At 32.9% G+C, this 144,179-nt stretch overlaps 12 protein-coding genes and 1 long non-coding RNA gene across 14 annotated transcripts; 9 read left to right on the top strand and 4 right to left on the bottom strand.

The window, feature by feature from the left end:
• Positions 1 to 14,939: 14,939 nt before the first annotated feature.
• On the top strand, positions 14,940 to 15,834 carry LOC145598446 (protein LURP-one-related 11-like). Its single transcript, XM_081654800.1, has 2 exons — positions 14,940 to 15,287; positions 15,402 to 15,834. Exons 1-2 carry the CDS (start codon positions 15,042 to 15,044, stop codon positions 15,771 to 15,773), a joined length of 618 nt encoding a protein of 205 aa, XP_081510926.1. The 5' UTR covers positions 14,940 to 15,041; the 3' UTR covers positions 15,774 to 15,834.
• A 9,283-nt stretch (positions 15,835 to 25,117) lies between these two features.
• Positions 25,118 to 30,797, bottom strand: LOC145597702 (uncharacterized). The gene is made up of 9 exons (XM_081653934.1): positions 30,453 to 30,797; positions 30,115 to 30,315; positions 29,859 to 29,981; positions 29,640 to 29,689; positions 29,442 to 29,553; positions 26,629 to 29,274; positions 26,319 to 26,474; positions 25,842 to 25,957; positions 25,118 to 25,745 (listed from the first exon to the last, which is right to left on the bottom strand). The coding sequence occupies exons 1-9, from the start codon at positions 30,519 to 30,521 to the stop codon at positions 25,499 to 25,501; spliced, it is 3,720 nt and encodes a 1,239-aa protein (XP_081510060.1). The 5' UTR covers positions 30,522 to 30,797; the 3' UTR covers positions 25,118 to 25,498.
• Positions 30,798 to 50,395: 19,598 nt separating this feature from the next.
• Positions 50,396 to 54,289, bottom strand: LOC145598523 (putative purine permease 4). The gene is made up of 2 exons (XM_081654891.1): positions 53,538 to 54,289; positions 50,396 to 51,187 (listed from the first exon to the last, which is right to left on the bottom strand). The coding sequence occupies exons 1-2, from the start codon at positions 54,230 to 54,232 to the stop codon at positions 50,728 to 50,730; spliced, it is 1,155 nt and encodes a 384-aa protein (XP_081511017.1). The 5' UTR covers positions 54,233 to 54,289; the 3' UTR covers positions 50,396 to 50,727.
• A 9,897-nt stretch (positions 54,290 to 64,186) lies between these two features.
• Positions 64,187 to 66,750, top strand: LOC145598781 (remorin-like). The gene is made up of 5 exons (XM_081655171.1): positions 64,187 to 64,488; positions 64,986 to 65,063; positions 65,182 to 65,269; positions 65,767 to 65,848; positions 66,312 to 66,750. Exons 1-5 carry the CDS (start codon positions 64,341 to 64,343, stop codon positions 66,504 to 66,506), a joined length of 591 nt encoding a protein of 196 aa, XP_081511297.1. The 5' UTR covers positions 64,187 to 64,340; the 3' UTR covers positions 66,507 to 66,750.
• A 1,277-nt stretch (positions 66,751 to 68,027) lies between these two features.
• Positions 68,028 to 84,830, bottom strand: LOC145597661 (DEAD-box ATP-dependent RNA helicase 8-like). Its single transcript, XM_081653880.1, has 10 exons — positions 84,245 to 84,830; positions 79,013 to 79,073; positions 76,587 to 76,821; positions 76,167 to 76,405; positions 74,398 to 74,649; positions 74,127 to 74,307; positions 71,665 to 71,753; positions 71,506 to 71,579; positions 71,321 to 71,413; positions 68,028 to 69,007 (listed from the first exon to the last, which is right to left on the bottom strand). Exons 1-9 carry the CDS (start codon positions 84,583 to 84,585, stop codon positions 71,335 to 71,337), a joined length of 1,551 nt encoding a protein of 516 aa, XP_081510006.1. The 5' UTR covers positions 84,586 to 84,830; the 3' UTR covers positions 68,028 to 69,007; positions 71,321 to 71,334.
• A 3,850-nt stretch (positions 84,831 to 88,680) lies between these two features.
• LOC145596730 (LIM domain-containing protein WLIM2b-like) lies at positions 88,681 to 89,873 on the top strand. The gene is made up of 5 exons (XM_081652938.1): positions 88,681 to 88,815; positions 88,999 to 89,101; positions 89,228 to 89,244; positions 89,391 to 89,480; positions 89,589 to 89,873. The coding sequence occupies exons 1-5, from the start codon at positions 88,681 to 88,683 to the stop codon at positions 89,871 to 89,873; spliced, it is 630 nt and encodes a 209-aa protein (XP_081509064.1).
• A 1,416-nt stretch (positions 89,874 to 91,289) lies between these two features.
• LOC145596609 (uncharacterized) lies at positions 91,290 to 93,757 on the bottom strand. The gene is made up of 3 exons (XR_014103268.1): positions 93,553 to 93,757; positions 92,621 to 92,677; positions 91,290 to 91,532 (listed from the first exon to the last, which is right to left on the bottom strand). It is a non-coding gene; the product is annotated as an uncharacterized LOC145596609 (long non-coding RNA).
• A 2,779-nt stretch (positions 93,758 to 96,536) lies between these two features.
• Positions 96,537 to 104,099, top strand: LOC145597619 (uncharacterized). Of its 2 annotated transcripts, XM_081653829.1 has the most exons (14): positions 96,537 to 96,878; positions 97,137 to 97,959; positions 98,056 to 98,185; positions 98,263 to 98,386; positions 98,464 to 98,562; positions 98,649 to 98,954; positions 99,047 to 99,154; positions 100,989 to 101,060; positions 101,144 to 101,230; positions 101,478 to 101,549; positions 101,631 to 101,717; positions 102,197 to 102,304; positions 102,918 to 102,986; positions 103,781 to 104,099. In XM_081653829.1, exons 1-14 carry the CDS (start codon positions 96,645 to 96,647, stop codon positions 103,856 to 103,858), a joined length of 2,397 nt encoding a protein of 798 aa, XP_081509955.1. In that variant the 5' UTR covers positions 96,537 to 96,644; the 3' UTR covers positions 103,859 to 104,099. The 2 variants fall into 2 exon arrangements, 1 of the variants encoding a protein (XP_081509955.1); XR_014103378.1 differs by lacking the exons at positions 102,918 to 102,986; positions 103,781 to 104,099 and having other exon boundaries at positions 101,627 to 101,717.
• A 4,322-nt stretch (positions 104,100 to 108,421) lies between these two features.
• Positions 108,422 to 113,997, top strand: LOC145598007 (tetraspanin-10-like). The gene is made up of 11 exons (XM_081654294.1): positions 108,422 to 108,626; positions 108,960 to 109,072; positions 109,182 to 109,236; positions 109,330 to 109,385; positions 110,963 to 111,010; positions 111,186 to 111,234; positions 111,323 to 111,406; positions 112,713 to 112,780; positions 113,130 to 113,255; positions 113,350 to 113,425; positions 113,616 to 113,997. The coding sequence occupies exons 1-11, from the start codon at positions 108,564 to 108,566 to the stop codon at positions 113,679 to 113,681; spliced, it is 804 nt and encodes a 267-aa protein (XP_081510420.1). The 5' UTR covers positions 108,422 to 108,563; the 3' UTR covers positions 113,682 to 113,997.
• Positions 113,998 to 115,590: 1,593 nt separating this feature from the next.
• On the top strand, positions 115,591 to 118,020 carry LOC145598869 (mitochondrial arginine transporter BAC2-like). Its single transcript, XM_081655267.1, has 2 exons — positions 115,591 to 115,789; positions 116,231 to 118,020. Exon 2 carries the CDS (start codon positions 116,414 to 116,416, stop codon positions 117,551 to 117,553), a length of 1,140 nt encoding a protein of 379 aa, XP_081511393.1. The 5' UTR covers positions 115,591 to 115,789; positions 116,231 to 116,413; the 3' UTR covers positions 117,554 to 118,020.
• A 1,342-nt stretch (positions 118,021 to 119,362) lies between these two features.
• Positions 119,363 to 121,783, top strand: LOC145596729 (protein neprosin-like). Its single transcript, XM_081652937.1, has 7 exons — positions 119,363 to 119,485; positions 119,576 to 119,668; positions 119,751 to 119,981; positions 120,453 to 120,608; positions 120,797 to 120,850; positions 121,058 to 121,192; positions 121,345 to 121,783. Exons 1-7 carry the CDS (start codon positions 119,363 to 119,365, stop codon positions 121,699 to 121,701), a joined length of 1,149 nt encoding a protein of 382 aa, XP_081509063.1. The 3' UTR covers positions 121,702 to 121,783.
• Positions 121,784 to 122,698: 915 nt separating this feature from the next.
• LOC145597984 (heptahelical transmembrane protein ADIPOR3-like) lies at positions 122,699 to 126,694 on the top strand. Its single transcript, XM_081654266.1, has 4 exons — positions 122,699 to 122,831; positions 124,317 to 124,564; positions 125,279 to 125,603; positions 125,684 to 126,694. The coding sequence occupies exons 2-4, from the start codon at positions 124,317 to 124,319 to the stop codon at positions 126,335 to 126,337; spliced, it is 1,227 nt and encodes a 408-aa protein (XP_081510392.1). The 5' UTR covers positions 122,699 to 122,831; the 3' UTR covers positions 126,338 to 126,694.
• Positions 126,695 to 132,835: 6,141 nt separating this feature from the next.
• On the top strand, positions 132,836 to 140,452 carry LOC145597954 (putative DEAD-box ATP-dependent RNA helicase 48). The gene is made up of 10 exons (XM_081654233.1): positions 132,836 to 133,928; positions 134,400 to 134,506; positions 135,384 to 135,439; positions 135,529 to 135,753; positions 135,929 to 136,135; positions 136,262 to 136,348; positions 137,176 to 137,271; positions 137,360 to 137,575; positions 138,101 to 138,283; positions 139,717 to 140,452. The coding sequence occupies exons 1-10, from the start codon at positions 132,928 to 132,930 to the stop codon at positions 139,945 to 139,947; spliced, it is 2,409 nt and encodes an 802-aa protein (XP_081510359.1). The 5' UTR covers positions 132,836 to 132,927; the 3' UTR covers positions 139,948 to 140,452.
• Positions 140,453 to 144,179: the final 3,727 nt, after the last annotated feature.

Genomic DNA, 144,179 nt, shown 5'->3' with positions numbered 1-144,179 from the left:
TTAAGATAGACTTCCTCTTACGTTTATATTGTACTCCCTCCGTCCTTAAATTACATTCCTCTTTGGAAATTTACACGGGAATTAAGGAGGGAAGAATAAGACAAATAACAATAATTAGATAATGCAATGGGAAGTACAAAGATAGATTAGTTATTACTCATGACATGTCATCAATCTTTTGCAAAAAAAAGGACCAATCACATGTTCCTAATTGAAAATTTTTAACCAATCATATTCATTGTAATTTGGTACAAGGATTATGAGTGAGATTAGGTAAGGATGAGTGAGAAAGCATTAAATATAAAACAGAAAAAGAGAGTTGATTTACTAAAAAAAACTTACCAAAAATAGAAATGAGGAATGTAATTTTAGAATACCAAAAATAGAAAGGAGGAATGTAATTAAGGGACGGAGGGAGTAACAATTATGTATGTTAAGCTTTAAGAGAATAACCTTTCAAAGACGGGGATGTTTGCATATAACGATATATTACTTGATATGTTTCAATATGTATTAAATATTAATATTATTTTAAAATCACATAGATTTCATATTGAATCTAAAAATCTTAGATACCCAAACAATTTAATTGTCCATTTTGTAAATTATATTCTTTAAGAAGTTGTTCGGAAATCTTCTTCTTCTTCTATATTTTTAATCCGATAACTTATATGATGGTTGATGGGTAGACTCATAATTGATGCTTGTCATCAAAGCTTAGCTTGATATATTGACAAAAAAGAAAAGCCTTTTTTTTTCTAAGGAAAAAAAAAATGGAGGAACCAATATTGTTTGTTTGTCTAAGAAGTATTTAAAATTGAGAACAGAATTCCTTCATTTTGGCAACACACAGCTCCATGCATTTCTTTGTCCCACATACTTCAATTCACTATAATTTTAAGAGCTAGTTAATAATATAGCCTTTGGACATTCTGGTTTCCCCATTTATTAAAATAATTATTATTCCGTATTCATTTACAAATTTTGCTACGTGATAATGATACATCATAATAACTTATGTCAAATTTCAGCTACTCTTGAGTATTAATTAGATTATGTAAAATGATAAACATAACCCTTAGGGTCATGTATAAGAAGCTAAAAAGAGAAATATTATGGATAAAATTAACATTAATTACACCGATCTGATAAGCGTGATTTTATCACGAATTCCCAACTTATTAATTCCATTTTTAAAAGTATATTTAATGCTTATATATAGCCATAACGGTTACATATATCATTATTCATTACCCATGGGTTATACTCCCTCCGTCCCAAAAAGAACGACCCATTTGGCCAAAACTTTGTCCCAAAAAGAATGACCCATTTGCATTAAAACACCCACCAATTTGCTACAATATTTGTGTAAAATTAGCTTCCCCATATAAAAATTTGATTTTCCATGTTATTTTATTACTTTCTCTCTTTATTTTTTTACAAACCCCATGTAAATTTATCTTTCCAATATACTTTTACTTCTTTTTACTTAATTTTCTTAATACCCGCGTAATCAACCCAAATGGGTCGTTTTTTTTGGGACGGAGGGGATACATTATTTGGCACTAAATCTTACTCATTAAAACGTTAGATAAATGATTTATTATAACAAAAAAGTGATATGGTAGATGGAAATGATCTACCAATTGACGTTGGAGAGATGACATACACTAATTTGGGATGTTATTTTTTGGGTTAAGTGGTAGCAGATATTCTGTCACCTTCATCATTCAACTGTGGATTCAACGTGAAGCGTTTTCGTACACTTTGATGGATATGGACCGTATTCTATTTAAGGATTTAGTCATCAAGCTAACTTTAAACTATTACTGTACTACTATATATCAACCATGTTTAATATTAAATCTGTTTCTTTATACGTTAACTTTTTACACACAATTTATAATTGACTATATCTGAAAACTAATATTCATAAAAATAATTAATCTTGTTTGAGTAATTATTGTTGAGTTGATTTTAATTTATTCGAGTATTTTATAAATGTTATACTGATTCTTACTATATAAGTATATTAATGAATAAAAACTAATTAATACATTAACAAATATGACCTGCCCAACGGAGTATCTATTATGAAATAATGCATACACTTGTACTCCCATTTAAAAAAAAAGAAAAAAGCCAAAAGTTTTTAGAGTGTGGTCTAAACTACTAACTAAAGGGGGATTTTTCTGTATGACTGGCCAAACCTTATGGTTGAGTTTACTCAAGTGACTCAAGTAACCCCTAACCGAGTAATTTCTCGAGTAACCACTGACCGAGTAACCCATCAAAAAACCCTTTATTGAGTAATCCCTCAAAAACCCCTGGCCGAGTAATCCCACAAGCAACCTCTGACCGAACCCCTCAAATAACCGAACCCCTCAAATAACCGAACCCTTCAAGTAAACTCCTAACCGAGTAACTCGAGTAACCCCGGCCACACAGTGTGGTCAGCCACATATAAAAATTTGTGTTAACTAAATTATCGTTGGGATTTGACATAGCCTGTGGTACGCATCAAATTAAATCATAATGCAGTTTTGAAATTTAGTTAAAACTATGATTTATGGCATATGAGCAATTTCCCAAAATTATATGAGTTTGATTAGATGAAATACTATCATAATATCTCTCAAAAAAAAAAAAAAAAAAAATATTACTATCATATTACGTTATTACATACTTGTACATACACAAGCAAAGAACAGTAATTGTTTAGATTAGATCAAATACTATCATATTACGTTATTACATACACAAGTTAAGGATAGTTATTGGTCCCTAATAACTAACCGAACAAAATGATCAATATGCCACAATGTATTACGTACAAGCATAATATTATAATCAAAACCTAAATAAATGATTGTTTGAAATTAGTGGCAAGCTAATCATGTACCGATAGGGAAGCTAATATATTGACAAGCAGAGGAATAAGTTTTGAATGGATATGTAGAGATTTTTGGTCCTCAAATTCTATAAACTGATCCACTTTATGGCCGGTTGAGTGTAAAATAAGGAATTTCCACTTTAACAAAACTAAATAAATAAAAGTATGGCCTACTTATAATTGCTTTGCTAGATTAAGTAATTTTCTAACTCGAGGCATTCATCATTTCAATATGGTCATGGCTCACATACTCGATCAAATCAAACCCCCTCCTTTTGTATTTTTCGGTGCTTAGAGAGCCACTAAGGTTTTTGATGAGAATCGATCCGATTTTATGATCCCTTAAAATTAAAAGGGATTGAAAGCTTTAATCACCTGAGCTAGTTTTAGTGAGCTATCCTTACCCCTCCCCTCCCCCCCCCCCCTTCCTTTTATTATCCTATGATATGATAGGTAATTTGAATGAAAAAAAAATGATAATTCACAACTTATCTGTTATTTAGATGAAATACTACAAGAGGGGGGGTGAATTGTAGTATAGAGCTTGCTAGTCACTTTTCGCGGAATTAAAACAAACTTAACGCAATAGAGAAATAGTGCAAGAGAGATTTTACGAGGAAAACTTCCTAGGCCAAATAGGAAGTGAAAAACCTCGACCCCAAGGGATTTTGACTCAAAACATTCCACTAAAATAGGCCAACGACTCTGTTACAACCTATGAGGAACTAGAGCCTCTACCGAGTTCCTCAACGAACTCATATCCCTAACAACTATTCCCTCTAATAGTTGCTGCTCGAAATCTTCCCTCAAAGACCTCTCTTCTCACTCAAGACTTCACTCAAAGCCTTACTCTTTCTCTTTCTCTCAAGCTTCACTCAAAGCTTTCTCTACATACAACGAACTCACTCAAGTTCTCACCCCAATACAAGAGTTCACTCAAACCCTTATAAATTCCCCATTACAAGAGTTCACTCAAACCCTTAAACAACTCTCAAATACATATAAAAGATATAGTGTATAAAGCTAATATGTTGGACACTTTGAGATATGTAAGGAACTTGGAACCTGAAGGAACTGACTCAAAAACGTGGAGAGAAAATATAAATCTTTTCTACTGCTCTTCCACTTGAGACATACGCTATTTTGGAATGACTCACTGAAGTCAGACAGTTTGGAAAGAATTAAAAACGTTCTATTTATAGAAGATTTAGAAAACCCACTAATTGCCCATGTTCCTTATGATCAGGAGTGGTCCGAATCTTTAGGCCCACGAATAGAAAACTAATCTGATCATAAACAACAATAATGGATCAATTAGTTGTTACACGACTTGCCCAATAACTTCCTTTTTCTTAGGAAAACACTCAGCACGTTTTGCAAATACCAGCCACAAGTTCCTTGGGCACCAAGTCCTTGTGCTTAATGATAGGAGTTTAAAACTGACTTCTTTAAGAAGATAAGTTAAAATAACAAACTCGTTCATTAATTTAACTTCACATATAGACCAGATTCATTTTGTTCCTTAACAAACAAAAACTCAACTAAACTCCTACTTTTAAGGTAACCAATTTGAAAATCTTTTTCCCACGACTTTGACTCCAATAAAATCAGATTTTATTTATAAAACTTTGTTTTATAAAAATAAAATCATTTTAGAAATTAGTTTATGTGAAAACTAAATCCCTAGAAACTAGGAAAATAAGTTATCTTTTTTACTAAGAGAAAATTAGATTTTATTTTTAAAACTTATCTTTTATAAAATAAAATCTATTAATAAATATTAATACCAAGTCAAAACTAACTTCCTATAAAGTAGGCAAACATAATGCAATGACTATTTAACGTGGAAAACTGACTTCTAGTGCTGTGCAAACTCGTGTTCCTTCTATAAACGAATTCTAGACTGACTAGTAAGGAACTGACCCGTCATCAACACTAAGTTCCTTACTGACTCAAGTTCCAATGTAGTTCCTTAGGCTTGTTCCAGACAATTTCTTTTGTCCAACATACTTACATGATTCCTAGAAAAATATACTCCTATTTTTCTGTCTTCATGTTTCTTCCGATGCTTCTGTTCCTGTCAAGGAACTTCTCTTTTCTTGTTCTCCCTCAGGAACTGCTGCTTATTCCTTGCAAAGAACATCTTCTCATTCTTCTTAAGAACTGCATGTAAAGTCTAACAATACGTTTGTACGTTTAGACTTCTTCTCTTTGTGTTCCCCTAAGGAACTCAAGCACGATCCATACATTGTATGTAGGGAACCTTCTTTGATAATGATCTAATCTGTACTCAACCACCTTCATGCTTCCTGACTTGTTCATGCACATCTCAATACACATATTAGTTAGATAATCATCATTTGTTCATCATCATCATCAAAACCTTACAACATTATCTCTATTATATAAGAAATTGGTGAGTAATTAATGTCCAATTTTGATCCATCTATTTAAATTGTCATGTTCTCTATCACATTAAAAACAATGCATATACTTTGTCCTATAGCCTCTAATGATCAATTCATGAACATGATGAAAGCATCACAAAATAATTCTACGGAGTCGTATAGAAGAGGTTAAAACAATAATATAAGCGCCTAGTCTTCTTTAATGTTCATTCCAAACTTTAAGTTTCTTTAAAGAATTCTTGCATACTCGTATCATTTAGTGGCAAACCTACGCACGGGCGCAATCTAGATTTCAATCGACAGCCCAATTTTTCTATAAAATAATACCTTGAATTTGATCCTTAGAAATTATTTCGACACATGCTGTCGTTGCAAGGAATGCTATGATTGAGTTATTGACACCTTTAATATGAAATAAATACAAGGCCTGTCTTTGGTTGCATTTTGAATAAATTTGCAACAATTGCAAACAAAAAATACAATAATTAACATACGTTTATTATTACTTAAATTTGATTAAATTTGTCATCAATCAAATTTAAAAACTCAAAAAATCATTATGTATGCATCACAAGTTCACAACATATATAAATTCATACTTAAGAATTGTATACATAATACATATAGATAGATGCCTATGCTTGGAATAAATTATAGGTCTTTGGATTATTCTCTTTGTTGGTAAGAAGACATAAGATATTCTAGGAATTAATTATATTTTTTCCTTGTCTCTTTCATATTATAATGTACGTATTAATGTATAAGAATATCCAATAAAGGAAAAAAAAATCAAAATTCAAGGAACGAACCTCATGATCACTATCCTACTTGTATATTTTTACTACTGTTAACAAATTAAGGCCCTGTTCTTTTGAGCTTCTGGACAGAGCAGAGCAGATTTCAGCAGAGTAGAGCAAAGCAGAGCAGATTTCAGCAGAGCAGAGCAAAACAGAGCAGATTGAACCACAGCAGAGCCAAGCCGAGCAGAGCAGAGCCGAGCAGATTTCATTATTATTATTATTATTATTATTATTAGTTATAAGTATTATTATTACTATTTTTATCATTATTATAATTACTATTATTATTAAATAATAATAATTATAATATTATTATTAATTATTAATATTAAATATTAATTTTTAATAATATTATTATTATTAAATATTATATATAATTATTATTGAATATTAATTATTATTATTAAATTTTAATTATTTATTAATCTTATTAAATATTAATTATTGTTATTATTATCAAATATTAATTATTATTATTAAATATTAATTATTTATTATTATTAAATTTAATTATTATTATTATTATTATTATTAAAGATTAATTATTATTAAATATTAATTATTTATTATTAAATATTAATTATTTATTATTAAATATTAATTATTATTAAATATTAATTATTATTATTGTTAAATATTAATTATTATTATTATTAAATATTATTATTATTATTAAATATTAAATATTAATTATTATTATTATTAAGTATTAATTAATATTATTATTATTATTAATAAATATTAAATATTAGTTATTATTATTATTAAATATTAATTATTTATTACTATTAAATATTATTTATTTATTATTATTATTAAATATTAATTATTATTATTATAATAATTCAATATTAAGTATTAATTTTAAGCAGAGCAGAGCAGGGCAAAGCAGAGCAGAGCAAATTGAAGCAGAGCAGAGCAGAGCAGGGCAGAGCAGATTGAAGCAGAGCAGATTTTAGCAGAGCAGAGCAAAACAGAGCAGATTTCAGCAGAGCAGAGCAAAGCAGGGCAGAGCAGAGCAGCTCTAAAGAACGGGGCCTAAATACTCTATGTCTTCATTAATTATACTTATCTTTCTTTATACTTCTGTTGACTTGAGTAGTCAAATTAAGGTCATTTAATTGATTAGTCAACATTAGGGAAGTCTTTCTTATTTTGCAAGTCTAACATCCGGATACACGGTTTAGAAGTATCCTAAGCTTTCACTCAATTAGTAAATAAAATTCGTAAAGCATTCTAGTTAATAGATGCACTTGTGCCCGGTAAATCCTTAATTATTTCCATTGTGTGTCTCTTCCATATGCGTGCGCAGTGTGTCTTATCCTATACATGTAGCAATAGATTATCTTGATAGAACCTCTTAATCGAATATGTTGATTTTTTGTGACAATAAGAGATTAGAAGCGGATCTAAGATTATCAAGGAGATAGAACACTTTTAATTGTCAAATGCATGCTCATGTTATCTTCTATTTTATAAAATAAATTTTTGAAAAAAAAAAACAATGAAATACGCGCCATCTGAGATCTTTATTACTAAGCTAATTACTTAATCCCGTATGGCGGCAATAGTATGATTATAGCATATTAGCATATGATGTACAGTACAGGTTAGATTGCATCAAATTTGCATGTAATTAGCTCTCTTTTAAAGTCTGGAATAAACGTAATTATATAATTTCTCAGGAGACATTAGGATAAAGACATAAAGTAATAGTACGTAATTGAAATTGTGATCAATCATTGAATCAATCATGAAAATATTGTCAAACAAATTAAAGTAAAGTCTACACAGCTACAAATGGAATAAAATGCCCAGCTTCCACGCATTTGTTAAGAGTTATTTGACTTTAGTTGTCTTAAGTACCTTTTTCTTCTTCTTTTAGGCCCATTTAAGCCGTGGATCTTCAAACATGTGTTTTTATACGGAAAAGGGAAGAAAAAAAAACCCCTAGATGATGTACACGAAAAAGTCGAGAATTGAACTTGCTTTTAAAATTACATATAAATTCATTACCATCAATCAATATCGCTAACAAATTGGCTGAAATATGTACATTAATGAATAATGATCAAGGTTTATTCCATTTGTAGACGAGGGTGAATACCCATAGGTGTAAACCTCTAGGAGATTAAATATCTCATAAACACAACTCGTCTTCTAAAAATTCTTTTCTCCCATATTTTTAGAGTGTTATGAGAAAATAAGCCTCTTTTTGATCAACATTTGAGTTGGGATGTCAAAATCTTACGGAGTAGCTTGTAAGAAAACATCTTAGTAAAGGAGGCAAAACCCAACCCTAAACTCACATTTGAGGAATAATCCTCAATTATATTGTAATCTATATGCTAATTTAGTACGCAGTTTAATATACTTTAATTAGGAGAATAAATATGAATAAGGGTGACACACAAGTTACTAAAGCTCAGTTGGGTTAAGTAAAAACTCAACTCATATTAACTTAGCTTGAGTCCTTCAGGAGCCAAGCCAAGCTGAGATCGATTGCATAGGCTCAACCAAAATAGCTGGTGAACTAAAAATAGCTTGAAGTATAATTTTTGGTATATTGGATTTTCGAAATACAATTATGCTTGTATGATGATACTCCGTACTCCATACTCCGTACTACTCTACCACCTGTTTTCTGTTATGATACATTTTTTTTTTGAAGGATTCTGTTATGATACATTGTCGCGAATTAAAAGCATTAAGTATCAATATTTCTGTTATGATACATTTTTTTTTTGAAGGATTCTGTTATGATACATTGTCGCGAATTAAAAGCATTAAGTATCAATATTTCTGTTATGATACATTTTTTTTTTGAAGGATTCTGTTATGTTACATTGTCGCGAATTAAAAGCATTAAGTATCAATATTTCTGTTATGATACATTTTTTTTTTGAAGGATTCTGTTATGTTACATTGTCGCGAATTAAAAGCATTAAGTATCAATATTTCTGTTATGATACATTTTTTTTTTGAAGGATTCTGTTATGTTACATTGTCGCGAATTAAAAGCATTAAGTATCAATATTTCTGTTATGATACATTTTTTTTTTGAAGGATTCTGTTATGTTACATGTCGCGAATTAAAAGCATTAAGTATCAATATTTGTTGTTTTGATGTTTAGTAGCAAATTTCATAAAAAGTGGGCTTATTAACAAAAAATGAAAAGATAAGATGTACTTCGTAATATTCAACTGTATGAGTTAGTGCATCTTTATTAGCCCACCATCCCAAGCCCACCACTATATGATCCATTCCATTTTTCCCCATCTTTGTCTTTGTTTTATTTTGAGCCCAATTCAATGATTGAAATATGCCAATGAGAATTGATGGGCTTATTATAAATTTTGAGAACTTTTGCATAGTCAATATATTCCCCATTTGGAAAAAAAAAAATAAAATAAAATAAAATAAAAAAATAAAAAAAATCACGATTGCATTTTTTTTTTTTAATAAAGGCACAATTTATAGTTGATTAATAGGTGATAGTATTAAATTATATAATGATCCGTACATATTGTTGTTAGAAAAATCTTCATGTCAATGCAACTCTATCTCCAAAATTAAGTATTTTTACTTGGTGAAAATTTTAGAGGTAATGTATTAAGTGGAAATAAACATTTGTGAAGAAAACCTAGAGCTATCGAATAGGCCAACTGGCCAAGGAAGCAGGTTGAACTGAATAGGCCCAACCTGTAATCAATTCTGGAACATTAATAGAGGTGCAAATCATCATCTGATGGCCAAATCATCATTTAAATTTCTCTTAAAATAACAAATAAATGTGTTAATAGCTATGCTTCATTTATTGATTTATTGTCTACCTATACTAACATGCAGTCAAAGGTATCACCATCTAATAATAAGACATTCTATAAAAACATGAAATTTGATTGAATTGGAATATAAAAAAATTGATAACATAGCAAATATTGGTATATTTATTGGTACATAGCAAATATACAAATTGCTCAAAAACAAACCATGCTTTGATGTTATTCTTTCAATTATAGGTGGCTTGGACCCCCATAATGGTCCTTTACTAGACCATCAAATCCAATAAAATTTACAATAAAATAAGATTTGGATTGAACAATCAATAATACATGTACATTTTGAGGTAGAACTAATCTCTAATTATAGTCCAAAAAACAAGTATTGTGTTAGATCAAAATAGATGTTCATTAATGGGTGACAATTATATTGGGTTTGGTGGTTTATTACTAGACATAATGACTTATGATTGAGAAATTTTAAGGGACAAAGTTGGAGAGAGAAAATATATATGGCCTTAACATTAAAGGATTATCGAAGGTTAATTTGTAGGGACAAATAACGACCTAAATTATAGAGGTCTTGTTCTTGTCTCTTGGGTCGCCTTTAGACATGGTTCAAACAACAATTTTCTCTTGAAAGTGATTTTTATATAGGTAGTTTCATTGTCTAAATGTGATGGTTTTTATTAGTAATTTTATTTTAGGGTTACCTTATTTTTGTACTCCACAATTTTGTTCTACTTTTTCTTTGTCTATTGTATTATTGCATATATTGCTCATCGATATTTTAGCTATTTGCATGGGCCGGTGACCTCTTTTGTTCATCTTTTAGTGGGGTGGACCGGTGCTAGATGGGATGTCGTTGATACTGTGCCGGATTTATGTAATTAATTATGGTGGAAAATTAATACTTTTATACGAAGTAGTATTTTTCTATGTGTTGATACATAATTATTTTATTAGGTTTGTAAATGCATATATTTAACCATAAATATCTGATTTTCAATAGGAATGTTATAAAAAAAAATTGATATTTCGAAAATACACATGCATTGAGAGAAAAATATCACAAGATTCATACATTTTAATCTATGAACTATAAAAAGTAGTGTTTGTTAATAATGCTAATATTCAAAACGTTTCAATTAATTTTTTGCTCATTTGAAATCATCTCAAATTATTTTAAAAAAAAATGCAAAAGAGTAATCTGATTGTACCGAATAAATTGCTATAGAATTTGCCAACATCCTCATATTCCTCATATCTTCACTGTTAGGAAGAATATTCATCTGGTTTGAGGCCAACTGGCTTCATATCCACATTAGTTGAATTTTGTAGCAAATGATATTGAGTGCTTAGTCATATTATTGACTAGTATTTCTCCAACTCATGTATTGATAATTACAAACAGATTGAATAAACAGAAACAAAAATAAATTCTCCTTTCTCCTTAAATTTGTTGTTATTTTTTCAACAAATTGAGTTAAACTTGACCTGATTCATTTGTAATTTATACTCTTGTTTGTGGTTTATTTAAGCTCTTAATTACTTAAGTCCATGCATACATTACTCATTTATGTTACAATGTTACATTATTGACGTGACAATAACTTTGAATATGGAGAGCTTGCGTATTATCTTACATTGTGTATTGTTTCCTTGATCTAAAAATAGAAAAGTTATGGACACAAACAAAAAAATATATGAGGCCCATGACAAAAATAAAGTCTCAGTTATCCAAAATTACAAATCATATCCAATACGTAAATTAAAATTGAACAATTTATTAGAAAAGAATTTGCTTATAACAAAATAATGAAATATGGACCCTAACATCTTCTAGAGTTTTAGCTACATACTGTATATACGTGAACAATATTAATTGTTCCGTCGCAATAATTGCAGATTCTACATATCCACCACTTCACTATCTTAGCCAAAACTTTGGAATTTTGGAGTATAATTATATTTTTTGGTCAGGATTATTATTATTACCATTATTATATTATTCACGTATAATATAAATATATAATCATCATGTGGTAGGTCGTATACTTACTCGTATACACTTTCCATAATTAAGACGCATCTTTTATACAATTATCTGAACAAGGGGGAATGATCATGCAGAATACTATTGAATATACGCATTATTTCAACTTTACATGATTCTCATGTACATTTAAAAAACATATTTTTAGTACTTTTGCTTTGGGTTTTGATAAAAAAAAATATCAATCCAACCGTAATTTCATTGCATTTAAATTTACCATGAGTTTAATTTGGTAATATATATATATAGGGAATGCAATATGTTGGTTTTATTTTATAATGTCACTAGGTTATCCCCGTACGATGCACGATTATAATTAATTATTTTGTAGCTTATGTTCTTTTGCATTACATTGTAAAAAAAAAAAAAAAAAAATAGAATCAGATATATATAAAATCAATTTACAATTAAGGGTACATATGAACCACATTATTTACAACTAATAATTGAAATAGTTGAAAGAAAATTATTTATGGATGCATATTAATGAAATATGAAAGAAAAAAAAAAAACACTGTATACAATTAGAACCAATGGCATCAAAATTATTATTTTAGCTTTCAACAATTAACAGGCTTGTATAGTAGTTAAAAGCATCTATTTGATTTTTTAGTCATAATTCATAAAACAATTTTCAAAGCAATAATAGAATAGTTTAGCTTTAAAAAAAATAAAAAATATAGATGATGTCATAAAGCATTTAGGCGGGAAATTTTTTTTATGAGAAAATGACATGTGTACAATTTTGGAGAAAAAATGATGTCAGCATGTTTTGTTTTAGTATTAGTTAATAGAAGTGGCAAATACTCTCAAGTAGGGTGTATTTCTTTTAAATTCATTCCTTTTATTTTACTCACTGTGATTTCCTCAATTTTAGGTGGATCTCATTACCCTATTAACATCTTACCCGCTTTACTCTTCATTAAATATAGTACGAGAACATGTTAATTAGAGACTTGGGCCAAAATCTTTACCAAGAAAGATATAGTTCAGTTCACAAGTTCAAAGGAGGTTTAATCCCAAAATCATATGATAAAAGGAGAAGTGACCCTTAGCATAATAAATTAAAGTATTTAACATCTAATCTTTTATCAATGTATGTAACATTTGCGTGTGTTGTTTGGAAAAGATATGCTTCAACAATACCTACATGCTATATGTGACAATACCTACATGCTTGGAAAACATAAGGCATACTACATACTTCGGGCTTGTTCACATTTACTAAATTGAACTGAATATTTTATGAGATAAAGAAATTAGAAGAAGCTGAACTGGACTAAACTGAATTTATTGGAGCTGACTGAACAGAACAAAACTGAAATTAAGCTGAAGTGAACAGGTCCTTCGTATAAAAATATTACTCCTAAAGGATAGTGTAAGTTAACATAGAAAAATCTCCTATCAAAATTAAGAAAACGGACAAGTTCGCAAGTAATGGGCTGCATGCTACCTGAAACGCTGGATTGAAAATTTGAAACTCAACAACATTGACTGAATATGCAACAGCGTATGGTACCCAAAATTTACCAACTAGGCAACTAAGCTTAATTTTGACTTGTGCACAATTAACAACCCATCATTTATTACTTAAACATTTCTTAATCCATTGGGTGGTCCAAGCCTTCGGTAGGCCCCTTCCTTGGATCTGCCAGCGTTCCTCTTGTTGAGACTTGCGATTTTTTTTTTTTTTTTAAAAAAAAAAAATTTTATGTCATAAATTAAATTGTCTTTAATATGATCACATTTATTTAATAGATTTAAATAAAAAAATTTCAAAAAAATTAATATATTAATGTAGTTTTGATGTTATTATACTAACTTTGTTTCTTATTATTTGTAACAAAAAAGTAATATTTTTGAGACATTAAAATTTCTTTATTACAAATAATAAGAACCGGAGGTATTAATTAGGACTTGTTTGAATTTTTTTTTTTAAACAAAAAACCAAAAACAGGAAGAAAAAAAAAAGGTTTTTTCACTTTTTTTGTCAGTTTTTAAAATATCATGATTTTAATAATTTTGACTAATTTTTTATTCATTATATGACATATGTCTTACCGCGACTGTTGGCACAGAGTTAGCCGATGCTTATTCTCCGGATACCGTCATTTTGTTTTTTTTTTTCATTTTTTTTTCATTTTTTTTTGTTAAAGAACCAAAAACGGAAACCACAGTGATACCAAACAAACCCTTAGTTTTTATGTCAACATTTCTAAGCTTAACTATAAAAGTATTTATGTAAAGAATAAAAAGTAATAGAGGGAGTTCCATCTTATAAACTTGAATCATTTTATCTGTATCTTCTCTTATTGTCATTAATTTTGAAAAAAAATTATACTCCCTAAGTATGGTTTAAGTGATACAATTTAATTTTTGTACACTATATTATTGTTAATGATCTAGTCTATATGGTATCATCACATAAATAATACGGAGTATTGCAATATTATATTATCTCTTTATTTAAATAAATAAATCTAATTTACAATTTCTAAGCCGTAAAAAAAATAAAAAAAATAAAAAAAAAAATAAAAAAAGAAGAAAAATTAAAAGAGCATCACATAAATTAAATGAGATCAAGTGATCACAACTAATGGTTTGAACTCCTTTTTTTTTTTTTTGTTTTATATATATATATATTAATTTTGTTTCACCAATTCAAATGATATCTTTGTAGTTAAACAATCAACATTATTAAATTTGAATAGTATTATACCCAAATCCCCATGATTCATGACAAAAATTATTATACTATTACTTCAATATACTCATGTATTATATCACACAATACATACACATTTTTTTTACGGGGTCAAACACATAAACAAAAAATGCTTCATTTCACCAATACAATATTATAAATATCACATTAATATATTACAATAAAACCCAGCATTGTGGGCCCTACCTGTTTACCTAGCACTGTCATGCTGTCCACACCACCCCGTTATATATGGAGAACATTCAAACTTAGCTCATCCATATATATTGCTAGCCTTATATATTCAACAAGTAGCTCACTTATTTTTTCTTCTATTAAGCCTAAGTTGCAAATTCTGAATTATAACTTCAAACACTTATACTTCAAAATTTTATACATGGCAAAAGTTCACCCTCATCTCTTATCTTCTCCTTCTGCTTCACCTTCACATTCGTTGTCTCAAGAAGAGACCGAAAAGTTTACTGTTTGGATGAAGTCTCTAGTACTCAATGGCAATGGTTGCACCATCTATGATGCCACGGGCAGTATTGTGTATCGTATCGATAATTACGACACCAAGTGTAGCAGCCAAGTTTTCCTCATGGATCTTAAGGGAAAAGTCTTAAGCACCTTGATTCGAAAGGTAATAATTGATTTATAAACTTATACATTACTATTTACTAATAATACTCAACATTTTTAATTAGGGCACTTCAAATATGTACATGTACTTAATAAATTTCTTTCGATTTTGCAGAAATTGAGATTAAATGAGCATTGGGACGGATACAAAAATGATAGAGTAAAAAATGACAAGCCTTGGTTTAGAGTAAACAAGATAAGCAAGGTTTTTAACAAGAACGGAGATGGATTTTCATGTCAAGTTACAATTGAAGGCGACGAGTCTCAAGCACTTTCTAGCTTTAAAATACAAGGGTGTGTTGAAAAATCGGAATTCAAGATTATTAGAGGAGACGGACTTGTGGTTGCGGAGGTTAAAAGAAAGCAATCGACAAGCGGAGTAATGTTGGGAGACGACGTATTAAGCTTGGAAGTACAACCAAACATGGATAATGCATTCATTATCTCACTTGTTGTTGTTCATGGTTTGATTTCTCATAAGATTTGACCTATACAAACCCATATAAAATTAATTTTCTAACACCAAAAAAAAAAAAAAAAAAAAAGAATGATCAAAATTGCATATATGAAAGAAATGGTGTACGTATGATCAATTCAATGTACTTCGGCCTTCATCATCGTCCATCATATAAGGAGTGTGTGTTTGCTTGTTCGAGGGGGCGGTTTTCGAGCATTACAACATTTTGTGAGCAATAAGCTAGCTAGCTACCCATCGGCGTGTAGATATGTTGTACAGAATTGAAGCTTGGAAGCATGAAGTTTGTTCGTTCTTTGATAACCTGATTTTTGTATACAATTTTTTGCCGGATTAAAATACTTAGGGTTTGTGTATAATTGTTTATACTAATGAGAAATTGGACTTGATTTTTTGAAGATTTGGTTTAAACCTATGCAATTTAGATTGAGTTGAGCTTATTGTTCTACCTTTATCATTGATTAATTAAAGGGTATGCTCGATGAAATTAAAGTAGATATCATGTATCCTAATCGTTACAAGTTGAACTTTATTAACGTTAAGTTAGTGGATGATCAAATCAACTTAAGTTTGTTGGAATCATTAATTTTCGAAATAGTAACAATAATTTTAATGAATCAGAGACATGACCAAATGTTATAAGAGGTTGGTTCGAAGAACAACAGCTTGATCAAGGTAAGAATAGGTCCAGTGACGAGTGAGCGTTGCATTAATTGGACTTACAAGAGTTGGTAACATAATAAAAGCAATTTATTGACTCCGTATGACTTTTAAAAGCTACTTCTCCAACACAAAATCTTTTTTACTTTAACAAAAAAAGAAAAAAAAATGATAATGGTAGCATATACTTTATATAAGAAGGTTTTTTTTTTAAAAAAAAAACCAAAATATTAAAAATTATCCCGTATTAAGCCCTAATATTAACATAGAATATTTATTTAATGTCTACATGCAGCCCTACATATATTACTTCGAATACTTTCGATGCTATTAACCTACCAACACCTAAAAATAGTAGATTTGTTCTTAAAAAACAATTTTACTAATACTATGTTTAGTAACTTTTGACTTTATGAAGAACCAAAAGTTGAAAAGGTATCGCCAAAGATGACCAAATTAAATTAAGTGTTAATAAAAAAAAACAGTTCATTAACTATTCATAATTTTACTTCTTTCGTGGAAGTTAAAAGAATATCCACTTGTAATATCTAATGACTAAGCTCATAGACTCGTAGTTAACTATAAATTCTACTCTGTAAAGAGAATTTAATTAGTTGACAAAGACAATAAAATTCAACAAAAAAGCAAAGTTGAGAAATTATAAATTAATGTTGATCACATGCAGTGGCGTATCCAGGAATTGCGAACTGTGGGTTCGGAATTTTTAAAAAAATGATGATCTTATATTAACTAAATATTCAATACATAAGTTCATTTTTTTTTTAATTACAAATGGATGGATTTTACGAAAAAAAAAAAAAAAAAAAACCTACAAAAGCATTCTTCGAGTTTTCATAGTTTGAAAGCGTGCTAATACATTACTAGCTACTTCTATAAATCTATATTTCTATTGCAAAAAAATCAATATTACACATAAAAATAAAATATCTCAAGCCCCCAATAAACACAAATTTAACAATGTAAACTTCTTCTAATTATCAATTAAAAGACCAAGTAAAAATTTTAAATTCTAAGTTTCTACAATTCAATTTGTCAACAATTCAAGTATTCAACAATATATCAAAACCAATTAAAAAAATCAGTATGTAATAAACTAATTATCACTAATTTCAATAAAATCAACCATTATATAAAGATTTAAGAATTAAGAGGAGTAGAGGAATAAGAGGTCTCACAAACTCACGAAGAACGGAAGAACTCGAAAAAAAATTACAAAAAAAAAAAATAAAAACATAAAATGAGATTAACCATTAAATAAAGATTTAAGAATTAAGAGGAGTAGAGGAATAAGAGGTCTCACAAACTCACAAAGAACGGAAGGACTCGGAAAAAAATATAAAAAAAAAAAAATAATAATAAAAACATAAAATGAGGGCAACAGGAATCGAACCCAAAACCTAAGGAGGAGGTTCAATGCTTTAACAATCACTCCCTTACCAATGTGCCAGGCTTTAACATTTGGTTATTTATCTCACATAAATTAGTTTTAACCCTTTTTTTCTTTTCTTTTTTTAAAAAAAAAAAATTAAAACTTATAATTTTTTTCCGAAAAATCTGTGGGTTCAATGAACCCCCTTGAACCCCCCCTAGATCCGCCCCTGATCACATGTATTGATTTTATGTTTTGAGTGAATCATTTACCTATAATAATTGAATTTGGACCAAGTGTTTTTCATTCATTGATAGAAATGTTTGCATGTGCCCGGTGGGAACTATAGCACTATGGCCCTATTTAGCGTGGCCTACTACGACAATTTTCTTGAACATTTTATGGCTGGACACGTACATTTTTGGGCTTCTTTTTTTGTTGCCATTTCATTAGCTAGCTAGTTACGTAGTTCTTTGTATATAATATACTTGTCCGCTCTGATTGGAATTAATTATCACATTATCTCGATTAATTATTCATAATTTAGGATATGTTCAGATATAATTAACATGACACGTATAGATAATACGACATATACAGATGATTGTCTATACTATAACTTTTGTATTTATTCTACTAATTATTGTAGATATATGTACTCCGTAGCTTACAATTGTTTGCATTTTATTGGCTAATTACACAATTTTTTGTACATAATTCTCACTCTGGTCAGAATTAATAATCACGTTATCTCATTAACCTTTACATAATTAAGATATGTTCATATACAAATGATTTTTTTTATACTTAATACTTCTACCTCAGTTTTTTTTAATTAAGTAAATATAGATATGTATTTGAAGCAAAGTTTGAAAAAGTTTAGAAAGTTTAAGAGAAAGGTGGAGTAAAAAGGTTGTAGGGTGTAAGAAAATGACAGATAAATCAAGAGAAAGTGGAATTTTATGAGTATAGTGGACTAGGTTTATGTTCAATTTATCTTATCTAGGCAAATATTTGCTTATCATCAGATTAGATCATATAAAAAAAAATAAAAAAAAATAAAAAGAATAAAAAAAAAAAAACCCATTCTAACGAGTATTTTATTTACCTGTATTTTATTACTTATCTCTAACACACACTTTAAAAGAAATATATACTACGTAAATAAGTGAGTAAGAACGAAGGTAAAGTTGTAATGTTTATCATTTTTTTTACCCGCCAGCTATTAGTTAATTTAATTAATGACATATTATGAATTTCGATCAACCATCACAATTATTGACACCATTTTTCTTCTAACATCTATCTTAAATTCTTAATGTAATATATGTAGTGTCTATTTGTTTCGAACGTAAGCAGGGAATAATGGAATATATAAAGTATATAATACTGTATATAACTTTAGTTTTTCCAAATAATAAGGGGGAGAAATTAAAATTTGTCAATGATATATAGACAAACACTACCTACCAAAAGAAAAAGGAGAAAATCTAGTTTGATGTTAAAAGACTAATATTGCAAATGTGAAAAGAATGAGTAGCTAAAAATAACTGGCTATAATAATAGTAGAGGCACACATTGGATAAGGATGCATAAAACAAACCAACTAAACCAATTTTAACAAGATTTAAGGTGGCACGTGGTGGTGGTGCCCAATGAGCACTACTACGACACGACCGTGAAAATAGTAGAAAATGCTACTAATCTTGTTTCTTTCTTTCTTTTGGACATTATTACTTGCCACAAAATAAATATCAGTGTAAGTGAGTGGTGTTTCTAACGGCAGTTGGCACAATCAAATTTTGGTTAGTTATATAAGTGAATGTTTCAATCAGAATTATTGTATAAGGTTGAACAATGAACTCTCAATGGAAATTCGAATTGTGTATGTGTTATGTGTTATGTTTGCACCAAAACAAAACATTGTTACACATTGAAAGTAACTTATGGGGGTGATTGTATGGATTGTGCCGTTATTTTGGGTTGCAACTTAACGTATTATTTGCAAAATAGAGGTGTTCATTTGCTGATTTTAGCGAAAAAAGGGACATCTCTCTATGACTATATTATTTGATACCGACTTAATATGGTAAAACCAAACCCTTTTATGTGGGTTTGACAAGTTTGTTGTTCATACTAACCCTATTTATCTGATTTTCACTTATCTTATCTGAACTTATATGAATTTATCTGCACTTATTAAAACTAATTTAAGTTGTAATATGTACTTGGATAACCCTTATTAGAACTTATTTTTCCTAACTGAACTTATCTAAGCTTATTACACCTGAAATAAGTGAAAATATAATGAACACAACAAACACTAAATGGATATGGCCTGGCTTGCATGTAATCTATCTGCAAAACAACCTAGAAATACTTTTATTTTTCACCTATTCAAACTTTTTCTTTTTTTTCTTTTTCTTTCTTTTTTTTTTTTTTTTTTTTTTGAAACAAAGCTCCAAAGGAGCAACTAGCTTTCATTCATATTAGCATCAGCAATCAAAATAGGAACAATCTGAGATGGGAAGTTATTCTAACTTATTTTTTTGAGATACTTATATTTTTTTAATAAATAAATACTTGTTTGCTTAAGCATTCTTAGATATTTCCTGGTTTAACAATTGTAAATTTTTAAAAGTTTAAATATAATATATATTTAAAAAGCTTAAATCTAGACGGATGTTGGTGAAGTATACGAAGTATGAGAGATGTCAATCATTAAGTATTAAGTGACAGGATAAATAATAAATTTAAACCGTTGAAATCAATTTTTTTTCCGGGGTCAAAGCTGTAACCAATAAAAAAAACTTAGAATCTAATAATTTCTCTTTATTTTTTTAAAAATGCACTTTATTGATAATCAATTAGCTCGAAAAATTAGATTGTGCATGCTCAATTACGCTAATTAGAAAGATTGTCCAGGCTCCAAAGTTCCAACTCAATCAACTACTGATGAATGTGCAAAACTTGAGTAAGAAATCATGATGCTCATTTGAGCTAGTTATAAATTCTTATCAAGTTTAGCTTAAAACACAAAAAAAAAAAATCCGATCGAACTTTAGTTAGTTTGCACTCTAAATACAAATTATTAGTGAGCACATTAAGTTGACTAAGAAAAAGTTAACTAAGAAAAAGTCATTTGGATAAGACAACCTACAAGACACTTATAGCTCTTTTATCTGAATCACCAAGTAACTCTCCAATCCATCAAAAGTGAGGCCAAAACCTAGGAATCTGTTGGCGTGAAAATTTGTGCCTAAAATGAAGACTTTAAGACATCAATATTCTTCTTTGGTAACAAACACTACAGTATCTCTCAAAGTTCATAGCAACACAATAATTTCCAATAATACTATATAATGATCAAATTATCATCATAATGTGCTAGAACAAACCTCGTTCATAGTACAATGGTTTTATTATTGACTCATGTTTCACTTTGGACAGTGTTTTAGTGGGCATTTACTCATATATTCCTAAGACAAAATGTGACAGTCATGAGATAATTTGAGGAAGAAGCTTATCAATTTTACTTTAAAATTAAAACATCACTTGAGCCACTAAGCTAACTAGTAACTAGTTTACTGTAAGACTCAGTATAGCTATTAAGTACGAGTAAACCATTCTTATACTTTAGCCAAACTAAATTTTAGTTAAAATACAATGATAAAATAAAGCAATCACAACTAGATTAATAGTTTGGAAAATGTAATAACTTCATAAATAGTTCAGATTGATATCTTTATAAAAATACATGTGAATATTCATTTTTGGCCGAAAAAAATATATATTAGACGACCCAAGATTAGAGTTGCTAACATACCACGTGAAAAGGCTTGCACAAATTATATATAGTCCATAGGTGTATTTTAGAGAATGAGTATATACTTTCATGCAAGTATACAAGGATATGTCAAAAATCAAAATATTGATTAATACAATAAGTAATTCTACATTATACTATGATTTGGCTAACAAACTTCGCAATCAACTGCTGTTTCATTTTCGTAGTTATTGAATATTGAATGTCTAATTAATCGAATACTATTTGCAATACACGTTTATTGATTATAATTGTAGGAGTTCCCCTTTTTTCTAATTAAGGCGCAAAATAGAGACCAAAGAAGATTAGTTAATAAGAACTTAAGAATGAAGTACATAATGGCTCCTTCGTCCACCAAGTTCTAATGTTTTTTGTTTGTTTGTTTGTTTTTTTTGTATTTTTTTTTTTTTTTTTTAACACGAACCAAGTTCTTAATGTTAGTAAGATATTTTTTTTTTGTTTCTGTTTTCCTTTTTTTTTTATTATAGGGACCAAGTTCTTGATGTTAGTAAGATATTTTTTTTCTTTCTCTTTTTCTTTTTGATGGAATAGATCAAAGAAAAAAAATCTAACTATGATTTTAGAGATATTGAACTCAAAATATCCTATTGAAATTTAAGGAAGGCAAAAAGAATAAAGAGAAAAAAAAAGAGGAATGATCTAACAACTTGATTTTGATGGCTTAGACGATTTTTTTTGTCTTAGCTAATTTGCCTTACACAAATTCTCCAAAAAAATGCGGGTGTACATTAATTAAAGTTATCTTAAAAGTATCTAAAGTTAATAACCTTTATACGAAAACTACAAAAGTTATTATTTTTCTACTAATAAATTTTATCTCACAAAAAACTTAAAATAGATGTATTAGATTAATCATATTAACCTTTATACTCCCTCCGCAAACAGTTATCTGCAACAAACCCACTTTTTGCGGACTCCTAGGCAAAACTTCTTAAACAAGGTTATTGAAAATTAGGAGGAGAGAGAAGGGATAATTAACCTTAATTAAAAAAAAAACACCACCACTTACGACTGCTACCCCATGAACCACCAACACCCACGCAACCCCACAAACCACCAACACCATCGCAACCCCACGAACCACCAGCACCCACGCCACCACCGAAACCCACCGAACCCTAGACCAGCGAAACCCAGACCACCGAACCCAAGGCCCAAGACCAGCAAAACCCACCACGATGGCCACCACAAAACCCACCACGATGGCCACCACGAAATCCACGGCCCCAGACCGAAACCCACGATCCCAGATCGTCGATACCGACCAGCCACCACGATGGCCACCACGAAACCCACGAACTCAAACCACCGAAATGGCGACGGAAAATGGCGAGGAGATATGGGGTATGGCCGCGGTTGGGTCTGGTCGGAGAATGGCGCGCCGATCTGGGGTGTGGTCGGAGAATCGTCTAGGCGATTTGGGGTCTGGTCGGAGTATAGTTGGTGCTCCGGGCTCGTCTGGCGATCTGGGCTGGTGGTAGGGGCGGAGAAATGGCTGAGGTACGGTGGGGCTGGTGTTCTGGGCTAGTGGTAGGGGGGCAAAGTGGTTGAGATATGGTGGTAATTAGTGGGTAAGTATGTGTAATTATAAGATGTTAAACAAAGTTAAAAAAATAAAATAAGGGTATGGTAGTCATTTTACTGATTAAAATTTACTAAAAATGGAAAAAAAAAATTGTTGCAGATAATAGAGAGCACCCATTTATGGTAAATGTTGCAGATAATCGTGGGCGGAGGGAGTAGTTTGTAATCATGAATCTATATAAGAAATTACACATTAAGATAAAATTCAAACCAACAGCAAATTAAAAGTTACTCTTTAAGGAGTTAATGTTACTGTAAAAATAATTAAAGTTACCCTCAAATTAATCATCTTACAATAAAATTAACGTACACCCACCTTACACAAGACTTATTGTTTTCCTTGATGCGCAATAGTGTGTGTGCCTTAAATAATTAGTACCTACGCCCTCAGTTTCAAAATATGTGCATTATTGGACATCAAGAAAAGGTTATAATATTTTAATAATATGAACATATAAATTGTGATTGATTTAATTGCTAATATCTAAACATTTTTTCATTATAACAATTACGGTAAGTCTTATGTATGGTTAGCTACAAGTTGTGACTTATGAATAATCTCATTTATTCATAAGAGTAACTCCATTTTGTCTATAAAAGTAACTCAAATTATATATATAACATTGATTAATAAAAATATAAGTTTTAAACTTTAATTGTTCATTTGAATAACCCGTATTCTTTTATTTTGACTAACGAAAGATTAACTCCGCTTAGTAACCCCATTATTCCCATCAAAAGTAGCTCTACCTGGTACCCGTTGTATTCAATTAATAAGTTTATATCTGAATTGGTCGCATCACTTATAAGAATTTGTATAACGACTAAAATTATATCAATAAAAATGGATAGTAAATATTAATACAGAGTACATTATAGAACTAATATAAAAGTCAAATTGAAACATCTATCTACCTAAGGAGTATTCCATAACGAAAATGTTTTTTTTTTTTTTTTTTGACACAACGTAATGAAAATGTTAATGGTAACACAACATGGAAAATATATAGAAATAATTTCACCAAAAAAAAAAAAAAAAAAAAAAATAGAAATATGGTCCACAGTCTCACTCAACCTCGGCCAGGAAGCCTGATTACCAAGGCATGAAACTTCTTGGAACCGTTTTGTTTTGCGAATCGACGCAATTTCGTTTCCCATTTTAACAACTTGCTAATTGTTACTTGTCACATTTTGGATTATTGTCTAGGAAAATAATGGAATGTCTTTAGGTCTTTTTGAATTTCCAAATCATATAAGTCAATTTTAACAATTTAAATAAGATTATAATGAATGAATGAGTGAATGACCAAATATAATTGGAAATGGACAATTGGCAGAGCAAACATTGACATTATTGAAGACCCAACAATAATAGTGCTGACAATGTGACCTAACAAATGGACCTGGCCCAACTACTGTATTACCATTTAAAGCCCAGGCCCACAATGTTGTGTAGGCATGAAGATGTCACGTGAATGTTCACTACTTCAGTACTTGAACTTCACTTGCTTCACTACCACCAAAAATAAGCTTTGCTACATTGTACATTCTTGATTCTTCTTCTTATTCTTTTACAGTGTCACATTTTGTCCTGAATATTATGTCTGATTTTTTTGTCAACAATGGTATTACAAAGAATGTACACAATATCATGCAGTTTAAATCATGTCCATGGTACGACGACCTTTTCCTAATAACACCTCCTCGGGTGTTCCTACATCGTAGTAATAGTAATGAAAATTTATGAAGAAAAAGAAATTCTTCTAAGTTTGATGTAGAAATAATAGGGCTTGCTAATGTAATTCTGCAAAGACAGTATAAATATGAAGCTAGATTTCTGAACAATTGTCTATGAACAAACAAGATCATTGAACAAATGAACACTATACTTTGATAAAATAATTTCAAGTCCGGCAAAATATGCCCATCTCCAGATTTCTAAAAAACTAACAAATTACTCTGTAACAAACACTGAAGAAAAAAAAAAAAAAAAAAGCTGCCTATTCAAACAATTTTGTAGTACAGTATAACACTAACTTCAATATTTGACATTCATTCGAGGAGATTTCTGGAGCCGGACGAGGGAGAAAAAAGGAAAAAAAAATTATATGAACTTAGCACATTTACATATGATCTTATTCACCAGAACAAGGTCAGTACAATTTGTTTTTGGGTTTTCACTATGGGATACTTCTATTAAGCTATATGCCTTTAGTTATTACTTAAATTCTGCAGAATGTGACTCGAATCGGGTTCTCAGCCCTTCTTTGCATTCTTAAGGTTTCGCACTCTCATGATAAGTTGTTGCCTTTCGCCTTCTACCTCGGCGAATTTGAGACTTATCTCTGAGTACCTTTCTTGCATTTCATTTAGTTCAATTTCCATGGATTTGTTCTGTTCCTTTAACAGAATCATCTCTTTCAACAGAACATCAATCTTCTGCTGGTCTCCAGAATCAATGTCGGATGGTTTTTGTTGGCCATCAGATTCTCTTTGACTGTCACTGACAGGTTAGGAAGAAAATACATCAGATCATTATAATTATTTAATAACAAAAAATCCAGAGACAAGAAGCCTTTAAACACATTGATCAAACTACCTGTTTGGCTCTATACTGTTGGAAGTTTCATCTGAGATGCTTGCTTCTTCGGGTATATTTCCTAAAGCGACTTCTTCAGAATGACAGACTACTTGTGTCCCGACAGAAACCTTTTCCTGAGTTATAAACGAACAAAAGTTAGAAGTCACTTCCGAGTTCATACCATAAAAAGAAGGTATGAAAAATTCCGAGGCTGTCTGGCTAATATGAAACTCCGAAACAAAGCAAAAACAATGTAATTGTTTATGTTTAATTTTTTCAAGGCACCGAGCCAGGTTGGACCTCAAACAATCATGTTGCAGTCCCAAGGCTAAAACTCTAGACCTTTGTTAAGATTGCACTAACTCTCGTAGCAGCTGATCCAAGCATGTGGTTGACAGGTGGTTAATGTTCAATTTTGTGTTTCAATACATGTTCACTCAGCCTGAACATAAAGTCATGTTGCTGAATTAAAAGTAAAAACACAAATTAACAAACCTGTTTCACTTCATCATGGACAACACCTTGATTGTTCTGACTAAGTTCACTCAATCGGATTTCCATTTCCTCGATTTTCTTCTGGAGGTTCTTCTCCTTGGTCAGGAATGCATTTGTAGAGGTCTCTAAGGCAGCATCCTTTGACTTAATATGCCCCTGTCATTGCACAAAAATGTTATGAATATACAAAAATGATAAAACACAGGATTTAATATGCATAGTTGTAGATAAGCAGCATACCATGCAATTATGTAATTGTTTGGAATCAAGATAAGCATTATAGATACAAGAAATAAGAAAGGGTCTTTACCTCAAGCAATTTTATTCTCTCCTTCAACGTTATCACTTCTTTAGAGCCAACCTCTTTAAGATTACGTTCTGATTTCGTATTTTTGGAAGTACCTCTCGGTTTATCTTGAGCTATGGCTCGCCCATTCTCATGAAACTTCTTCTCAATACTCAAAATTGCTTCATCCTTCTTCTTTAGATCAGCTTTGAGTTGGAAAACCTGCTTCCTTAATTTCTCTTTCTCCAACTCATCCTCGTATACAGAATGCTGCAAGTTGCCACACTGAGCTTTAAGCTCTTCCACTTCAAATTTCAAACTTGTAATTGCCTGTTCTTTCTCATTCTTGAGATTTCTCAACACAATCAATTCCTCAAGTGACTTTCCAGCCACCTCCTTCACTGAATTGTCGCGTGCAGAATTCTCCCTCTGAACCAGCAGATCTCTTTCTTTGATCAGTTCTTTCATCTGTTCAGCTAGTGAATTGTTTTCAGAAGTTAGTCTCTCTATCTCAGAAGTGTGATCCAACTCCTGAGCTGAAACACTTCTTTGGAGCTCATCACTTTGTTTTTTCTGGACTTCCACCTGCTTGGCCTTCTCTGCAATTTCCGCCTCCATCTGCTCCACCTGAGTCGACTTTATATTGATTTGACCGTACAATTCATGCAGTTTTGTTTCATATTCATCTTTTGCTGACTCAAGTTCTTCATGAGCCTTCTGAAGCATATCCTGAAGATAGCGATTTTGCTGTCGTAATTCAGTAGCTTCAGTCAACGCTTTGCTAGCAACCTTCTCATTAGCATCAAATGACGACTGCATTTGTGATGACAATCTTTTGAACTCATCTTGAATTCTTGCAGCTGTATTAGCATTTTTCCACCTCATCAATCTCAGGGCTTCTTCTGCTCGGATTGCTCGCTGCTCCTGTTCCACTTTGGCACGTGTGACAGACTCCAGATCAGCTTCAAATCCTTCTGCCTGTTTCTCTATCTCCTCTTCAAGATTTTGGATATGAGCTTCAAGTTCCTTTACTGAAGCCAAATTATCAGAAGTCACTTCAGAATGCTTTATGAGCTCATTCTCCAGCTTCTTAATGTGGGATTCGAGCTCATTCACGGCAGCACTAGAATTGGCAGCACTTTCTTCAGCTTTCAATGCTCTCTGCTCCTGTTCTGATTTCGCATGAACAAGAGCTTCTATATCAGCTTCATATCTTTGTGCTTGTTTCTCTAGTTCTACCTCCAGATTATAGTTATGAGCTTCAAGCTCTTCTATGGCAGCCGAAGAGCTTGACAAATCTTCTAAATGCCTTTTACGTTCTTTCTTCAACTTCTCTATCACAGTTTCAAGCTCATTTATGATAGCACCAGACTCATTAAGATCAGCTTCTGCTCGGGCAGCTCTCTGCTGCTGTTCCATCTGGGAATGTGTGATATCTTTTATCTCAGCTTCATATTCTTCCACTTGTTTCTGTAGCTTTTCCTCAAGGCTTGTATTACGAGCTTCAAGATCCTTTATTTCAGCTAAACAATGTGATAGTTCTTCAGAGTTTTCATGAAGCTCATCTTCAAGCTTCTGTATCTGAGCTTCAAGCTCTCTCGCGGCAGTATAAGAACTTGTGCCATCACATTGCATCTTCAGCTGATCTTGGAGATGACTTTGTTCCAATCTAGTAGAATATTCATGGTTCTCTTGCTTTAATATCTCATAATCTAGGGCTAGCTGCTCCATCTGCATCTCTAGCTCATCTTTATCTCGCCTATACATTTCTATTTCACTACATAGGTCCATCACCTTCTGTTCAAGCAAATATGTCCCTTGTGCATCACTATGCTGCCTTACAAGGTCTTCCAGAGCCTTTTGCGCTTCATCATCGTCACTCTGACTCTTTTGGATACTTACTTCAATCTCTACCGCACTTTCTCCAGATGTGGATCTGTTCGGTAAATGGGAAACTCCTTTCTCATTCTTCTCCAACATCTCCTCTAAATCTTGCACAGCAAGCATCAGCTCATTATTTGAGTCCTGTGTCTTCTGCAGCTGGATCCGAAGATTGGCATTCATATCCTTCTCGTAACTGAGCTCTTCCCTGATTAACTCGACAAGAGTCCACGGATCCCCCTGAAACTGAAACTTGCTTTTGACATTCAGATCATCAGAACGTTTACGAGAGGATTTGAGCTTTTCACATTCATCCTTGAGTGCATTTCTCTCCTCTTTCAAGCTGGTGATTTCTCTCAACATGTCCTGTCCCTTTTTGCTCTCCTTCACAATTTGCTTTCGCAGAGTTTGCAACTCTAACTCAGACACTTCTGCCCTCCTAGATAAGGCAACAAGGTCAGCTTTGAGCATGTCAGAAGAATCATCCAAACCCATGGGAGATCTCAAACTGGGAAAGAAATCTCTAGGGCTGTTCATCGAATACTCGGTGCTTGAGTCATTGACAGGAACTATGGCCAGATCCCACTGTGTTTTGTGCTCATCTTGATAGCCAGAGCTGTTTGAGGTCTGATCTTTGACAGTGTTAATATTTCTTACTCCAACTTCTCGCGGTGTATTTAATCCAGAGCTGCTATCAGAGCTCGACAATGTGATGTCCGAACCATTGGATCCTCTACGAGTACCATTCAACCCCACTGTGTGTGACACTGTCTTTCTCAAAGGTAGATCCTGCATATCAAACAATCATCCCAAACAATAAGCAAACTAAAAACCAACTAATCAGAATGGTGGCATTACAATGATTTTGTCAATTGAATGCATTTCCCCATTAATCTCTTTAGAAAAACACAATGCCACAGATTAGATTAAAACAAAAACCGAATTGAAGACCTTACTTCAATAGAATTCGACAAGGCAGCTTGCTCTGCATCGCCATTGCTAAAATGTCGTCTCAAGCTCTTATCCTCATCCTCTTTAACTCTTAAACCTTCATTCTCTTCTAGATCTCTGCATACCCTCATACCACATCAACAAAATACCCAAACACGAAAATTCGAAAAGCAAATGTAATACATAGAGATTTCAATTCACACCTTTGAACTCTGCCAAGATTACTATTCTCCTGTACCCTTTGAATTGAAACCTATCATATTAACCAATCACATTGATAAGAAACCACAAAAATTCAACATTTTTTCTCAATGATTCAATCACATTCCTTTTCAAAACCAAAATCAATCAATTCCCGGCTGATAATGAGACCGTCTTATACAAGAATTCGCGAAAATTAAAGGGTTAAGAAGAGTACTAACATGCAAATAAGAATCCGAATTCGAGTTCTTAAATGGAAATGAAACTGAACAAGCTTTTGTTGCTCCAACATAATCCGCTATATTTACAGAAAACTCTCCCACTAAACTACTTTTTGGTAATCCCTGCAATTTCAATGCCAACAAAAACAACTCATCAACCAATTTTACATCACAATTCATTCCAAAATTAGAAACCTTACAATCAAACAAAAATAACAAAATTAAAAATAAAAAATAAAAATTCAACAAAACGTACAGTTGAGATGAGAAAGTAGTAGATTCTCTCTTGAATCTTTCCAGTTTTAGGATCTTGAATCAATTTCACTGTTTCGAAAACTTGATTCTCCCAATAACAACCGTTTTCCCTCACCGTCGATTTCTCCAACTTCGCCGTCGGTTTGCCATTCTCCGCCGGCACAACCGACACCACCAAACCATTTCCGCCGTACTCAAATATCTAAACATTATTCAAAAATTTCAACCACATTATTATTATCGCAAGTTCGCAACCAATAATAATTATTCAAAATTTTGTTAATTACCGCCGACACAATTAATAATAATAATAAAAAAAAAAAAAAAAAATCGAGTTACCTGAGTAGCATGGAACTGCAATTTGAAAACAGCAGTGATTTTAGTTCTCTCACTCCTCCACTTAAACATATCTAATTTTTACGGTTAGTTAAACCGGAGCTCAGCCGGAAAATGAACGGAGCTCCGGCGAGCATTGCCGGAAAACGGTACTAAATAGACAAGTAGCAGAATCGCGTTCCGAGGAAGAGAAACTGAGTGAGAGATGGTAGGAATGTGCAGATCTAGAGAGGGTAAAATCTAGAATCTGAATCTCTCTCTCTTCTATGTATGTAAGGTGGAAGCATGCAACAGTGTTGTTATTGAAAGAAACAACTGACTTCCTAAATTATAAATTCAGAGGTTAAATGAAGAAGATGTAGACTTGTTTTAATATTGTAAATAAAAGGTTTTTTTTTATTTTTTTTATTTTATTGTTATGCTTTTAATTTTTCTGGGTGGTGAGATTTATTTATTAAATACTCTTCCGTCTACAACTAATCTTCTTGTGTACTCTATACGAATGTCTATACGAATTTACGAAGCACTATTTAGAATGTAAAATAGGGTTATTATACACCTGTATCCGTCATTTTTATCTTTTTTTCTTTGAAACCCATCATTTCTAACTTTAACATTCTTACTCCGTCTTATAAGAGCTTTATATTATGTGTTCAGGCTTAATAGAAAGATTATTAAGGACGGAAGGAGTATTATTAAAAATAGGGTTAATTGTGGTATTAGAGTAATAATTAGGTGGGGAGAAAGTAATGAGGAGGTACAGTAGAGAGTGTAAAGTGGAAATGGTATTAAAAAAAAAAAAAAAGAAAGAAAAAAGGTATATTAGGAGAGAGAGGGGGTGTGCTTAACGGCAGGGGAACAGTAGTTTGATTACGTAAGAAGGTGATTCTTCCAATGAATTATTATTGGATTGACTTTGGTGTCTTCTTCTTCTTCTCCTTGTCCAATTTTTGGGCGTGATTAGATTTTGCCCAATTTTTTGGAGCTCCGAGATTAGGGTGAATATAAGAACTGAAATGTCCAAATGGATGTACTACGTATATTAGATACTGGATATTCGATCCGATATCACGAGTATCCGTCATTAGATAGTTGATCCGTATAGACCGTATTTGTATCCAATTAGGATCCTACGCGGTTTCAGAACTGGTAATCAATCAATCATCAATAACTATATACTAAAAGACACATCAGTAATGACACGTGTCATGTTCTGGAGTGTCTTTAGTTTTTTTTTTTTCAAAAATGAAATTATTAACATAATTTGTTATGGACTATTTTTGTAGGAAAGACATATTATGTACTATAAACGTTTATTACAACAAGATTATATATTTTTTTATGTTATTATTATTATTATGATGTAATAGAAGCTACAAGCTTTAATAATGAAAAGCAAATATCAAATCATCAAATGATGCTTTATTTAATTTCCTAGAATAATTTATTATTAGAACTTAATCAATTACTCCCTCCGTCCCAAAAAGAACGACCCATTTGGGTTGATTACGCGGATATTAAGGAAATTAAGTAAAAAGAAGTAAAAGTATATTGGAAAGATAAATTTACATGGAGTTTGTAAAAAAAATTGAGAGATAAAGTAATAAAATAACATGGAAAATCAAATTTTTATATGGGGAAGCTAATTTTGCACAAATATTGTAGCAAATTGTTGGGTGTTTTAATGCAAATGGGTCATTCTTTTTGGGACAAAATTTTGGCCAAATGGGTGGTTCTTTTTGGGACGGAGGGAGTAGTACTCCATGGATATTTCAATAATACTTTCCAAAAACGACACATGTTGATCATTTTTAGTGTTATTTTTCTTACCATTTTTGTTGATTTTCAACATTCAGTTGATATGAATATAACAAATGAAAGTCAAAAAATATAATACAGTGTTGATTTTAACAATAATTATTGTAAATTACCGTGCATGGCACGGGATCTAATCTAGTAGAATTCTAAACATGTTACTTTGTCTATAAACGCTCCAACTTTTCTCTACTTTGTCTTTTGGGAATTCTTTTTTTTTTTTTTTTTTTTTTTGTCACTAACTTGATCATTAAAGCCGTTATTTTACAGGTGTCCAAAACGTACGAGCTTTGTCTGTTGAGGGTTTCTAAAAAATCTAGAAATACATGTCAAAGCATCACACGAAATATTATATATAAATTTGAAATATATATTTTGGTTGATTTTAACATAATTGCATAGTCTTTGTTACCAAATTACAACAAAATGTTGGTTTGAAATGGACAAAATAATGTGATTTACTATGTATATGTGCCTCTTAGCTCTTCCAACATAACCAATGTACAAGTACGTTTGACCACATTGCTATTTCGATGTATTTCTCTCGGTATACTCTACTTGGTAAAGCAGTGGCTATTGGGAATTGTCATTGTATATTTGTATTAGATCCACCCTTGAAAGTTGAAACCATCAACTACTTTGTACTCCATACTCCATACTCCATACTCCATATCACACACTACTAACATCAAAATGCCTAGCTAACTCAAAGCATATAATGCTCAAACTTCTTTATTTTTTTTATTGACTCAAATTGATTCAACTCAATATTTATATAGAAACATAGCTATTGAGTCTCTTTAATTAACTTGAAATTATACGATATATATTAAGTTCCTAACATATATTATATTTATATAATCTAATCTGTACATCATAATGTAATGGACATTCATGGATTTAAATAATGTAATCACAATATTAGTCAATCTTTCCAAATTTTAACAAATAATAATAAGACAAAAAATAAATACCAACTCACAAGTTGTGTTATAAATTATATATTTTCTTAAAAAAAAAAATAAGGTGGCTTGCGTTGTTGCTTATGTAAATTATATTTAAGAAAAAACCTTAATTATTGTTGGTATTAAAATTACTTCCATGCTCATATAATGTGTCCACTCACTAGTACACGATGCTATATTTGACTACTTGAGAAAATAAAATATAAATATATATAAAAAAAATAAAAAACATTGTTTTTCCTTGTTTTTATTTGTTGTGATTGTTCTATTACGTTGGTGCTAGCCGCTAGGTCCTATATACTACAGTATATATTTTGTGGGACCCAATGGCCAACGGTCAAGGAAAATTAGATTAGGCTTAGCCAATGTAAAACAACAACCTTAATTACCGATTACGGAAGTATCTTTCCATAATTTAGAAGGGAAGACAAAATAGTAAAAAGTAGCATGACGATGTGATATACCATCTTTTAATTAATCAAACAAAAAAAGATAGTTTTATATAAATCTTGTTGATTTGCTTCTATAAACAAATTTTTTTATATATAAAGGGTGATTTTAATAGTTGTGTGTTGTGCCTTATCTTTTTGATTCCAATCATATATGGAGTATTAATTCAATTCATACTATTGCATTTTTGTTAAGCCCATGAACAACTCACATGTGAGCATTCTCTTGTCTCACACTAAAACACTAAAGGGAGAGTGTAGTGGTAGTGGAATCCTACATTGAAAAATTCAAGAGTTACCACTACAATATAAGGCTAAGGGGCCACTCCCCTCATTGCCATATGATTTTGAGGTGGAACCTCCTTGGTCTTGTGAAGTGGTGGACTTGTATTCATCCATAACGGGTGTGGCTCACACCAGTATTTAACAATTTTACAATCATGCCTACAACATAATTTGTCTTTGTATATACAAGTATCCTCTTTGTTCCTCAAGTGTTTATTTTATCTGTTTGACAGTTTTTATGAGAACAGACCCTTAATTTACATACAAAAAATAATTATATATTATCAACTTAAAATAACGAAGAGAGCATAATTTTATATGGCGTTACACACTATCTTACACTATATCAATAATGACACGCACAAGAGTGTGCAAGAATTTTTTCAAGTACATGATCAGATTTCTTCCATGTCTAGTTGTACATTTGTACTGTTTTGCATGAAGGTGAGTCGTCTGACTTACCTAGATCTGGTTCCTTCATCATGTCTACTACATTATTAATTTATTATAGTACTAATTATCTTAGTCTCTTGATGTACACTGCACAGTACTAGCACTTGTTATATAAATAATACATTAACCAATTTTTAATAAGATCAAAGAAGACCAATATTAATACGTTCAATTGCAAATTGTTAAATTTAGATTTGATTTGCTTATTTTTTAATTAAGATGAAAATTTGTGTAATATTGTGCTTAAGAAGTTCCTAGAAGAACAGTGATCCAGATTTGTAGTACTAAGGTCAAAGACACTACAGAGTCCGTAAAATAGATAAGCTATTAATTAACGGATAAATTAATTAATCAATGTAAGGACCTAGCTACCCTTCAATTAATGCTCATTCCCCACCAATTATTATATCATAATTCTTCTTGGAGCTACATTACTTGGAAAAGGAATACATGTACATGTATAAGTTGTTTCATGACTTGAATTATAATTTATGGTTACATTGGTAAATTGGTTAGTTGTACTCGTAATAGCTAATAGGACAATTGCATATGGGTGTTCCCAAGCATAATAAGTACTAGTTCATATGTTAGTTATTATAGTTGATAAATCAATTTATGATGGCGATATAAATTTGAAACGATTTATCTAATAAATAGCAGTACAATTCTTCTCTTATGCATGACTCATAATTAGTTGTCAAGTAATACAAAGTACTCTCTTCAATCCTTTTTATTCTCTCATTAAATCTTTTTGCGAGACAAAATATTTCTAATAGAAAATTTAGAAGAATGAACAAAACTATTGGAGAGAGCATATATATGAATACCTTTATTTATACTTTTTCTATTTCATTAATTTTATTATATACTGAATTAAATGTTTGATAATAATGTATCATATGTATAGCTTTGATTAATAATATTTTTTGCTTGTTAGTCTAAATTATAACTTAATAGTTTGAAATAATATATTGAGATAAATTCTATATTACATTACTTAATAACTTTTTGTTTAATCTGTGTTTAGTGCGTGTATTATATATGATTAGAATTAAAATAAAAAAGTAAAAGAATTCATTAAATTGAAGAAGTGAATCTACATACCCAAAAAAAATTGATTTTAATGAAGTTTATAAGTTGATCTGATATTCAAATCTTTAATGAATGAAGTTCATTTTTATTATTGTCCTCTATAAATTCTTATAACATTGACACTATACTCTGCTGTTATATATAATATTAGAATAACTTCCAAGGCAACTATAACTTTAAACATTCAATGTTCAACAAAACCATACAAAAGGCCACCAGCAATTTGGTATATAAACACTATACATATATTTTTGGTACCACCCAAAAATAAAAAATAAAAAGTAAAGAAAAAGGTAGTAATAATAGAAGTATAAATGTATGTAGGTAGAACCTAAGCTAGGAAATAGGAAGTTAGGAAGGATGTTGGATTGTAAAGCATATGAAAAAGAAAAGAAAAGCGGTAACAAAGTATTCGATGATTGGAAGAGAAGCATCTTAAAAAAGTGGCGTATGTATAATGTATATATTGTATTGTGTGTTGAACAAGGTATTGTACTGGCTTGACGGTGGCTCGCACCAACTAACTCATCTAACCTCCTAATGTTGTACCACTACATTGCATAATACTTGCTCATTCATTCGAAAATTACGTATGACCTAGCTAGCAAGCTACTATGTTTTTATTTGTAGCTTCGACTAGCCGTCTTTTTACCAAGATTTTCTCATCATTTGCTAATTATGTGTACATGATATAATACTTTTGTCATTATTGAAAATACCAAATTTTGGGTAGTCATACGTATGAGCATGTATTTATGTAGACTTTGTATAACGTTTGTACAATCATATGTAGTCCTACGTAAATAATTATGTTTGTCACCTTTTTTTATATTATTTCCACCATTTTTAAGTTACTATGGTAAAATAATTTTGTATATATTTCAAGTTTAGGAAAATAGACAAAATTAATGTGAAACTATAGTTCAAATTACTATTAATAAATTACAAAAGCTCAAAGAGGTGCAGTTTACAAAGGTCTACTTTCTTCCCTATATACTATAAGTATGAATTTTGCATTTTATGGGGAGAAAAAAATTTCAACGTTTTTGTCAAACAACACTTGAATTGAAAATAATGTTTCAAATATTCAATGTATCATGAACTAACATCCAAAAGGTTTCCCAAAATGTTAAGGCCTATAATTAGTGTTTATATTGTATAGTTAACGGGCCTATTTCTTGAGCCCTAATTACTTGTATAAATACTCTACTCTACACTCTAATGAACTACGGAAAATATTTTCGTGACATGGTATCAGAGCCAAAATACTCTAAAAACCCTAAAATTCTACTCTAAATTTCTGAATTTTTTCTTCTAAATTTCTATTCTAAATTGCTACTACTCTACATTGTCGAATTGCTACATTGCTATCTTGCTGAATTTCTGAAATTTTCAATAGCACGGGGATGCAAGACACCCAAACTCAGAAGAAGGGCCTAAAATACAAAGCAGGTTGAAGAATAAACCAAACACAATTTGGTCTCGTAAAATACATCGGTATCCGGTATATACCATATACATCGGTACCGGTATATACCATATTAAACAAAAAAAAAAACATTCAAGAAAAGTTAATTTAACTGATGTTGTAATACGTCTGATCTCGTACAGTAGTGTATGATGATATGAGGTTCTAAGGTCATATGAGTAAAATTCAAAAAGTGTCAAGTTACATTGCATAAATTAAAAAGTAGGTTGTGCAAACCATTTTCTATTAAAAGTATAATCAAACTAGAAAACGCTATTACTTCCAATTCATACAATGACATAAGATGGTCCTCAAAACCTAACACAATCTACTTTCTTCCTCATACAAAAAGTGATACAGTTTGGCATAACTCATGTTCCTAAACGATAAAAACCCGAGTAGTTGATATCTATGCCCACATAAGTACTACTCATCTAACAATTCAGCATTATTAATAAACATATACTTGTATGAAGCAAGCAATGCAAGAATGCAGGACCATCAGGGCGAATGAACATAAATGAGGGTATAGGAAAATTGGTTGGAATATTAGTATCAATGTTTAAATTAGTTGGCTTAGCTTTAAAGCTGGTCATATGGTGGGCGTGAATAAGTTGGCTAAATATTGTTCAACTTTGATGCATAATTAACAAGTGTTGCGCTAGAGCTGGACACCATGTGATTTCTATGCGTGAGTTTTCAGTCATATAAATAACAGACACATTAACATAAGTTCTTGTTACAATAATAACCAACATTGATATTATGAATTTATCATAATAATTGTATGATTTTATCTTAATAATAGATATATAAAATAAAGTACTGTACAATATTATTAATCTATGATTTATAATTTATTGATTTATATCCATATCATATCTAACTTTCATTAATTGCTCACTTTATTATTCAATTTCAATTCACGTCACTTCTGTTTCTTTACATCATTCTTTAATACTTACATTTTTTTTTTTCCTTTATTTGGGGGGTGCAAAACACTGGTAGCTGCATGTTCCTCTTTTATGAATGATAAATTGATAAGGTTGCTGGTTGCGCGTCTCATAATCTTTGTAGCACTGATGTATGGAGCGTTAATAATCTTTCTGATCATTATATCTTTGTGCTTTTCTTAGGGAAGGGGTGCGCGCACTTGGGGTGACATTATTAATATTAATTTAAATAACCTAGCATCCGAATCAGTGTTCGTTTTTCTAGAATTCTTGATGCTGTTTGTCAATGCTTAACTTTTAAGAGATTAACGTGATCTTGTTTGTTTTAATTGAGACAGTAGCAAGTAGGGAAGACTTTGATCTCCAATATATAAGAACTTTCGGTAAATATTTAACTTTACATGTTAGTACGGAGTAATTAAAAAAAAATGGTCATAAATTTCATGATTGATGTACGGAGTATAAAAAATTCAAAGGTTAGAATAATAAATGCAGGTAAAAAAGGAAAGAAGAAGTATTGTGTAATTGCTTATGAATTATGATAAGATTTCTATATGCCAAACATTTAAATTATGTGTCAGGTAAGGTTTTGGAAACGGTCTCCTTTTGGCCTTTGTATATACATCCAGGCCAAGATATTTGTATTGCAAGAGATAATCTAATTAACAAATCAATATATTTTTGGACTGGCAAAATATGGAAGATCCATCCTCGTGGATGAGTAATGATACTCGTACTCTAAGTTTGAGGGACAAATTATGCAACGTCTCTTGTAAGGAATTGGACACCCTACATCTATCTATCAAGATGTTAATCCTTTCACCAACAATAAATTTCAATTCCATTTTATACGTCCTTGTAATTAATGGTATGTGATATACGAACTATAACGCAGTGAAACTCTATTAAGCCTATTTTTAGGGCTTATTCCGCTGCCATTGTAGAAGCACTACATAAACTCCCCATGTTCAACCAAGTTCAACCTAGTTTATTAACCCTTAGCATACATTAACATATAATTCCTCTGTTTTTTTTTATAGTTGCAACACTTCTCTTTTTACACTTGCCAATGCATGTTTTCAATCGTTAATATCTTTGATTATCAATATGTAAAAAATAAATTTTAAAATTGCATAGATCGAAACGAATCTAACAAGATCTCTTATAACAAAATAGGTCAACCACATAAATAGTATAAAAGTCAAACTAGTCAAAGTAAAACACATTAATAGTGTAAAAGTCAAACTGTTACAACTAAAAAAAAAAAACGGAAGTACTTTGTAGGACATAGCTAACACATTATTGGTAAATCACATAAAGTTTACTAGCATCCCTTAACAAAATAGGTCAAACAATCCCAAACAAAATCAAAGATTGACTCCACAACAAAATAGTTCAAACAAACCCAAACAAAATCAGAGATTGACTCCACTGACATGATGCTTGACAAGTCAAAAAGCCAACTTAATAAATTAAACACTTACCACTTCAAATGCTAAATACTGTAAAATTGTAAATAGTGTATTGAGTTAATGACATTCAATTCGTACGGCCACCTTGAATAATGCCTACATCCTTTCCTTTTAGTTCCTTTCTTAGAATCTTTTTTTTTGTTTGTATTTTCCATTTGTGCATTTACTGAATTACTGGTGAGCTGATCTGATTCTCCCTCTGCATCTTACTGCCATCTTAATAATGCTTCTCTTTCTCTGAATTGAAAAAATTAATGCTTCTTTTGATAATATATATATTTATGATCAATAAAATAGGCTGAAACACACCATTTATGTAAGTATATATAGCTCCTGAATTTACATGGAATCATTTGACTTTATTACACAATATTAAAACCCAACCATATATACCGCCTTATTTAAGACCATATATAGCTCTTGAAGTTACATGAACTCAGTAGACTTTATTATCCGTAATACTATTATTAAATAAACTTGAGGAATATGAATTATAACTTTACAAGAGAGTAACTAAACTTATTTGTCATGAACTTATCATTTTTTTAACTTATTAACCTTTATGTTCGAATAAGGTGATGAATTAAAATGACCTTATTGTTCGAGACAGGAAAAAGTAGTTTCTCAAGTCTATTTTGGAGACTTTCTTGTAGGATGAGGATTTTCTAAGGTGTCATAGTCATTGTAGAAGGCACCATCAACCATTATCACTAAAATGCATAATGTATAATAGGGCCCAAAATAAAATGAGTGTATCTCATTACAATCCCATTATTATTGTGAATTTTCCAATATTGAAACAAAAATTTAGCTGTCTAGCACCATCTACATATGTTAAATACAAGAAATTTAATAATATATATTTCAAGTATACCTAATACAACGTGGAAATGTGAATGTGTAGAATTTTATACATAACATTCTAAATAATTTAAGCCGTGCATGTCTTTTTCTTCTTTCCTAAAGATTAATACTAGTATAAAGCTAGCTCCTCACTTCCTCAGTCCTCCTTCATGTGTCATTGACACGTGATCGGTGATCCTCTTCTAGTCTCCTTTGTTGTGGTCTAAAGCTCAAAATCATACATTAAAAAAAATATTTTAAAAAAAAGGTTGTTATACAAAGAAATTTCTTCATTTCTTAATACATAAATAATTGATATAGGATACTTTTAAAAAAAAAAAAATTGATATAGGATTAGAAGACATTGCTCGTTTCATATATATATTCAAAGTATATAATACATTGCATTTTCCTACAATAAACATGTTTCTCGTAGTTGAATGGATTTAAACTAAATTTAAATTAGAAAAGCATTAATGTCTTTTTTTTTTTTAACTATATTTCAACTTGTCTGAATTGCCCTTATCCAATCTTATATTCTTTTGGAACAATCCTTTTTAATAAGATATAAAATAAAATAAAAAATTCTAAAGTCACCTCAAATAAAAAAAATAAACAATCCCCATCAATATGTAATACTCTATGCATGAATTAATTATGTGAGTCTTATGTATATTTCAAGTCAAACTATTCCTAAAATTGTTTTTTAAAAAAAAAACAAAAAATTGTTCAAATAATTACACAATAAAAGATACATTTGATTCTTATATTAGTTGGTATATATATATTCTTATATATATATATATAGTGCTAATCCTATGTGTGTATTATTGTTTTTTTATAAGTATTTGGGAGTATAATTTTAATACATGCATAGTGTCGGTTATTGTTAAAAAAAAAAAAAAAAAAATGAAAATTAGCATAGTTTAGACAAGAGGCAAAAGAAGAAAAGATGGGAAGACACTTTAGAAGCAGGAGAGCTTCCACATTCACAAAAGAAAGAGGGGGACAGTCAGTAAATCCTAGTGATGTGATGATTTTATCTGCAGAAATAGAGAATATGGTCATCATCATTTTATATCATATGCTTTCTTTTACCTTTTCATAATTTTCCCTAAAAAAATCCTTAATTTCCCTACTTTAAATCATGGGCTCCCCATTAAATTACCCCTTTTGTTTTACTATAATTCTTTTTTGATGTGTGTAAATCGTAGACGAAATATGATGTCAAGTTTTTTTGAAAACAGCATTTTATTTTTATGATGAAAATTAGGGTATCAATTATGACATCAACATCTAATATATGCTAAGATTAGGTAGGATTACTACAATGAGAATCCTTAATTAGGTATGGTCCAATGAAGTTGCTTAATTAATCAAATAATAATCATGTCTCTTTCCTTCTCTAATCTAGAAGTAGTAGTGCTTAAAGATGTTAACTTTTTGGCTAATTATTTTAAACTCATAATGCAATAATGAAAAAAGGAATCAAAAATAAAAGTATTGTACTTATCACAGATTGATGATAAATTACATCAATTTAAGAATGAATTGACATACGATCACCTACCAGAAAGCTAATTTGCAACGAATTTGCCCAATTATTCAATTCAATTAGACTTATCATATTGCATTTTAGAGTAATCATACCATACTTTCCAAATCAAAAAAATCTGTTGATGATTAGAGCTTTAGCCTCAATCTTTCAATTGGGTGTATATAGATTTTGATACTAACCGCTCTTACTATATGTAACTATGTAAGCATTAGCTTAAGGCACACATTAGAATCTGTTATACAATAATTATATATCGTTTGACATGTATGTACATCAGATTCACAATAATATTAAAGGTCACACGAGTTTAAATAAATGTCACTATGTTAAAATTAGGGGTCACTATGTTCAATACAACGTTATTTGTACTCGTATAGGTCCACAATAATAGTATTGTTATTGTGAATCATGTCCACACAAGTTTTTTTTCCCACAGCAATTAGTTATATTTAATTGAATATAGTTAAGTTCAGCATTGCTTTCTAGTTTAACTTTTATCGATATAGACAATTATCTTGTTCAACTTTTAATATAAATTATAGCACACACATAATATAACTTTTAATTATCAACCTATCTAATTACATCAATTTATTTTCTTTGACATAACTTTTATGTGATCTAAGATAACTGATGATCTCGGCTCATCATTAACCTTTCTACAACACAAAAAGAAATGGGGCTTAATGAAATTGGGCTTGCTAGCTTGTGGTTGAAGCAATTTTCATGCATGTTAAAAAAGCTACTGTATTACAGAAAGAAGTAGGGATAAACATCATAGCTCTTCAATTTGTGCTTGTGCTATCTTTCTGCCTTTTCCCTTTAGTCACGAGAGGAGGATAATTTGCTTTGCATTTTTTCAGAATGCATGATTATATACACTTTTTATATTATTATATTAACAGAACATTACATGGCATAATTAACAAATCCGTGTATGTGAAAAGCTAATACGAATCAATTACATTGAAAATAGAACATGTTGCATAGGTAAAATCAATAAAAGTGAAAGGTGGTGCAAAAATAGATGGATTATATTGTACTCGTATTTGTTTTTTAATTGACGTTTATACTTTATAGATACACCATAGACCTAAAAATGTTAAGAATATAGACCATATTACTCAGTAGATAATTTTTTCTTGGAATTAAACATCCCATATACAAAATATCACTTCTTACTCTTTATTACAGAGTACTATAGAAATAAATAGTAATTAAAAAAAAAGGGTTCTTTTAATTAGAAATTACAATTAGAAATTACATCAATACTCTACAATCATGCAAGTGGTGAAAGGTAAAAAAAAAAATTACAAACATTTTGTTTATTTTATTTATTAAGGATTGCGTACAACATTCATGATTTTAAACATTTTTTCCATATTATTGTGTGTAACATATTTACTCATGTAAGTATTTTTTTATTTTTTATTTTTATTTTTTATTTTTATAAGCATGTAATTGCAAGTTTGCAACTTCCAAGTTCCAATACATGATTACAAAGCTTGAAATAAAGTAGCAAATATGCTATGTATTTACGTTATAGTAGTAATTTCTTTCGGAAAAATGACTTCCAATATCAATAAAATAACAAGTGTAGATCAGAGAAATTAAGCGTATGCTTGAGAGTAGGGATGTGTTAATGTGTTATGTTGGTAAGTTACTTTTTAACAATCTCTCTTTACTTTTTATTTATTAACAACCGCTTAAGCTTTAACTTGGCTTTAAAGCTCCTTAGTTTGCATATATCATAAATACTGGTACGATGTACTAATCCTAGTACTTTGGTGCTGTTTTTAAGACTACTAATGCCAGCAGCCTTGCACCTAATTTTAATAACCCTCTTTGAGAGTACCAATTTCACACATCTATCTTTAATGCTTCGTACCAATCACGGAGTACTTAAATTGGTTACAATCTTGAGGATGATCACAAAAATCTTTACTACGGTCTAGAGTACTTTTCCGTTTTAAAAAGATTTTTTTTTTTTATTTAAATTTTGCATGGTCATCAAGTTCTAATTTCGACTACTAATTTAATCATGTATCAATAAAAACATGTTATTATGAATTTACACATTGAGACGAATCGAATAATATTGGAACATGATTTTGAGACAGATGAAGTACGCTCACTTAGACTCTCATGTAAGGTGCGTGCTAAGGTCACATACATGAAAGTTTCCCACGGTACACTACCAAAGACTTGTACCCTTGTCATGAAGCCACACCACTCCTGGCGTGCATGTTCCAAGTCTTCCAACGCCATTAGTTTCATTTTTCATGTGTGTTGTTCAAGTTAAATTGTCGGGCTCTAATACCACTTAATCTTAGTATGGGATTGACTGCTTTGGGCGTAGCCCATACAAGTTTATTTTGGGACACCCTCTCAAAAAACTTCATACTAATAGGGTTAGTGAACGCTTATAATCAAGTCATCACTTTCTTACTCTTTTCACATGGTACCTAGATTGTACACCTCAATTGGGAGTGTGTAGTACGAAATATTTGTATGAGTATTAAGTACAACACAATGCACATTCGGTCTCAAAAACTAGTTTGGGATTAGGGCTTGTTATCTTCAGCTTAATTTCAGTTCAGTTCAGCTCCAATCTATTCAGTTTAGTTCAGTTCCTAATTTCCTTCTCATAAACAATTCATTTCAGCTCAGTCCAGTTCAGTTCCAATCAGTTTAGTTCAGTTCAGATCAGGTCAACAAATCAGAACATGCCATAAGTTACGTCAAATATAGCGAGGAATTAAAAAAAATGATTTCGCAAAGAAGGATAAAAATACTTCGTATAATAGGATTTGCTGTTCAATTGGTGGTCCTTTAGGAAATGGCCCAACAACCAGCATGCTAGCCCACTCCAGCTGTGTATTGTTGCAAAAATCATTCTTCACCATTAACAAAACTTATGTCCAACCAATAAAATTATGTAACTATATACCAGTAACTTGAAAAGGTTACGAAAAGTCTTTTTTTTTTTTGGAGTTTTTGACAAAATATTTTTTAAAATAATTTGTTACAATATATGTGGTTTTGATTTTCCTAAAAAAAATATAAAATAAAAAATAATTTATTAATTAATTATTTTTTATTTTTTTTATTTTTATTTTTATTTTTTATTTTTTTTGTGAAAGAGAGGGGCAAGCCCCAGTAGTTTTGATATGTCAAACTTTGATATTATATAAAGAATCATATTAATCAAAAGCTAAATTTGATGCTTGAAACCTAATTTACATATTCTATCATATACTCCCTCCGTCCCTGAAAGAACGATTTATTGGGTTGATTACGCCGGTATTAAGAAAATTAAATAAAAAGAAGTAAAAGTATATTGAAAATATAAATTTACATGGGGTTTGTAAAAAAATAGAGAGTGAAAGTACTCCCTCCGTCCCCTTTTGATAGTCCCTTATTGGCAAATTTTAGTGCCAAAATGTTCACCCCATTTGCTTTTTCCAACAACCATAAATATTAATTTTTTTACCAAACTTTCCTCCAATTTGCAACAATACTTGTGCAAATTTATATTTCCCATGTAAATTTTGTTTTTCCATGTACTTTTATTACTTTCTCTCTCTACTTTTTTGCATACCCAATGTCAATTTACTTTTTCAATGTAACTATTCTTATTTGTGTTTATTAATTCCCGTGAAAAATGCCCATAAGAGACTATCAAAAGGGGACAGAAGTAGTAATAAATTTACATGGAAAATCAAATTTTTATATGGGGAAGCTAATTTTGCACAAATATTGTTGCAAATTGGTGGGTGTTTTAATGCAAATGGATCATTGTTTTTGAGATTAAAATTAGGCTAAATGGGTCGTTCATTCGGGGACGAAGGTAGTACAAAAACTATTCAACTTGAAGGAACATTTATAAATTAAGTTTGGGACCAATAGCGATTCTTAGATTACAAGGCCCCATCAGGAAGTTCTGAATAATGTCTACTAGGCCCCCGTACTCTTAATTGGTGGCCTTACTTGATCAAGTAGAGCCCGTGTATGTATATTGATTGGGCCATTTTGTCCATTTACCACAATTCATTAGCCACACACCAAAAAAAAAAAAAAAAATCTCTATTTTCTTTTAAATTGATCACTTTTACTTCTGCATTTTATCTTTACTAACTGATGTTTTTTTTTTTTTTTAAAAAAAAAAAAACTACGGAATAATATTTAATAATGTATATAATTGTTATAATGTAACATGTTATATACTTGTATTAATCACCTCGTTTTATTTATTTAACTGTTTACAATTTTAATCAAACCAATAATTACTGTCTTACAGATAGTAAATGGTGGATGCATTAGTCAAATTGATACATTCAAAAGACATAAGATAGAGTATTCTCCATAAACCGGGATTTACATCAAATCAAATGTAATGTATTAATCCTGAACAAGCAATATTTTTGCCAAAAATTTATAAGCCATTTGTCGTCTATTTGAAGATTGAAATTGGCATATACGAAGTATATTTTATTTTTTTTATTGAAGAGAAGACTTATATAATAGTTATATATTCATTGTAACTTTAACATGTTATATAGCTTTTACCGTAATAATTTTATTAAAACGAATTCATGAACACTTATATATATATATATAAAGGGGAGTTTTTTCCCAAGTTTTTAGACAGCCACATAGGATTTAATTTTCTTAGCGTGCCATGTAGGATTATAAATTTAAGTTGTAGCCAATTAAATAAAACACTATTAATTTCTTTTACAATTAAATAATTCAAAGGCCACGTAAGCAAAATTGACGAATGAGATTTTAAAGTTTAAATTAATTAAATACAAAATATTATCGATAAGAAATTTTATCTAATATTTTAAAATTAATATAATAACAATTTTAATCGTATAAATGTAAAATATATTTTTTAAAAAATACAAACAAACCGTGCATCGCACGGACTTCATCTAGTATTTTATATAGAGTAGTCACTCCGTATAGCATTAGTTGATGGTACAACAGAAGAAGCCATGCAACGCGTTAAGATGAAGCAATTGATAGACTTTAACCTTCAAATCATGCATAAATGAAGCAAAGAAGAACACATGTAGAAAACTATGTAAAAAAGGTTGAATGTAGTTCATAATGGTACGACATCATGCCTGATAATCGGTCATCAGTGCTAGACTGCTAGTATAGTTGTTAAGCCGTTTACACTGTTGAATTTAGCTGTCAATTTTTTTTACTATCACTTTTATGAATAATAATCGTCTGAGATATTACACCATAAATGTTTTTTTTTTTTTTTGAGGGGATACCATTAATGTTAGATCGATGTTCTTACACTTGCTAAAAAAGATTAGAAAGTTTGTTGCTATATGCAGATTTTGCTCATCAAATAAGGGCATGTTCTAGTAAAGTACGGAATATTTCTTTATTTAAAAATTTAATTTATATTTTTTTATTGAATTAAAATTAAAGTATATTATTCTTGTCAAAAAAAAACAAAGTGTATTATTAAAATTAAATAATTTTTGCTAAACTTAATTTATTTAATTCACTAACTTTTATTAAGTAAAAATAAGCAATTAAAGTTCACAATAAGTTGAGAAATTTAATTTGTAGGACAAGAACATGTATCATTATCTCTAGTCATGAATCCAGATAATCTATATGCTCCGATAGCCGTGAATTAAAGTCATAGTTAAATTTCGTTATGTCATACTCATATATGACACATATAATGTTTATTTGCATGGCTTTACTTGAAAGTTGTCACATTTTCTAAAACTGTATTAATTTAAAAGCAAATAGAACAATATGGCCGTTCAAAAATTAAGCGATTGGCACATTAAGGGCCTGTTCTCATTGATTGAACTCAGCTGAACTGAATTGAAAAGAACTGAACTGAACTGAAATGAATATTTTATAAGAGAAGGAAATTAGGAGTTGAGCTGAACTGAACTGAACTGAACTGATGAGCTGAGCTGAGCTGAACTGAACTGAATTTCAATTTCAACGTAAGAGAACAGGGCCTAAGTACATAATAATGCTTAACATGGTGAGCTATGATGGAGTATATGGTTAACCAGTTAAGGGCAGAGTTGGGGTCGGGGGGGGGGGGGGGAATGTAGCTTTACAACATCAACAAGGATTGGCTCCGGTGGCTACCAAGGAATGCACAGTATGGTTATTGACGGGATTATTAGTCTTGACTATGGTGTTTAATTTGTTCTACGTAAAAATGACTATTAAGGGCTATCACTTTACTTTCGTATTTACTATACTATACATAAGATCATACTAATATTCATCAATTTCACCCAATTCAAAAAAAAAAAGTTAACAAAATTGATAACGATCAGACAAACAATAAGGTCAATGAAGGAAGTATGAAATTGGTTAGTTTATTTAGTTAAGGAATATGTGTTCATGTAAATGTGAATAGATTAGCCTAAAAGGGCTAAAACCCTAGTTAGTCTTTTATTTGTAGTCAAAAGCCATTAAACTTGTTCATCCATAAAGTCCGTAAACCTGTGAAACAACTTTAGTCACAAGGGGGATGATCACTTTGAAAAGCCAAGCTTGTTTGCCTTTTGTTTTTAGATCACATGTATGATATTGTATAGTATGCTTGATTACTTGTGTAGTTAGTTGTATGACTGTAAAAGTGTAAATACTTTGTATAATTGTGCCAAAGCTAAGTTAGACATCTTAATAAAGGATTGAAATTATTATCACTCCATTTTTTAATATTTATATCACTTTGACTAATATGTGCCGTGATTTTTACTAATAACCGTGATTTTTACCATCACTAATAGTTTATGTCCTTAAATATTAAAGTGGTGGCAAAAAAAATTTTAAAAGAATTTAAAGAGGAAAATTAAAATTTAAAATTATTGAACGAAGTTAATTAAATCAAAACTGTATTTTTAAAGGTGGTAAAAGTTATAATAATAATAACAGTCGACTTGAGATCAAATTTAGGATCCCTTTATAAAAATCAATTTGAAATGAAATTAAATTATGCCCTAAATCGGGCAGGTCGGCCAAGTTAGCTATAGTTACCATTTTGGGATTATTTGGCAGTCTTTGCTAGTCATTTATGCCCCATTTCTGTAAAATTATTAAATTAAGTTTGGTTCAGAAAAATAAATGCAGTTTAATTAGTAAAAATCAATGGCTTTACAGAATATATGTAATAAAAAAACAGCAAAAATAATATTAATTTAGTCAAAATAATTTTCATTTCAGTTTAATTAATTTCATTTCTATAAATAATTTAAGTTCAGTAGAATTAATTTAAGCTTAGCAAAAGTAATTTCAATTTAATAAAAATGATTTCAGTTCAACGATTACTACTACACAGTCTTTAAAACAATAAGGGTGTATTGGTGGACAGCATACCATGTCAATTTCCCATTTTAAAGATCGCAACTACTAACTACGAGTACATTTTTGGGGAAAACTATAAACTACGTGCATTTATTTTTGAGATACATTAGAGTTGAGGAAATTTTTTTCTCTATTTCTCTATAATTGAGTTTTCGATGGGACAATTTCTTTGTACTCCTTTTCACATGGATAGAAATCCTCAACATACAAATAAAAAGTTCTAAAACCTTACACAAATTAATTTACCCCACATTCCATCATATTAGGCAAGTTACACCAATTAATTTTTCATGCTTTATATCGAATATGATTTTTTAATTGGTAAAAGCTGACGAGCGTCTCTGAAACGTTAAATAAGAGAACTAAATGTGGAAATACAATTTAAATATTTTAACAAGAATTTATACAATTTTAGAGATGATAGTAACTCATCATTCACACTCATCAATTGCTATACACTACATCAACAACGTCACCACAATATTATAAATTCCCCGGCCAACTCTAGCCAAAAATGCACTGTAAGTCTATAATTACATGAAGTTGAGTTTCATTATATTGTGAGAGCGACGCATGAAGCAACTTTGATCGAAATTGAAGAGCTAAACACTCTATTTTTACCGCAAACTATCCCATTAATATTCGCGGTAGGAATTGGTTACGTGTGTGTTAGGGTTCTATATCTAATGTCCAAATCATGTTTGCTCCCATGAAAATAGATAGCTTGTGAAGTGAAGCCAATTCACTTATCAAAATATTGTTTTAATTTGGTATTATTTAGGCATTGCACGTATCTTCTTGAGTATATAATTCATCATTTTGTTAATCTAACGTTAAAGCAAGTTGTAAATTATATATGAGTAGGAGACATTCGCATTTATGGAAACTAGTGGAAAATCCTAGTCCTAATCCAATTTATCAATTAATTGGTTACGTCCTTGTCACATTGCCTATCTAAGTAGCATATACATTATACAAGTACTATGTAAGTGTGATCTTAGTAGACTTAGTTATAGTTGATTCATATTCAATATTTGCATGTATTAAGGTTAGTTAGCGTGGATTACAGCATGTATTAATTGGCCTATACATTTACAATAAGAACCGTGCACTCGCAGTGAATAAGTTAGAAAAGAGTCTAGCACATTACACATTAATTTCTAAAAGCATATCGTATAATCTTTTTACCCTGGACGCATGTTTATTAACCATTAAAAGGGCAATGTGATCGTATTTAGCCTTATTATGAGAATTTTGATAATGCTTTAGAATTACTACTTTTGTTTACTTAACTTATACGAATAAATAAATAAATAAATAAAAATTAAAAAAAAATAAAGAAGAAGAAGAGATAAATCCCATTTTAAAACACAATGCACCAATGCTGATAGTAAGTGTTCCACCCATTGACACATTTCCATTTAAAGTACATACATTTTGTAATTACAAAATAAACTTTGTATTATTGTTTTGTTTTTTATAACAAGTAAGATGTATGTAACACTATACCATTGTTTTTGCTAGCTAGGCTTATTTCAAAAGATAACAAAACTAAATTCAATGTTCATCAACTAAAATTTGGGTCATCTCTTTTGCACGATTTTTCTCATCAAACCCTCCTTTTTCCCTATCAACATACAACCCATACACGTAGGAGCAAAACCCCCATGCACATATCACGGTGGACACAGCTTTAGGGCCACTGAAGTTGTCCCCGTACACTAAGACCCCGCCGATCACGTTCAACCCTAGGAGGGCGGTCATGCACACGCCACCCGTTAACGAGGTGGTCAGAAACACCATCCCCGCGGTGCCCATGAAGCACACTTGCCAACTTATTATGTTACCCATTACGGTTAGCCAGTACATATTATGACCTAGGTCGTATTCGACCATGCTCTCCCTCTTCATCTCTTTGAAACCACCAGCCGCTGCCATTGCTATGGTGGCTATCACCGTTGTTGTAAACTCCATCACAAATTGCATCTCTACCACCATTTCATAGCAATACACCTCCCTATGTAAAGAACAATATATGTGTAGCGTTACATAAATTGTTTAATAATATTAGAAAATAAGATAAATGATAAATGAAAAAAATGCTGATTATTTTTTTATTTTTTATTTTAATGTTATTACGGTCTTCATGGATTTAATTACAAATTAAAACTAGACTTATAAAAGTTGCATATGATTTTGACTATGCTAGCATAAATGAGAGATTTCATGTGATGCGATAGTCATTAGTCAATTAGTCATGCAAATGGATGTAGTTGAAAACTTTCATTGACTCATACTAATTCTTTATAAAATTAAAATATAATTATTCGTATGTAATATGTATGTTAATGTTATTATTGAAAAATAAAAACTCTAAAATAAAAATATAAACTGTAAGTAGGAAAAAAAGAAACATTATTATATAGACGGATCATAAATAATAATTGTGAGAAATAAGAATTAAATAAGAGTGCTAATGTATTTCGAACTATTCTCGTTACATTTTTGTTTTTGTTTTTGTTTTTTTTGTTTTTATTTTTTTTTTTTCTTTTCCAAACAACGTAACAAGTAATAAGAAGTTAATGAATTACCACGTCATCCACTAATTCTTATTTTCGCTTTAATTACCAAAACTCTCCGTGTATATGTAGAATGGACTCTTTTATTTTAAAAGCATGTAGAATGGACTTTGCAAATACTTTACTTTATCAAATGCAAAATTGTCTTTTTCTCCAAACATACAAAAAATTAAAAAATGAATAATAAACAAAAAATGAAAAAAAAACAAAATTAAAAACAACAACAATAAAAAGTAAAAGGTGAATTTGTAAAGATCTGTGTACAATTGCTCTAGGCACTTAGCTAGTTACCTTGTCATTCCAATCTTTGTTTTTTTTTTTTAACTTTTTTTTTTTGGAAATTCTGACATTTCGTGAGTTTTGGTAAAATCTATAAGTAGATGAAATTGGTACTATCCTACGAGTAAAATTTGCTATATCCAAATAGATTCCAAAAAACCTTTTTTTATTTTTAGTTTCAAATGGATTAATTAACTTGAAAAGGAATACAAACTAACACAAAACATGTGATTTACCGGCTCTTTTCAAAAAAAAAAAAAAAACAAAAAGAAATTTTTCTACCCATTATTGGATCGATTTGAAGAAAGATTTAAGCAATTATTTATCCATAATTGGAATGTGGCTATGTCACTTTCATTCTCTTTCTTGTCTCGAGCGTAATACGTTGTTGGAATAAAATGTGGATAGCACAATTATTAAATCAAGCTAAGAAGCGATCATTAGAAATTCTATAAATTGTTTTTAAAAGACATACTAATAGATTGCATTCTTTTACTTTCATTTTTTTTTTTGAAAGAATTTATATTGCATTCTTTTAATTGATCTTCAATAAAAATATATATATATATATATATATATATATATATATATATATATATATATATATATATATATATATATATATATATATATATATATATATATATATATATATATATACGGATGCATTGGTTTGACTATTTACACTATTCACTAACTTTGACCACTTTTATGTACGAATATATATACAGTCAAGAAAATTATCATTTTCTTTGAAAAAATGATAAATAATGTCATTATTTTAATTGTTTTGATTACATCTCAATGCATATTTATGTACGAGTATAAAATCAAAGACACATAGGGTCAAAAGATTTTTATGAACCATGTGAAAATTCAAACTGATGTATCTATAGAAAAACAGAGGAAGCATAAGCTTTTTAATAGATGTTTACTCATTTTAAAGTTAATTCCAAATTTCAGTTACTTCAAAACAGTTTAAGTTGACCCTTGTCACAAAACACATGATGTTTTGTTACAATACATTTAAATAAAATATGTATAGAGAATTTATGAGTTACAAACAAGGGAATATTTTTGTAGGGACTATTAAAAAATTAAACAAGGGACTATTTTTTATAGGGATTTGGAAAAAAATAGTTAGAAGTTTTTTTTTAAAAAAAATTATAAATAAATTAAGCAAAAAAAGTTATCGAATGTCACCTAGTTTATAATAATTGCTCCAATAATAAGTTTAATGTTACCTAGTTTATAATACTACCCCAATGAATGTCACCTACTTTATAATAATTGCCCCAATAATAATTTTAATTACCAAATAATTTTCCCCTCTAATAATTCTCCTAAGATAACAATCTTGAATGCAATTAATGCACTATGTTTCAAAAAAAAAAAAAAGCAATTAATGCACTATAATGTATCAAAAAATGGAGACAGATTTTTACACACAAATTAAAGAGTATACGTAATTGATTCATAAAATTAAGACGACATGGAAAAAAAATGTACCTATAAATTTTCTCCATGAGAGGAAGATAAAGAGAGAAGAGCAATCCGGCAGCAATGGTACAAAAATAGCCAATAAAATACATGCGCTTGGTGACACCCTCGGGACGATCATGGCTCGAAATTAAAGCTAATAAAACTGAACTTATGGTTAATAAAATCACACAATTTAAGTTGTTAAAGGTGATTTTTTGCTTAACAATAAGGCACGATAAGATTAATGTGAACACGAGTTGAGAAGATAAAAGCAAGGAAGATGTTGAAACCGGCAAATAAGAAGTGCCCCAAGAAATTAAAAAATTGTTTAGGAAAAATAAAACTCCAATTATCATAGAGAGGAGAATTAATCTTTTTGTAAATTTTTTGAAGGGTTTTCTAGGGCTTAATTTAAATATGTAAGGGAGAAATATAGGGATGATAAGGAAGGGAAAGCCGGCACATTGGACCCAAGTTGAGACCCACCGGCTTGAGCCATTGTGGATGAAATAAAATTTGGCTAAGAGTGAGGCGGCCAAGGAGCCTACAAAGAGTAACATATAGTTGAAGACTAGTAGCACCATGTAACGCTTTGTTGTTTTTTGGGACGACGATGGTGAGGATGACATGATTGGCATGATTTTGTCGGTGGTGGTGGAAGGTTGTGGTGGTGGAGCTTGGTGGATTGGGGACATTTTTTTGGGTTGAGAGGAAGGAGTCATTATGAAATGGAGAAGGATAAAATTTTTGGTTTTGTTGAAAGAAAGAAATGAAGGGCTTGTTGAAATGTTGTAACTTTTTGGGTTTTTAAAAGTGTATGTCTTGTGAGTAGTGGACAATTTGTGTGAATGTAGCTGTGTATTGGTGCATGTCTTGTGAGTTTGTTGTGAGGACTAAAAGGTAAGCGAATTTGTTTCTCTTTTAAAAAGATTTTCAGGATACTAATAAATCACCCTTTTTTTAAAAAAAAAAAATAAAAAAAAAAAAAAATCAATAATTATATAGATAACAGTAAAAACTTAGTTAATAATACTCTCAAAATGATTTAATAATATCTTCTTAAATGTAATTTATCTTTATTTAATTACTATCAATGAGCTCTTTTTTAAAAAAACATGAAAAATCAGTCATGAATCATTCATTTTTCTCATTTCAGAATAACCAATTTTTGAGTTGAGGGGTTAGTGTGTTTTTTTTTTTTTTTTTTTTTTTTTTTTTTTTTGAATGGTGAGGGGTTAGTTCAAAAAAAAAGTACAGATTTCTTTCAAATTAAAAAAAAAAAGTACAGAGTAATTATTTTGAAGATCAAGATTATTAGAGGTTTTTGTTTATGATATATATATATATATATATATATATATATATATATATATATATATATTTTGAAAGATTTGTTTATGATAATTTTATTCAGTTTATAGCTATTGATGAGTGTCATGAGGGGTGCTCCAAATGGTTACTTTTGGTGATCTTTGCCTAATGAAGAATAAATGGTTTGATGATGATTATACAAGTTTGTGATTGCATGAAATTAATTCATTTTTGATAATATAAAAATAAAAAAAAATAATAAAAAAACCTTTAAAATTATGCATGTGTGATTCTTTATATATATATATATATATATATATATATATATATATATATATATATATATATATATATATATATATAAAATTTGAAATTTATTATATTAATTAATATTCATACTTAGCCTAATAATTTCGTAATTATAACAATATAACAAATTATTTGTCAAAATTATACAAGTAGATACTACGGGCCTATTCATATTTACTGAATTGAGCTGAACTGAACTGAACTGAACTGATTGGAACTGAACTGAACTGAACTGATTGGAACTGAACTGAACTGAACTGAATTGAGCTGAAATGAATATTTTATGTGAGAGAGAAATTAAGAGCTGAACTGAACTGAACTGAACTGATTGGAGCTGAACTGAACTGAACTGAACTGAAATTAAGTAAATGTGAACAGGCTCTACATGTAAGCTTACTAAGGGTCTGTTCACATTTACTTAATTCCAGTTCAGTTTAGTTCCAATCAGTTCAGTTCAGTTCAGCTTCAATCAGTTCAGTTCAGTTTCGTTCAATTCAGCTCCTAATTTCCTTTTCTCATAAAATATTCATTTCAGCTCAGTTCAGTTCAGCTCCAATCAGTTCAGTTCAGCTCAGTTCAGTAAATGTGAACGGGCCCTAAGAGCATCTCCAATGGTTTTTTAGGGCATTTTCTTTTCAGCTTAATCTCAGTTTAGTTTAGTTCAGCTTCAATTAGTTCAGTTCCTAATTTCTCTCATAATATGTTCATTTCAGCTAAGTTCAGTTCAATAAATGTGAATGGGCCCTAAAGGTACTTGCAAATTTTAAAAGTATCAAATCAGTAGCTTGACCGTTGAAACAAAATTGGCAGAGTTGCTTCATTGAGTAGTACTGCTCAATTGAGCAATACTGCTTGAAATTTTGGAGCAATTTTATTTTTAAAAAAAGAAGATTAGAAGATGATATTGCATATTAATTTATACCAATCGAAATACTACTGTGTGAGATAAAATAGTTTGGCCTGCAAATTGCTTGTAATTCGTAAGTTCGTATATCTTTCGGTTTTTATTGGATCCATCTCCATCACACTCTTTTTTTTTTTTTTTTTTTTTTTTTTTTTTTGGAAGAAAACTTTTTTTTTGAACATTTTAAGTTTTTTTAATCATAAATTGTTTTATTACTGTAATATTTTTGGTGGTCCCTCCATTTCACTTTATTAGTCCCATTTGAAATCAATCGCGCACATAAAATAAGAAAAGGAGAAATCCTAATAAACTGGAATTTGATTGCAGCTATGTAATTAATGTTTTGTATTTTTCATGTATTATTTATGGGAATTGGCTATAATTGTCTATAACAAATCTTAATTGGAATAATTTGTCATGTCAGCAATCCACTAGCACATATATTAACCAATCAGAATTATATGACTCTTTAAACAACCAATTAGATTAACTATTCACAAATTATGAATATATTCCATATGTGTATATCATTTTGAAACCAAAATAGTATATGGGACTAACAAAGTAAAATGTAAGGAGTATTATTTGTAGACTAAAATGTAAACATATTATTTAAACAAATATTCACAATTCATCAACTATCCAATAATTATACAAGTAGTAAGAAAAAAAAATTATTATCCAATAATTTTAATAAAATATTAAACATAAAAAAAATAAAATAAGCAAGCTACAAGGTATTGTTACTATTGTAGCCAACCAATGTGGAAAGCTTTTTATTTTATTTTATTTATTTATTTTATTATTCTTTTTATTTTATTTATTTATTTATTTTCTTTATTTTTTTGAAGCATGGAATTTTGTAGCTTGCAACCCTTGTAGTTTAAAAATCTAATGTGGCAAGACAAGCTACAATATGTTGTAGCTTGACATTGGAGATGCTCTAAATGTCTTATTTTACTCTTTGGTGGTCTAGTGCATCTAATTAAGGTTGGGAAAAAAAATAAAAAGTGAGCATAAATAAGGCTTTTGGATTTTTTTTTCTTTTTTTTTTTTTTTGGTTGGGTGACTTGTGGAAGTTATGTATACATAGGGAGTAATATCATTCGGTATTAAATAAGTGTACATAGTAAAATGAAAAGTAGTTTTATGTTGGTTTGGATTAAAGTCCAATCCAATCCAATCTTATTTGAATTCAAATTATACTGTTTTGAAATATTGAGTCCAATTTTATCCAAAGATGTACCAACTTCTATTTGATCCACCAAATTTAAGTTTGGTAATTTGGATTCAATAGAAAATTCAAATTGAAATTACCTTATAATTACCAATTGTTTTCGATAATGTGATAAAAAAAATAATAAAAAGAATCACAATGTAGCTCAATATCGTCCATCCCACAAACTCAAAATGACTTAAAAGCTAATATACGATCTTGAGGAATAAATATAAATTGTTCGACAATAACACTTTGTAAATTATAAAATTATCCATTTAAAAGAAAGTGAGACAACTAATGCGTCCAAAGAAAAATTAAAAAAAAAAAGCAAGAGAAGAAATGTATGTTTATAAAACACAAATTCTTAATTAAGATGGACTTCTATTAACTTATCGTACAACGAGTTAAAGTTACTCTAAAAGCTACCAGTAAAGGGATTAAAGTTAACATTAAACCTATTAAAGTTGCCCTCAAACTGAATGAACGTCTTAAAATAAAAATAACATAAGCTCGTCTTATAGAAATATAATGAACCAAAAACAAAGCTCAATTATTTTGGTGTATTTGACTTTAATCCTCTCAAGCCAATTCGATGTGAAACTCTGATTTTCCAAAAAAATAAAAATGTCAATCCAATTCAATCTGATTTATTTTTAAAATCAATAATTTTTTTTCTTTTAAATAAATGGTACATATAAGTTAGTTTATCAAATTTAAGAGCGTATTGCTCCTCAAGCAAATTTTCGTGCGGATAGCTTGGCTGATATGTTTTCCTTGTTGGCTTATATATTTCATGTATTAGCTGATGTGTTTTATCTGTTGGCTAATATGATTTATGTGTTGGCTAATATATATATAACTACATCTAGTTTAAATAACTTAATTAGAAGCAACAGCTATGTAGGAAGTTGTCACTACGATGATCAAGCCATGAAATTGATTGACCTTTATTATTACTATTAGTTACTTGTTTGCCACTTGATGACGACGACGACGACGTCTCCGAGCACCTCCCTGACCTCGACCGCGACCTCGACCCCTCCGCTGCCGCCGCAGCCCTTCTCTCTATTCTTCTCTTAATCACATACTCTTCCGGAATAAACACATCCATTATATTATAGTTTCTTGGAAAAAATTAAAATTAACCACTTATTTGTAGTAGTAAAAAGAACGTACAATGTGCTTATCTGCTTAACTCACTAATTTAATGCAGCAGCAGCTATTTGTACAGTAACACAACTTAACGTAGAATTTATGCCTAATTAATTAGGCAATGACATCAAAAAGTAAGGAAATTTTGTGTAATTAGTTAATGAAGAGAATAAAGGTAGGATGACATATATATATATATATAGAAGGGTGTATGAAGAGAATGAAACTGTGGGTTATAAAACAGGCAAAGTCATGGTTTTTGGTGCAATAAAATGTACTCGAGATTAACGAAAGTGGTGTGAATTTATTTCTGTTGGCAAAGTGTATGTCTAACACCTGGTTTTTATGGAAATGATATAACAATGGAGGAAATTTCATGCTATATTGTTAAAATAAAGGAACAAGCCTAATTTAATAAGACAAAATGTAACGTGGTGCATACATGACTTGCAATGATGAAGGAAATTTCTCTTTCTTGTCACATTTTTTTGTTAGTCATGGTCTCATGGAGTACATTTTTCATGAATTCGAATATGATTACCTAGTTCTCATTTTAAATACTACCTCTGTTACATATTATTTGCAATGATTAAAGAGGGAGTATTTAATTTAGTCACTCCAAAGTGCAACAAAACTTAGCAGGGATTGTGGAACTCGGCCCAATCCATCATAATTGTACATGAGCTACTAACATGAACGCTTTGGGCTAATAAAGGACATGAAACCAGTTTCTTTTGGGCTGGAAAATTATCGGTCTTTGGGCTCTTATTATCACTTGAGACACCAAAATTCAGCTAGGAATGAAAAACAAGTTTAGGTCGTTAAGTAAAATGATTTGGAAATACAAGTTTAGGTCCTTTAATATAACGGTTGTGTTTGGTGAAAAGCTTAAAGTTGAAATTGATTGTGTTAACAGATTTTGACTAACTAATTGTATTAACTAATTTAATTAATTTATTTTATTAATTGATTGTATTAACTAATTTAATTTATTTATTTTATTAACTGATTGTATAAAAGTGTTTGGTAAATAGCTGATTGTTAAAACTTGTTTGGTTGATTATGTAAAATGATTAATGATATAATTGTGGGGGTTGGTAGTTGAAATAGAATTTTAAATTAAATGGGGGTATGTATAAGTGTCATTTCACCTTAAAATATTGAATAAGCTAATGAAAAAGCTTCTAAGAGGAGCTTTTTGAAAAAGCTAATGAAATAGGCTTTTCACCAAACACTTTAAATTCGTCTTGTCAAAAATAAAAAATAAAAACACTTTAAATTAATTCATTTAATAGTCAATAAGCTAATGTTGGTCAAATAAGCTATTAATCTAACACAACTAATAAAATTTCTAGTTTCTAGTTATTATATTTTAAAATCATTACTATATTATTTTAACAAAGAAATTACTAATATATGTAATAGAGAAAATGTATAGTTCAAAGTTGCAACTAATATGTAATAGAGAAAATATATTTCAGAGTCTATTAAAAAAATATATATTTCAAAGTCTATTAAAAAAAATATATTTCAAAGTTGCAACTAATATGTAATAGAGAAAATATGTTAATTTTGAAAATTGATAGTACACATTTTCTAGTTTCCACATTTATGTTTTTTTTATAAACAATAACAAACAAACCCTAGTTTACAATAATTTATAGGAAATTTTGACAATTACCACCTTCTGTTATGTCCATCAATTACCACCTTCTATTTTTTTTTTTTTTTTTTTTTGAAAATTACCACCTTTTATTTTCAAAAACATCAAAAGTTACCACCTTCTTGCCCCCCAACTACCACGTGACGTCATTTTGGGCTCATTCTTTCCCTTCCCTCCCTATTTCCCTCACATTTCTCATTCCTATTTGGATTATCATCTCCCCTTTCACTTTTTTTTCCCCCAAACCACCAATAATTGTTCGTCAATTTTGATTTGGAGGAGTGAATTGAAGTGTTTTTTATTGTTTAGGGGAAAAAAAGTGAAAGGGGGGATGAGAATCGAGTTAGGAATGAGAAATGTGAGGGAAATAAGGAGGAAATGGAACAAATGAGCCCAAAATGACGTCACGTGGTAGTTAGGGGGCAAGAAGGTGGTAACTTTTGATTTTTTGAAAATAGTAGGTGGTAATTTTCAAAAAAAAAAAAAAAAATAGAAGGTGGTAATTGCTAAAATGGACATAAAAAAAGGTGGTAATTGTCAAAATTTCCTAATTTATGATATAGAGTTAAAGAATTGAATGACATTCTACGCGTGACCCAATTAATGATTCAATGAACTAAGACAACCAAAAAAGTAATGGAATTAGCAGTTTTGGAGGCTGAGAGGTACAAGTGTTATACTAATTGAAAGACTAACATCCTTGTATTAAGGAAATCAAAATGGTCAGTTAGTCAGTTACCCTTTTCTCCGAGGTTGTTAGTTACCTCAAACTTAGCAAAATTCTCTACTTGCTAATCCAAAAACTCAGTAGCTCTGCTGATTTTAAAGTTGTATTTTATTTATTAGTGCTGTAAAGTTACATTTAGTCATGTAATACTGTAATATACCAATTGGCTGTTGGTGTAGTGGTGATTGAGACTACACTTGGTAGGGAGTACCCGTGTACGATCCCCCGCAACAACAATTGGGAGGGGACTGGAACCTAACCACCAAGAACTGATCCCCAAATCCGGATTAGACCAAGGGGTGAACTGGGTAGAACACCAAAAAAAAAAAAAAAAGTAATACGGTAATACCGCATTAGTACTGTAAAACGATCTATAATGACATACAGTCTAATAAAAATGGTAGAATGGTTTATCTGATAGGATAAAATAATCTTAATTTTGCTCCATCCGCCGAAATTAATCCCAACTTCCGTTTATTTCTTATCACTCCCAACTTTGCACCCTATTAATTTTTATCATCACCCCCAACCTGTCATCTAACCTAATATGACAGGTTACTAGACACTTGTCAGAGTATAATTGGCTTAAAAACAAAAACGAAAACAACCCAAAAACCACCCATGCCCAGCTTGCTGCCACCACGACCACCCCAACCCCTTTCCCCCCTAGAGCGGCGGCAGCCGCCCAGTCCTCCTTCCTCTCCCCTAGTGTCGACGCTTTGCTAAACCACCTCGCCTTTCCCCTTCGCTCACCATGAAATCCATGAAACCCACCAACCTCCAATTCCCGCATCCCTAAACCGTCCGAGACGAAACCCATTTCCCTAAACGACCACAAAATCAGCCACTAACGGCCGAAATTGGCCGATTAAGGGTTGAAATTAACCATTCAGCCCCAACATCGGCCGATTTTGGCCATTTTGTGGCCAATTTTGGTGGTCGATTTTGGGAGGGTTTTTTTTTTGGTGAGGAAACGACCGTTTAGGGTTGGGATTGGTTTTCCGGTAGTGGTGGGCTAGGAAGGGAGTGAGTGTGGTGGCTGGGCTGCGTGTGGGAAGGGTGTGCATCAAAGGTGGGGCAGGTGCTGTGCTGCCGGTGGTAGTGGTGTGGTGGTTGGGTTAGTTTTAGAATTTTTTTTTTTTTTACATTTTTCTTTTGTTTTTATTTTCTCTTTTTTTTCAACCAATTAAATATTGATATATGTGCAAAAAAAAAAAAAAAAACTAATTCACAAATGTTAACCTGATTACCAGTTAAAGGTCATACGTATAAAGTTGGGAGCGATAGAGAATAATCGAAAGTTGGGCTTAATATTGGTGGACGAAGCAAAGTTGGGATTAATGGTGACAATTTTTCTAATATTTTAATACTACTTACATTTTGAATAGAAAAGAGTAATATTAAAGTTGTCGATATTTAGAATTAGGCTGGAACATTGACGACAATACAAGTGATCATTGCTCGCTGAAACATCCAATACACACGCCCCCCTCGCTCCTCATTCAATTGTCTGAGGCTATTTTGAACTAGCGTCCTTTTTCTAATATTTATAGTATGGTCACTAGTGTCTATGCTGTTATTTTATTTTTAAAAAATACAATTATATTAGTAAAACTTGGTTCTACCGGCAGATATCAATGTCGGTAAATATCTATAAGAATCAAGTAAATCATAGAGCTTCCAAAATATAAAAAGTAACTTAATTTCAAACATCCCAAACTATAATATAATCTATAAAAGTGAAACGGATGGAGTATTCATTAGCAATCGCTCTTACAAAAGTAGCCAAAGTTATAGGTTATAGTCGTGCCATCTTTATCAACAAGAAGAAAGTAAGCTACTCCAGTACTTTCCAAGTGAAAAGAAGAATCCTTAAAGAGCTTTTTTTAGGTGGCCAAATGGAGAAACACTATTGGAATATCAACAACTCAAAAAAGCAACTAATTAGCCAGTGAATCTATAATTAGTTTTCTTAATTACTCAATTAATTGTGTGGACATAATAGAGTAGAGTGTAAAGTAGAAAGAGGTCATTCGCCACCCATAAATGGGACCTACTAATTTGGGCCTTCGGATATGGTCAAAGACAGGCCACATACGATTTTTGATTGATTATTTTTTCATAAAAAACCTTTAAGGGAACTTATTCTTTGGATATAGAATCCAATGGGACACATTTACATTACTTTCTCTTTTTCCCCTTTATTTTTTAAAGAAAAATAATAATATTGAAAAATTAAGAGGGACACATTTTAGAATTTTATATCTTTCACATTTTACAAGCTTTGATGTATAATATATGGAGCCGACATGCTTTTTTTTTTTTTCTTATAAAAATAAAAATAATAATAATAAAAAAAAAATCTTTCCCTATTTTCTTTTGGAGAGAGTGAGGTAAACATGCTCTTGAGGTTTACTATGTTGACTTCTATTTACCATAACTTATCCCCCTAATCCCTAATAAACTTTGTATAAGGTAAGTTAAGTGTGTAATCTGTTCACCTATTGTAAAGTAAATTGTAGGGCTAATTAGATATAATCGAACGAAGTTCATTAAGTTTAAACAATAAGATGAAAGTTTAAGATAAACGAGTATGATTACATTTGATAAGTTTAGATAAAATTAGGTGAATCGAATGCACCTTACGAAAAATAGAGAGTGCAAATAAAATTAGCTTAGTTGATTTAAATTTTAGGATGTGGTATCCAAAACCCTGAGATCGAATCTCATTTATATCATTTTCTTCCTTTTTCTTATATAAAGCATGCTACTAATTAAATTGTAGTAATGCCAATAGTATGTATCGTACTATTGTCATGTTAATATAGTGGCAATTAAATTTATAAATGACCCTGGTTAAAATCGATATATTTTTATTTGATAACAACTCTAAAAGTGAGTCAACTAATACTCCAATCAAAGAGTTTCTTATTCGAAAACAACCATCGTGCCCAAACCAAACAACTTATTTGCCACCCAACCACCCCAAAACCCTCCTAGAAGTCCTAGTTGGAGTTACCATTAAAAGAAGATTATTTCCATGAAAGTCAAGATTCTATGGAACAAACATAACAAACCTATAACAAATACTACCTCCGTTAATTATTATGTGCAACTTTGGGGTATTATTTGTGAGATATAAAATATTTCAAAATTGCACATAATAATTAACAGAGGTAGTAGTACTAGTCTTCATGCTATTTTAAACACAGTATCCAACACAACTCATACCTACACACAATACAACAGAAAAGAACAAAATAATAATTTTTATAATAAAAAAGATGAAATTTTAATAATTTCAAAAATAAAAATAAAATAGTTTGGTAAATATCAGCTGTATCTTTGATATGCTCTCCTGGCACATCATACAATAAGTTATTATTAAAATATCCTATAATTTCAACCTGCCCTCCACCTCTCTTTATCATCTCCTCTGTTTCTCTTTCTCTCCTACCACTCTCATTTCATTTCTTTCTGGAATTTTCTTCAATTTTCAACAAAAAAAAAAACCATATTTTTTGTAACCAAGAAAAACAGAAAAAATGGGTGAAGAAGAACAAAAGAAAGTAGAAGAAGTGAAAACACAAACTGTTGAAGAAACATCAAAAGATGTCAGTGAAGAAAAGAGTGTGATTCCTGTTGTTTCTGATCACAAAGATTCTGACTCCAAGCCTCCACCTGCTGATGAAAGTAATTTTTTTTTCTCTAACCCATATATTTTTTTTCATTGATTAATTTTTTTTGTTAATTTTAGTGATAAAATTGTGAGGTTTGGATTAGTTTAGTTCAATTTTCTTGCAGTATTTAGCCATTGGTTAATTTTTTGTTAATTTTAGTGAAAATTTTGTGAGGTTTGGATTAGTTTAGTTTAGTTTTCTTACAATATTTAGCCTTTGATTAATTGATTACTCATTTTTGCTTAATTTGAAGTGATTTTGGTTTCTAAATGTTAGTTATTTTGGTTTAAATGCTTACTTATTTCAGCATAAAGTTCTTTTAATTTGAAGAATTTTGTAGTTTCTAAGCTTTTTAAGCTAAATATTTTGAATGGTTGAATTAGTTTAATACAAATAATCAATTTAGCTTTAGCCCCTAGTTTTATTTAATTAATTGATTTTTTGTAATTTTGTTGATAAAATAAAGTAATTTTGGTGTCAAAAAGTGATTAATTTTGGTAATTATGGCAGAGGCTATTGTACCTGTAACAACACCTCCACCAGCTCCAGCACCTGAGAAAAAACCTTCAGGAGGTTCAATTGACAGAGGTAATTTACAATATTTTTTATTGCTCTTTTAAAATTTTGGTTACAAAATTATTCTGTATTTTTTTTTTATATTGAAATTAAAATAAACTGAATTATAATTAATCCTTGTAAAATTCAGATGTTGTGATGGCAAAGGTTGAAGAAGACAAGAAATTGGCCCTTGTCAAAGCATGGGAAGAAAGTGAAAAATCCAAGGCTGAAAACAAGTATGTATTTTCTCTTATTGTATCTGCTAACCATACTTTTGTTTTCTAGTTTTTATTTATGTAAATAATAACCTCCATAATTCTAGTACATCAGTTGGACTGTTAGAGGGTGATTAATATAGGTATATTAGATTATTAATTGTAGAACGGTATTTCTAACGAGTCTCCATAGGTAGTTATTATGGTTTATTTACATTAGAAATATCTTATATATTGAATACGGAGTATGATGGAACTTAACAAGTGGTCATGGGCACATTTTAGAAAATCGATACGAGTGTTAAGATCATAGATTATCTACTAAGCAATAGTTTGATGAATTCTTTTGACAACTTGTATAGTTGTATTTATCATGCTTTAGTTGCAAGTTCTGTGAATTTGTCAACTTTATGTGAATTGTTAATCATATTTGAAGTAATCTTAACTTATGAAAGTGGAATTGCCAGAATTATATGCTTTGAGAAAGATGATTAAACTGATGTGTTTTTAATATACAGGGCATGCAAAAAGCTGTCAGATGTAGAAGCTTGGGAAAAGAGCAAGAAAGCTACATTAGAAGCTGAACTCAGACATATGGAGGTACTTCAAATCTTACCTTTACATGTATAGATGTTTTGTTAATAATACTTCGAGTTCTGAAACACTCGGCCAGTCTAAAAATAATAGTTGCATTATGTCAACACCTTTTTACTCTCTCGGCCAGTCTAAAAATAATAGTTGCATTATGTCAACACCTTTTTACTCGAATACCTTTAGTCGTATTATTATTTGAGACGGATGAAGTATTCCTAAAAACCTTGTAATGAAACGGGAAAAACTGATGATAGTCGCATTATATCAACACAAGTTTACTCGAATACCCTTTAGTCATATTATCAACTGAGACGGAAGGAGTATTCCTGATAATCTTGTAATGAAACAGGAAAAACTGATGTTAAGTCAAATTATATCAGCACCCTTAACTCGAATACCCTTTAGTCATATCATTATTAATATTTTGAGACGGAAGGAGTAATAGTGAAACTCGTGTGTAATGAAACAGGAAAAGTTGGAGAAAAAGAAGGCAGAGTATGCAGAGAAAATGAAGAATAAGGTGGCAGAAGTGCACAAATTAGCAGAAGAAAAGAGGGCAATGATTGAAGCCCAGAAAGGAGAAGAGCTACTTAAAGCAGAAGAATGTGCAGCTAAATTCCGTGTTACTGGCCAAATACCAAAGAAATTTCTTGGCTGCTTTTAGTTGCTGCTTTACTAATTAATTCTAGTACAAAAAAATGAAAGTAATTGTGTAATTTATTTATTTTTATAAGTCCTTTTTTTTTTTCAATTGTTTGGGTGTCTGGATTTGGTTTGTCAATGTGTACAGTGAAGATTTTGTCTGGTGTGGTTAATTACTTATCAGTAAATTATGCTCAGTGTTTGACTGTTTGCAACTTTGCACATTATTATGGGTAATTTTTTATCTTCTTTGTTTATTGGTTTCACTTATGAATTTGTTGTTTTTATTTTATCTTTTTTTTTTTTCAATTTTTAAAGAAAGGTGGGGCTAAAATTCAGGCCCCATTTTTGAAAAAAACAGATACCAACTACCAAGTGATATTTCTGTCAATTTTTTAGGGAAAAAGTGAATATTTGAAAGGGTGTAAAATTTGATACAGTATGTTTTGCCGACATAGCCGTTTAGAAAACAAATGTTGTGCCAACAATATCATTAGAGGTAGGGCTAACCTTCTCCTAATTGTTCTCCCACCATCCAAAATTCACTAACTTTCAACTCTTACTACTGAGTTTAAGAAAAAACACAACCATGATATAAAAGAAAATAAGAAAACTCCCCAGAAGTTTCTAATTACTTCTTTTGTTTCTTTTAACTTGTTTCACATTTTATTTTACAAGTCAATATATTATTTAAAACTCTAATTTTTTTTAATTATCAATTAGTAAAAATACAAAAATTACATATTGTAATATCATTATAAAATTATAATAGTACTAATTGAGGTGAATCTAATAAAATATCACATGACTTTTTGTTCTTAAAACTTAACTACAGTAGTAATCATCAAATTTAGTCAAGGTGAAGTATGTGAATAATGTATAAGTTTAAGTGTTGTAAGTAAATTAACGTAGGACGTAATTCATTGACTTTAAATATAATCAATTTGTTTAACATCTACAAAAGAAACATATCAATAGATATCAACTATCTTAACTGATTAATGACTTCAAGGGTAGTATAGAAGACCTTGGATCGAATCTTCTCTACATTATTGCGCTAATATAAAGATTAGCTCATGTATAGCAGTATTAATCTAATGATTATTCTCTTGCCAATTCCTTTATTATTGTCTTACAAATCAGACAAGTCTCAAGAGTATTACACGACATCATTACATTTCCTAAATTGAGGCTGGTTCGTTTCAATAGATAGTGATCAATCCTAAATCATGTCACGCATAAACTAGCTCTCAACGATTTAGTCAATAAATACTTTGACTAACCAATCCAGATTTTATTTATCACTAATACACCATTAACAATATTTTTGTCATGTATATTTTAATAAAAAAATCCTCTTTCTTTAAACAAAAATCTTACAAGGTCACAATCTCGCATATATTTGACCTCACTTGTACTGCATGCAAAAAGTTCATCACAAAAACATTTTGGAAAATTATGATAAAAGGTCCAAATTAATTTTGCAACCATTGAAAATTGCCCTAAAAGACAGACAATTCATACCCAAGTTGGTAGGGCTACAACTTCCAACTTCCCATGTGATAACTTCAATTCTTATTATCTTTGGTTTCTTCTTATGCTTGCTGTCATTTGAGGTATTACTTACGTACCTTTTAGTAGGACAGCTAACTTTTAAGAGTTTATATTCCACAACTACATTAAGAATGTGGTGACATCCTCCATCATCTTTATAACTGTCATCTTATGAGTATGACGAAAATATGCTCCAACCTAAGAAGCGTGGTATCGTTGCTGATCAAAGGCACCTCCATGACAGACAGGCAGACCGATGAGAGAACCGATCAGTGATGAATTTGACGATCATGAGTCATGACACAGATTTCTTGACTAACACCTTTAAAGTTTTATCGCTGTCAATGTCAACGGACGAGAATATGTCTATATTAAAAAAAAAAAAAAAACAAAAACAAAGGCTACAACGGCAATGCTCAACTTGAGGGCAAAAACCACAAAATAGAGGGTTGATGCAACAGAGTAACCTCCCACTCAGAACATAGAAGCAGATTCTGGTGGTTTGCTGGAATTAACATCTATCACATAACATTCCACCTCCTTACATTTGATGTGCAACAACACGACGAATACACAGTCTAAACTCTAAAAGGATTAAAAAAAAAAAAGTTCAAATTTTAAAAGCCCTCTACATGTAACTAAGTTTAAAGCTGTTGATGCCTACTTTTTTTTTTTGGTTTTTATTATTTTTTGCTTTTTTTTTTTTTTTTGTTTTTTTAGGGATAATTGACGCCTGAAGTTAAATGCGAATAAAGAATATGAAAAAAAAACAGCAAGTTACAGAAACCTTTTCACTGCTCGGATGAGTGAATTGTCAAACATGCGTCTTCAAGCAGTCGGGCTTCACCAATTTCAGGGAAGTCAAATGGACAACCCTCAATATCATCTCACAAATCAGCACCGTGCACAGGTCTTCAGCTGCCTCTTGAAAATGTGTTGCTAGCTTCTTATCCATCCTCTGCATTGATCCTTGAACCAGAAATATGCTCAAACATAAGTCTACTCTTACAGAGAAATTACAATGGCTAAACTTAGAATCAATATACAATTGCAAGGAAAATGCAAATATAGAAAGAAAAGGAAGAGGAAACGCACTGATCCATTTAATTAATCATCCACAGCAAGTCCCCCTTATTTTTTAGCTAATTATGCATGTGAAAAAACATATTCCCAGTTATTGAATCCCTCAAAAAAAAAAAAAAAAAAAATATTCCCAGTTATTGAAATGTGCTCATCAAGCCTATGCCAACTTTCACATTTTTAACAAAATGTGTGTATTTGAGTGTGCACACACATGCGGGGGAGGAGCAGTGGGAAAAAGGGAGGGGGGGGGGGGGGGGGGGGGGAACCTTGTTCTGTTTAATATTCAACTACTTACGATGAGATGTGGCCCAACGTATGTTACTTCAACGCCTTGTTGTCCGTCACATGACGCGTGTCGGATCCTCGACAGTTCAAAACGATACCCAAATATAAAGTTGCCTTATATGATTTTATAAAATCCAGTCTGTCGGAGGATCCAACACCGTGTCGGACATGACACCCAAGTCCAAGTCTGGGCAACATATGCCCAACTTTAAATAATTATAAGTGCTAACTGCAAACAAAAAGAGGCTAATATGCTAAAAATAGCTTAACAAATTTTGATAAACTTTATTCAAAACACCTCTATGGTTTAATCAAACTCTATATACAACAATTTAATCTCTTATGTCATTTTATCCAATTAAACTCAAATTAGGTGAAGCAGCAAAAAGCTAATTTACATAGACCAGATGTTTTATGATCACATGTTCATATCTAGTTTTAATAACATCCCCAAAGTTGAATTCTTGGGGGATGTATATAGCAAGATATTGTTCATCCCGTAAGGAAAACAGAAGAATCACTTTCTTCAGTATCTACAAAATTAACTGCAAAACTGATTTTCAAACAATATACTCCTTATAATATTGAATATTGACAGCAACTACTTGATTTATCAAACAGGCTGTTTCTTGCAAGGAAGATGTTATGTAATTTTATTTATAATGTCAGTATCATGGAAGCTAGTAAGGCTTCTTTGAGTCTTTTACTGAACTTACTCCATTTTTAATTCCGTTCTATAAGCATATGTCCCCAAAAAAAAAAAAAAATCGAAAATAAACAAAATTCATCTGATATAAAGATTAAACTACTTCAACGTCAAATTAGACAAGTGTGGGTATCAAACAGAGTAGCAAACAGGAGCAAACATGAAATTGGTCCATACATATGTACTGACAGGAGTAAAGGGAGTATGGTCCAGAAGAGCAACAGGAGTAAGGGTGGCATTGACCGGCGAAATATTTCGAGGTAGAAGCAAGTTCTTTCCATACAGAACCAATCAGAAGAAACAAGCTAAGCCCATGCAGGGGAAGAGAAGATCTATAGAAAAATCACTAAAAAGGGAAAGGAGGGCCTTCAGCCATATGTAGAATTGTAGATACAGGCAAAGGTGAGTTGAGGGGAACAATTAAATAAATAAATTGTAATTTGTCAAGAAATAATTGTTATTTTCAACAACAACTTCTGATTGTTACTTTCTTGAATCTTCTTCAAGTGTCAGCAAGCTACGGACTAAAAGACAGTCGCACGCGTAGCAGGAGATGGCAAACTCTATCATTAGAAGCACCCTAAACTAGACTCTCAGGAGAAAACACAAATTCATAACCCAAATTTCAATTCACAATCCCAAACAAACAATTTTAATCAGCAGAATGCAATCACATCAGATCACACCACTAAGATATTCAGCATAGAGAAACAGTATTGTACTAAGGGGGGACAGTTTATGTACTAAAAAAAAGCAGCACAGAACATTGCTATGAAAAAGTTCCAACTCTAAGTTACAAGGACAACACCTCAGAAACCACAATAACTCAACTACTCAAGTATGTTCAGAAGTCAAAACAGTCTCGTACTTCTTGGAAAAATATAAAGTATTGCTTAATATCCTGTAAAAAAGTCAAACCATTGACGCCAAACCCCCTCCTCTCTCACTGTGTCGAAATTCATGCAAAATACTACCTCAACAAAAGTAGCAACACATCTGTAGCTACCCTCTCACAGAATTCATTTTGAGCGCATAAAGCCCCAAACACGAAAACACCACCTTACACCCACCCCCCCCAACCCCACCCCAAAAGACACCATGTGGGCTATAAAAATGAAAAAGACAACACTCAAAACACATTTACACAAACAAGAAAAGACAAACTTGGAGCCACAAACCATTTGCGGATTATTGTCTCACTAACTCACCAGAGAACACTTTGCTACCGGCAGTAGATACCCTGATCTATGTGCGGAGGAATTTGCTTGATTTCAGTCCCAAGCTCTTGTTCAATCTTGTACCTGAAAAAAAAGAAAAGAAGAAATTTGCTTATCATCTCAATTGTTGCCCCAATCTTTGGCACTCCCGGTGAATGTCAATTCACAGCACATACAAGTTAAAGCGATCCTCATATGTGATTAGGTTAACAGCCAATCCAAGGTGCCCATATCTTCCAGAACGACCAACCTGTATAGCAGATAAATATTAAGTACAATACAGGAAAAAAAAGAACATACATCTGACCAAAATCAAAAGAAAGAACCTAACATACTCTGTGCAGATAGGTTTCTGAGTTTTTTGGGAAATCAAAATTGATTACAACATTTACTGCTTGAATGTCTATACCCCTTGTAAACAAATCTGAAAAAGGGCCAAAAAAGAACACTAGCTGTAAGCACATTACACACTACTGCCAAAAATCAGAAATATAAAGAAGCTATCCTGCATACTCGTAGGAAAAAGAGCAATCCAGCATGCAATTTGAGACTTTGCCACAGAAGCCAATTATTAGTAAGAAATTATGGATGCTAATGAAAGCGTAATTGAGTGATGCAAAGTAAAGAATAATCTCTACTTATAAAAAATCTAGTACACGACGCACTTCCACTCTTGAATTATCATTTGATCAGTAGAACACTTGTCCCTCCATTTATAAAAGGCTATGTAGCCATACTTAACTAAAAAAAGTGTTTGTATGAAATTATTTACAGCAACCCTTAAATGAGATTGAATAGCCAAAACAAATCTGAGGTTCTGGGATTGCCCAGGGTATCCCTGAGTTAACTGTTTTTGTTTTCAATTTGCCCTTAAAAATGACGTCAGGGTGACATAATAACCAGTTTATGGTTTCCAAAAACAGATGAACTGGGTAGGAGAATTTGCTTAGTAGTAACGACATAAGTTGTGAGGCAAGGGAATTAAATTTATATGCCTTGTGCAACTCCGTTTTCATACTACCAATAAATCTAACAAACATCAACGAGAGGAAAGCAAGTAGAGAGAACAAAACCAGGAAGAGGGGAGAGGGGGTGTGTGGCGGAGGAATAACCGTACTAATTTCATTTATAAAACTTCCTACCAACCCTTTTATTTGGACAAGATTTGACTCCTGCAAGACACAGATAAGAGCTAAATTTTGAGAATTATCTCATGATCAACTTTCTCTCAATCTGTGGTGGTGGTTGCACACTTACACCTACCTACATCACTTTCTGCCATTAAAAGACCCCTGTTGCTACTACTACTGCTATTGCTTACCATTGCTGCTTTTGTTACTGTGGCCTTGCACTAAACTTCCGCCTTCCTCTTCTACTATGACAAGTGTTACCTAATCCACAGTTAGGAATTTTCTTATATAGCGGGATGCCGTTCGCTCCCTACCAAGTTATTGTAGAATAAGGCAAAAGTGTTCTGCCATAACAGTACGCACTTTGGGCTAAGTATTAGGTAACACTGTCTACGACCAAAGAGATGAAAGGGGAGAAAGTGGGAGTTAAGTAAAAAGGGTAAGATTGCGGGAGAAGAACAAACCTAGACTTACCATTGTGAGCAGAAAGAGAGGGAAAACAAAGAAAGGGGAAGAAAGAAAATCAGAGATGATTACTCTTTAACAGCATTAACAGTGTCAGATGGCTGTCAATAGCAAGGCCATTCATGAACTTGAGCAGCATATTCAGGGTTACTACAAACAATCCAATAAGATGTGATTGTTATTTTAGCTTGTTTTGTTAATCTTCAGGTAACCAGGAGAAGTAATTAAATAGAAAATCCTATACATTCTTGAAAATGTAACTGATAAAGTGATTAAAGGAAAACTTAGAGGAAACTACTTTCCATCACACGCATGAAATCTTTGTATAGCAAATAAGAAAAGCTTTTAAGCGAAGGATTAAAGGACTGAAAATCAATGAGATAAGGTATAAATGACTATTATCAAGGCATTAAGACCCACTGCAAAGCAGAAGAGCCAAACAAATTATTTCCAATTAATATGGTAAGTCACGCGGATCCTTCACCACTGTGGTCAAGACAAGTTACCTTCAAAACAAACAACACCAAGCATGACAGCATCTTCATCGAATGTTATGAGGTCTAGCTCTAACTCCCTTCTAACAAAATCACATTGCAAACCCATGAAGCCCCTTCCAAGCCCACATCTAAAAAACCTATTATCAACAACATCCTGGCACCCTAATATCCAACAGGATCATAAAACATTATTCTTGTAGCACTAATCGGCACAGCACTAAAAGTAAAGGGTGCCACCTCTCCTACAGAAAGCAATGAAGAATTTGTGTTAACATATCCAAAAGAGAATATATACTATATAAGAAGTCACATCTGATATCCTCCAAAAAGAATAAGAGCGTGATGACAAAGTAACTCTATTATTCAAGTCGTCACTCTGGTTAGTCATTTGATATAATTAGACAATTAGTAGTATGTTTTCCACTCGTTTAAGATCTGAGGAAGGGAGGAAGAATCATCACTATGCTATTCCAACATCCTCACATAATATGTTAGGACATGGTTGTTATTCTCAGGAGAGGTATTCTCAGGAGATACCATTTAAGCACTGGTCCAGTGGTCCATGCATAATATGACAACCAATGAATACTTACAAGCACTAACAAAGAAAGCAATAGAGGAAAGGTAGTAGCACAATTCCTTAGATATCACCCTAGGTCTATGAAAGGCTAGTTTATGACAATAGGATCAAATGTTTTCGATTACCTGTGCAAACAAGGTTCCTGCAGGCACCATTGCGAAAATCATGAAATACTCTATTTCGATGGTCCTGGAGCATCTTAGCATGGATGTAAAAGCAAGAATAACCAAGCTCTGTAATTTTCTTGGCCAATAATTCCACTCGATTCACAGAATTGCAAAAAATAATGGATTGGTTTATTTGCAGCTGAAAAGCCAACCCATAACAATATAAGAAAGCCTTCAGACGTAATGCAGAGACAATTGTAACACACTAGCACATAAGACGATGACAAACCTTCGAGAAAAGCGTGTTCAGGCAGTGGAGCTTCTGTCTTTCTTCAACAAAAGCATAAAATTGTGTAATACCTTTGAGAGTAAGCTCGTCCATAAGGTTGATTACGTAAGGCTTTTGCAAAAATCTATCTTTGAAATCCTTGACAGTGACGGGAAAAGTAGCCGAAAACATCAAAACCTGCCTGTTTCCAGGAAGAAAACGAATCAACTGCTCCACAGATGGTTGAAATTCGGGGGATAAAAGTTTGTCGGCCTGAAGAGAAAAGAAGCATGGAGCATCAGATAAATCCAAATCCAATTGCTCAACTTCAAAAAGCTTTTGAGTGAGACCACTCAAGATCAATCAAGAGCAATACAGCATCGAAAATGGTTGATCAATATGTTTTGAAATATTCATTTTAAGAAAATACACAGGCTACTTTTATGATGCAACAAAACAATTCTTTTTCTCTAGAAGGGCACAAACAAATTCTTACCTTATAATTCAAGAACAAGAAAAAACAAAAAAAAAAAAAAAAAATAATAATATATTAAAAAGAAAGAAATAACCAAAATAAACCCACATTAACCTTTTACTACATAATACCCACCACCACCTCTGCAAAGTTACTCATCATATCAGAGATGGCAAAGGGTAGGGTTTGGGCAGGGTCCGATAACACCTGCACAATAAGTTCAAACCCTATATTTTTAATTCTTTTATGTAAAGTCATACCCTACACTGACCCATGGGCTCTAAATATCTAAATCCGTTACTTGGACCCTATAATAGGGTATGGCCAAGGTCTAGGGTCCAATATGGATCCTTCACATACTCTATATAGAATCTTATTCCCTATTTTTCAATACATAAAAAAGCTAAATGGGACAGCAGCCACACAAAACATCAGTCCACAATTGCACTAAGGATGGGTGATTGAATGGTCAAAACTCAAATTTTGAACCTAGACCCATAACCTTCCCGTACCATAAAATTAGAATAGGTAACTGGACCCATAGGCCATTGTCATCCCTATATTAACTGCTCTACCCAGTCCCCGTCCTTTCTCCCTAGCATTTTGCCTCACTGGTCATCCACAAACATGTTAACTGACACAAAAATGGATAAGATGACAAAGAAAATAAGAAAGTTGCCTGAGACAAACTTTGACCAGACAACTGACTCTAATTTTGCCGTGAGAACTTTTCTGGGGAGCCCAGAACAGAAGTGTGAACAGAGAGCCAACAAACTGACAACAATAGGCGGAGTGAGTGAGGACAAGGATAACTTCTTCATGGTCCTGAGGGATTGCCCAGGAGAGTAATGCAACAAACATTTTTTTCTTTACACATTTCTAAGAATAAATAAATAAGACCCATGTATGAGCTACAAATCTGTCTCAAAACGTCCTCCTAAAATCACTTTTAGACGTTCCAACTTCCAAGAACCTGAAATGAATTGTATGCCACCTGACTTTTAAAAAAATATTGTACACGTTTTGAGCGCCAGAAACATTCTGGAAACATCGGAGGGAATGCCAATGGAGCTAAAAAAACACCTGCCCCCAAGATTTCCTTGCTTCATAAATAAAAACTTTACTAAGCTTAGCATGTTAAGATTAACATGAATTTCTCTTACAAAGTAAAAACATGATTTTAAGAAAAAAAAAAAAAAAAAAAAAAACCTTCAAAATGATGCTATGCTGGGCAGAGAGCGCATTCGGCAAGGACTTGCAAAATGAAAAAAGTGGAAGGAATCAACACTAAATATTCAAGCAAAAATGGAAGTACCTCATCCATTACAAGCATGGAGCAGTCTTTTAGAACACATATACCCCTCTTTGCAAGATCTAGTATTCTTCCTGGTGTTCCGACCAGCAAATGCACTGGTTGATACAAACGCATAATATCATCCTTCAAACTAGTCCCTCCTGTTGTGACCATAACTTGGATCTTTAGATGCTTGCCAAGCTCTTTGCATACTTGTGATGTTTGAAGAGCCAACTCTCTAGTGGGAACGAGTATAACAGCTGCCATGAACAACCAGGACACCCATTGAGCTACTAGACAGGTAATTTATCAATAGAAACACAGCTGATGCAGCAGTGTTTAGATGCTAGAATGATTTATTTTTTTAACATCAGAAACTAATAAAGCTTAGTTAGGCTACCCAAATGGGCAGACGCTAGAATAATTAATGCTGGTTATCACCTTGAATAACATTGTTGTCTTGGTCTATTTTTTCCAGAGCAGGGATGCAAAATGCAGCTGTTTTTCCAGTTCCATTTTTAGCTCTGGCAAGAATATCACTTCCTGTTAACGCAATCGGGATACTTTCCTCCTGGATTGGAGAAGGACGTTCAAATCCCTTCTCATATATACCCATAAGTAGCTCACGTTTCAAGAAATAATCCTCGAATTCATTTCCTTTTGTAGCAGTGACATCCTGATCCAGGATGAATTATACATCAGCTTACAATCAATCAGCAAGTAGCATGTTATAAGAGTCTCTTAGAGATAAAATTCAGTAATAATCAGAAATTCCATTTAAGGTTTAATCATTAGATTCACAACATTAAATAGAGATACAACTGTCTTAACTTTTACCAAGTATCCGCAGCTACATCAAGGAGGGATTAAATAATTGCATCCCTTATACTTTTACGCACGCAAAATGAGGCTAAACGAAGGAAGCATAATAGTATACAGTAACACAAAGGGATGCATATTATGATGTAAAGCCACACTTTTTTGGAAAATGCTTACATGAGCAAAACAGACTATCAACCTACCTATGCACACTTCCAAAACTCCATAGGAATTTGCAGGCAACCTTGCCTAGATACACTACCCACATCACAGCCTCACAGGCTCATAATGTCTCGCCTTCTCCCAACAGCACCAAGTACCATTATATAACTTCTTTCAATGTTGTTAGTGCATTATTGCTTTCCGAAGAAGAAAACAGAATTCATTTAAGTATCAAGAGTGGCAGTGTCACTACTCCAAGTTCCAAAGCCATAAGCCTGTTTTCCCTACCTCACCTTGTCCTTCTCATAAAATATCCCAATTCTTATATTTCCTTAATTCCAATTTAGTTGACACATTTTGACTTTCACCGCTATTCATATAAGTTACTTTGACTTCATTATGTGATTTATCCCAAAGAAGAAACATAGTCAAAAAGGGTCTTGTTTGATTTGTCTCAACATCTAATTTCCAAATATCAAAATTTTAAATTTTTGGTTGTACACAATTGAAGATAATATAATTAGAAATTAAGCATTGGATGTGCATAAGTGAAATATGTCAACTAATATGAAATTGAGAAAGTATTATATAGTAATATATTACTGGAATTAATCATGAAAGATTGTCTATTGATATCTTTAAGATTTTAAGAAAAGTGGATGCAACACAAAGATAGCACGTATAAGTGTATGACGGTATCAAAATGAATTACGTGTTCGATTCCCGGAGCAATAATTTTCTTAAGCTACAGTCTTCACCCTAATATAAGAGGGTAACTAGTTTTTGGGCCCGGGCGACGGATTATTACATGAAACTAACTGATCATTAATATATATTGTAATTTATAATTTAATTTTCTTTGAATGAATATGTGTTTTTTTAAAAAATAATTAAACTATGTGGTTAATGCTTATATATACATTTCTTTTTCATATTTATAACATGTTTGATAATTAGCTTAGATGGCTAAATAGTCAATTTTGCTATAAGTGGTTTGGGGTTCGAATCCTCTTATCTTCATATTTTTTATATTTAGTAATGATGTGGCATGTTGTGATTGATTTTGGGTAGGTGACGTGGCGTCATCAAGTGTTTGTGAACTAACGTGACGTCATAAATTGTTAATGAAGTGACATGGCGTAATTTGGAAGAGTCTACATGGCGCATGGACGTTTTTATAAACGCCTTTTAATATATTAGTATAGATATTTTGGAATGCATGAAATGTTTGACTCTTAAAAAATAAAAAAGTAAATAAAAATAAATAAAAAAACAGAGAGCTATTTTAGGTTCTTAGAATCTTAGTCGTGCCCCCATGAATTTCATCTCCTTCACTTCTTTCATCTGTCTACTGTTTAAAATGATTGTGCAAAACAAAAAACTTAATCAAAAGAATAGGAAGACTTTCTGTTTGTAGAGAGGCTACACGACACCAAGCTGGCAAGCTACTTTACTTTCAAATAACTAGGTATTAATTCTTAGCTGCATCAAGGCCATTTTCAAACTTGTCACAAAAAGAGATAACTTGCTAAATAATTTTTCTCAAGGCTACTTCACAAGTCCACTAGTTACAAGACTCTTTCAGTTCTCCTAGTCCACCTTGTTTTTTACATATACTGAGTTTTATAGTCTAAAATTATATTTTTAAGAATTTTTTTCAATGAAAGTATACCCTTAAATCACTAGATAAAAATATTGAATTTACAGCACCTTATTCTGAAATCCTGAAAGTCAGAGGAAATAAGTTTGTAGGTTTAACATATTCAGTCATTTTTTTTTTCCCCCTCAAAATCAAAAATTTGGCAATCTCCAGGGGAAGCAACATGCAGACACCAATGTGCAACTGATGTGAAACAAGCATAAATTGGCAAGTATATATGCAGTACCTCTGTCGTGTAACGGGTATCAGCAGGTGGAAGCTTAAGGTTTGCCTTCCAATCTTGGGAACTGAACCAAAGGCAATACAAAGTCACATCACAACAACCTTCGTAATTAGCATCGAATCAAAGAAACACAAGTACATGATATTTATATATCAATTACTTTGACATCCATAACTATAAAACAGTAGCAATCTCATCAACCTGGCGGACAAGACACACGAGTTATACTCCCTGCATTCCAATATAAGCATTTATTGTTTTTTTTCCTGCGTCAACATTGACCACTAATTCATCTGAAAGCACTCATTAATTATATCATAGTTTCTAAAGGCACAAGTTGAAGGAGCACGCCTTCTCTAGGTGCGGCGCACGCCTTCTCTAGGTGCGGCGCAATTAATTAACTTCTATTTAATAAGTCTAAAAACAGAATTTCGATGAAAAAGTGAAAAAGGCTATGTGAATGATACCTAGGGTTCTTTGAATGGAATATGGGGTTTCTCTCTCCTGCAGTATTAAAGTAAATCTGACCAATGCAAAAGTCGCATGGCAGCCTAGAAAGAAGCGCATAGGTGCACACCATTTGTAGATCTTTGCACCAAGCATAGCTAAGGCGCCAACTCTGGTGCCTTACTGCGCCTTGCGCCTAGGCACACTTTATAAACTAAGTATTTTATATTAAATAATATTACTCCTTATGTCTGGAAAAAAGTGTTATTTTGGGATGTATTCAAAAAAAAAAAAAAAAATGCCACATGCTTCCAAAACAAATAATTCATAATTAGAATTCTCATCATACCCTCACTAAAAAATGATGGGAATGAGAAAACCAATAAAAAGGGCATTTAAGTAAACTCATGGTAATACATTAATTAAGAAAAAATAATGAGAAAAATTATTCCAAATAAAGGGAGCATATTGTAAGTAGTTTACCATACAAGTCTTACAATATATTATTTACGATTTCCATCAGCATGTTTTGAGATTTATGATATATGTCTGCTCTCAAAAAATGAAAACAACAGTGACCTTGGATTAACACATCTAAAAAAAGTGTCATACCTGCACAATGTCACAAGACCATATTCTGGGGTAAGGGAGGTGGGGAGCACAAAAATTTAAAGAACATGTGGCAGACAAGATGTAAACAACTCATACATGTTTGAAAGAAAAGAAAAGATTGTGAGCCTCGCTATTTTCATAGCTAACTAATAGCTTGGAATATACCTCAAAGGAGGGGAGAGGAGTATACAACCATATTGTATATAGAGACTTTGATAAAGCTCACCGTGTTTTCGAAGCTCATTTAAAAGATGAACTTTGACCGAGATACCATTCTACTCTCCCCGCCCCCCCCCCCCCCTCCCTCCCTCCCAAATTAAAAGTCATGATTTGTTTTTCTTTGACGAGATTTACCTATCTATTTCCAAATTTCTCCATAAAGAAACATATAACGCTATAGGAGTGGTGCTGTTGGGAAATTTGCCAAGGAAATCCAGATATGAAAGGAGATATTAGGACCCTTCCAAGATGAAGGATGGGCATCGGCTTTCTGCATTGGCAAGGCACTAGATAACATCATCGGCCAAAGCCCGGAACTAACAACTCCAGCAGGCAGGCAGTTGTCAATCAGGAAATCAAGTTGAAAGGCTAGGCTATCTCTCTTTCCTCCAGTCCACAACTCATCAATTGGACACATCACCACAAAAAGCATCACTCAATCATCTCTCCCATCAGTGCAGCTGCGCAAGGTGACACACTATAGCAGTAAAACTTATCAAGCGGCTACCTATGTCCTGACCCTTCTGATTAACGATTTGTTCACAACCATCGGTTCTCACAAAAAAAAAACATTCATTTGGCTTGCCTGCCCTTATAGGTAGATACATAAACCATGGACCTCTAGTAAAAAAAGAAACTAAGTAGATGATGAGACTCCACTTACCAAACAATCACAGAAAAGTATCCACCAAAAATCAATTATCATCTTCGACAACATACAAGTATGATAATTTGCAATTGTCCAACTTTGGTATGACCTTTACAAACTTTACGAACCTACACGCCTCCACATAGCAACACTGGAAACTTATTGGTATATCAGGCATCCAATTATCCATATCTAATCTAATAACCTAATCTGTATTGATCACATAACAAAATCAAGTCCTACAACTCCTATATAAATCCACAAAAAAGACAAACTGAATCCAAGGCTTACTAATCAAGTAAAGAGCCTATTTACACAAACTTTCCAACAGTGATGGAAGCTCACATGAACATCCGCACATGCACACCTAAAAGTGACTTAGAACACCGGCAAAGCAAGGCAGGCATGAGGAAAGCCCATCTGAAAACTTTTGAAGCATATTTGATTCAGCTAAGTCTTACAAAAATAAAGTCCACCTTCAAAAACACGATAGGTTGAAGAAATTGAAGGGACAAGGAAAATCCCATACTTGATTCTATAATATACATTCAACATCTCCATATCTTTGTAGTATCGATCTAAAATGCTTAAAACATTTGCAAACAGGTAGCTTATAACCATCTAATGTCACAACATCCTCACTTTGCCTCCTCCCAATATTAAAAAGGCTCACAGTAATTGCCAAAAAAAAAAAAAAGGCTCACAGCATCCTCACTTTGACTCCTCACAATCTTAAAAAGGCACTCCATGTACCAAGTTTGAATCCTACTTAGCGTAAAGCTCAAGACTACAGCTTTTGTTTCCTAATACTCCAACTTATCATTAACCATAACTGTAGTCTCATCCACCAACACAATATCATCCAGAAACAACGAACAGCATGGTATATCATTTTAGATAAACCTTGATATTATGTCTAAAACTACTGCAAAGGGGAAGAGCTTAGGGTAGATTTTTAGAGTAAACTGATCGTAATAGGGAAATCTTTTGTTACTCCACTCCCATATTTTTTCACATCACTATCTATACCATCAGCTAGGCCCATACTTGAGTGATATTCTTTTCTCCATCATTGCCCACCAAAGCCCCTCTTGACACCTTGTCAAGTTGTCATATACCTTCGCTAAATAAATAAAGGTGCAAATCCTTTCTTGCCCTATAATACTCCACTATTTGCCTCTTCAAATGGACAACTTCTATTCAGATTGTCTCAACATAAACCCAAACTAATTCTTTAAAATATTAGTATATTTACTCTATCAATGTTTAATCACTCTTCCCACAATTTCATGGTATGACTAAAGCTTTATTCCTTGATATACTAATCTGTTTTGCTCTTATAAATAGGCATGAATATGTGGTAACCAAACCCTTTCCTAGGCTTCTCCAAACCTTAGTAAGAATACCATCTAACACAAATGCTTTCCTTATTCACATCTTTTTCAATGTATTCTTACCCTGTAGCACTTCATGTTATAAAAGTCCTTGGTCATCATTTGTCTCCTCCTAGCTATCTTATAGATCTCAAATCCTTATGAACCCTTGATTTAGCCTTGCCTATAGCATTCTCATACTTTGCATAAAACTTTTAAAACAAGCTCTTTAAAGAAACCTTTTTAGATAGAAATTGAATAGTTGTGGACTTGCGGTCACCAACTTGCCATTTATGACAATTATTTCCAATAAGCAATGGTGGTAAGTTCTTATTTTTTCTATCTCAATATGGCTATAAAATTCCTAAACCATCAACTCAAAGCAAACAAATATTACAATATTCTACTCCCTCACTTCCTTATATAAGAACCCATTATTTTTACTATTTAATCTCCTAGTCTGATCCCCATCGTCTACTTTCCCATCACCTTTTTCAACTAAATACCATAATAATTGCCCAAAAAACCTTTCCTTCAACAAAATATTGCCGCACTAACTCTTATCACTTCAAGTCTACAACTTTACAATAAGTAACACAAATACCCCATGAGTTATGTTCATAAAAGGGCTACCCTAAGTCATGGTATGGTTTGGTAAGCGGAATTGGTACAACAACACAATTTACTACCTGATTTGGTAAAATTAGTCTAGAAGTGTACTCCCAAACTATATCACTACAGTCTACACCAACACTGCCATAAACATGCTGGTTAAATGAGGAGTTAGATAGCATTTGGGAATTTTCAAATTTGGACCATGGTAATATAGAAAACCTTCATACCAAATAAATTTTAAAAGTTTGTTCAACATTCACCTATTAGTCTAAAGATTTTACTCTATAATATAAATGAGAAAATAGTCACTTAGACGTGTTTTGGGAATGTAGCATGCAAAATCGTAACTGGTTGATTATTATGTCAACCAAATGCAAAAATCTCAATCTAGTCATCAAGCACCAAACCCCCACATTATCCACCTGAAGCATAACTCCATCCACTCTCAAGTACTAATGTACTATACAAAAGGAGAACTTCACTTAAATATCTAAATACAGCCATCAAAAGAAAACACTTTTAGATGTTCATCTTATAATAAATATGTTGATTATCCCATTTGAAATAGTCAGAGCAGTGAATTCCAATATAATACAATTCAGCACAAATACACTGACATCCTAAAAATGACTTATCCATCCAATCACCATTAATGATGAGAGGGCAAAAATTGGAATGTAATCAAAGAAGTCAAGAGTCAATTATAATAGGACCTGCAGATACTTGAACTCTGGCAAAGGATAGTGGTCGTAAGGAGCATACCCATCTCTTTTAAGAGACCAAACTTCGATCCAATTTTACCTGCTTCACAATGTCACAGCTTACCTTGAGTCATCCTATCCAGCTACAAACAAGGTAAACACAACGAGAACCAAGAGTCCAGGCAACATAACGGCGCTTTTTGCAAAAAGTACTCGGTCACAAGACAAATCAAACATCTACTTAATTTCAAAGGTCCCCAATCAGGTCTCCACTCTAAACCCAAATCAAATGCCCTAAAACAGATCTTCACACTTATTCTAACTTCCAAAACCCCGAAATTGAATCAATAATCGCAAAGCTTGTCTCCTGAATACACTTTCTACTTCTTACAACTCCAATTTTCAAAGCCTGCAATTCTTCACAATAACGAAAAAACCCAAATCTTACCCTCCAATTCTACTCCACAAGAGACTAAATCAATTAAAAAAAGTAACCACAATCACAATCCCTCATTCAACAGTTACACAAAATCAATTCAATTCCAAAAAATCACAAATCATAAAACAATCCAACAATCAAACAAAAAACCCTAAAATTGGAATTTCAAAAACAAAATACCTAGAATCCACACCAGAAGCAGCAGTTTGTATAGATTTCTCAACTTGATTAACAGAAGACTGATTAGAACCACCATCAGTAGCAGAATTAGCAGGACGTCTCATCATCCACTGCTGCTGTTGTTGCTGTTGCTGCTGTTGTTGCACTTGCTGCTGCTGCTGCTGCTGTTGATACTGATCCTGATTCTGCGGCGGCGCGTTGCGCGGCACATACTGAGGTTGCTGCTGCGGTTGTTGGTGGTGATACGGCGGCCTATTTTGAAAATTAGGGTTTTGCTGCACATAACCGCCGCGACCGTTGCCGATCCCCGGCGGAAACCTCGGACGAGAGTTGTGGTTCATCGGAATCTGGAGTGATGAAGGTCAAAGGAAGAGTAAACGATGAGAGAGAAAGAGAGAGTGAAGTAGTGAGTGGATTTAAGGATGAAGAATTTTGATGAAGTTGGAGTATTCGTATTATTTTGGATCTAAGAAGAAATGAAAATGGAACATTCTTTGGGAGGGAGTAAGAGCCTAAGAGGGAGTGGGTGTTGTGGGACTTTAGTAGCAGTTCACTGAGTCTACTTTTTTACTCGATGATTGCTTTCTTGTTGCTGTGAGCTTGTGAGTTGTGACGAGAGGGTTTTGTCTAGTTTTATCGGTTCGTCTAACTCCATTGAGTACACATGACTTGTGACTTGTGAGCTTCTTTAATTGTTGTGAGCTTGTGAGTTGTGACGAGAGGGTTTTGTCTTGTTTAATCCGGTTTGCCTGATCGACCAATGTTGCACACATGAATATAGTTATGTTCTTATAGACTATATAGTGGTATTTTATAAGTATTTTATATGGGAATTTGTTATTAATTATCTATTGTGAGGGATGTTCTTTAAATTTTAAAAAAAATGAAAAATTAGGATTTTGAAAGTAAATACAATAAAAATTTGGGAATTTGGACTTGAACAAAAAAAGTTAATTGTAGACCTAATTTTTTAGACATTGGCCCTCAAGTGACCTCTTCAAAACCTCCAATTTCCCCTTTGCTTTTTCCCAAACTACCATGACCATCAACTCACACCTATCATTCATTTCAAAGATCTAGAAATTCTACTGACATAAAACTTCAATTTAATTGGTTGTGAACAAAATTGACAATAATCTAACATAAAACTTCAAATGGTCTATTGCAAGGGCCAAAGGGTATCTAGTACATTAGGATTGCCTAGTGCATTATTGAACTTATGAGATTACATTGGAACTTTTTTGAAACTAAGGGGAACTTTTTTTAAAAGCTTCTTATCTTTCTAGGACTTATTTCGCCCGTGGCACACTTTTTAAGTAATTAAAAGAGTTAGAATAATATTTTAGGTAAATGTATATGAAAAAATACAAATTTTTTTTATTAAAATCCGATGTACAACATCATTATTGTAAATCGGCTTGTTTGGACTCCATGTGCCGCTCTATTCCCCTCTCTTTCTCTCTCTATAATGCCATAATATCTGCAATGGCAAGCAACAAAGGAAAGAACGTCTTGATTAATCTTTCTTCATCTTCTTCTTCTGACGATAATGGCGACGTTTGATTCCGCTCCATCTTCTGATATAGCAATTTTCATTTGTTTTTTTTTAAATGATAAATTATTTGCTGAATTTGAAGATATTTGTGAAATTATTGAATTTGATTGATTTTTACTGAAAATTTGGAACAATGAAAAGTTTGAATTTGATTTAGTGGAGATGAATGTGAGTTGATTGACGATGACGATGATTACGAGATTGAAGATGATGAATTTGAGGAAGATGATTGTATAAAAGATGACTGCCATGGAACTGAAGATGATGATCATTCTCTCTCAAATCAAGTCATTCACTTTCTTCAAGGTTTTTTAGTACTATTCTTTTATGCTACTGTTTTTAAATTAGCTGTTTATCTTGTTTCTTCGTTGTTGTTTAACTTGAAAAAAAGGGTCACTTTTGTGAAAAAAAAAAATCACTTTTGTGAAAAAAAAGGGTCAATTTTGTGAATAAAGGGTCACTTTTGTGAAAAAAAGGGTCACTTTTGTGAAATATGGGTCACTTTTGTAAAAGAAAAATGGTCACTTTTGTACGAAAAAGGGTCACTTTTCACAAAATGTTCGATGTACAATAAAATTATTGTAAAACGGGGGCATGCAAAAGTTTTTGATGAAAAAATTAAGAACATATAAAAATATTATATACTTCGTATAAGATTTAGAATAATATTATTATAGTTGTATTATACAAGTATTCCATATATAAAAGAATTTTTGTTAAAAATGGAGGTGGAATTTTGAAGGGAAAAAACAAAACCAGGAATTCACACGTGTCATTCTTGGTGCTTGTTTTAGTATTATGTTATTGATTAATGATGTATTGTAATTCTCTACATTTGTGTGGAAGATTCTTGATTAATTAGCTTTGGACATCTATAAATAAGAGAACCTTGGAGGAGCTTGATATACAAGTCATTCCACAACAAGAGAGAGCCACATAGAAAAAAAAATGAGGAACTTGAGATCATCTTTATTAATCTAAAGTTATTGAGTGTTCCAAATGATAGTGAAAGTTTTGGACTACTAATCTTATAGTTTTTACCATTATTGGGTTTTAGACACAACTAAAAATCTCTTGTGTTACTTTTTTTTTTTTTAATTATTGTTATTTCTCTTATTTTTTATTCCCATCTTCGATATACATAAAGGGGAAACTCCCCCAACAAATACATCTTAAAAAAAAAAAAAAAAAAAACAAAACAAAACATAAATTTCAAAACTTCAACAAAAAATACACGAATGCACAATCAAAATCTAACATGAAAAGTAAAGGGAATCAAAGAAGAATTTATAACCTCTACATTAAAATAGGTTCATAACCTATATATTAAAATATGTTCATAACCAATATAATCAAGAAAGATTATGTCTGAAAACAATGATAAAATATTAAATTAATACGTAGAATTTCTAGTAAAATTTCAAGATTTCACCTTTAATTTCATTATCAAGAATGTACCTAAGGAATCTGATGATGTGAGACCTGCAAATTAAAAAAGAATAGTAAATTATCAAAAGAATTACCAATTACAATGATTATCTTTCCAGCGAGCCATTGCAGATTACCTCAGAGAAATGAACCCATTCTAGAACATTTGCTATTCAACCAGCCCAAAACTCTCCAAAGAACAAGTGAACACAAAAAAGAAGAATATTTTCAAGAACTGACAATAATTTTGCAAGTCCATAGTGTAGCCAAGATTGGCTAATTAGATCCCAACCAGTATTACCGAGCCAAGTGTAAATGCGTTCATAAAGCGAATGTATTGCGATGACATAAGCAGTTAAATTCATGTGAGGTGGTTTTAGTGCTCGCACCAACGCCGGAGTCGTTGCACCTCGTTCCAGGTCTGGTTGTCGAGAGCTGTCATAGTAATTGAAAGCAAGCTATTTGTATAAATACTAATAATTAAATGTTATTTAAAAAAAATTGAGAAATTATCATATCACTTAGGCTTAACTTAGTTTAGTTTCATCAAGCACGTTCTAAATAATTAAAGACGTCTTAAATATAGTTTGCTTTCAATAACAATTGAATTATATCATCTATTCAGCTATTTGATACGTTCTAAACAATTGAGAAAGTATCATATGGATGGTTTGCTTCCAATAACAATGAAATATAACATCTATTGGTTAGCAAATAATTATAAGGGATCGATTGTAAGGTTTAGGATCATATTTGATTAATATAAAAACATTGTTAAAATAATATAGAGCATATAACTTAATTTAAGGTCATACTGTTTAATTTTAATAACTGAAATTCAAAGTATTTTATACCGATTGTGAGACATTGATAATATGGATCTTATCATTCATGATAATTTAATAGATATTAATTCAATATGTGATTTATATGCATGATGCTAAAAGAAAACCAATACCCTCTATGGACAATAATAATATAAGAATTTACAAGACACTATTAAGTTTATATTGGTTTAGTACGTGTTTATCTAGATATATACTCTATTGTCTTAAATTAACAGTTAAGTTTGAAGTACAATTAATATTTGAGATTGCCACCCACCTATTGTAGGTGGGTAAGTATAATTAATACATTTCAAAATATTTGGTCAAATTAGGGTCTTCCTAACTTTATCTCCCATAAGCTAATCAAGCAACAATTCATCTTCTAAATATATCTATGTCTCCTCAAAATATGGTAGATCAAGTGGGTAATGTCCATACATCAATGTTTGATTTTGTGGCCTCTAGTTTTTACATCAACTTAGTTTGTTTTTATATCTCAACATTTTGTCTAAGATAATCAAAGTGTTTCCATTGAATACAATTATTGTGAACATATTTCTTCCACATTCCTCATTCGAAGATAATCCAATTATATCTTACGAGGAGGAAGAGGAAGATTATATAAAATGGTGTTTACAGGAACCCTCGACAAATGTAAGGCATGTGACAAAACGGTGTATGTGGTCGATATGGTAACAGCCGATGGGGTTCTTTATCACAAAACTTGTTTCAAATGCAGCCATTGCAATGGGAGGCTCATGGTAAGTGCGTATATCAATTAAGGTTTAATTTTAAATGTTTCTTATACAAAGTACACCATAAACCTCATGTATATGATCAAGATAAGGTAATCATGATACAAGATACCTATATTGGGCTATATGACATGTTAAGTTTGGGTACATCTACTACAATTTATCAATTCATCATTATTTATTTTACAGACGGGTAGATTTTCATCATTGGATGGAGTTCTATATTGTATGCCACATTTTGAGCAACATTTTAAGAAAAACGGAACTTATTCCAATAATAAGTCTCAATCATGTAATCTCTCTCTACAAACTCTTACACGTATATTATGTTGTTCTTGTAGAAATAAGTTTTCTAAAATTTATACGCTTATATATGCATATAGTCTGACACATTTTTTTGTTTTTGCTTGTATAACAGCCGCAAAACCTGAATTGGTAAGCTTCTCATATTGTGATCATCAAATTAATAAAATGACGTATGTTATGATAAAAAAAATTAATAAAATGACGTATGTTATGATAAAAAAAATTAAAAAAAAATAAAAAAATCTAAATTTTTTTTTGCTTGTTTGTGATTTTAGAGCAAGTCTTCTAGCAAGCTTTCATTAATGTTTTCTGGGACACAAGACAAATGTGCTACTTGTAAGAAAACTGCATACCCCCTTGAGAAGGTTAGCAAATATATACTTCGTATGTTATACTTAACCATTTTCAGTCTTATAATAGCACATACAAGTTCACTAATTCTTGTTTATTCAATGACAACATATATACTATAGATTGTTGTAGAGGGAGAAAATTACCACAAGTCATGCTTTAGGTGTGCAAAAGGAGGTTGCTTCCTTTCAGCGTCAAATTATGCTGCTCTAGATGGATATTTGTATTGCAAACCTCACTTTGCCCAACTATTTAAGGAAAAGGGATCATATAACTACCTCACAAATTCAATTTCAATGAAGAAAAATAATTTTGCTCCTCCGTCTTTAGAAGAAGATAAGCAACATACAACTTCGGAACTTGAAGTAGCACAAGGAAAAGAGAAAGAATCATCACAAGAGGAGTAGTGATTTGTTATAGTATGCCTCAAATGCAACCTCTTTGTTTGCTTTTGCAGTTTCATCTTCCTATTTTATTCAACCTATATAGAACATATGTCACGCGAGGTTATTATTAGATCTTAAATTAGGCGCTCAGTGTTTTTTTAAAAAAAAAATTCATTTGAGTTAAAGAACAAAAATCATGTTCTCTAATTTTTCATATGATTGAGGATTATGCATTATGGGAGGTTGTATTACAACTTCTTTACTTAGAGGATGTGAAACATCACCTTGTTGAACTGGAACGACATTGAGGTGTACTTTAATTTTGAGTTTGTGGCTATATTTAGATTTGGAAGAAGATGCATTTTTGTAAGTTGTAAGAATTTCAATGTGGTTCAATTTTATGTGAGTTAATAAAATTATTTATAATTCCCTTTTCAATGGTTCTTTACTACTACTTTATATAATTTGTACCCACAAATGTCATATATGGTTGTGGTCTTATGGATGTATGTTAAACTTAGAAAATAGGAAAATTTCACATTTGCTACCAGGGAAAGCACCCTATTTCACATTTGCTACCCCTTTAATTTTTTATTTTATATTACTACCACACAAACACGCTAACTATTGTAATCACTACCACTTAACGAAATCCGTTAGGATTTCCGTTAAGTTTATTTTAAAAAATTTAAAAAATTTAAAAAATAAATTAAAAAAAAATTAAAAATAAACAAAAAAAAAAAGTCAGCAACCCAAAAACCCTAGCCCTCCCCGTCAGCCACCCTCCCCCCTCCCCCTGTCGGCGGCCAACGCCCAAAGATGCGGCGGCCGGCGTCGGAATCGAACCCCCCCTTCCCCACCCAAAACCGACAACCCTAACCCTTATTTCCCTGCCCGAAACCACCACCACCGACACCACTGTAACCCCCAAACCCGGCGACGCACCATACCACCACCACGACACCACCCTGACCCCCAAACCCAGACCACCCACGTGCTTTCCCACGAACTCACCCACAAACCCACCGTCTAGACCACCACCACCCACAAACCCACTCAAACCCACGAGCCCAGACCACCACCCACCGGAACCACCAAACCCAGACATGTTGGAATGGGTCTAGGGTCGAGTTTTCAAGGGGAAGGGGCAGTTTTGAAGGGGAGGGGGCTGGGATCGGGGTTTGGATTGGGTTTTCGAGGGGAGGGGGCTGAGATCGGGGCCATTTTCGGCAGCCTTGGTGGTCTGTGTAACACCCTAGAAATTCCTTTCCTTTAAATACACACTTTACTCTTTTAAAAATACGGTTTAGGAGTATCTAAGACATTACCGCCACCGTGAAAACGGCTAAGGCAATTATCAAAGACACACAGCGGAAGACTTAACTCAAAACCATTCAAAACGAGTCAACTTAAAAGTCAACCAAACGAAAGTAAAGATTAAAACCAAAGTCAAACGAAATCAAATAAAATCATCCTACAACTTGGAACCATTGAAGGCCCTTATCAAAACCAATTAAATTATGAAAACCTTTGCGTTAGTCTCATAAGCATAACATAATATAATATTTGAAAGAAATAAACCACATCTCAACTAATAGAAACTAGCATGATTCGCTCTTCACTCATGCCCCGTCATGAATATGCTTCAACGCCTGAAAAGATTATCTCCACTTGTCCCCACTACTCTCCATTAAAATGGATCATCGTAGGGCCAAGATAAAGACATAGCCAGACACAAACAATACACACAATCAGCAAAGCTGAGTACATAAGCGTATTTAAACACACTAACATGCAACACCTAGCATCACACATACTTACCTCATTGCACCTGTTTACAAGCACACACAACGAACAACAAGAGTCTTTAACTGGACACTAAATAATTCATTTAGCGTTGATTACACATCGAACGGGTTTCCAACCAAACCTGCCTCAATAAATTGAGGACCACTGACACGGGAGCTAACCGTGCCAGCATCACCTATGCCACACATTGGTGGCGGAATTCCAGCGCATAATAATAATAATAAAAGGGAATATACAGCGTCCTGTACTCCATTAGAAGTTATGGTTAAATATAAAACCCCATAACTCCCCCCATATGTTCATACTCAAGGTATATACGTTCCAAGAGTTTTGGTGCGTAATCTCTTTCACTTTACGTTGTTTACATATTATTAGACTTGGTGATGACTCACAAAGCATAACAATTCAATCATCAATAATAATTCAAACAAACAAACATACCAATTTAATTCTTGAATGATTAGTGACCACATATAATTTAATGTTGAACCCTTTTTAAATCTACCTCAGTGTCAAAGACACCTTAAGCGCATAAAGCGCCAACAATCCTATCCCTCGGTGTTAAAAACACCTTAAGTGCACAAAGGCACCGACATACAATTTATTCCTTGTGTACATAGACACTTGCATAACTCCTTCCTCATGCTTAAAGCATCAATAAAAATTATATGAACCATAATGAAATTCCTTTTCAATAATTCAAACATAACCAAACAATTAGTTTGACTAAACATGCTCTCTATCATGCCATAAATAAATATGTAGTCCATATAATCATGCCAAAATATAATTTTCCAATCCATAGATCATCACAAATAATTCATGCTTCACAATTCAATCACCAATACCAATAATTCACAATTCAATACATGAACCTTAGCATGAAACTACTTGTAATTGATTGAAATTAAGCCTAGCATGATTCTACATCATCAAATATGCTAAGTACGCGAACGTACCTCAATTAAGCCCATAAAGTGGCCGAAAATACTACAACAATTCCCGAATCAAGTCTCCTACATAAAGGGACAATAATACTAAATTAATTACTCTTGTATACACAATTTTCAGCAAATTAAACTCACTTTAAACTATTTAGAATAATCTGAAAATTATTTAGAAACCCCTAATTAAACTCCTTTTTAATAGGTTATCACACCCTTTTATTAAAATCACAATTATACTACTTTAAATAAAATTCCAGCATTTTAAACTAATCAAAAACCCCTTTAAAACTTCATCAAAATATATTTTCATACTTAAATTATCCATAGAAAAATTAAATTATCTCTTACCCTTTAAACTCAAGGATAAAAATTTAAAAAAACTTCGGTAAAAATCAAAAACTGCCCGAAAATCATACATAGAGGCTGAATTTGGCCACGAGAGGGTGGTGCTCACTACCATAGGTAGTGAGTCTTTCTTAAAACGTTGTTTCCACATGGAAAACATTACTTTTTTGTCAAAATCGGATGAGTTTAGAACCTGATCGGGATTAAAACGGGATTAATATTAACGAACGAGAATCTATAAATTAAAACACGAATTTATGTGTTCAAAATAATCTGAAATTAAGTTAAACTAATTAGTAGTTATAATCACCAAAATTTCCAAAATATCATTACTATAAAAGCCCTAAATCAATTGTTCATAAAAACCCTAAAAATCAAGTCTTTAATAATTTTAAAACCCTAACTTATAATACTTTATAAAATATGAAATTAAAACACTTTATACTCTAAAATTTACAATCTTTAATCATCAAAACATAATTATAAAGTATACTAATCATGTTTAGACAATTAAAATCAATACCCAAAATATGTAAAGTATAGGGATAATAATTAAAACAAAATAAAGAAGGAGAGAAGAGGGAGAAGAAGAAGACCACCGTGGGTGGTGGCCGGCCGGCTGGGCGGCGGTGACATGGCAGTAGCGTCGGTGATGTGGCCCGGCGATCTCGCGACCATGAGTGCGTGAACTCATGTTCACGTAGGAAAGAAAAACAAAGAAAAGGAGGAATAAGGAAAAAAAAGAAAAGAAAGAAGAAAAAGAAAGGAAAAATAAAGAAAATAATACTTACATGGCAAAACTGATTTTTGGCCTCCTTGTGTGGAAAATTTTTGGGGTCTTGAGGGATATATGTAGAGTAGAGAGTATAGGGCAGGTTTGGGCTTAATAAATATAATGGACTTAAATTATAAAACATTTGACCCACAAGGGTTCAAATAAGTAATTGGGCTTAGTAAAATGAAATGGGTAGGTCTAACAAGGGTATGTGGGAAGAGTATACATACGATTAATTAAATGAGCTCATATAATTAATAATCGTTTAGCCCAAAATATAATTTACTTTTATAAACCTTATTTAAAATATTTTAACCCTTCAAAATATTTAATCAAAATACTTGAGCCCTTAACAATACATTTTATTAGTACTTAAATACTTTATAAAAATACATAAAAATACGGGGTATTACAGTCTGGGCTAGGAAAAGGGTCGTTTTCGGCAGCCTTGGTGGTGGAAGAATGGGTGCGCTCTTGGTGGTGGTTATGTGAAGGTGAGGAGGTGTTGGTGGCGTTTGGGAAGGAGGTGGGCTGCTGGTGGAATTCGCGGCTGCCGTGGGCTTCTTTGGGCGCCGGCGTTGATGGGAAATGGAGGTTGGATGGTGGCAATGACGGTGGTTGAAGAAGGAGCGGTGGCGGTGAGGTGGTTGGATGGTGGTTGGGCTCCACTAACGGAAATAGTAACGGCATCAGTTAAATGGTAGTGATATCTAAAATTTTGGTGTTTGTGTGGTAGTAATATAAAATAAAAAATTAAAGGGGTAGCAAATGTGAAATAGGGTGCTTTCCCTGGTAGCAAATGTGAAATTTTCCTAGAAAATAATATGCTACTTCTACGAAACAAATATATTCTTTGTATTCAATAAATAATCCAATTATCTCATTTTTATCAAAAAAGTTATTTTAAATTATCTCATCAAATTTACAATCTTTACTATACACTTATTCTACGCAAGATAAACACTTAGGGCTTGTTCTCATTGATTGAACTTAACTAAACTAAATTTATTAGAGCTGAACTGAACTTATTAGAGCTGAACTGAACTGAGTTAAACTGAAATGAATATTTTATAAGAGAAGGAAATTAAGGGCTGAACTGAATTAAACTTATTAAATTTGAGCTAATTAAACTGAACTGAACTGAAAACAATCGTATGAGAATAAGCCCTTAACCATGTACAAAGTTCATTAGTGGTTGAACAATTTGCAGTACAGTTCATTTAAGTTTCATTTGTTTAAACAAATACAATATCTCCATATGATACCTCAAATTAGTCTTGACACTTTCCTTTTTCGATTGTGGTACATTGGTTTTTATACTTTTATTTTTCATTTTTTTTTTGGGCAAAAACTCTTTATGACTATATTTTAAACACCGATCATATCTCTCTTGCCAAAAAGTGAGGGTCCAATATTCCACCAGTTCTATCATATCTACACCTTAATATAAATTAAGACCTCACTAACTATTTTTAAATCTAATTTTGCATTAAAATAACAATTGATAACCAAACAACAAATTATCACCTAAAACTACGTGTCATGATAAGTGTCAGATCTAATTAGATGAGATAATGGAGAGAGTAATTGATTATTCAAGAGAAATCATCCCATAATTACAACGTTAGCTTCAATCATTAGACTAGCTACAAGTTGTTGCACTAGCTAGCGAATGACTATTATATCAACCATTAGTAAGGAGCACAAACAGAGAATCACCAACACAAACATCGACATTATGTTAAGACCACACCATTGCATGGGCTGTGGCCTGTGGGAGTGTGGGGAATCTTACATCCTGAAATTACTTTATAAGCATGGTTGACGGAGCATAAATGAAAGATCAAAAGGTTTTGTGTAAGACCGGACTCACGTGAGACCGGGCTCAATAACAAAAGTCCAATAAAAAGGCGCGGGCTAACTAAACCCAATCGTGAGGCCCGCAACACCAAAAACATGATAGTGGACTCACGTGAGTCCGTCTCACCCAAAACTTTACCATGAACGATAAGCAATTCAAACATGAAGATTGGAAGGTAGTGATAGGAATTGTATGTAACTACAGAGAGTGGAGTGGACTGTGGACATTAGAGTTGGAGTAGTTGTAATTGCAAAATTACCGGCACAAACAAAGACATTAGCTCCTTAAAACACTACAAAATCATCTAACTACGGAAAATGAAATCATCATTTAAATGACTCTTTTTTAAAAAGTACAAGCTCTAAAGCTAGATGAAACATTCCCACTCGAATGTTGGAAGATAATAAAGACATTAGACTTGAATCAAAAGTATTCTAAGTCTAAAGTAAGAAAAAAGATTTTTTTTGGTGTTTCACCCATTTCACCATTTGGGCTAATTCGGATTCGGGATCATTTCTGGGTGGCTAGGTTCCAATCCCCTATCATTTGTTGTTGTGGGGGGATCGAATACAGGTCCTCCTTAATTGCGAAAAAGTTGATAGATTTGTTAATGCCTTATATTTAAAGCCTAACACTGCGAAAAGGCCTAGTTGATATACTGACCTTATTTATGTTTGTCCAAACCCGTAAATTTTAATCGAACCTAGCGGACTTTATGGACCGGGCCAAAAATGCCCGTCTATGGGCCATTTTACAAAACTAGGAAGGGTCAGGCCCGACTTGTTTCGGAGCCCGAAATCGGGACGGGTAGGCGGGTCGGGTCCATCTTGATCAAGCACCATGCCATGAAACTCCAAGATTGTAGAAAAAGATCTTATTCTAAGAAGTGCAAATCATAAGGCGCCACGTCTCCAAATTGGCGGATAAACATACTCCCTCCCTTCTCTAGCCGTTCCTTTTATTTCCCTGCAATTTTCTGGGCTTAACAATTTTTCAAATGTTCTTCTTCTTCTGCAACACCTTCTTCTTCAACACTATCTAAATTTATCTCAAAGATGGAAAAACTTTCTCTCTCTTCAACGCCAACTCCATCGTTTTCTCGCCCCTTTCTCTCTCCTCTTCTACCCTCTACTAAAAGGGTATCCTTCACTCTTACTAACCCTAAGAAATTCTCAGTTTGTGCCTCTAAAAATGACCGTATTGATGATAATAAGCTCAATCAATGGGACTTAATGGAGCTTAAATTTGGAAAAATGTTGGGAGAAGACCCTAAACTTACTTTAGCTAAGGTCAATTCTCAACCTTATCTACACTCCCTTTTCTGCAATTTTTCTATGAAGTTCATAATTATTGAGTTTTGCTTCATGTTTTTGCTGTAATTTATGTGTTTTTATTGTTTATTGAATTTGTTGCATGGGCATGATTATGGGTTTGCTGATATGTTATGAATTATGATTGAAATGTTTAGTTAGAGTAAATTTGTATTGATATGGGTTTTCTGATGGTTAAGTTGCTTGATTTTTTGTGTTATGTGGTTGGTGATTTAGATAAAGGGAAGAAAATTAAACCCGGATGCATCTTATGTCGAAATTGAGAAGGATTTTTACAGAAACAAGGGGAAAATAGTGGAAGTGAAGGAGGTTCCATTTGATGTACCGGAGAAGCTTGGGTCGAAAAAAGTTTCGAATGGCTTGAATTTGGTGAAACCGGTACCAAAGAAAGGAATTGTTGTAGGGGGTGGTGAGGATAATTCTAACTTGCCTGAGATAAAGAGGCCTAGTGAGTCCATTAGAAATAAGATGATTAGTGAGGATAATTCTAATTTACCTGAGGTAAAGAGACCAAGTGGGTCGATTAGAAATACGACCAGTAGTGTTAGTAAGTCTAATGTTCCGAATGTTATATTACGAAAACCAAGCGTGTATAATGAGGAAGATGATGAAATGTTTAATTCATCGAGGTTGAAGATTAAGCCGAATTTGACATTGTCGATGAGGACAGAACCAGTGAGGGAGAGTTTTAGTGGGATGACACTGTTAAAGAAGCCTAACATGAGTGAGGCGAATGAGGATGGTGGTATAAATGAAAACGGTTCAAGAGATGGATCAGTGTATGGTGGACTGCTGAACAAACCAGCAAACAAATTTGAGTCTAATATAGATGATGACGGTCAAAGCTTGACTAGATTTGGTGAAGAAATGCTGTTGGAGAAACCCCAAGCCATGGTGCCTCAGGGTACTGAAGGGATTGGAAGCAATTCTATGCCTAATGGAATGGATGACATGCTAGAGGATTATACTGAAACGTTTCTAGAATTTGGAGGTGAATTGATTTCAAAGCAAGATGGACCAGGAGAAATCTCCCCGACAGGTACATAATGCATTTCCTTTGATTTTGCATTCTATTCTAGGCTGAAGGTATTTGCAGAAGACAAGCTATTAAAGCTTGTAAGTATTTATTTTCAAGGAATGCAGAACCTTGAACAGACTGATGCTGGGAATTCAGGGAATGGAGACGGGGTGAGTAAATCTTCAGGTGTGACAGAGACTGCCTCTCAGTTCTTTGTTGATTCTGCTCTCCGGGGAAAACCAAAAAGGTATAAAATTCCGGTTACTTTCAACATGTTTCTTAACCTTAGCTAGTTTAATATGCTAATAAGGTTTTAAATAATAGATTAGACCAATCTGTAAAAGAAACTTCATCCTACCCAATTCAAGAGAGTACGGTTCATGAATATCCTGAAAGGTTCGATGGTAAAGGTGTCCGGGAAGAATTGTCTCAGCCACAGCCTCTGAAGGTTAGATCTCTTATGTTCCACTGGTTATAATTAACCACCATTAATGGGGGTAGATCTGATCCTCTATGCTCTTGTAGGCAACTGAAGAGACTGCTTGGACACAATTGGAGCATCATTATAATCTTGGAGATAAGGTGGATGTGGAATTAATTAATTGCAGTCCAAGAGGATTTGTGGTATGGATTTGACTGAAGCTTACAAATTCGTTCTTCCTTGTTTTCTGTATTTGTTTCTATCTTACATGTATTGACTCCTCTTTCAGGTATCATATGGGTCGTTAATAGGATTTTTGCCATACCGAAACCTTGCAGCAAAGTGGAAGTTCTTAGCTTTTGAGTCATGGTTGAGAAGAAATGGTCTAGATCCATCCAAGTACAGACAACATTTAGGCATTATAGGAAATGATGATGCTTTTAAAAAGAGCAGTTCTCTTGAGTCCTCACCAGTTCTAGAAGCCAGCCATAAAGAGAAAGAAAAACTTGAAATTACTGCTGATATGGAACTGGAAGATCTTTTGAAAATATATGACCAAGAGAAGATCCACTATTTATCATCATATATTGGTCAGGTTTGATCCAATTACCATGAACTCAGCATTTTGCTGTGCATATGCTTAGATTCATGAAAATCTAGTATTTACTATGTATTGCATCTTTGCAGCATATCAGAGTCAATGTCATGTTGGCTGATAGGAAGTCCAGGAAGCTTATATTTTCTATGAGGCCAAAGGAAAAGGAAGAAACAGTTGAGAAAAAAAGAAGCCTCATGGTAGTGAGCTTTTCCATCTTCCTTGTATATGCATTTGGCTCTTTCATTTTGTTAATGCAGCCTTATTTTCTTTACAGCAGATCAAATGTTCATGTGTTTAAAAACTACGTTTTGACATCAGTGACCTAGATATTGATTCAAACTGTGATTAGGGAAGTTCCATTAGGCTACCGCATATATGGGCTTTCCTTACGTGTGATATAAATGCAAGCTAATTTTATATAATAAGAAGATCCATGATTGCATTTATCTTATGTTACTACCTTAACCTTTTGACTTAGTGCATAACACCCCCCCCCCCTCCCCCAGCAGTTAAATTGATTTATGGATTCATCATCTTCACCTGTTGTGGTGTTGCAGATTATTGCATATTGTGGTATTTTAAAAAGTTAAATGGGATGAATTTATCAGCTAGAGATACTGTGTGCTGTTATGTTCTGAATAAGGTCATAGAATGTCATATTACAGACTGTATTTTTGGTGTACTTGTAGGGTGGGGGTGGGGGAAAGGGTTTTCTGATAAGGTAAGAGGATCATTGGCAAATTAGCTAGGAGCCTAGGATAACCCAGCTGTTGTGGAGATGACATAATAGCAAGAGTGACTCTAGCCATGAAGTAGTTGACTAGTTATACTTGTAAAGTGAAGTGCAAACTATTCATAATATTCTTTGACAGCTTATGTGCCTTCATGTAGCCCAGAAGACATCATACTTTCAACTTTTCGAGCTATAGGCTGTCTGCATAACGTCATTAAAGAGACCAGCTCAATTAATGAAGATGGGTTACATTGAATAATTAGCTACCTTATAAACTCTATTAGGTCTTTCATCTGTGATAGAGGATCCTATGCTTCTCTAAGGGCATGCTTAGATTGAAAATTATGCGTTTATGGTGTAGTAAAACTCAAAGACAAAACTAAAGGTGAGAAGAGGTTGTTTGTAAGGAAGATGAAGTAATAAAACTGCAACAAGAAAGGAGAGAGGGGGAAACCATCACCTTCCTTTGTAATAGCTATCCTAGGTTGGAGCTGGGTAAGTGCTATACCCAATATCAGGGTAATAATTTCTATCTTTCTTCCTTTCCCTTCATACTAACATATTCCCTTTAATGTATTACCCTTAATCCAAGTATACCTTTAGTTGGCTCTCTTACTGGATGAAACATGAAAAGATGAACTAAGTTTCCAACATCTGTGTGAAATTTTGTCAGACTCTGCAGGACAAGAAAGCAACTGTGATTGCTTTAATGAAAACTCTGAAGTTTGATATGCTTGGCTAGTATTACTTGATCAGGTGACCTCCCAAGAGCCTTTGTTGGCCTTGGGAGCAAGTAATGTTTAGACGGCATGGTATAGCAGTTTGTTAAATAATTACACAGTTGATATGCTGGACTGCGTTGAATCTGTTGATTACTCTCTGCTAAGACTTCATGTGGTATATTGCTTTTATTTTTTGGCTGATAACACCTACTGTTACCCTTTTGTTACTACCTTTATTCTTTTTACAACAATTAATTTGTATTTTTCTGAGTGCGTCTTTTGGGAAACAATCTCTTCTTGCTTGAAATAAGGCTGCATAAATGTTCAAATCTTCTCACCTCCATGGCAAGAAGTACAATTTTTTGTAATAAGACAGGATATTAATTTTTCTTAATAGAGGGTAGCAGTCTATTTACAGGAATTTTTGTTGCAAAATAGAGATGATTTGAGCATATGGTCCTAGAAAAAGCTATAAGCTTTTTACATAATTTTTGTAATAAAATGATTCATGATTCATTGTCACCTTTTTCTTTTAAAACTAAATTTTAATGTATTTACTGTACATTCTGACTGCAGGCAAAGCTTAGCGTAGGAGATGTTGTGAAATGCTGCATAAAGAAGATAACTTATTTTGGTATCTTTGTTGAGGTATGGAATAACTTATTTTGTGTAGATAGATATTCTGAGGAATCATTAAATCAATGTTCCGGTAATGAGATGAGCTTTTGTAGGTTGAAGGAGTACCTGCTTTAATACATCAGACGGAAGTAACATGGGATGGCACACTAGACCCTGCATCATACCTTAAGATTGGCCAGGTAAGGAGGCTTGCCTTTTATCATTAACAATGCATGTTAATTTATATAAGGCATGCCATGTAATCTGGATCTTGAAAACTCATGTTTCAACCTGTAGAGATTCTAGTATTCTACAATCTCGATAAACAGCTATTTCTACAATCTCGATAAACAGCTATTTTAGCATTTTGCATAGCTAGTAGTCAACTTGGTTTTTTTTTTTTTTTTTTTTTTTTTTGAGGTCTGAAGAGGCTGCTTTTGCTTGCAGATTGTGGAGGCTAAAGTTTTTCAGTTAGATTTTCAACTCGAGCGCATTTTCTTGTCTCTAAAGGAGATAACAGTAAGCATGCTCACTAGTTGCTATTCTGTTTTAGGCTAATTACTTGTTGCTCAGATCTTATCTTGTATTTTCTTGAGGCAGCCGGATCCATTAAATGAGGCATTAGAATGCATTGTTGGAAACAACGGCTGCAGTGGGGGATCAAATGCTGCAGAAATTGACTCAGAGGTTTGTGCCTTAATGTTTTACCTTAATTTCCATATTGCATATATCTCCATATCCTTAGCTTCTCGGGAATCCTTAGTCTTATCCATATGTCAAAAAATGCTAATTCAGTACTTGTCTCAGAAACCTGGTTATTGGACTAGTCCTGTAGTATATACTGAAAAGTGTTTATATTTTTTTTGAGCTTATTGTCTAGTTAAAATTCTATGTAGAGAAGGAAGTCATAAGTCATTAGCAGAATTTGTAACTTACTAATCTTGGCTAAGTTAATTTCATAAATTGCAGTTGCTTAGGGAAATAATTTTGTCATCAACATAAATCCTTAAACCCTTGTATAATAAAGATGGAAGTAATATGCATATTTTGTGGCATGATAATGAAGCTGATTATTGCATTTTATTGAATTATTGATTTAAGTGTTTATAGGCATATAGTTTGGTCATGGTTGAACTTAACATTATTTTCTTGAATTTATTAACCAGTGGGCTGAGGTGGATCTACTTTTTAAAGAACTGCAAGCAATTGATGGTGTTCAGAAAGTCACTAAGGGCCGGTATTTCTTGAGTCCTGGTTTGGCACCCACATTTCAGGTGAGCTCAATGAGGTGTCAATATTTATCTCAATTGTAATAGGTATCTTTCACATAAATTACATTTCTATGAATTAAATATGTGATCGTTTGCCAATAGTCGCTTAAAATGAGATCTTAGGGTGAAGGTCCTTGAGCCATATGCGCCGCTAATTTCCATGATAGTGTTAGGGCCTTGAGGACTTATGTAGTTTACATTAAACAGAGTGCTGCTACATATTTATTTCCTTTGTTTATTACTTCATTGCATCTTTTTTGTGTGGGGAATTAAATGTCATCAATACATAGATTGCTGTTTGTGGATTAATCATTCATTGTAAAAAATATTCTTGTGCACTCTCAGAAGAGGTAAACATATCAAATGTCATCAAGTAGTATAAAATGTCATGTCCATTCATAGGAAGATTATTCTTGTGCACTGTCAGAATAAGCAAATGCTCCAATGTTTGTGCTCTTAAAATCTTCGAAATCCCTGGGACAAACTATTTATATATTTATCAAGCCCTTCAAAAAAGGGGACAATTTATCTAAGTCCACAATTTTTTCCTCTTGACTAAGCTTTTGCTATTAATCACTCTCGTGGTCTTATATCTCCACCTAACTCTTCTTTTCAGGTTTATATGGCATCTATGTTCGAAAACGAGTACAAGCTTTTAGCTCGATCTGGAAACAAAGTACAGGAGGTAATGTTCAAACTTGTTGCTTTGTAGTGTTTCTCCTAAATTCAGACTCTCTCGTTATCTTGTTGCTCCCTGGGTGTGGCATCCTTTTATGCTGGGATAAAATAGTTGTTAATTTCCTGTTTGGTCCACTGAAATATGCCTCATACAGGTGATTTTGGCTCATTGCTTGGCATGTAAACACTTTTTAAGGGTTGCCTCATTTATCGTTAGTTTCTGAAAACTATGTCAATTTTCGAAAGTTGCTCCAATTTTTTGTATCATTCCTGATCAAAGATGGAGAGGGACTGCTCTGGTTTCATCGTATTCTGTCCTTTGAATATTATGCGGAAAACGCACCAGTATCATCATCATTCGGCAATCCAGGGCTTTTGCTGTTCAGTAATCTACTACTACTTCCATTTCGTAATAATCACAATAGTAGCGAGTTCACAAAGTTTTAGGAAAATAGGATAGGATTTAAGGGAGTATTTTATAATACTATAAAGTATTGTTAGTGGGATTGGTAGGAGAGAAATAGTAGTGGGTCAAATAAGGAAGTGTTGCAATTATTACGAAACGGAGGAAGTTGCAATATTCTATTTCATATTAAAGTTCTACGGAGTAGTAATCTTCTTGATGATGATCAATGCATTGAGCAGCTTATATCTTATGCACCTTAGCTTCTTATAATACAATGATTGTCATTCTAAGATTTTCCCTAACTAATATCAATTATCTGATTTTTGATAAATTTGTGTTCTTTGTTGATTCATTGATAGCAAACCCTGTTAATTCTCTCTCCCTGCTTTTTGTAGTTAATGGTTCAAGCGTCACTGGATAAAGAAGAGATGAAATCGGCGATTCTCAATTGCACAAACAGAGTTGAGCTATGAATTTGATCGACCTCTACCTCCAATTTTGTACATTCTCCTTAACCTTTTTGTTTATTTGGTAAATGTAATTTCTTAGTTGGGATTGGGATATTTTGGTTTTTATATTGGGATATTTGGTAAAGGAATATAGGATCTTATATTACCTGTAAGGCTGTGCCAACTATACGGACAATACCAATCAACAGAAATTATCATCCATTGAAATTATATTCGGTAATGTAAATAAAGAGCGTCTTTTATATAGGGATTTTTTTTTTTTTTTTTGTTTTTTTTTTCACTACTCTTTTCCTTGTCATTGTTCTCAACCTTCACTTGGCAAAATAGCTACTCTACATACACAAGCAAAACCCATGAAACTTTTGCATGTATGTAATTCTACTGCGTAGAATATTGTTTAAAAGCAAAATTTTTTTGACCATAATTTTTAGTGACACTTCACATTTGATTAACTCTATCAGTTTATCTATACATCGTCCTTATTTCATTAAATGGCGAACACTTCACATTTGATTAACTCTATCAGTTTATCTATACATCGTCCTTATTTCATTAAATGGCGAACCATTTATGGTTTTGGGCTAATTTGTACCCTAATATCCTAAATTACTAATCTGCCCCCCAAAGATTTACTTAGTCATAACCCATATACCCAAAACCAACCCCTTTGCCCTCCATTATTCCCGGCCACCCCTCTTCCATTATTCCCACACCTAGCCGGCTAGCCCCTTAATTTTTCTTTTCTTTCTTTTTTTTTTATTTATTTATTTATTTTTAATTTTTTTCCTAATTATTGAGGAAAAATCTTGCCCTCGAGTTTTGTATTGTTTGCTTCTCAAGTCTCCTTAATTTTGTACTCCATATTATTTTTTTAATTAAAAAGTATTAATTTTGTGACATATCTCAAGCCTCCTCATTTAGACACTAAGGAACGTCTTTGTTCTTAAAATAAAAAGAAATAAAGGAACCCTAATATTTGGTTACTAAAGATATATCAAAATAAACCTCTTTATTAAATCAAGATTCAAGAAGCATTAGGGTATTACATACATACAATATGGTCAATATCTATCTAACTTTGTTACTATTCTTGTAATAACTACTACTCTCTAACAAATTACAAAATAAAATCTTATTACATTGGATTTGCAACTTTGCAACATCAATAATTCAACAATAATCGATCAAAATCAATTTACCAAATTAAACTTGAATTAATAATTCTATGGCAAAATAATAAACCTACACAAGGGACAAGTCTCATGATCGGACAACCACCTCCACAAGCAACTCCCATGAAACTTATGCATGCACGTAGTTCCCGAAACCGTTTCTCCAACTTCAAATTCCTCTTGACAAACACCACAAACTTCTCCATTTTCTTCCAAAACCACCGTGTCTTTCATCGCCGTTTCACGTGGATCCACCGGCAACTCTTTCACCATTATCTTGGCCTCGTTGTGCATAAACTCGAGGTATGTCTCATCGAACACCGTGTTGAAATCACGGCCACTAGCTTCCGCCCTTCTCTTAGCCACCTCGGCTAGGCGGCCTTTGGTCTTGGCTAGGGTGTTCATGAGTTCGTCCCCTTCCTTGGAATCCAAGCCATGGTACTTGGAGTATTCGCCCCAATTGGTTAATTTTCTTAAGATGTCTACCGTTATTCTTGCTAGCTCTACGACTTCCGAAGTGTAATCACGATTAGCTTCCATGCTAGAAAATTGTTGAGAAGATTGAAAGAGGGTAGGATGAACTTCCATAATATGATGGAAATTAAAATAGTGTCTCTCGAAAATTATGGTTGCAATGCAATAATAAGGATAATTGTTACAAATATAAAAGATCTTATGCTATGAAGCTATGTGAAATAAAATGTAGGTACATGTATTATATAGCTTTTGGGTCGGTAATACAATCTAGGGCGGTGGCAACTCTTAAAATTATTCTAGTTTAATCTAATTAAGTAAAGTTTTATGATATGAACTAATTCTATCATATAATTTAATAGTTACTTACCAAAAAACAAAAAAATCTATCAGTTCTTTGTTACCCAAGACTTTCCTAATATACGAAGCGGAAGGTTCACGTACGTGCATGTAACTGGAGTACCCTAACAATCTATCATCTCTTAAATTAATTCCTAAAATAATTCTATGTAACATGATTTTTGTATGTTTTTTTTATATGAAAAATCTATCAGCTCTAATAGAAATTCCTAAAATAATCTCATTTGAGATTTGTTAGTTGTGAGACTTGTGTGATAAGGTACAACATCTTAATTAATAAGTGGCACAAACATCGATTGCGGTTTTGTAAGTATAGAACCGCTATAACCGTTAGCAGTTCTATAATTTGCTGAACCTAAACTTAAAAAAAAAAAAAAAAAAAAAGCTTTTACTAATCTTATGTGGACAATAGCGTGAGAATAAGTTTTTAAATCATAAATAGAAAATAATTAATTTACAATTAAGCAATTTTTAGGAAAATTGTTCAATTATTTACATCCCAATTGCTACTAACTTGTTGTATATACTACGTATGTAAATCTTCTCCGATTTAATTTGCTACTATTCTTCATCCTTTGAAGATGCTAGTAGCGATAAACTTTAAAATGAGCAAGATCAAGCAATTCCCTCCAACTTTCTCCATTGATTAAAAATTTAAATCTTATCATGTAACAATTCCATTCTACTCTGTATTACTTTCAAATGCTTTGTCCGCAAACATTTAACAAAAAAATAGTGAGTTAAAGTTTCAATAGAGTAATTTTTATATGGGTAATGTTATATGTAGCCCTAAGGACTATATATAAGCATTTAATACACTCTTGAAAATTAAGAATTCATGACAAAAACACGCGTAAATTAGTGTAATGAATGTTTATATTTTTATGATTTCTTAACTTTACACAATTTTCTAGTGCGTTTTTAATGCTTATATACAGCCCTAAGAGATATGTATAATAATTTCCTTTTTATAGTATTTATATTTACCTCAAAAAAGTAAAATTATTAAAGATCGAATCCATGTTTGTGCTTAATTTGTCACTATTTACCTCTGAATTTAGGAGTATAACAAGTTCTTGCTTCAATTTTTTTCCTTGTTTGGATTATTGATTTAAATATTTGACTTTTGCCTGGTGCTTGTTTCTTCCTTTTAATCTTTAATTTGAAAAACAGAATATCAAAGGGGTTGATCACCGTTCCTATTCGTTCTTGTATCGAGGGACTTTTTTTTTTTTTGAGGGGGTATCGAGGGACTTTATGGTCATGTTGACTGCACTGCCTTTTTTTTTTCAGCTCTAGATTGGTTAAATTAGTTTTTATTGTTTTGTCAATTTTCGAAATTTGCACCGAAATTTAAGCAAGTCTTCTTGATTTTTTGACCCTGATTTTTTTTTGGACAGCTTTTGACCTTGAGTTCTTGTTGCTTGGAAATTAGGCCCTATTCTTTTCACCTTAAAAAAATAATATTAAGTAAAAATAATTTCAGTTCAGTAAAAATTAGTTCAGTTCAGTAAAATTAATTTTAGTTCAGTAAAAATAATTTCAGTTCAGTAAAAATAATTTAATTTCAGTAAAAATAATTTCAGTTCAGTAAAATTAAGTTCAGTTTAGTAAAAATAAGTTCAGTTCAGTAAAAATAATTTCAGTTCAGCAAAATTAAGGTGAATCAAACAGGGCCTTAGTTACTCGTAATAACATTATCCTAAATTTTTTTTTTTAAGCTCTAGATTGGTTAAATTAGTTGATTTTGATTCTTTATATTGTAAAGTATTTTTTTAAAAATAATTTTGTTCCACTGATGCTTTTTTGATACTCTTTTTCTTTTTGTTTTTTACATGAGATTCGCTTTCTTTTAGAATTTGTTATATACACCTGGTTACACCGTATATCTAACTAATGCAAGGTTAGTTTTTGCTCTTCATTTGATGTTTAAATTAAAAAAAATCATTAAAATGAGAACAAATACTCATAGGTGTACGGTGTACGGTGCACGTGGGTGTATATAACAATCTCTTACTTTCTTTTAGTTGCACAGTTTGATTTTTAAGCTCATTTATTAATTATTATCCTTTATTATCAATAAGTAAAAATAAGAATATACAAAAATACACTTTGAAAAAAAATAAATAATAGGCAATGTTTTTACATTTCATCTCACATGAAACTGATGAAAATTATAAACATTAGATCAAATAAAAGACTCCATTCATTAAAAAAAAAAAAATCAACATTTAAGAGCTTGTTCTGATTGATTGAAATGAATATTTTATGAGAGAAGGAAATTAAAAACTGAACAGAAATAAATTGAATTGAAGATGAAAATAAGCCGGAGATAAAAGGTTCTAAGTCAAGACATTAAAAAATTGGACTTACCCTCATTAAGTCAGTATCTTGTTCCATAGTGCATACTCGTAACAAAAACACATCTAGATTCTAGATGTACCTATATTCCCGCTATCACTATAATGACTAAAATACCCCTAATAATACTTTCAAATTCCTTAACATGCCCCTTTGTTGTTCCTTCTAAGTTCCAAGTTACAAACTTCTACTTGCAGTACAATGCAAGCGCCATCAATCAACAAGAAAACAAGTCGAAATTTTGGACCCATCTCATATTCTATTCTAATCTTTTCTATTCAACTTAATTTAATTAACTCAACGGCTTCTTTCCATTTTCTCTCTCTTCTGTTTCAGAGAAGATGGGTTCTGAAGGTGCAGGAACTAGCACCTTTGTCATTAAATGGATCAACTTTCTCACCACGGTAACACACTCTACTCTTTATTTTATTTACTCGCCACGGCCTGAATTAGTCGTCACGTTGATAGTGTAATTTAAACTAGTAACGCATTAATTAAGCCGGACCGAGTAGGGACTAGGGAGTATTTCTGTATGTGTTTCATATGTTGAATTTTTTGTTTTGGGGTGTTTTTAATGTTGATTATTTGATATGGGTTTCTATTTTTGGGAAATGGGTTTGTTTTGAATCTGGTTAATTTTGAAATCTCTGCTAAATTTGGCCTTTTGGGTGTTATAAATTCAATGCTAATTTGTGAAATGGGGTTTGCTTAAATTGTGGTTATGTGATGTGATGCAGCTTATAGCATTGGGAGTAATTGGATTTGGAATATGGATGAGCAGTCATACTGATGGTTGCAGAAAATCTCTCACTTTTCCTGTTCTAGGCCTTGGTGCTATCATACTTGTAGTGTAAACCCTTGTTAATTTCTTGATTTTTATTTTTTTTATTTATTTTTATTAAAAAATGCATATCTGGATATATTTGATGATGAATTTTATATCCCTTTTTGGCTTACAGATCATTAATTGGGTTAGTGGGAGCCTGGAAGAACAACTCAATCTCATTATGGATTGTATCCTTTGTCTTGAATTATTAGTGAATGAATAGGGTTGATTCTATTGTTTATGCTGTAATGAGGTTTCCTTGACCTTTGTTCTTTTTTTAGTACTTGATACTGTTATGCTTGATACTCATTGCCATTTTGATCTTCACCGTATTGGCGTAAGTATTTTTCTTCCGAGTGTAATTCTGTTTTTCTTGAATTAGCTTAAGTTAGGCATTAATAAGGGTTGATGCTAGCTTTGTGCTAGACTGTTATCACTATAGTTATTCATGTGGTGAGAATTTGTTTGTTTCGAGTCTTTGTTGATGTATGGACTATTGTCATTATCGGTACATTGTGTTGAAAAACCTACCTTGATCAGCTCAATTTAGATGGTTATTGATACTTGGAAGTTATGAACTCTTGCCAGATGGTCATCTTACCTTTTATGTATATCTTACCTTTTATGTACACTTGATGTCACAAGAAAAACTGTTTGGATTCAGTAAAACTTCAGTCAAGTAGGAGACGAGTGGGAAAATCTTGTTCTTTTGTTAGAATATTAGTCTAAATTAGCGCACAAATGGTTTCTTCTTTAAAGCAAGCTCAGAAATGAGAGTTTATGGCTGGAAATGAAAATATTAATGCTGATCAAAGTGTTGTGATATGATGGTCTAACAGGCTATTTTCTGTGGTTGGACACTTCCTTTGGACGGGGTAAATACACTTTGGTTAAAAAGAAAATAAGGACGCTTGTTTATTGGATGTACAGAAATGGAAGTTGTGCCCTTCTCTAGTTCATCATGATTTATCACTTTAGCTCCTTTCTATGTGTGATAAAAGTAGTCTTTGTATGGATATATCATATACTATTATTTATAGTCATTTGTTTGTTTCTTTGGTAAAAAAAAAAAAAAAACCATATTGATGACTTGTTCAACAAAAAATTCATATAACTTTTCAATACCAATCCTTTCCTATTTCATGTTCTCAATTGTTTATCCTTAATATGTTGCAATGCAACTATACTCATTTTCATTATAGTTGCTTCCATTTTTTTCCTTTTTTCTTTTTCTTTTTGGGCTCACTCTGTGTCTTTCTACCTCTTTTTTTTTTTGTTATTGTAAAAAATGTTCCTACCAAACTATACAATTAGATTCCAAACTCTTTAGGTCTTCTTCAGAATCTTCACTTGGTCAATGGGTAGTTGGCTTGGTAGGTTGGTGAAAAGGTTAATATGGATAACCAGGCTGCAGTAAATAACTTAATTTTTCTCTTTCTGGATTTTAAAGTATTAATTAAAAAATATGTTTAGCGTGACGAGAAGATCAGGAAGGAAAGTCAACTGTTATAGTTAAAAAATTTCCTAAAAAAAAAAAAAATTATAGTTAAAAACTTCAGAGGTAGGCAATGAGATTATGGGATAACTTTTGATGTATAAGATAGTCAGGCAATGAGATTATGTATTTTTAGTGAGGAATTTATGCAGCTGATAGCTTCTACTGAGAAGAGCTTTATTTGGTTTCCAAACTCCTAATGTTGTTTATTGTGCCTTTCCTCTTTAGTGAGGAATTTATGCAGCTGATAGCTTCTACTGAGAAGAGCTTCATTTGGTTTCCGAACTCCTAATGTTGTTTATCGTGCCTTTCCTTTCTATAGTGATGTCGTTGGTTTCTAGATGATTATGTATATTATCAGTTTCCTTCTCACGTGTAAAATTAAGTTCTGAGGCAAATGATTGTTCTTTATGTATCAGATTTATTGTGACAAATAATGGATCAGGACACAAGGTGGCTGGACTAAGGTAATATCTAGACTCAGGTTCTACTTTTTAACCTTTAATTTTGTTGTGGCAACAGTCTAATGCCAAATTTAAGTGGAATTTTGTGGATACATGCCTACATGTGCTGAAAACTGTTAATTTGCTTTGATATTTTACTTTTGTTCAATGACTCTTGTTCCTATTCTTATCTCATCAGATATAAGGAGTATCAACTGCACGATTACAGTTCGTGGTTTCTGAAGGAAGTAAGAAATCTGCACTTTTTAACTTCGGCAGAGATACTGATTATGGATGACAACTTTTGTGATACATAGCTAATTTAATTTCTTTCAGCTAAATAATACTCATAACTGGAAGAATTTGAAGGCTTGTCTCGTGAAATCTCAGGACTGTGCTAATCTGTCCAAGAAGTACAAGGTATGTTTTCCATATTCCTGTTTTAATTGTATAAGTTTTACTCTTTTCATCACAGAATAACAATGCACAAGATTTATGGATATGTGTGAATAACTCATGTATACTAGTTTTCGGTTTTCAGATTTCAGATTTTGAATTGGTATGATATAAGTTAAACAATGAACTGAAATTAGTAGACATGACACCAAAAACTGGAAAACTACTATCTAGTTTCCAAAAACTTGTTTTAAGTATTCAAAATATTGAATACTCGTTATCATAACAAACAAACCCTAAGAGGAAGGTGATTTAAGAGAGTAAGAAGATAATAGTATTCCCTTGGGCTTATGCAGTCAAATGTTTGAGATGATGTAATAAAAATAATAGGGTTGACATATTGAATAATCGAAAATTCTTGATCTTTCAATGCAAAATCAAGAGTCAACTGTAGTTGCTCGATTTATCTCCTCTTTCTCTAAAATCTGTACGATGACAATAAACAGGGCATGCCATTCCATGTCTAATCATAGGTTATAGACTTGTAAGTTTTTCTAGAAGAGTGGAGAACCTAATCCTAATTTCTTATCGGTGAATAGGGAGCCACAAAGTGATTTGATCCCAGGGCTTTGTTACACCCCTTACACCTCTAAGACTTAAGCTAGTTGACATCTACTAATCCCAAGTACGGAGTACTATATACTTGGGTTCTCCTAGGAAGCTTCCTGATCATTTTGGATTTCTGATTTTGAATTTATATAATTCACACTATATAGTAGATCTTTGCGGACTGACACATGACTTAGGTTTGTGATAGACCATACAACTTTAGTGAGCTTGAATCTGTGTTATATATATATATATATATATATATATATATATATATATATATATATATATATATAAAAAATAGACAAACAATGATTGTCCAAAATCCATATACTAGCATGTCTCAGTTTGGCAGGATTATTATTAGTTTTTATGCTGAAGGGAACCTATATTGTAATGGGGGCCTTTATGCCAACAAATTAGTTATAATTCTCCACAATATTGATCACTACATCAAGTAAAACATATACATATTTTCTATGAACGTATTTGTTGAGATGATTATGTTAATCAATACATCATTTGAAAAGTTAACACCCAAAATTATCAAGCTTTAACCCAAATGGGGCCAAATGTAAGATGTAACTTTGTATCATAGGGAGTTTGGAAAGAAGGGGTTTTTTCTTGGCACTGACAAATATAAAAATAAATGTGGTCTTTTGGAATGGGGTATGCACAAATAACTATTGTGTTTACAATAATCTTTTTGTATCCAGTACAGACTTTGAAGAAGTATAAAGCAGCAAAATTGACCCCTATTGAGGCTGGTTGTTGCAGGCCGCCATCTGAGTAAGTTTCTAATACTCACGTCTAATTAGCACTCATAATATCATAAGCAAATTATTTTATTTTCGCCCTCTCCATTTTCAGTGGCAGCAATTATCAAACATTGTTTCAAATTGAAATTACATGCTTTCTTCTTTATCTTTTGACTTGTATTACATGGGACTCGCTGGAAGCTGAACTCAGTAGTTGGAACATGGAATTGTTCATCATGTGTTTGTTGGGCTATTTCTTGTTGCTTTTGTATATTGTAAAGCATCAATGACCAAGTACTCATTTGCAATAGATGTGAGGGATGTCTGTGACACTGCTATAGCCTAGTGTTTTAAAAGCCTGTTTTCTATCCATCTGTTAGGTGTGAATATCCCGCTGTCAATGCATCATACTATGATCTGAGCTATCATCCGGCTAGTTCTAACAAAGATTGCAAGTTGTACAAGAATAAGAAGACCATTAAATGCTACAATTGTGATTCCTGCAAGTAAGTGTAATTCACCTTAAAATACTTGTGTATCTCTTTCCATTTTAACTTTATTTGTTTGTGGATTATAATGCGTTTGCTTGTACTTTTTCAGAGCAGGAGTTGCTCAGTACATGAAAACTGAGTGGAGGGTGGTTGCAATATTCAACGTGATCCTTTTTGTTGTTTTGGTAAGATATAGAAGTCAAATACTATCCACTTAATGAATATACTCGTATATGTTTTTCTATAGCTCAATATTAGCCTGTGTGCATAAGTTTTTGTTCTCCGAGCATAAACATGCATGCATCATCATATAGGACTAGAAACGAAATGTCTGCTCTTTTTCTCATTTCTTGCTTCCACATTTTCTTGTATCAGTCAATAGTTTACTTTGTGGGATGCTGTGCAAGGCGAAATGCTGCCTCTAGTTGCTCGAAAGCTTGATGAAAAGACAGTGATCAGTTACGGAGATTGAACAAGAACACAATCAAGCTTTATATTTTGAAGATGGTGAAGAACTTGGATCAGAGAAATCTTTTCATTTGATGTATAATTGTTGTCGCTCAGTATATTAGGCTCATTCAAAACACTAACCATTAAATTTTAGGGGAAAAAATTGAGAGATGACTGACTTACTAAGATTAAAGATCAAGGGTATTGATCTTAGTATTTCAATGGCTAAATTAAACTTATAGTCGTAAAATTTTCCATCACTGCATTATTCTTTTGCCTTTGTTCTTTTGGGCATCCATTATGTGTTTAGTAGTTCATTGCTAAATTCATTGTTCACTCTGATGTTCTGTTTTTCATATGCTATCAGCTATATTATTATATAAGGAAAGGGTGCAAAAATTTTAGTCAAGATGAATACGTTAGCTATGAAACATTATGATCCCACTATCTTGAATTAAGTCATTGTTTATACTGCAGTTGGAAAGATGTACTGTCAAACTATGATAAGATCTAATATAAGATTATAATAAGGATATATTTGTAAAGTTATTTTATGTTTTTATTTACATGATTGAAGACATTGTGGCACCTAATTGGAAATGGGGTGTATTACATAGAGGTGATGGCTCTAACCAGGGGGCTGGAATTGGCACAAAACCTTCAATTGAGCAACTGCAGTGCAGCTAGACAATGTTGCATGTGTAGAGGCTCTTAAGAAGCAAGTGGTACCATGAAGAGAACATACATGACATTATTTACTGCCAGAAATGGCTTGAAGATCTAAGATGGAGGATTAAGGTTGCTCATGTATTTCGACAAGGAAACCGAGCGGCGAATTGGTTGGCCAACCGCAGAGTTATTCTTGACTCAATTATAATTTATTAATAATGTTTTGGTAGAACTTAGTTGTATTTTAGAGGAGGATACTAGAGGCGTGAGTGCTTGACTTTACCACATTTAGTCCCTCCATCGGTATTATTTTTTTATTTTTTGCTTGTTCTATCATATAAAAAATTTTCTGTTGGTGTGTTACCTTTCTTTGGTTTATGCCTCGTATGAATATAAAATTACAACAACAACCAAAAAAAAGAAAAAAAAAAAAGGAAAGAAAACTTATTGTCTTTTATGATTAAATTTTGTCACTTAATTGCTTAGTGACGTTATTGGCCTTATTGTTAAGATTTTCATCAATAGTGTACCACGTATAAGACTTTAGCTTTTTCAAAATTCAAAAGAGGCTCGAACTCAAAACACTACTTGGAAATATTTATGAAATATACGTACATTTTTTAAAAACCACTATCTTATGTTTCACCTAAGGCCCATACAAAGGATTGTCAGATTGTTATTACAAGATTTACTACACTTGAATAAATTTGGCCCGAGACTCGAATTTACCCAAATAGAACCCTACCTTGAATTGAATTGATTTTAGCCAAATTAGTAAGACCGAATTGAAACAATCTAATAGAGAGAAGAACAATGGTGTAGATGAGATTCGATCTCAAGTTTTGGGCACAACCCCATCACTTTAACTAAATAAGCTAGTTAACATCCACTCGATGACTCGCTCATGTCTCTTGTGACCCTTGTTTAAGTCGTCTCTCTTCTAATCATTACTTGAGAGTCAAACTAAGAATAGCTTGCACTTGACTCATTAAAATCTCTAATTAATTCAAGCTTGCATGAACTAGCTTTTATTTTGCTCCTTAAGATATTAACAAGTATAAATTACTAAAACCGTCTAGACAACATAAGGTACAACTATATAAATTGGGATTATTTGCATTAATGATGATATCAAACCAAAAATCAAAGTTACCCTAACTCGAATTTACCCGACTCAAACTTGGTCCAAACTCCAAATGACCCTATTGCCAAAGTCTACGGCCACAGGCTGCAGTGCTCTACAACATACTTACTGATTCAGATCCCGATATCGAACCTGAGCAAAAACACGCCAACACTTCTCCTTTCTTCCTAAATTTCTGCTAAAACCCCTAAAACCCCAGTAGCACTTATTTACTCCAATATCCTCGATTCAAAAGTTCTTCCTAAGCATCCACCTTTCAGTGATTTGTGGGCGTACATTTTGCCAGGTTTAATGATATTCCACCTTCTTCTTGTTTTTTACTCATTTTATTGAATATCTCTATGCTTGATGTTCATTGTTATGTTGCTAATTTTGTTCTTGTTTCACCCATTTCTGTGATTCATTGTTTTTTCATTAATTTGTTGCTATTTGATTGTTAAATTTTGCTCCTTTTTTAATTTTATATGGGTTTAGTGATGTTGCCAATTTCATGCATATTCACTGTTCGATGAAATGCCCAAGAGAATAGAGATTTGGTTGAATATTTAATGTGATTTTTTGCTTTTAGTTAAGGAAGCTATATATTTGCATAAAACTCATTGGTGGTTATATAGAGCTTGTGAAATTTCTGCGTCGATGATCAAATTTTGTATTTACAAGTTTTCTTTGGGTTTCTAATGCTTCTGTTTTAAATTGTCTGAAGTATCTGCTCCTATTTTAATTGCAGGAATGTGGGGTTTGATGATCTGATTCAATATTATTCTCCAGTAAATTGAGCAATTTTGAGCTGTTTTAAGGAAAATTAAGCTCTGGGGAAGTAAGCTTTAGCAAACTTAAGCAGTCATATGCTTGCTCTTCATTGTGTATCTTGCTCTCTCGGTCCTAGTTGTAGTAATTATAGGATTATGTGATGGAGGAATTACTAAAGAACCTGGTATTTGCAAGCCATCTTTTTGCTGCTTCAGGTTCTGTGGCAATAGGCACTGCTCTATCATACCCTCTGGACACTGTCAAAACTCTCATCCAAGTTGGTGCTAGTTCCAGCAAAAAGTTGACAGCAACTCAGGTTTTAGAAAGGGTTAAATCCGTATCGGGATATCCAGGGTTGTACAGTGGTATTGGTTGGCTTACTGTGGGAAGAATCACAGGTCTGGGTGCTCGATTTGGGGTCCATGAATTTTTGACAGCCTTTTATAAAGATGGTCGGATTGATAATTATGTTTATGTTTCTGAAGCCCTTTTATCGGGAATGATATCTGGGGCCTTAGAGTCTTGCCTGAACTCTCCATTTGAGATGATAAAGCTTCGAAAACAGGTTGCTGCAGCTATTCCTGTACCTAGCACAAGTAATGCAGCTACAAAATCTGCTGCAGCTCCCATGATGTCAAGGTTACTACCTGGATATATTCCCAATAATTTGGCATTGGATCGTACTGTCAACTTGTTATCTGTTTTATCTTCAAAAAATCATAACATGGCCGAGGCCTTGAAAAATTATCCATGGATGATGACTGGCTCTGGTAAGCCACCTGATGTCACTGATGTTAGACGGCCGCAAGATATTGTCAGATTAGAAGGATGGCGTTCCCTCTGGAGAGGACTTCGAACAGGTATAGCACGTGACTCTATTTTTGGTGGCATTTTTTTTGGCAGCTGGCAATTTCTGCACCTAGCAATGCTTGATTGGAAGGCTGTTGGGATGGATCCTCCTCCGGAAACAAATGATGAAATTGGCCCTTTGTCTCCTTTAGTTGTTAGCCTGTCAGCTGGATTTTCTGGGTCAATGGCTGCTGCTGCTTCTCATGGTTTTGATACCTCAAGAACCCGTTCTCAGTGCATTGTGCTACCCAAGTATCTGGCTAAGGAGAGGAAATTTCTAAAATGGAGCCGGCCTGGGAATTGGTTTGAGAGATTTGCTGGGATGCATCCGTCAGATCGCAATCTTCTATTCCGAGGAATTTCTGCAAGGATGGCTCGGAGTGGTTTGGCATCATTTTTTCTAGTAGGGACTTACTATATGGCTGTTGACTACCTTATTGCTAAGTCATAACACCTTTATTATGGAGTACAAGCTATGGAGCTATGTTTCTAAAAGATCATCAAGAGATAGTTTCTCTGTTACAATATGTGACCTTAAGCCATACCAGGAAGAAAAAATTCAGTACATCTTGCAATTTTTTTTACAGCTGGAGAAAAGAAGAAGCCGTTTCTTAGTCACGATTCGCCAGATATTTTGCTAATTTATTTTGGTGACAAGTTCCTTTAGCTACCTGTATTGCCTAGCTATTGGTGACATAAATTATCCATTTGCTTTGTGCTTTCAAGTAAGCTTAATACATTTACATTGGTATTTTGATAAACAGATGTTCCAGATAGTTGGAAAGTCATTGAAATTCTTGCATAAACAATCAATTGAGTTATCATGTTTCGTTACATTATGATTTCATTGTTCATGTTTTAGCTTTGACAACTATCCTGGATTGATAAAACGCTCTCTGCTGGGCATTTGCAGCTTCTTCTTTCTGATGTTATCTGTAGGAAATGGGATTTAGTTTATTGAATAACTATACCATCATTCAGATGGATTGCTATTCTAGATACGTGAAAGTGTGCAACATTTTTCTTGGCTTGGAGAGTTTTGAGCTTACATTGAGATTATGGATTTACTTTCTTATAGGTCTAAAGAATTGTTATTGATTGTTAATAACAATATTGGAAGTAGATGGAGAGAGATAATAATAATAATAATAAATAATAAAAAAAAAAGATAAAATGTATGATATCGAAAGATATATAATTGATATAATGGAGGGATGCAAGGGGGATTTTTTTTTTTATTTTATTATTTATTTAAAATACCATTAGCTTTTACTTAAAAGGAAAGAGAGTAATGTGAAGTTTATGTCTGTGATGGGGGGAAGTATATGCCAGTTGTTGTTTGCTAAGACTCTAAGAGTGCTGAATACATCTCTACAATTGCATTTTTTTCTTCTCTTGACAGTCTGGCATGAATGAAACACATTTGAGCTACATTGTATCTATCCGTTATCTTTTGTATCCTAATTTACAATATTTTATTGACTAAACTGTAAGATCTCTTCCTTATCGAGGATCTAGGGCTTTTGTATACACCATGGAATATGCCTAGATGCTTTGAATTGTTTCATATATTTGTGCTTTCCCGATTCGATTTCCTTGTACTTCATCCCAATTTGCAAACCTTGGCTACAACTTTCACTCTCTCATTCGCTATTGAGAATTGTAGGTGGGATCTGATCTTTAAGTGGTATGTGCTTCTTTTTCTGCTGTACTGCAAATATCATGGGTGATGCTAGTATTGTTACTTGCATTGTTATTTATCTCGTTGTGTTGTACTTGATCCGAAATTAATCAACCAGCATGTTTGTCTAATTGCCTCACTACTCTATTAGAGATTCCCTCTTACGCTTGTGTCATTTTTGTTTACATCATTTGGGTTGTCATATATTCTTCTGTTACTTATGTTGCTGAAACTTTTTATGTATGATTAATAGTCAATTTTCTAATTATATGGTCCTATAGCAAATTAATGTGATTAAAATGACATTCTCTATAGAAAGCTCAGATATGTTTCATATGTAGAACTATCTCCTGCCACACCAATGTATGTATGCTTTCATGTTTTGGTGAATTTTTTCAATCTACTTCTATCAAACATCCTCTTAGAAGTCTTAGCTACAAAAGCAGCAGAATGCCAGTGTTCTAGAAAGAGTGTCAGGAGAAGCAGCAAAATTGTTTTATTTCGTTTGTCTTAATTTGTTAATTTTTTTCCTTTTGTTTTCTTTCTAACAATTTTTGTTTCCATAATTCAGCTTCAAAGATGGTTTTGAAAGCTATATACAAGTACATTCTTTTGATATGTTTCCTTCTGTCAAGTTTTGAGGCTGCTTCTCTTAAGTTTTCGAGGAAAGGTGGATCAGAATCTGCTGTAAAGACAATTAAGGTGGAATTTTTGCACTTATTTCTATAAAACTTGGTTAAGGCGTCTCATTCTTTAGATAAGTGTCATTTATTTTAGCTGGATGGTGTACAGACTGTGTACGGGGATATATATGACTGTATAGATTTTTACAAGCAGCCAGCATTCAATCATCCTCTCTTAAAAAATCATACTTACCACCCACAGGTGCTTTTCTATCTTTATTGCTGCTGTCCCACTTCCTCCGTATTCAATTTTCTATTGACTTCTCCATATTATATTTGTGCAGACGAAGCCTACTGCTAGGCCTAAACAGATCCAAAACAGCAATATCTCTTTGATGATGAATGAAAGACCAATTGACGTGTTCCGGTTAAAGGATGGAGGCTGCCCTCCAGGGACAGTTCCCATTAGAAGAGTTAATGAAAAAGATGACCTTTCACAAACCAATGTGCTTCCACACCAGTCTGTGGAAGAAGTGAACCCCAATCGTGGAACTGAATACATATCAGGAACTGTTGTAAGTTTAAAGCTGAAATATAGGGAAATCAATCAAGTGATCAGCATTCATTTCTATCCAAATATGATTATGATCTGCATAGTGTTCAAGTGTATCTAGGTATTTTCACAGAGGTTTATAAAAGTTTTCACCCCTTCCTCCTCTATGTCGCCCAGAAAATGAAATTGTCTGTCCACGTTTTATTTTACTTCTTCTGTGACTTTATTCCCTTAATATGTTTACTATTATTACAGTATAATACTAGGAGTATTGTTTAAACTTCTTTTATAACTATACTCTATTTGCACTCTATAAATCTATCATGCTCTTTTAGGCAAGGGTATGCCAAATATTTAAGGAAATTACTATATGATCCTGTTTATTCTTTTGCTTGATCTTTTGTGTTCTTTTATGCTTAATTAGCATGGGATATTTCCTTCACCTTGTTGGATGTGAAATTATATCTGATTTGTATTGTACTTTGTGATTTAGTATGCACTTGGTCAAACAAAAAGCAATCCTTCAAAGAGTTATTCCGGAGTTGGTGGTGTTTTTAGTGTTTATAACCCAAGAGCTCTACCATCCCAGTACAGTTCAGCGGAAATCATTCTCAGGGGTGGTAGTGATTCCATAATTGCTGGGTGGACGGTAAGTGATCTGATTTTACATTTAATTGTTTGTCACTTTGTCATTTATTCCCTTTTGAGGCTTATGCTTAGCTGGTTAAGACATCTGCTTGCACCATTAAGCAGAAGAAAAAAGAGGTGAATCTACTTGTTTATTTGTATTGCAGAATTTACAGGAGCAGTTTTTTTTTCCTTTTGCTTGTTTCCCAGGTTAATCCATCCAAGTACAATGACAACCGGACAAGGTTCTTTGTATATTCAGTTGTAAGTCAGGGCTGACACTATTAATCAAATTTTTTTTTATTCAAATGATCTACGGAGAAGTCAGTTTTGGAAAGAAAAAGATTCTGTAGGAGTATGTTAACAAAATCTGTCCTCTCTATATATAGATTATAATGGCATGAAGAAGAATGCTGATATTAAAGACTTTATTGACCAAATTGCTAAATTAATCTATAATCATTTCCACAGGCAGGTGACTCACGCTGTTTCGGCTCTGGATGCGGGTTTGTCACTGTCAGATCGGATATCCCTATAGACTTTGCCTTGCACCCAATATCAAAAAAAGGAGAAAAAGTTTACATAAACAAGTTCTTTGTTTATCAGGTGAATTTCCAAATTAAAATACTTTGTAATTGTATGGTAAGAGACAGGCTGCATTGTTGGGGTTCAATGTGAAAACACTTTGTTTCTTTTCTGATTTCAGTTTTAATGAAAATGTAATTTTCTAATTGCCATATTCCAACCATATGCAATAGGAGAAGCCTTCTGGAGATTGGTGGCTTGAAGTGGGATATTCACATCCAGTCGCGCTCGGGTTCTGGCCACAGAGGATCTTCCAAGGCCTGCAAGCGCCAGCAACTTATGCTGCATGTGGAGGAGAAATAAGCTCAATAGCAACTCTGTCACCTCCTGAAATGGGAGCTGGTTCTTATCCTGATTTTGCTGCTGCTTTGCTCGTTGATTCTTATTGCAAAGATTTTGTCGTGGTGGATGAAACCTATACTGTTGTCGATGTTGCTGATTCTGAAACCTATGGAAATAACGCTAACTACGGTGTTTACGATACTCATATGAAGAATAAGCAGCATGTAGTCACATTTGGTGGTCCGTGATTTTTTAGGTATATTATGAAAAGGAGATTTAATATCTGGGTTTATTTACTTTGGTCAAGATTGATGAAAAGAAATATATGAATTTGAGCCGATCCATTATAATCTGTCACTTTTTTGTTTTCTTAATTTTCATCTACCAAATTTAGCCATTTACTCCATAATTTTTTAAAAGATTTTAGCCAGTTATTGATATAATCGTATTATGTCAATTAGTATAGGGTAGTTCTGAAGTATGGAGTATGAAATACCGTGGACTTATAAGGTCGTGCATCAATGCATAGACCATGCAACATACTTAAATTAAATATCAAGATGCAATTTTAGCTGTAAGTCTGCAACATGAGCACTATTCAATTTCTCGAATATGATAAGACTTGGCCATTCAACCTTTGTGATGGATATTATGGAGTAGGTTATAGGTTTAACTAGGTTAGATCTCGTGTCATGCGCGGTAATTTTTAATATTTATCATTAGTTTAATACTACTATTTAATTGCAACATAGGATGAAAGTTGTGTAATTATAAAATTAAAAACAAAAAATATATGACACTAAAGAAGACTGAGGGAGAAATTCATACATGACTAAAAAAAACAATAGATTATATCACAAAGTTATATATATATACTCCGTATTATTGTATAAAAGAATAATATCTTTGTTGATTGCTCGATTGTGTATAAATGACTAACGGAGTTGATGTCCGTTAATCATTTAAGCATTTGGTGATATTGTTGTTAAATTCGAGTGTATATGGTGAATTTGAAAAATTTTCTAATGGTAAATTAACCTGACGGGTATTTGGTGAAAAATTCGTTATTTTTTATATAAAAATAAAAAATCCCAGGCGGTGTAGTGTTGCTCTGTTTTGCATGTCGTTGTAGATAAATCAGTCTCCTCAAAATATCTCTGATTTGTTTGTTCCTTTTTGGACTCTAAAGCTATGTCGTCCTTTTATTCATCATCACCAATATTCATGGTTCACAGCTTTGACACTTGTACTTGCTCTTTTGTCAACATCTTTCTTTTTAAGGCAATTTATTTGTTTGCCATCAAAAATATAAAATAGGAAAAAAAAAAAAAATATTTCTTCAATCCTATAATCCTCTCCAATTGCTCGTCAATTCCAGGTAAATATATCCCCTCAATTTTCTAGTTGAAGCATAAAGTGTAATTACAATAGATTGTTCAATTTCCTCGCCATTTTATTTATGTGCTTTTAATTAGATTTTGAATTTATGTTTTAGCATTTCATCATTACTTTAAATTTGGGTACTTGTATTAATTATGACTACATGATGATATGGTAGTGACGTAGACGAGATTTGATTTCAGTTGTTGCGTTAGTGGTTGTGTATCACCCCATGGCTTTAACCAATTAAACAATTAGATTCAAAACTCTAGCTTTAGGATGCTTTTAATTTATTTATTTATTAATTTTTGGCCTCTTTTGTGGGGTGCAATGAAGGGAGAAATAAGGAGAGAATGCAAGTTAGTGTTTTAGTTGAATTATATTATTAATTAGCTTTACAAATTATTTGACTACATGTTTAGGCAATGAGATTTGATTGTTGATGGATATGTTTGAATATTTGATCCAGGATATTGTGAATGCCTTACTAAGTTAGAGGAAACTGTGAAGTAGTATGATTAGAGTTGTTGGATATTGAGTTGTTTTATGAGAAGTCACACAAGGGTATTATGTAAGGTTCTAAAATGAGTATTTGGGTATTGCAAATGAAGTCGAGGGGGTCTATTCATTGGCATATTTGGTATTAAGGTTGACAATGTGGATTGTTGTGCTTGATCTTGTATGGTAGTAGTTTAGTTGTTGTTATGAATTCGCGGATTGGAGGGTACACATATTTTGAAACCTTCTTTTCCTATTTACTATTATACTCTCTTTGCCCCTTTTGAGGTGAAGCTATTATGCTCTCTTTGCCCCTTTTGAGGTGAACTCGCCTCCTAAGTGCCCCATTGAGGTGAAGTTGTTTATTATTTTTTGGTTGAGGGGTGTTGATGAGAGAGGAAACTTATTGGATCAAGTGTAAGGGATGTAAGAGAAAATTGTGATCCCTACTAAGATTTGTGGTAGGGACCATACTCAAAAGGGATAAATTTAAAAGGAAACTGAGCCAACATTAAGGAACAGAGGAAATAATTATTTTTAAAGAGGGGAGGAGGAACTTCATATAATCCATGTTTATTTCGTGAATGCGTTACATTTGTTGCACATGTTCCAAATGATTTCATGTAATAGTTTGGTCCGAGACTGGTGTGTTATAAATTATTGAATCTTTAAAATTATATGGTCTTTTGAGCATCAAACTGCACTTTGGTTGAATGAGAAAACATGAGCATTGGAAGTGTAATTAAAACTGTTATTTCAATAGAAAAATGTCTCAGCTGCTTCCAAATGTGGCTTAAACATCAATTTCTTAAGAAAATAAGAGCTACATTTCCACTTAAGTGGTACTATGTATTTACACTCAAAGCTTGCTTCAGTGTGATTTTCATATATTTTATCTTTCAGTATTTCAGTTGGTTTAAAAGTGATATATAATGTATGCCGTTCCACCAATCATTTGACACCTTGTTGCATTTTTTTTTGACAGATGGTGTCTTCTTCACACATGCTCAACAATCAAGTTGATTGTGAGAATGAGGAAAAAATCTCTAGAGGAAACAGGATAGGGAAAAAGCTATGGAAGAAAGTCAAATATGAGCTTATAGATTATCATAACTTGCCTGCATATCTTAGAGACAATGAGTACATCTTGGGTCATTATCGATGCGAATGGCCACTGAAAGAATTGCTATTAAGCATCTTCGCCATCCATAACGAAACTCTTAATGTTTGGACGTAAGAGTTTCACACATTTTTCACTATCATTATTTATGGCCGTGTTGTCTTGCACTCTTGGTATTACATTTGAGGGAATGGGGCATTATTGTATTAATGCATAATGCTCCTTGGAATATTATTTTTGAAGGGATATGATTAGTGCAATATTATTAAGGTAAGGACATGGATACCATCAAAACATAGGGGAAAATCTCACAAGGACTACACTCCTTGGAATATGATACATTTGTTCTATTCACCATCTCTTAGTCTCTTGCCTTTGTTTCATTTCTGTGTTTCTATTTACTATTTTCTAAAAATCGAAAGATTTCCAATATCATTTTCATTGATTGGAATCACTCATTTCAAACCCATGGGTTTGGTTCCTTACCTGTTACTTCAAAATTAAGGGAAAATGGGTTTCTTAAGTTGTTTTCTCTCTAGCATGATGTGTAATTCAATATTCATACCTTCTTAATTGTCATGCTTAACTGAAAAGGTTTGGTGATTCTAGTTGAATAACAATTGCTGCAAACACTGAATTCTGAATGCGTGTTCTGTTGCCTTTTCTTTTACTTATATTCATATCTTACAGATTCATCTCTTACATATTTGGGAGTTTTATTTGCCTTATTTGTTATTTATTTGTTTTGGGGGGTAGGGGGTGAGGTTGTTTGCCACTTTACCGTGCATCTATCTTACGGTCTTAACAACTACTAATTTGCATTACAGGCATTTGATAGGCTTCTTTCTTTTCCTATCCCTGACCATATACACAGCAACTACAGTCTCAGATGTTTCAGATTACTACCCTCTGCAACACTTTGCTGAGATGCTCAATAAAGTTGGGTTGCATGATGTTCACTCAACGCTTGTGAATTGCCTCACATCTTTATCTAAGATGCCTGATTTTGGTAAGCTAAGTGGTGAGTTGATGGCATCCCTTACGTACATGAATTCACTCTCATCGGTTTCTGGGTGGCATATTATGGAGCATTTGTCAAACTGCTTGCCTGAGCGTTTCTCTCATTTAAATGAGACTAATGATCATTCCTTGGTAATATTTCGCTCTTTGCTATACCTCGTAATTAGTTGTTGAATCCCGAGCCCTTTTAATGGCAAATTGTTTTACTGCAGTGGAGTGTGAAAGATAATTTGATCAACACAATTGCACCTTTGCCATCCCATCCAATCACAAGATGGCCTTTCTACGCCTTTTTGGGTGGGGCCATGTTTTGTTTGCTCGCAAGCAGCGCTTGTCATCTGCTCTGCTGCCACTCCAAGCGGCTTTCTTACATTATGCTGAGGTTTGACTATGCAGGCATCGCGGCCCTCATTACAACCTCATTTTACCCTCCGGTTTATTACTCCTTTATGTGCAAACTATTTTTCTGCAACCTCTACCTATCATTCATTACAATATTGGGCATTGCAACCATTGTTTTCTCTCTCTCCCCTGTCTTCCAGAATCCAGAATACCGGAGCATTCGTGCTTCCTTGTTTTTTGGTATGGGCGTCTCTGGTGTTGCACCAATTCTACACAAGCTGATATTGTACTGGCATCAGCCTGAAGCATTGCAGACCACAGGTTTAGAGATTCTGATGGGAGCATTCTATGGCTTCGGTGCATTAATATATGCCAAAAGAATACCCGAGCGATGGAGGCCAGGGAAGTTTGATATTGCAGGGCATAGTCATCAACTCTTTCATATTCTGGTGGTTGCTGGAGCTTACACTCACTATCATACTGGACTCATGTACCTCAAGTGGCGAGATTTGCATGGTTGTTGAGAGATTTATATTAGTCATAGGAATTGTTCTCTCATAAACCTGCTATCAATTTGTAAGTAATTATATACGAGATCTAGGTGATGATCAAGTAGCCATCACCTTAACTTCTCAGGTCATAATGCTCCTCAGTTTCTAAGGCTAAAATAGAGGCCGACATGCCACCAAAATTGCGAGCTCGGCTAACGATATTTACTAGGCTAACTGGCTTTGTGAGTTTAGTCTTGCAGCATGACATTGTACGGTTGTACCACTTACTAGTTGTAAACTTGTGAGGGCAACTATATATAGTTATATTATGCTTTGTATACTATACTAAAACACTTGCAGCTTAAAACAAGAATGACAATTTGCTTTTTACAGTGCAAAATGTACTTACTTAGTACTTGAATGTTTAGTAATTCACAAATTCTTATATGGGGTACCAAAAATTAAGAGAAGGTTTTGTGTGAGTCCGTTTCACGTGAGTCTGGTTTTATTGCATACTCTCATCTCCTACCCACTGTCACTGCCAGCCCTATCAGCGGCCGGCGACCTTCTCCCTCCCAACCTCCGGTACCGGCGACCCTCCCCCACCACTGACCAAAAAGAGCCCAACAAACACGATTTTAAAGTCGTCAATTGATGAAGCATAGCCACAACTCCACCACGCACCACCGACCCAAAAAAACCCAAACCCAGACCGGCCGTCCTCCACCCTCCTCAACCTAGAAACGCAGCAATTAACAACCCACCTTCCTCAAATCGCAGCAATTAAACACCACCGTCATCGAACGTTGAACGCTAAACCCACCGTCGACGTGCTGCGATTTGGGTGCGCTTTGATGGCTGCGATTTAATGGTTCGATTTAAAGGAGTTGATGGTTCGATTTGGTTGTGGTTTAGTTGTATGTAGCAATTTGGTTTGATGGCGATTTGATGGTGGTTGTGGTAGGATTGAGGTATCGCCATTTTCATAGAGGAGTGAGAAAATGTAAATGGTGGGTCGTTGAGGAGAGAGAAAGAGAGGAAGGAGAGGTTTTAATATCTGACCGTTATAATCTAATTTCTGACATATTTAACCTATTTTCTGATATGTATAACCTATTTTCTGATATGTTTATTCTATTTTCTGATATATATAACCTATTTTCTGATATATTTAACCTATTTTCTGACAATTATAATATAGTATATGATATTTATAATCTAATACATGACCATTATAATCTAATTTCTGACCATAATAATCTAATATCTGACTATTATTATCTAATTTCTAAAAATTAAGATTTTTTTTCTTCAATTTTTTTCTTTTATTTGTATGACCGGACTCACGTGAGTCCGTTCTACACAAAACTTTTACAAAAATTAAATTGTCCGGCTTAGTTCAACTTTAATCCTTTAATTGATAACATACTTCAGAGATTTGAATTTCTTTAGATTTTTAAATCATGTACGTACATGGATTTTTTTTAATCTAATCCGTAGGTTCTTTATATGAGAATATTATTCTTATCCGTGAATAGATCTAGACCATTAGAATCTTAAATATAAGGTTGACATTTTTTTGTCACTAGAGTATATCATAATTGTAAACAAGGCATTCCTATTGTTGCATTGCCAATTTTGAGCTCAATTTGAAACCTTATTCAATTCATAAGAACACCAAAACCTTTTAACCGAACACCTTTTTTGGCTAAAAAATAAAGACCTCGCAAATTGACTCACTTTTTTTTTTTTTTTTTTTGAAGGGGACGCAAATTGACTCACTTTGCAACACATAAAGCGAGTTATTTTTGTTGCATTTTTGACAATTTTGAACTCAATAAAGAATCTAAAGAACCAAAATGACCCCAAACCTTAACCGAATAAATGCGACATTGTATCTAATCCATTACATCATGAAAAACAAAGTTTGGAGGTGGATTGCCATTTTGTTAGAGAAATTGTTAATTTGGGTGTCATTAATCTACCATATTTCTTTCCTTCAAAAAAAAAAAAATCTACCATATTTCTATATGGATTTATAATTAACTAATCAATCATCAATCAATCAATCAATAACATAATACTAAAACAGACACCAGGAATGACACATGTCACTTCTTGGTGTTGTTGTTTTCCCTCCAAAACTTTTTTTTTCCTTTTTTTAAATTCACTTTCTAAAAAAAATTATTTCTTTATATTATTGTGATTCACTTATTTAAAAAAAAAATTCAGTTTTTTGGTTTTTGGTGTTTCTCACTTTCACTTAGTTCACCCTTTGGATTACTCCCTCCATGTTTTTTTAAGTGTTACAGTTTGACCGGTACATACTTTTAGGCAATTCAATTGACTTAAATAAAATAAGAGGTAATTGGAGTATTAAAAAATTGTAGTAGTAAAAGAAAGATAGTAGGGTTAATAGTTTATTGAAAAGTAATAAATGTGAGAGAAAAAATATAATAAAAAAGTATTGGTGGGTTTGGGTGGGGACCATGAGAGGAAAGAGATATAATATTTTAATGTAATTTTTGGCCAAAATAGGAAGTGTAACATTTGTTAAAACACGGTCAGATTTGGTAAGTGTAACACTTACAAAAATTTGGAGGGAGTAATTTGGATTCAGGGTTAAATTTTAGGAAATTTTCACATTTGCTACCACTAAAAACACCACGCTTCACATTTGCTACCTGTTTAAATTTTTTTATTTTATTTTACTACCACCTAAAACAGAGTTTGTTAAAAATCACTACCACATGCCTTATTCTGTTACTATTTCCGTTAGTGGGCCCACTCCACCGTTAGCCACTCCTCCAATCACCTTGCAGCCACCCCTCCTCCTCACTGCCACCCCTCACCTCCCCCCTCCCCTTGCCGGCGTCGCCGCCGCGCGAACCCACCCCCTCCCTTTCCCCCGCCAATCCCCCTTTCCCCGTTCTTGAGCTCCGACCCCCACCCCGAACGAAAACCACCCCCTTTCCCCTTCCCTCCACCGGAATTCGGCCCCCCTCCCCTGATTCCCCCACTGAAATTGAACCCCTCCCCTTCCCCTACCCTTTTCAGCCGTCCCTAACCCTAAACCACCAGCCCAAAACCACCCTAAACGAATTTTAGGGTTTCGTTTGTGGTGGTGGTTTAGGGTTAGGGATGGCCGAAAAGGGTAAGGGAAGGGGAGGGGGGTCGATTTCGGTGGGGGAATCAGGGGAGGGGGGCCGATTTCCGGTGGAGGGAAGGGGAAAGGGGGTGGCGGTGGTGTTGGTATGGGTTTTGGGGGTTACGGTGGCGGTGGTGGTCTGGCCGCCGGAAGGGGGGAGGGAAAGGGTGGCAGATTAGGGGAGGGAGAGGGTGGCAGATTAGGGGAGGGGGTGGGTGGGGTTGCTGGTTTTTTTTTATTATTTTTTTAAAATCTTTTTAATTTTTTTAATAAACTTAACGGAAATCCTAACGGATTCCGTTAAGTGGTAATGATTTTTAACAAAGTCTGATTTAGGTGGTAGCAAAGTAAAAAAAAAAAAATTAAACAGGTAGCAAATGTGAAGCGAGGCGTTTTAGGTGGTAGCAAATGTGAAAATTTTCTAAATTTTAGGGATAAATTAAAATTCAAACTTTTTTTAGTGTAATTTAAAAATATGAAGATTTTTTATTTTTTTTTTATAGTTTAAATTAACATTATCACTTGTTATAAAATTTTGTTATAATCGTGCGTTGCATGGGACTTAATCTAGTGATTTAGCTAAATTAAAGTGTACAAAAAATTTAGCGACAATCCATGTCTTAAGAAATTTTAGTAGGACATTCTATATATTAGAATTTGATGAAGAATACGGAGTAAAACTGTAAATAAGGATGAATAATCTCTTTAGGAATGAGGGAGTATATTTCTTTGTGCGACAAGCATGATAGGGTATTTGTTTGCGTATTCTCTATAATAGCATAGTACCCGTGTGATGCACGGTTTGTAAATCAAACTATTAATAATTATTAACCCGTAGGGAAAAAAAAAAGATAATTCAATTAATACAAGGGCTTATTTACTAATGTTGGATACAAAAATAAAGGATCGGAATGTAATTCGAATAGTATTGTAAGTTGTTAGTATTTTTTTAATTTCAATTTATTAATTAATTGAAAATAAATGAATATTGCTCCACATAATTATATAAGAGAAGAAGATTCCTTCATTTCTATCTCCCGTAGAAAAAAAAAATATTACAACTTCCTTATCTAATACGATTGGTTAATACTTGTATAATTTGGATACTCCATGAATTTAATTTAATTGTACATTTGTTCATAATACTCTTTTTTTTTTTGAAAGAAATAATAGTCTTTTTTTAAGGCTTGTTTACGATATGTTACAAGTTCAAAAAGAATTTTAATTGTGAAAAAAAGTCTTAAATAACACGTCGTACAAACTATTATCGTACTCACTAGCCTCCAGTTGTTTAAATTACATAGTTTGCACTTTGCAGCTTGTGAGGGAAACTTTGGCAGAGGATTCTCCTACTTTGTGGGTGGTTGATGATGAAAAATCTTGATATGAAAGAGCGTAATATCAAACAATGTCGTAGGAAGATTTGTGATCGCCATTACACCGCTGCAGGCAAGGTTCTTTCTTCTTCAGATGTTGCTCCTTATAATGAGGGAACTCTTGCGGATTTACAGTCAAGTACCATAATAATTCTATTATTATTATTAGTGTGGTGGTTTTGCGGTGGTTCAGGGTTAGTGGTGGTGGTTTCCAGACCACCACAAAATTAACCCGAAACCACCACCAATCACCCTAAACCACCGCACCACCCGACTCAATCTAAACCACCCCTAAATCAACCCAAAACCACCCTCCACTAACCCCCAAAACACTGGAAATCAACTACCACTTACCCCGATCCAACTCAAACCCACCCTTACTCACCCCAAAACACCCTGACCACCCTGAACCCACAGTACCACCACTCACTCGACCTAATCCCGTCGAACCCACCCCAAAACCCCCTAAACCAGTTGAAACCTTCCACCACTCACCCGAATCTACTCGAACCTACCCCAAAAACTCGTAAACCACCCAATACAAGCCCAACCATTAAGAGAAGAAGAGAGAGAGTATCTGATATAAAGACAGAGAACGAGAGCGTTAGAGAGAGAGAGCACGCGACGTTGAAGGTGGTGGATGCCGGTGACGTTGAAGGTGGTGGTCGGAGGAGTTGTGAGAGGTTAAATGGATTTTTTGAGTTTAAGTTGATTGGATTTTGTTTGGGTGAATTGAATTTGGTGAGAAAAATTATGGTAATTAAGTTAAATTATTATTCTAATGAATTCTGATTTTGTTATTTAATTGTGTTTATGATATCTTGAGTAAGGGTATTTGAGTAATTTAATTAAAAAAATTTCTAAAAAAGGAAAGAATGGGAAAGTTGCATCTAATGTGAAATTTCTGCTTTTGACAAAAGTTGCATATAATATGTCCTAAGTAGGGATGACAATATTAAGTGGATATCCACTAATCCGCTCCACTCGCAATAAATAAATGGACGAAAACCCGAATTAAATAGATGAGAAGCGGGTGACGGATGAAGCGGATGATGGATCGGATCGGATGTGGATGATACTTTTTTCACCCGCTAACCATCCACCCACCCGTTTAACACATATTAATTTTTTAATCTAAGAATTTTAATAATAAAATAATAATAAAATATGAAATGTGCAAGAAAATTATATGTATTATTTGTTGCAAATTAATTTTTTAAACAATATATTGTTATTGTTTCCTTTTTTTTGTAATAAAATTATTGTACAAATAACCGAAATTAAAGTTTATGTGAGTTTTTTTCAACTTTAATACTCATCCATTAGTCATTCGTTCCACCCGTTTCATCCGCGGATGATGGACGAACGGATATGGATGATGGGTGAAGCGGATGACGGATGGATGTGGATGGAGCGATTAGAGTAATGGATGGATGCGGGTGAAGCTCCACCCGATCCGAATCCGATCTATTGCCATCCCTAGTCCTAAGGTAGTAGTTATTGATTATTAATTGATTGGTTCATTTGTTTACCTCCAATTAGCTGACATGTGTTAGTTCATCCATCACACCTGCATCTTATATTCTCATCTAATCACTCATTAGACTCGCAAATTAAATCGACTCACTCATCTTCGTAGGTCACTCGCCATCGCAAGTGACCTTTTCTAGACCTTGACTTGTCACCACTCACCATAACCATGGAAATGACGTCAGATAGGATCAGAATTGAATTAATGGGTACATGTCGTCATATTTTACAAACAACTGGGTAAACGACTATTTCATCCAACTTCAACCTAAATTACACCGGTACGGGCGGTACCCCAAATAAAATGATAAAAAAGACATTATTACCCCTTGATACACAAGTGATTTATCTCAAGCTGATGAACTCGAGAAAATACAAATTTATCAATATGAGTAAGGATGGGTTCCTCAAGTGATTTATATTGTTGATTTATCTCCATTTTACCATTTGATTTGGCTTCCTCAATGAACTCAAAGTCTCAAACCCCTCACTCACTTCAGTCAACTCTCTCTCCTCATTTTGTCTCCCGCTAAAACCCTAAACCCTCATTTTCCACAAAAAAAACCACCATGATAACCACCGTAATCATCCGAGAATCATCCAGAACCTTCCGAAACCGCCCACCCTTCTCTCTCCTCTGGGCCCGACCCATGGGCGGCGGGCCTCGAACCTTCCCAGGCGGGCTCAACAAATGGCAATGGAAGCGCCTCCATGAGAAGAAAGCTTCCCAGAAAGAGAAGCGCCTTATTGACCATGAAAAGCAGCTTTACCAAGCTCGTCTTCGTTCCCAAATCCGGGCCTCCGTTTCGGGCTTGCCGGAGAAGCCCGAAGGCCCGTCTCATTCACCCATGTCACCCCAGGAGCATATCAAGGCCCTTGCTGATCGATTCATGAAACCGGGTGCTGAGGATTTGTGGAATGATGATGATGGCCCGGTACATTCGTCTCCCCGGGCCGAATCGAATAAGCCGAATGATCCGGGTATTGATCTTAGGAAGTTTGCTAGTGATGGTAATTTTCAGCAAAAGAGGAGTTTTTGTAGTGAGATGAATGATGATGGTATTGGTAGTTTGATGGGTTTTAGGGGTAATTTGCAGAAAATGAGGGGGTTTTGTGAAGGGAGGTTGATGGGGTTTAAGGGTAATTTGCAGCAAATGAGGGGTTACTCTGGAAATGTGAAGGGGAAAGTGAAGAAGAAGTTTTATAAACATATAAAGGGAAGTTCGTCGAGTGAGGATGATGAGGAAGATTATGGAATATTGAGTAGTAATGCGAGGTGGCCGAGGTTTGTTTTGGAAGGGAATGAACTGGGGAGTGGAGAGAAGGGAGGAAAGGGTGATGTGAAAAGTGTGAGGGGGTTTATGGGGAATGCAGCTTTAGGGAAGTATGATGTGAAGGTAACGAAAAGGCGGATTGTGAAGGAGTTGGAGGAGTATGCTGAGCAGGAAGATGAAGAGGGTGATTTGGCTGAGAAAATTTATGAGATTAAGCAGGAGATCATTGAGAGGAAGCGGATGGAAGAAATTCAAGAGGTGACCGAACATGATGAGTTTGTTGCCTCTGGAAAGAGGTGGGATTGTTACTTTGTTGATAATATTATTATGCAAGGTGTTTGTCAATTGTTATTACTGATTGTGTTATATATTTGTTATTGCCTTTTGATTCGCGTGCTTATGTTGACAATTGCTGCTTATTAGGTAGGGAATTCATAAACTACTGTTAGATGGTGTAATTGCTTGTATTGACTAATGTAGTATGAGTTGTAGATGTCTTAAGTGGCCACATAGAAGTTGGACATGAAAGTCTGAGATAGTATGGGTGTTTTTAGTTGCTTAAGGGTAGCTGAAGAAGGGGGGTGGGCGCATTGGTCTTCGATTATGCTTCTTGATAATTATATCCTTAGCTGCCTCGCATTGGTAAAATTGATGCTGCTTTTTTTTTTTTTGCTTGTGATACATAAAAGACTCTAAGAACTTCAATTAATGTACTATATTATTTTCAAGCTTTATCTTATAAGCTATCTTCTTAATTGTTGTTTCAGATTTGAGGACTGTGGCATATCACCCTTGACAATTAAGGCTTTAACTGCTGCTGGCTATGAAGTGATGACTAGGGTTCAAGAAGATACACTGTCTGCTTATCTTGAGGGTAAGTTACTGTCAAACTTCTGTTCACGTTCTTGCTTCTGCAATTGCCAATGTGTGTGTGTGTGTTCAATGGATAACCGAGGGACTTGCTGTGCCTGAGCTCTGCCATCTTTTGGATTGATTTCAGCCAAATTTTCTTGCCCTGGTCTATTCTTAGACTATTAGAGCCGTTAGAGACATTGGTTTAATTGTATTGAATGGAGTCTAGGAGTGGTGTGGTAGAGAGTAAGTATATCCCACTACCATGGTATGGGTAATACTATCCAATACCACAATTTTTTTTTTCCCTTTCCTCTTCATCTTCTTCCTTCCTTAAACCCTTTTCCCCACTTTCATGGATAGCTCCCATTGCCGGCCAAGCCTCCGCCCACCACACTTCACCTCCGGCAGCAAGAAGCCCACCCCACCAGCTACTACCTTGGTCGAAATCAAAAAATACGCAACTACCTTCATTAAAAATCACCGGAAACCACCCAAAAAAACATAATCCAAAAACGAGAGACACAAAATTATGGCTCTAGCCATTAAAAACGGTGAGTTCTATGCTGGAAATCGCTGAGTTCGGTCGAAATTGACGCCGCTAATTATTTGTCGGTGCTTAGTTATTATTAATTTCTATACTGTTAATATTGGTTTGTGTACAGTTATTCTTGGTTTTTATACTGTTATTGTTAATTTATATACTGTTATTGAGAGGCAAGAGACTGCATTTTTACAGTATGAGTAAGTAATACATGAAATTACATTTTTGCCCCTGGTATGGGCCCAACGAGCCCATACCTGGTAGTGGTCTATCACTACTCGTGTGGTAGATGTCTATATTACTTTTATTAAAGTCTTATATTCCATTATTTTGACTGTCATGTTTTCTCTTCTAGGTAAGGATGCTTTAGTCAAATCTAGAGCCGGGACAGGAAAAACCACCGCTTTTCTGGTATACAATTGTTATCTCTTTCTTTTGGGGTTATATAGTTCTCTTTTTATATAATGCTTTACTGCAGTGGCCTTGTTAAATAAAAACAGCTTCCTGCAATTGAAACAGTTTTGAAAGCTATGCACAGTGACAAAGCTAAGCGTGTGCCTCCTATATATGTTCTTATTCTTTGCCCCACGAGAGAACTTGCTAGTCAGATAGCTGCAGAAACAAGGGTTTTGCTGAAGAATCATGACGGTTTGGGTGTCCAAATGCTAGTTGGTGGTACACGTTTCAAAGATGACCAGAAACGCCTGGAATTGGATCCTTGCCAGGTGCATCTTTTGGTCTAATTTGTTTTTTTCTTTTTCTTTTTTTTTGGTAGCAGATATATAACAGGCCAATTAGATATCTTTAAAGCCATTCTATTGTTCTGTAGTGTGTCAAGCAAGTCTTCTTTGCATATTCCTCTGACAATTTTTACTGACTTTCCAAACTTAAACCTTGCAGATTTTGGTTGCTACTCCTGGTAGATTACTTGATCACATTGAGACCAAATCAGGCTTGTCTACAAGATTAATGGGACTTAAAATGCTCGTACTAGATGAAGCTGATCATCTGCTAAATCTTGGGTTTCGCAAGGACATGGAGAAAATTGTTGATTGTTTACCTCGTCGACGACAGTCTCTGTTGTTTTCTGCAACAGTGCCAAAAGAGGTTGTTTTTTTTATTACTCTTGCTTACACCAGTATTTTGGTTTAAAATAGCAATTAATAAGACAAGGTGTTCATAGCTTTTTTTTGTTTGCACAACTGCCGGTCTTGATAATATCTTTATTTTCAGGTCCGTCGAATTTCTCAGCTTGTTCTTAAACGGGAGCATGCTTTTATCAACACTGTGGATGCAGGTAGTCCAGATTCCAGTTTTAAGGTACTTTGCTGGCACTGCAATGAACTGCTTGTTTGTGATTGTCTTTGCTAAGTCATCATTCTCCACCCAGATGACGTGCTTATTTTTTTATTTTGAAGTACTTTATAGTTTTAACTGCTAAAAGTGTGGGAAAGCTTTTCTTGGAGAATTTTTGGTTTGATTTGGAGTTCTTTAGCAAAGGCTTAAAACTTATTGCTCAGCATCCTATTTCATTAGGTTTTGCTCAAAATTGTGTCAGAGACTCAGAGTTTATAGCTTTGCATCTAAGTCACTTTTACACCTAAGGGAAAGGAAATGAAAACCCCTAAATTCTAATTTTTTTTGGTCGGGAAGAGGAGAAGTTTTCTTCCACTAATGTTTGGCTGGCCTACGGAATTTAAATCCCCACCTCACTTACTCACATCCTTGATATTTGCCCTCTTACAACTATACCACAATAACTACATTCCCGTTGTTTTCACCACATCATGTCCTTGATCTCTCCTAAACTGTGCACGGATGCATCCATGTGTAGGATTGGCTCCCCTCAATACTGAATTGGAAATTGGTGTTCCTTTTCCATGAATGCCTGTATGCAACCTAGTGGAGGGATTGTTTGACAGCTGAGGTTTATTGCTATCTTTCATTGGCGCACCGTATTTTCATTTGAAGCCAATATGCATGTTGTTGATTAGTTTATTGTTATCTTCTCAAAATCTGAAGTGCCAATTGATTTGATTGAGTATTAATATGATAAACATCATTGTGCTGTTTTTGAAATTGAGCAATTGCTGTAAGGGTACTAGGGAAGGGATTATCTAATTATTATAGATGAGTGCTTTATGTAGGTGAAGCAGACTTACATAATAGCTCCCCATGATGTGCATTTTCATGTAGTATACCAACTATTGAAGGACCATATTACAGAAATGCCAGACTACAAGGTAAGGAGGTGTTCTGCTTGTCTGAATTTGATCAGTACATATGTCACCTGTTTCTGGTGTGTGATGGAGTGCTTGAACTTGCTTCCAGGTTATCGTTTTCTGTACGACTGGAATGGTGACTTCACTTATGTACCTTCTCTTCCGTGAAATGCGTTTAAATGTTCGGGAATTGCATTCAAGAAAGCCTCAACTTTACCGATCTCGTACAGTTGAAGAGTTTAAACAATCAAAACGTCTGATTTTAATTTCATCTGATGTATCTGCTAGAGGAATAAACTATCCTGATGTTACTTTGGTTATTCAGGTATGCAGTAACTTATGATTTATACTTTATATAGCCACTTTTATTCTTTTTAAAGTTTCATATAAGCTTTGTTATAGATTTAGCCTATTGACCAATGACCAAAATATAACGTGCACTAAGGCAATATGGATTTTTCTGTGCTTTATAGTGCGCGTCTGCTCCACCTTTTTAAAATTGCCTCACCTCAATTTACTAAATATAAAAATCGATTATTGCTATACTATATAATAAGCGGTCTTTTGTGCCCTCTTTGAAATTACCTCTTTGGAAATCTCAACCCTAACCCAATTTTTCCAGGTTAGGCTCAATTTAAGCTAGCAAGTTGGGTCAGCTTTGGAACTCAACATGTATCTTGACCTTGTCAGAATCTGGAATCATTGACCAGTTTAGACTAGTATAAAGCCTTCTCCGGAATATGGTCAATGAAATTAGCATGTACTTTTGGGCAGATAGGCCTTTGAGTAGATTATTATTTTGTATCCAAAATTTGCAATTATTTATATATAAAGATGTGGATATTTCCAGGTTGGATCTCCCTCTGATAGGGAGCAATATGTACATCGCCTTGGGAGGACTGGTCGTGAAGGAAAAGATGGTGAAGGCATTTTGCTGCTTGCTCCATGGGAAGAACATTTCTTGGAGGACATAAAGGACTTGCCTGTTGAAAGGTCTTCTGCACCACATGTTGACCAATATGCAAGATCAAAGGTTTTATTTCTTTCTTGTAGCTTTCTTGTAGTATCCTGCTGCAATATATAAATACTACTATTAAGCTTTGACCAAGAGCTAAATACATATGTGGAAAATAATTCTCTGGTTTATGAATTCTGGTATTCTGCATATTCACGTTGACGCTCTGCTGTTCTTGTTGTGGCATTGATTTTGTGGCAGTGGGAATTGGGGGATTAGAGATGGGGATTGGGAATTCTGAAAAATATTGTCCATTCCTTGTTTGGTGAATTGATAGGAATAGGTTTAACATTTTTTAAGCGCAAACCCCCCCACCCCCCCTTTTGTGTTGTTGCTATTTCCATTTTATACCCTCTTCACACACGCTGAGTCATGGTTCTTTTGTTGAAAAAAAATAATCTTCTTAAAATTTCAAGAATATGAAATGAGAAATAGATAGATCAAATAAGGGTTAAAAAAAATTAACCAAAACAAATGGAACATGTATTGTAAGCTTGACTTTTTTTTAAGAATTCAGTGATGAGGTCTTAACTTTAAAATACGTTTATTAAGGTGCTATTAGCAAAACACAAGATACTAGCTCATAAATAAAAGGAGTAAAAAAAATAAGGTAATTTTCCACATATTTTCCCAATAATATGTAAAATTCTAAATTACCTATCCCTTACTCATGAGCCCACAATATAATTATGCTAATCAGTCCATAGAATATACCATTTCCCATTTTCACTTGTTTAACCAGATCCAACCATCAGTAGTAACAAAGATAAACATAATATGAACTTGTTTGAGTCTCTTTGCCTTATATTGTGTGTGGTGCTTGCTACTGCATATATACATATAAAACCTATATACAAGGAGGTAGGTGGGGCACTAGGCTAGAATGCTAGATGAAGGCAATATTGTCATGAAGTGAATAGAAGGTTATTGACTTTATTGTTATATCCAAGTAGTGTATGTTTCTGGGCCAAATATAATGCAAAAATATGGTTCCTAAAGCCATTCTGAAAGAAATCATTTGTGGAGAAAAAGGAGTGAGTGCCTTGTTATAAAGAAGGGGAATGTAAACAGGAAACTTCCCATGGAAAACTGAAAGTGCTTAAAGAAATTGAGGAAGAAAGAAAGTCACATATAATACAAGCGTTTTTTCCTTGTGGATTAAGGTGGTCCTTTATTTGCTATCATTTATTTGGTGAGGGCTGTGTTCAAAATCCGGTTTTAAAGTCAAGACTAAGCTTGAAGTCTTGATCCCGAAGGAGAGGGGAAATAAGAAAAAAGAAAGATTGATAATACAATTCTCACTCGGGTTTCTTTCACATCGGTTTTACATCATTTTTGGAATCGAATTATTACTACAATTCTCACTTGAGTATCTTTCACATGGTCATTCATTATTCTTATGTATATAAAATATTACTACAATTCTCATTTGGGTTTCTTTCACCTTGCAGATGGTGGATTCAATGGCAAAGATTGATACTAGTGTGAAAGAAGCTGCGTACCATGCTTGGCTTGGTTACTATAATTCTCTTAGGGAAACAGGCAGGGATAAGACCTCACTTGTGAATTGGGCAAACCAATTTTGCGAGTCAATTGGGTTGGAGAAACCTCCTGCACTTTTCAGAAAAACAGTTGTGAAAATGGGTTTGAAAGATATTCCTGGCATTCGTGTAAGAAAATAGCACACTTCAATGTTCAGAGTACTTGGATAAACTTGCTTCAGTTTTTTTATAGCCTGGAAGTGCTGTCAAAGATATTCAATACAAGTATACAACTAGGGAACTGAAAAAGCCAAATTCTCAGCCTGACAGTTGGCCGGGGGAGGCATGTATACAAGAAGGAAGCTTGAGCTTATTGCAAATGGGTAAAATCTCCCGTGCTGCAATTGAAGTGGGAATGAACCTTATTCTCAAACGAAAAGAAAGAAGACAGCGGCAACTGTTTTGATTGTATGCACAACTCTATGACAGCAAAATGAAATATGCCAATTTTAGGCCATTTCACCAGTTTAGGTCCCTGTAGGAGCTCTGAATGGGGCCATTTTTTGGGAAGTTCAGCAGTTTATACGGAATAGTTGGTTGTACATTCTTCAGTTGATTTCTCAGTTAAAATGTCATATACTGATCATATTCATCTGATTTTTTGTAACTGTTTCATTATGTCTGTCTAATTTGTTGCTCCTGCCTATCTCTGAGATTTCAACATCAAGTTAACAGATTTATTTCATTCCCTCCCCCCCCCCCCCCCCCCCCCCCCCTCGGATGATCCAAATTTCAATATTACCCTTTTTGGGCATCAAAGAATGTCGTAATAAAATCATAATGCAATGTATTGTACGTCCCCTTTTTCGTAACTATTTATGTAACCAAACAACTTGGCCTTTTCTTGGCATTAAACCAATTAGTTTCTCCTCATTTGAACCATATCAGATCAAAGGTAGTCCAACTTTTGTTCACTAGTAAATTTTCCTGTGTGATATAATTACGGCATGCTTATGTAGCATTAAAAAATGGCATGGTTGCACTACAATCATCATAGTCTATAAATTCGAAGGCTAGTATTATTTGTATAAGGTAGCTATCGCATTGACATAGTAACTATCTGTTGTTTAGTGTGTTAGTTGATTTTGTTTCTTTTTGCAATTTGTCATCAATTGTGCTAATGGACCTGTGCTAGACTATGATCTATGGAGACAGATATTTAATTTAGGGCCTCTTTTCATTTATTGAGCTGAATTGAACTTAACTGAACTGAATTGTTTGAGAGAAGGAAATCATAAACTGAATTGAACTGAAATTAAGCTGAAGAGAACAGACCCTTAGTCATCCAAATCCTTAAAAATGATACGAAGTACTTAAATTAGGTATCGAAAAGAGTTTTAATTTTAAATATTCAAATATTTGAAATTTTTTCATAAACAACATTCCAAGCTTTAGGTTTAGCTAGCTCAATGGCCAGTTGAAAATTCTTACTTGCACCTGATGTATCAGGAGTTAGTTGCACTAAGAGTTTGTACATCTTTTGCTTATATGATGAAATTTGTTCATTTTAAAAATATCAAATGAAAAAAAAAAAAAAAAAATTCCCTTAAGTGCTCCTATTTATATACATTAGGTTGGATATTAGATTTTTTTTTTTTATTATTATTTTTTTAATATGGTATTTCGTATACGTAGTATTGTTATATTCATACGTGGATGTTATTTAATTAGTTAACTTCTATTCTTGACAATTCTTCGCATAATCACACTAATATTTGCCAAGTAATACAAGAATAATTGTGGTATTAATTAACAAACAAGTTCATATTAATCGCCCGTCAAAAAAAAAAAAAAAATTCATATTAGTCGTAGACTTAATCAAATTAGCACGCGGTTCAAAAGGACAAAGGTTGATCCGACATACATAATTAAACAAGAGATACGTGCTTGAATTACAATATTTGACTTGTTTTTTTTGGTTGGTTAAATATTTCCTTAGTTTATTTTGGCTTCATTCAAATTGCTTAAACTTGCAAGACTTAAACTCTTATGATTTGATAATCATACCTGTATTTTAATGAAAGTCTAATCTTAATTACGATAACAAGACATTAATTAAGAATACTATCTGACTTTTTTCAATGGTGACGCAAAAGAAAATGTCATGAAAACATGCTTCATATATTGTTAGCTTATGTTTTAAGATATTGTATTCTAGTCTTGAGCTTGAAATCTGTCATTTTTTTTTAATAAACTTATACTTATATCTTCCATTATAATAGGGAATCATTATTAACCTAATACGAAGTATGTAGTATATTATATATCATGAAAATGTTAGTTGATTAAATTATTCTTTTATGTAAGAGTGTAAGACCATAATAATTTATCATAGAGAAAAAAAAAGGGTAAACCATATTTCATATATGTTCCACCAATGAGAGTGAGGGATAGCTCAAGTGGTTAGAGCTTCCTTCGCGGTTCCAGGAGATGTTGGGATCGATTCTCACCCCGCCCTTGTGGCTCTCTAAACACCAATATATATATATATATATATATATATATATATATATATATATATATATATATATATATATATATATAAGAAATGGAGTACAAGGGTGTACGGGAGAGAAAATAGTTTTCTTTAACCCAATAAGTATTGATAAAATTTTATGCTTGTATTTAAATTACTAAATTCGTGTAAAAATTATAATTATGAAATCATCACATATTACTAGCAATCATTATAATTAATGATCAAGAAAAATTATACAGTTATCAAAATTGACAATATTAATTGATAAAAGTGAAATACAATTATCCTTTTCTTGTTTTGCTAGAAGAATATTTTTTTTTTTATTGATTTAGCTAACCAAATTTTAATAATAAAATTACAATAATTACATTAAGGGCATGTTCTGATTAACTGAGCTGAATTAAACTGAATATTTTATGAGAGGAGGAAATTAGGAATTGAACTGAACTTAAGTTGAAGAGAACAGGCCCTAAAGTTGTATTTGTATCCATGGATATTTCTTCTTTGATAACTACCATAAGAGCTAGTAAAGAAGTTGATCTAACTTAACTAGGGCTCTTGTATTCATCAACATTGGTAAGGAGTTAAGGACTAGGGAGCATCTCAAACTTGTCAACTCGAACTCGGGTACTCATATTTCACAGTCTAGTAAGCTCTAGATCCGACTTACCTAAATAACAATTTTCTCTCCTATTTTCATTCACACACATGTGAACTTAAGGAGCCAAAAACAATGAAAATTTGGCATGAATAGTCGATAGACATGTTTTGCCAACCGCATGAAGATTGCTCCCAAACCATGAAACTTATAAAATGTAAGCACCGGCTTTGCCTTACCTTTATTATCCGTCAAAATCCAAATCTATAAACTATGATGAAAACTTTGAAGAAAATGTGAGCATTAACATGAACATGATGGGAAAACACTAAGATAAAGAAGTTTTTAAAAAACTTATTACAAGTGGTATTGTCAACGATTAATACGCCATCTGTTCAGTCTATTTAGACGGCAAAAACATGTGATACGGCATGGTACAACGACATGTTATTACTCTGCCACGTGTCGGCATAACATGCCACCTAATCGATATTAATTAGGTTGATTAATTAATTAATTAATCTTACTCCTATTAATTATGTCAAGAGTCAACTCTTGGTTCTCAGTTTGACTAATGGGTTGTTCTTGTTTACATTAACACTCTAATGATGATAAAAGACGGTGTTACCCTTATCCGATGTATAATGAGAATTGATTTTGTGAGATGGGGATGGGTAGTTTTGTAATTTTAGACCTGTATTAATTGAATTTTGGCTCCTATCTTCTGTAACAGGAAGTCTCATGTCACATACTATATTATAAAGCTTTTATAACCACCTCTTTTAGCAAACTCTTTAAAATCTCAAACCAACTTCTTTTGCACTTCATCATATCTTTTTCAGGCTAACTCAAACCACAACAACTTTCATGGGAATTCATACAAGTACAAGGATTCCAATCCTAATCTTCATCATCTTTCTCTCTTTCCATCGTTCGAGTTGCCGGCGAATACTCAAGGATCAGAGCAATGAACAACCACAGACAGAGCAGTCAAGCTCTGAAGCTTCATGGCAGTTCTTTACAAATGCTCCCAAGGGATCCAACAACAATGATCATCAGGTTTACTGGGATTCATTTCGGACCGTTCCAGGCGGTCCGAACCCCCTGCATAACTGATCAGCTCTAGCTACACCATGAAATTAGCTGTTTTAGATATACTTTTTTTCCCTCTCTTATTTCATAGATAGTTCAGTAGCATGAATTTTGTTTTATTCTTTATATCTGTGTACATCCATATATAGAGTGTACTGTATTTATTACAAGCTTATACTGTACTACATTAGAAGGATTTTGGAT

The sequence above is a fragment of the Chenopodium album genome, chromosome 20 (genome assembly GCF_948465745.1).
Source record: "Chenopodium album chromosome 20, dcCheAlbu1.1, whole genome shotgun sequence".
NCBI lineage: Eukaryota > Viridiplantae > Streptophyta > Magnoliopsida > Caryophyllales > Amaranthaceae > Chenopodium > Chenopodium album.
The sequence above is the reverse complement of the archived record's forward strand: the minus strand, read 5'-3'. Positions and strand labels throughout refer to the sequence as shown.

What these genes read in the sequence shown, in the direction of transcription:
- LOC145598446 (XM_081654800.1), top strand. Translation starts at nt 15,042, where the DNA reads ATGGCAAAAGTTCACCCTCATCTCTTATCTTCTCCTTCTGCTTCACCT. An exon ending in TAAGCACCTTGATTCGAAAG is followed by an intron (nt 15,288 to 15,401) that starts GTAATAATTGAT and finishes TCGATTTTGCAG; the next exon opens with AAATTGAGATTAAATGAGCA.
- LOC145597702 (XM_081653934.1), bottom strand. Translation starts at nt 30,521, where the DNA reads ATGTTTAAGTGGAGGAGTGAGAGAACTAAAATCACTGCTGTTTTCAAA. An exon ending in AATCTTGGCAGAGTTCAAAG is followed by an intron (nt 29,554 to 29,639) that starts GTGTGAATTGAA and finishes GAGGGTATGCAG; the next exon opens with AGATCTAGAAGAGAATGAAG. An exon ending in CCTTGTCGAATTCTATTGAA is followed by an intron (nt 29,275 to 29,441) that starts GTAAGGTCTTCA and finishes TTTGATATGCAG; the next exon opens with GATCTACCTTTGAGAAAGAC.
- LOC145598523 (XM_081654891.1), bottom strand. Translation starts at nt 54,232, where the DNA reads ATGACTCCTTCCTCTCAACCCAAAAAAATGTCCCCAATCCACCAAGCT. An exon ending in CTCATGGAGAAAATTTATAG is followed by an intron (nt 51,188 to 53,537) that starts GTACATTTTTTT and finishes TTCTTTACATAG; the next exon opens with GGAGGTGTATTGCTATGAAA.
- LOC145598781 (XM_081655171.1), top strand. Translation starts at nt 64,341, where the DNA reads ATGGGTGAAGAAGAACAAAAGAAAGTAGAAGAAGTGAAAACACAAACT. An exon ending in GCCTCCACCTGCTGATGAAA is followed by an intron (nt 64,489 to 64,985) that starts GTAATTTTTTTT and finishes TAATTATGGCAG; the next exon opens with AGGCTATTGTACCTGTAACA. An exon ending in AAATCCAAGGCTGAAAACAA is followed by an intron (nt 65,270 to 65,766) that starts GTATGTATTTTC and finishes TTTAATATACAG; the next exon opens with GGCATGCAAAAAGCTGTCAG.
- LOC145597661 (XM_081653880.1), bottom strand. Translation starts at nt 84,585, where the DNA reads ATGAACCACAACTCTCGTCCGAGGTTTCCGCCGGGGATCGGCAACGGT. An exon ending in GCTTCTGGTGTGGATTCTAG is followed by an intron (nt 79,074 to 84,244) that starts GTATTTTGTTTT and finishes CCTTTGGTTCAG; the next exon opens with TTCCCAAGATTGGAAGGCAA. An exon ending in AGACAACAATGTTATTCAAG is followed by an intron (nt 76,406 to 76,586) that starts GTGATAACCAGC and finishes TGTTCATGGCAG; the next exon opens with CTGTTATACTCGTTCCCACT.
- LOC145596730 (XM_081652938.1), top strand. Translation starts at nt 88,681, where the DNA reads ATGGTGTTTACAGGAACCCTCGACAAATGTAAGGCATGTGACAAAACG. An exon ending in ATTGCAATGGGAGGCTCATG is followed by an intron (nt 88,816 to 88,998) that starts GTAAGTGCGTAT and finishes TTTATTTTACAG; the next exon opens with ACGGGTAGATTTTCATCATT. An exon ending in CTGCATACCCCCTTGAGAAG is followed by an intron (nt 89,481 to 89,588) that starts GTTAGCAAATAT and finishes TATATACTATAG; the next exon opens with ATTGTTGTAGAGGGAGAAAA.
- LOC145597619 (XM_081653829.1), top strand. Translation starts at nt 96,645, where the DNA reads ATGGAAAAACTTTCTCTCTCTTCAACGCCAACTCCATCGTTTTCTCGC. An exon ending in AGGAGAAATCTCCCCGACAG is followed by an intron (nt 97,960 to 98,055) that starts GTACATAATGCA and finishes TTTATTTTCAAG; the next exon opens with GAATGCAGAACCTTGAACAG. An exon ending in CTCAGCCACAGCCTCTGAAG is followed by an intron (nt 98,387 to 98,463) that starts GTTAGATCTCTT and finishes ATGCTCTTGTAG; the next exon opens with GCAACTGAAGAGACTGCTTG.
- LOC145598007 (XM_081654294.1), top strand. Translation starts at nt 108,564, where the DNA reads ATGGGTTCTGAAGGTGCAGGAACTAGCACCTTTGTCATTAAATGGATC. An exon ending in ACTCAATCTCATTATGGATT is followed by an intron (nt 109,237 to 109,329) that starts GTATCCTTTGTC and finishes TTCTTTTTTTAG; the next exon opens with TACTTGATACTGTTATGCTT. An exon ending in CACAAGGTGGCTGGACTAAG is followed by an intron (nt 111,011 to 111,185) that starts GTAATATCTAGA and finishes TTATCTCATCAG; the next exon opens with ATATAAGGAGTATCAACTGC.
- LOC145598869 (XM_081655267.1), top strand. Translation starts at nt 116,414, where the DNA reads ATGGAGGAATTACTAAAGAACCTGGTATTTGCAAGCCATCTTTTTGCT.
- LOC145596729 (XM_081652937.1), top strand. Translation starts at nt 119,363, where the DNA reads ATGGTTTTGAAAGCTATATACAAGTACATTCTTTTGATATGTTTCCTT. An exon ending in AATACATATCAGGAACTGTT is followed by an intron (nt 119,982 to 120,452) that starts GTAAGTTTAAAG and finishes TTTGTGATTTAG; the next exon opens with TATGCACTTGGTCAAACAAA. An exon ending in ACAAGTTCTTTGTTTATCAG is followed by an intron (nt 121,193 to 121,344) that starts GTGAATTTCCAA and finishes CATATGCAATAG; the next exon opens with GAGAAGCCTTCTGGAGATTG.
- LOC145597984 (XM_081654266.1), top strand. Translation starts at nt 124,317, where the DNA reads ATGGTGTCTTCTTCACACATGCTCAACAATCAAGTTGATTGTGAGAAT. An exon ending in GAAACTCTTAATGTTTGGAC is followed by an intron (nt 124,565 to 125,278) that starts GTAAGAGTTTCA and finishes TTTGCATTACAG; the next exon opens with GCATTTGATAGGCTTCTTTC. An exon ending in AGACTAATGATCATTCCTTG is followed by an intron (nt 125,604 to 125,683) that starts GTAATATTTCGC and finishes GTTTTACTGCAG; the next exon opens with TGGAGTGTGAAAGATAATTT.
- LOC145597954 (XM_081654233.1), top strand. Translation starts at nt 132,928, where the DNA reads ATGATAACCACCGTAATCATCCGAGAATCATCCAGAACCTTCCGAAAC. An exon ending in TTTGTTGCCTCTGGAAAGAG is followed by an intron (nt 133,929 to 134,399) that starts GTGGGATTGTTA and finishes TTGTTGTTTCAG; the next exon opens with ATTTGAGGACTGTGGCATAT. An exon ending in ACTGTCTGCTTATCTTGAGG is followed by an intron (nt 134,507 to 135,383) that starts GTAAGTTACTGT and finishes TTTCTCTTCTAG; the next exon opens with GTAAGGATGCTTTAGTCAAA.